This window comes from Cygnus atratus, chromosome 5 (genome assembly GCF_013377495.2).
Source record: "Cygnus atratus isolate AKBS03 ecotype Queensland, Australia chromosome 5, CAtr_DNAZoo_HiC_assembly, whole genome shotgun sequence".
NCBI classification, from domain to species: Eukaryota; Metazoa; Chordata; class Aves; order Anseriformes; family Anatidae; genus Cygnus; species Cygnus atratus.
Genome location: NC_066366.1, coordinates 49,916,347 through 50,060,525, shown reverse-complemented (window position 1 = coordinate 50,060,525; position 144,179 = coordinate 49,916,347). Strand labels below are relative to the sequence as shown.

The window sequence follows — 144,179 nt, the reverse complement described above, 5'->3', positions numbered from 1 at the left end:
ACGCTGGGTACCACCGACCCCAGAGCGCCCATCTCTGCCATCACATCCCCATCCCTACAGCAGCCGTCAGCCACTGCTAGCACCAGTGCTACTGCTTTGATTTTAAGTTTACTAGTGAAGTCCCCAGCAATTGTCCCTTATTAACAGTAATGTAGATAATTAAGAGATATTGGATAATTTAAAACAAATACGCCAAATAAAAGCTATTAAAAGTCTGGTGTAGAGCAGGCAGGATGTTTCTGTGCAAAATACTGAGATGAGATCTGGCTGCAGCATGCATCCAGCTGTCTTTTCCAGGGGCTTTTGTCTAGTATATGTATGTGTTTAATTTTACTCATTTCAGTAGTTCTAATGTACCTAGTCAGGCTGTTTACACAAGTTAATGATGCATGTGAAGTATTTGCTAGAGCAAGGGGCTGGATTCCCAGCAGGAGATTGTGCAGAAATGCAGGAGGACTCTTATGACTGTTGTAAGCAAAGACAGGGCTAGACCGTGCATATACAGCAAAAATCAGGTGCCTCCCCCCAAAAATTGTCTTCACTGTTTGCTCTCTACCATTCCTAAAGTAATAACACTTGTCTGCCCTGGTTAATGTTTTCTAGAGGACGCTTTGCTTTCATAACGCTATTTAACAGTATAAATAAGAGAGGGAGCTGCAGGGTAGTCCTGGTGAAGACAGCAGGATCCTTGGAAGCTGCTGTAAGTAGTGATTTTTTTTTGTTTCCTATGGAGACTTCAAAAGTGTATCCTCCTGTTGCATGCAATTGATTTTAAGCCTTTCCTAGGGTTGTACCTTATATTGAAATCTGTCTTAGCAATTGTTCCAGTGATAAAGAGGCTTATTTGGTCAGCTGGATACAAAGCACAGAGGCACTGCAATTTAGGCATGGAGTTGCCTGCATGTTGTTAGACGGCTGGCAGGAAGAATAAGAATGTAGAAGCCAGAGTGGGGTGTCTAGTTGTCTTGCAGAGAAGCAAGGTGACCTCCGGAGACAACAAAACCTAAGCACCTAAAGGAGGGATACCTCCTGCTCTTTCCTCCTAGAGGGAACAGGCTCCACTCCATCCAGAGCCTGAGGATGGGTGCCCAGACATTGATGTCTTGGTAATCCTTTTTGAGTAATTCTGCTGACTATTATATTCAAGGCCTACAAGAAATATCTTTGCTAGGGAATGGGATATCTGAGGTCTGTTTCCCTTTTAGATGAGACATCTCCTTGTTGCTCTAACAACCAGATTACAGGAAAATTGAGAAAGAAAGAAGGAAAAGGTATTCTCCACACACTCAGATTATGAGATCACAGTGAGGCCAACATGCAACATTCACGCACCCAGAGACTGGGTAGTGGTCAAGTGCACACGGGAAAGTAGAAACTGGGAACCCAGTCTGATCTGTTCTTGGGACAGTTTGTGCTTTGTGCTGAAAAGAAATCTCCTCTGTCTCATCTGACTGCCCTAACCACTGCACTGGTCCTTTTTTTAAATCTTTTTATTCTCTGGCCTCAGTGATACTTCATCCATGAGTGTGTGCAGCAACTCAGGTCCAACAGCAAATACCAGAAATGCCCTGGTAGCAGATTGAGAGCTCATGTTCACCTGTTTCCACGTAAAAGAGGCCTAGAAGTGAGTGTTGCGCTTCCTGGGTGAGCTCTTTGGTGCTCAGCTTTCTTGCAGAAGATAGATGTCACTGGGAGCAGCTCTGATTTGAGTCCCTCTATTCCCTTCTCCCAAGGTTTCTTTGGACTTAATTGGTCATGTTCAAGAAAATTTGGCAAAGGGCTCAATGTTTTAAAGAAGTTCCTAGAAGTTTCACCCAAAAGTCTGACAGGGAAGTTTACTCCATGCAAGGGAAAGCAACACACCCATGTACAGTCACATGCATTTTTACGAATACTGTAAACTTGGATTCCACGTTTCTGTTGCAAAAGGAATTACTTTTAATGAAATGGTCACAGTGACTGAATTCTTTGCAGAACCTGATACCCTTGGCTTGTGCTGGCAGTCTTCTCAGGGGCCTCCAGCAAGCACAGAGGCATCGAACTGTGAATCACATAAGTAAATGTCTAGCTGATCAGTATGGAAAAGTCCCTGAACATGTCAAGGCACATACTATGAAGTACCTAGAGAGCTTTCAGGCCAGCCAGGAAAGCACATACTAGTTTGTGGTGCTCCTGTGAGTAGGCGGTCCTGGACAGAAGTTTTCTGAGATTGTTTTCTCACACACAGGTGTGACTAGTCATCTTTCTTTTGTGACTTTTTTGTGTGCTTGGGTTGTTTTTGTCTCTTCTTTGGATGTGGCCCTGAGTAGAAGAAAGTAGTTCAGCAGACACCAGTGGTGGTGGTGGAGTCATGTCTTGATGTGCCTGGTGCTCCCAGAGTGCAGCTTTCAGGAAAGAGATTTCTCAGATTCCCTCGCTTAGAATCAATCAAGAGGGAAGCAGCACCATCTGGTGAGCAAACATCTTTTCTATTTCATGCTTGCATGTGCTTTGGAGTACTGCAAATGTTCATGGTTAAAATGACATTACAGGTGAGGACCCCTTGTAGGAGAGGCATGGGATGAATATCCACCTCCTGGACAATTACATGGGATTCTAAAGTCAGAAAATTGTATTCAGAAACATCTCTCCAAATAATAGAGACAAAAATCGGCCCTCAAATGGACAAATTTGTTATATCCACAAAGAATCAGGTTCTGTCAGTTGGAAAATTTAGTCTAGCTCTGCTACTGGTCTTTTGGTAGAATTATTTTAGGGTAACTTCAGCCAATCACAGTTTTCTCCATTTTCTTTGTAGGACAGAGTGTCCAAAAAAGTACTGCTATTCTGGGTTTCACAGTAGGGAAGACTGTAATATATTCAACATGTAATATATATTCAACAAATGTTATCACCAAATCTATTACGGGTAAATTGCTTGAAACATCACTAACCTCCAGGTGTTGGCACATTCTTATGCCATTGTCTGTTTTGATTGAAAGCTCTTCATGAAAGAAACCTTTTCTTGAATACCACAAAGATATTGTCATTGCTTGACACAGATAAAAAAAAGAAAATGGGTAGAGAATTAACCTAGTTTCCTTCCAGGCTATTCAACAAGTCGATGTAAATTTGGAATTACAATGGAAGAGCTCTTCACTTCTATTCCCATGTTTGTGGGCAATCTGACAGATTGCCTCTTAGCAAACTGTTCTTCTGGGGATGGTATAAGTCTTAAGATAGGAAGCTCTCTTCAAAATTAGCTTCTTCAGATAGGGAATTCTCTAACGGCTTTTTCGCACAGGATTCCATCTCTTTTGTTTGTTTGTTTTTGTTTTGTTTTGTTTTGTTTTTTTAGTTGTTAGCAAATATGCTTGGTAAGAAAACACCTCAGTCATGGAGATTGCCTGAGAATCTGCACCTTCTGTTTCATACGGAAACAGCCTCTGTTTTCAACTTATCACACTGTTAAGTTATCAGGTTGATCACCTGCTAACCTAGCAGCCACAGTAATATAAACTAGAATAGTAAATATCAAGTATGAAGTAATAGCTCCCAGTCATATTCTAAAGGCTTACAGGATGCAAATTCTATTGTAAAAGTACCTTTATTCTTTGAAGAACAGCCTAATAGAGTCGGACACATCCATCTTCAAGGCTTAAACAAAACACACACACAAAAGGGACCTCTACAAACTGCAGCTGCTGAGTCTTTCATAATCTCATGATTTTAAAATCAACCATTACCAAGATTTTTGTGAGGGCTGACTCATGAGTCTCAAATGTTTGTGATTGGCCAGTACTGAGTAACAGATGGATGATTCAGATTCAGATTGTATTTAATTATCTGTGAATTCAGAGCTGTAATAAAATGAAATTAATTCCATGAAAGTTCATAAATCAAACACAAAAAGCAAATATGTCATAAATGCATAGAGGAAAAAGTATAGGAAAAAAATCCTCAGAAAATTGTAATCAGTATTTTACAAAGCTACTGCAAAACCATGCTACATCCATTAGTTATAATTCTGAGGCCAGGTCAGTTAAATTCTACATCTACTTTGCATTCAAAATAAATATAAACTTGCATTGCAATGTGTATATAGAAAATTCCATCTATATGCTGTGTTTTGTTATAGTTATGAAATGTGATGAGACAGGGAACAGGTGGTGACTTATGTTTCATTCTTTTGTATTCATGTTATTCTTAATAAATTATGACTGCAGCTGAGTAAATAATTCACAGTGAATAATTTATCCAGAGGCAGATTCTGAATCAGACTGCTGGATACGTGAAAACAGATCAGGTTCAGATTTAATGCTTTTGCCTGGGAGTTGATTTCTTTTCAAAGTCTGACTAATACATTGGATCTCTGATAGATGATTTTAAATATTCAGAACAGTTCTTATGTTGAGTTAGAAGGGGATAGATATATTGAGCAGTATCATTTCAATGTCAAAATCAGAGAAGGCCAAAATATAATTTAAAGCTACTGTGCACAGTAATTGAAAATGTAGTTATCGAGAGCCCTTATGGTTCTTCCATTTGTCAATAACAGAGTAGGTGTTATTGCAAGCAGGCCTGTTTTTAGAAATACTTGTATCAGACATGTAATTGTTTGAATGCTTGATTATAGCTCAAAAATATTTTGTCATTCTTATGCAAGTCTAATTGTAACTGGATATTTAAATACTAATAAAAATTGCTCCCTCTGATGTTATGGAGAAATCAGGACCATGATCATAGCCCTTTCTGACCACAGTCTTTCAAGTTGAATCATGCCAGAACAGAAAAGTGCAATTAGTTTAATACGTCTCTCCTTGCACAAGTTTTAACAAATCTAGTTCATTATCTCCACAAACTCGTTGCAAGTCTCTCACCACTTCTTTGCGCTAGGTTGCTCAGAAATGAGGCCTGCTGTGACTCCACGTTTCCAACATCCAATTATAAGAGCTGATATAGTGTCAGCTCTGCAAAGGAATGTAGATACCACAGCCAAGAGAAATAGGTTAAGATAAATGTATTGCCCTTTGACCAGTAAAGCATCTGATAAAAATAAGGCCTTGTTTTTGTTAGTGTCATTGACTCCTTTTGCTGGGCTGAAAATGAATCGACTCCAATGGTTTGGTTTGTCTACTAAGAGACAAAACGCTACTTCAGGTTCTTATTTAAAGTGTCATATCATTTTTATTCAGAAAGAAAGAGAACATATTCCTTAGAGACGTAGAACTTTTTATTTGGTTTGCTACTGAAGAACAGTCACCATCATTTGTCTTCTCTTGAAATAGAGGGCCTTATCAATCTGAACAAAAGTTTATTTAAAAATCTCCTCCATGTCTGTTTGCTCAAATTCTGTTTGTATGTAGCTACTGATTGCTGCCCACTCACATGAATTTCCTCTTTCTTCCCTTACTCACAAAACATCCAGAGTTGCTCTGGGATGGTCTTTACAGGAATTATCTTAGACCATTAATGTCAAAAGCACAGTGGTATTGCAGCCCTCCAGTGGTTGCCATGGTACGTTTTCTGGTGGGACATACTCTGCTCTCTGGCCTGCTGAGGGTGCTGTGTATTCAGCTAATCTACACCAAATATTGCCTTTGTGGATGTATAGGGTAAGGCCAGAAGAAAAAGTTGTGGAAGATTTGCCAGGAGGCATGTAGAAATAAAAATAAATAAATAAATAAATAAATAATAAAAAAACACCTGGCAAGAGGTGTTTTTTTTTTAGAGGAAATTGAGGACAAGAGAAAGACATAAGAACTTTTGTTCTGTGAGAATGACAGAATAACTATATCTACATGTTTTATTTATTTACTCTAGTAATAGATTCTCTTTTTCCTCCATAGGATTTTAATGCAAGAAGATGAAGACCAATTTTTATGTATATTTGCTACTGGCTGGGCTTCACACTGTTGCCCATGCTCAGCTTGTTACCAGCCACCATGATCCAAATGAACCTAAAGACCATGTGCATTACGCAGGTGAAGCGATCGCTTGCCTCAAACTAGTGCCAAGCAATGCTGACTTTGCATTTCATTTTTTTAACAAGGTTACACTCGAGGAGCCTAATAAGAACATTTTCTTCTCTCCTGTAAGCATCTCCACTGCCTTTGCAATGCTGGCCCTAGGGGCTAGGTCAACCACACAGACTCAGATCCTGGAAGGACTCGCCTTCAACCTTACCGAGATTCAGGAGAAAGAGATACATGAAGGCTTCCACAACCTCATCCACATGCTGAGCCATCCCGAGAGTGGGGTCCAGCTCAACATGGGGAGCGCTATCTTTCTAACGGAAAAGCTGAAACCAGTAAAAAAGTTTTTAGATGATGCCAAAGCTTTGTATCAACTGGAGACTTTAACCACCAACTTTAACAATCCCACAGAAGCTGAGAAGCAGATCAATGATTATATAGAGAGGAAAACACATGGGAAAATTACTAATTTGGTCAAGGAAATGGATCCACAGACTGTAATGCTCCTGGCTACCTTTGCTTTCTTTAGAGGTAAGTCCTCTAGTATTCACGTTCATGTAATTCATTATAATCAAATGATCTCTTCGGCTCAGCTGCCACCTTTGGAAATTGTTCCAGGGGAAATTTGAAATGCTCTTTGCTGGGACAGAAGCCCCTCATAGCATGCTGCAGCCAGGTAGAGCAGCAGGGCCCTGCTCAGCACCAGAGGTGGCAGGAGAGCCTGCAGGCTCAGCTCTGCCCATAGCAGCCAGGAAGCTCTGCTCCAAGACACAGCCTCCATGCAGCCTCAGCTCACTTTCATGGGTTTAGCCATAGCTCTAATTGCCCCACATTCTTTTAGTTTTCACTGAAGGAACTGAGATGAACGCATGACCTATTCCTTTAAAAGCATCTCTTTAAAAGTGTGCATGATTCAATGGCCTAATTTACTACACACTACATAATCCTATTTTTTCCTATTGGAGTCCTTGAAATGTATACACATTAACATATTTATATACAGAAGAAGCTAGTGATGAGCAGAAGAGGGCATTTTAAGGAACAAAGTGGAAACAGTGCATTTCTGATGTGGGTTTGATGATGTGCTATTAAGCCTGACACAACAACACTTAGATATGAGATCCTACATTAACCTTATCTATAGATTGAGGCTTATTATTAAAGTCAATAAAAATTAAATGCATACAGTATATGAATGCACAGATGATGTCATGTAAGCCTTTAAATGACAACTCATGGAAAGGCCACTTAGATCACCCAAATAAAAAAGTAATGGAACCTAATACGCACTCTTGACCAGGTAAAAGATTCTTTCCTTACTGTGACATGCATATTAAAATGGTAAGTTTGAAAATTGTGAATTTAGCAATTGGGGGAATAGGTGAGTATAATTAGTTATATAATATTCCATTTATGATGGGATGAGACATGGTATATTCAGTCGCATTTTATCTCTCTGTATCAGGCAACTGGGAAACGCCTTTTAAACCAGAGAACACTGAAGAAAGGGAGTTCTTTGTGGATGCTGAAACTATTGTGAAAGTCCCTATGATGTATCAGACAGGCAGATTTGACTTGTATTTCGATGAGGAGCTGTCTTGCACCGTGGTACGTCTTCATTACAACGGAAGTGCTACAGCATTTCTAGTTCTACCAGCAAAAGGGAAAATGAAGCGGTTAGAGCAAGCGCTGGTCAAGGAAACCATCCGGGAATGGTCAGACCATCTACTCCAGAGGTAATCTGCCAGTCAGCTGCAGTGGCACCTAGATGAAGTCTATTTTCTTTTTAGGAATGCAAACACTACAGAACACAAACACTATTGCTGATTCTGGGAACTGAGTGGGTTATTTTTGGCTTGTGCATCCTAGCTGTAAAAATCTTGCAGCTGGTTGGTATTTATTCTCTTGTTGATGCTTGAGTGACTTTCTGCTCCCCCCACTAGGGTGGAGACCATCCTGATCAGGTCTCAGGAGCACCAAATAGCAATCCCATCTTGGGGTTTCTAAAACAGTCTACTGACAGAGTGAGAAGGTAGCAATTCCAAGGCAAATCCCCTATACTGAGGTTTCAGCTAACGTGTTTTACCTCACATATGTCACTGACACACTGTGACTCAGACGTATGTCTAAACCCTAAATAAACCATAACTTAGGCAGTTTGTATTAATGCATACGTACGTAATATGTCCTACACAAATATCTTCCTTACAAGGGCCATTGCAGCACACAGTGGTTGTTATAACAGGCTGGTGATTAATTACTGGTGCCCTGATTTTCTGGCATTTTTTTTTTGAAACTATAAAAATCTAATGAGGTTCTGTTAGCTCCTACCACTGAAACTAACATCAGCTAACACGTTTTACAACCTTGTTTGTCTGGGAGGGAAGAGATCTAAGCACCAGTAGATGAGTAATATCAAGTTAATACGTGCCTAATTTACAAAGCTCTGCCCTGATTCACAACTAACAAGGCTTTGGAGTTCACACCCATGATTCTTAGTGCATCATTATAGAAACGCCGCCACAGTTAATAAAGACATAGTGGGCTGCAAATTGGATATGAGTTAATAATGTGATGCCTCAACTACAAAAAATAAAAATGTATTCTCAAGTGAAAAATCAGAAAAATCCTTACCTAAATAGATTCTTGGTGCAAGTTCCTTCAATACCAACATATGAATAAATTCTTCATGTGAGAGGCTGTGAGAACAAAGTGGCAATTTCAGTTCTACTATTACATTGATGGCTGTATTAATAAGCATGGTCCCATCATCTTCTAATGCACGGCGCAGTATCATAGGAAAGCAACAACAGTGGGGTTTGCATTTTTTTCATCCCAAGTTATCCCAGGGAGAGACATCAGAAGATGTGAGCTACCAAAAGGGTAATTCCTGCAGTAGGTGACTAAGAGGCTCTGAGGGTCCCTAGACAGCACATGAAGAGAAATTCAGCAGAAAGTATACTAAGCAGGAGCTGCCCACAGCTAGCCTGGAGGTGGTGTAAATCCCATCAGGAGTAACTTGTAGAATACAGTTTGATCTCTAGAGCTGGACCAAGCATGTTCTGCATATCTACTCTATCTGCTCCTCACTGTTAAAGGCAGACTCGATCTGCCTTTATTGTAATTCCATGGCCAGCCAATGGAAGGGAGACAATTAGAAGATGGGGTGCCCGAGGGTAGAGGTGGTAGGGCACAGACCCTCCCGTGAACCATGTCAAAGGCCACAGCTATGCCAAAAGCACTACTTTGCTTTGAAGTGCTGGGCTTTGTCACACTTTTGCCCAAGCAGACCTGTCTGTGCCTACTTCAGGTCCCTCCTTGCTTGAGCAACCTGGGCATCCGTGTGCCTCATTTTCCCTGGCTGTAAAGAGTGCCTCTCAATACTGCCCTCCTTTACAGAGTACTCTCATATTTGCTAAAGCAAAATGCCTGACAGATATCAGTAGTAGTAGTAGTAGTATGAATGACAGCATCTGTATCACCATCACCATGAGAAGGACCAGCAATCAGATTAGCATTCCTTGTACATTCATGGCTGGTACAGCGCCCTGGCATTTGACACCCATGAGAGTTACACAGCATTCCCACCATCATTTACCTCAGTGAAAGGTCTGTCTTACCACTCTCTGTGTTTCTCTTATGCCTGACAGCAAAGTGAGACTCTACTTCCCCAAATTTTCCATCTCTGGGAGCTATGAAATAACACACATCCTTAGCAAGATGGGAATTGTGGACGTGTTCACCGACCAGGCAGATCTCTCTGGCATCACTGGTGCACCAGAGCTGAAGGTTTCTAAAGTAAGTCTGAGACAACCAGCCCTTCCTTTCACAAACACACGTTCTACCACAGAGAAAGCTACACTTTGTGGTAGCATCCAAAAACACCAGCTAAACACAGCTCCCAGCTTCCCAGCTTACCACAGCCAGGATCACCCTGGCTTCAGTCTGTGAGTTTACATCTGAGAAGATTTTGGCCCTCAGTGACATTGGAGATCAGATTAGTTTGCTGCACAACTCTTTTTTCCAAGACCAAGATCAGAGAAGATCTCCTGAGGTGTATCTAGAACATGAGAAAAAAACATTAACCCTCAGCTCCTAAGGAGGAGCCGCTGGTGCTCCTGGGCACACCAAGGCCCTAACACCCTGCAGACTGTTTTGGAGGTGCAGAGCTGGCGTCCCCCACATATGCCTGAAAGTTGGCCAAGAGAACAGGACAGCAGCCTGGTCACCCCTCCAGCCTGGTTAGAGGCAAGCACAGAGCCCTGCCAGGGCTGGGGGCCAGCTGGGCCTGGCCACCTGCAGGGCCTCCCCTACCCCAGGATGAAGAGGAGAGACTGTTGAGAAACAGTAGAAGGCACATGGGGGAGAAAGGTCAGAGAAAATCTCAAGATTAGGGGATGCAATTTAGATAAAAGAACCTCTTTTTTATTATTATTTTTATTTTATTTTAACTTGGGAATTCAATAGAGCATTATTTCTAGTGGCAGTTTATTTGCATTTGCCCAAATAATCTCTTTTCCTGCTTTTTAGGTGCCTTCTTTCCTTGTATGCAATAGGGCAAATAAAAGCATTTAACTCAATGCAAGAACAAAGTCAGTTATCCTCTTTTTATTTGTCTCAAACAGCACAAGAATCCCTCACACATTTCAGAAGCATCTTGTCACCCTTCAGTACAGGGTGGATTTCACTGTGGAGCTTACAAGTGGAATGTCCATTCTTCATCCAGTCTTTGCAACAGAATACAAATAGCTTTGGACTATTATTATTATTATTATTATTTATTTGTTAAAATTTATGTAGCTCTATCCTGGTCCTCATTTAAAGCAGCTATGACTACAACAACACAGCTCACATCTCTACTGCCCCTACAGATCCTCTGCAGTTGATTCTCCAAAGCAGGGCTGCTTTAAACAGGGTCTGGTTCACCTCTCAGGTTGCTGTTTTCTGCCCAGAATGACTTTGTGTTGTTTGGTTTTTTTTCCTAGGTTGTCCATAAGGCTGCTCTGGATGTTGATGAGAGAAGTACTGAGGCGGCAGCAGCAACTGCTGCTGAAATAATGACCATGTCTCTTCCTCCTGCCATTGAATTCAACCGTCCCTTCCTCATGCTGATTTTCGATAGAGATACAAACAGTACCCTCTTCATAGGAAAAATAGTTAACCCAACTATCACTAGCTGAAGTGACATATGAATTCTTTTTGTTATTACTGATTAAAGAAGTTGTGAAACTGCATGACACCATCTATTTCCATTTGTATGAGCTCAATATACAGTTCTTTTGTAGGAAGAATTTTCTATTTTTGCTACTGTTGAAAACTGATGGTATTGACCATGACACTTGCTTAGGAGGAAGCAAGAAAAATGTTTTGAATTCATTTAACAAAGAATGACTTTTTTACTTAACTGAAAGCCAAGGAAAGACCTGCTAAGATTTGCTAGTATTCAGGGAGAGACATTTGTATTACAATGGAAGATTCCTGCTTAGCAAGTCGTTGTCAGCCAGAATAGCAGATAAAATGATTAACACTTCTGCAAACAAAGCAGAAGTGGTTGTAATTTGCCATAAGTACATAAGAAAGTAAATAAGAGATGGGAAGAGTTGGATCAACAATACAAGGTAATGGGAAACTGAAGCTTTGAATGGAGTCAGCACTGGAAACGTGAAAAATTGGCTTAAACACGGGGAGAGAAATCTCTTTTCTCCACCATAAACCTTTTATCATTTTTAGTATTAATCTAGCAGCAAATCTTCCTGAAAGAGCTTCTCGCATCTCAGAACAGAGCTAGAGGATCAAATCTGCTCTTCAGCCTGAAGACTTTGAACCAAGTATTGCCAATTCAACAGCCCATGTGGGTGGTTGACTTCTCACACATGTATCTGTCAGTGGCCAAAAGGAGGATGTAGCTGGATGAGCTGGCAAGGTATTTGGACAGCAATTACACAACACGTTGTCAGCTGAGATTTGTAAAAAACACATAATAAGGGTCTAGCAAATTGTAGGTGTTTGAAGTGCCGTCCTTTTATAGCTACCAAGGTAGATCGGTAGATATCACCCCATAAGCAGGTTGCCTGACTCACAGGGTGGTGGCAGCCACCCAGGTGGGACTGAGGGCAGCTTGAGGGAGGCTGGTAACCTCTTTCAGTAGACTTGTCTTGGCAGCAGGTACAAGAGCACAGTTGCCCCTTTTTTTCCTACAGCCATGGTTTTTTGGAAGGAGATGAAATGGTGTCACGGCATCAGGAATCACAGCAGGAGAGGCCGAAAGGCTTGGAAAGCTAACAGCCTCAGTAACATCTTGTGTGGCCTCTGTGAAATTAGAGCAAGGGTGATTTTATCAGTCTGGTGCACGTGTAAGAAACAGCAAAGCATGATCCCCCCTTCACAGCTGAAAGGAAAGACCCCTTTCTGCTCTTTGTTCCTACTAAAAATATCCTGTTAACTGTCACACTTCATGTTTGACAGTCTTTCTTGACTAACTGCACATAATCTCTGCATTGGTAAGTATATGAACAACTCGAACAACTCACAAGCATTGATGGCAGGAATCACAGTGAGATGCGTGCACACTACATCATCTTCCTGGCTCCTTCCTGCACTCACATCCATCTGTTTGGGTGGCTTTGTGGCCCAACATGCCCACAGCAATAATTCCTAAGGCAACCGATTTGACTATACAGGTTTCTCACCTTCCTGAAATACAACTGCACAGTGCAGCATCAATAAGGCCAGTCTTAGCCATTATCACTCTTACAGATAACTGCAATTAAAGAATTGGTGTACAGAAAAGCAACAGTAAAACCTTTAGGGATAAGAGAGCTCAATGAGGTCAGGTCCTCAGGTATGTGTCTCTTGAACGCCCTGGTGTCGTGCCAATTTGCACCAGTTGAAAAACTGATGTATTTGATTTTAGTGGAGTGGTTCATGGTTTACATCAAGAGGTGTGGAAGAAACAGACGTCCCAGATGCACAATTATCTGTGACAGTCACAAGACTAAATATTGCTCCCTCCCTTATAAACCATTTTGGAGACAGATATATGTATATAAATGAAGCATAGTAGGAGGAAGGTTGTCCCCATGTGGTTCTGGGAGAGATCAGAAGATCAAGACAATCCCTCATATCAGCTAAATCAGCTTTTGCAGGCTGTAAATCTTTCTTCCTACCCTCAGTACCTTGATGCTCTCACAGACATGCACCCATTCAGAAGCAGGATGTGGGAATTCTGTTCTTCTCCCATATTCTGGGAAAAATTGACCACAAGGATGTAGGATGGAGGTGCAGGGCAAATGTAATGCCACACAGCACCAGTGCTCTGCAGCGCATCTCCTGCCTGATCTCTCTGTGTTTGTAGAAAGTGCTGGGGAGGTTGCAGGTACAGCAGGCAATGCAATGTCTGGGTGCTGGCCGTGGGAAAACAGAGTGGAGGAAACAACGGGTGTCTGCCATCCCCACAGGGGATTTCCTGCTAATGTCAGGATCGGTGCTGGGGAGCCGTCTGCCAGACTTGCTTCATCAGGCAACAGCTCTTGGTTTATTGACATCTTGCTGTGATTTTCCACTGCAGGATTTGCCAGAGACAGTGTTGAAGAAGAGGCAGGCACCACACTCAGCACAAAAGAGCAGCAGACAGCTTGCTCCCTGCCTACATCCATGCTGCGCTGTTTGTTACGTGGCCTGTCCTCATCTCTCCCCCCATCCACCAAGTCCTACTCTCCAAATCCTGCTCTCAGCTCAGCAAGCATCACCAAACAGATTTTCCCTATTACATTTGCTCTTTGCATTTCCTCTCTGCACCAGCTCTTTTTCACAGCCTCCCACTCCCCCTCCTGCAGACATGTTTCCCTCCCACCACTGGCACAGTTCCTGTGGGAGGTGGACGCTGCCAGCTCAGCTGGGCAGCTCTTGCTTTCCTCCTCTTCCCAAAACGGGGAGGGAGGCAATGGGGCCCCTTGACTCCTGCAGACCATCCCTTGGGCACTCACATCAGAGCAGAGAAGGCTGGACAAAAAGGCAGGGCTTCAGGCCACCTCCTTCACCAACCTGCTCCTTATGGTGCGATGAGCAATGATTGGTTTTCATAAAATAGAGATTCATCTCAGGGGTGGTTAGGGACCAGGTTCATTAGCTGTTGACACAGCTGGCACAGCTGGGGATGGGGCTCGCAGTTGCACTTGTGGTGATCCTGTCTTTTGGTGACCTGGCTGGTCTCTGGTGCGTCAGAATTTTCATAGAATCACAGAATCATTCAGGTTGGAAAACACCTCTAAGATCATCTAGTACAACCTTTAACATACTACTAAAGTCCACCACTAAACTATGCTACTAAGTTCTACATCTATACGTTTCTCGACAATCTCCAGGGATGGTGACTCAACCACTTCCCTGAGCAGCATGTTCCAATGCCTCACAACTCTTTCAGTAAAGAAATTTTTCTTAATATCCAACTTCAACCTCCCCTGGCACAACTTGAGGCCATTGCTTCTTGTCTTACCACTTGGCGCTAGGAGGAAGAGACTATTCCCCACCTTGCTATAGCCTCCTTTAAGGTAATTGTAAAGTACAATAAGGTCTCCCCTGAGCCTCCTTTTCTCCAGGCTAAACCACACCTGTTCCCTCAGCCACTCCTCATAAGACTTGTTCTCTAGACCCCCTACAGCTTCGTTGCCCTTCTCTGGACACATTGCAGCACCTCGATGTCCTTCTTGTAGTGAGGGGCCCAAAACTGAAGACAATATTCAAGGTGTGGCCTCACCAGAGCTGAGTACAGAGGGACAACCACTTCCCTGGTCCTGCTGGCCATGATATTTCTGGTACAAGAAGGATGCTGTTGGCCTTCTTGGCCACCTGAACACATTGCTGGCTCATATTCAGCCAGCTATCAAACAACACCCCCAGCTCCCTTTCTGACGGGCAAATATTTCTATGTATTATTACAAATATAGATATTTCTATAAGTAGTAGATATGAAGAATGAGCAGTTATTATGTGTGAAGTGTCTATGGCCCTAGAATGAAAAATAAAGGAATACAGGTATGGTGGGATGATAGCAGGAGATTTGAGAGTTCAGGCACAGGATGATATTGGAGGCCCCAGGGCTATAAACAGCTCACCAGTGCTCAGCTACTGGTATTCAAAGGATTGCAACCTCGGAAGCTGGGTAAATCCAGTCAGGAGGATAACCAGGAGAACAGAGACTGAGTGACAAGTGTAAGGCACACCACAGGTAGTAAGCTCAGGTGTATGTGGGTCTGTGAACGAATGAAGGAAGAGCAAGGTGTAGAGCGTGTTAGGAGACGTATAAAAATGATCCCAGCTGGATCCCAGAGCACAGAGTTTGCACCCACTGCCATCATTCTCCTCTCAGCAAGAACACAGGATGTGGCCATCCCACAGTCACCCTCACTTGGGGTGAAGCCATCGATATGAGGACCCAGCGGAGCAGAGAAAAGGTGAGCATAACACCAGAGAGGGGGGAAGATGCTAAAAACTTTCTGTAATTTTAACTATATATAATCTGGACTATAAATCTTAGTTTTGTAACCAGCCTAGTAACAATTCTTGGGAAAGACTGTTAAGATTTTAAATAGACTACTGGAAATTCTCATCTTGGCCTACAAGGCAGCAGACAACACACTGGTCATGTAAGAATGGCCCCAGAGGTAACTGAAAAGGGAAGAAGGGTAGAAGCCCATGATATATGCAAGACGCTCACATGTGGTTACATGCAGGGTCCTGACAGGAAAGGGCTCTCCTATCTGCAAAGCTGCCCTGGATGCCAGCTTGTGTAGTATTTAGAGCAGGAGCAGGAGTACATCATGGGTTCACCCAAAAGGTACTGTTTTAGCACAAGATCTGCTTCACAGAGTGATACCAGTGTCCCAGAGGTCCCTTTTCCAGTGCGTAGGTGTCGGCACACAAAGAACTGAGGGAAAACATACCAATGGAAAAACCTCATTGCCACCGATCAGTGACCTCTGCCAGCTGCCCAGCACCTAAAACTTTGTGGACCAATATGGGACAAAAGGAAATCGTTGATGCAAGAGAAAGAGGGATGTGAGGCGAGGAGACACCCCCGCGTGGCAGCCAGGTCCCTCTCCGCCTCCAAGGACCTCTGCCCGGCATGGCTTCCTGTCACACTGCGTACCCTGTGCCAGGCTGCAGGCCTCCTGTCCCTCACCCCACTGCCATGTGGCTGACCCCACACAGCGCTTGCTGCCCAGCCTGTGGGGAGCAGGCCCTCCCTGCCACCGCTCCCTCCGGGCGCAGGGGCACAGCAGCAGCCAGCAGGCAGTGAGCTGCGGCCCAGCAGGTGGGGAGCTGTGGCCCAGGGACCTTCTGGGTGACCACCCCAGAGCTAACAGGCTCCCCTCCACTCTTCTGAGGGGGTCAGAGGAAACCTGTCCCATCGACAGTGCTTCAAACTGCTTCTGTAGTCTGCAAACTGAGGGAGGCGGTGCAAAAGGCATCATTACAACTCCTCTTTCTTTGCCTCCTTATCTTATCTGATATACCGACACTCAGTTACTCAGTCACTAGATATTTAGCAACTTGACCAAAAGCACTTCTTTTTTTTTTTCTTTTTTTTTTTTTTTCCTGGGGGTAGCCATAAGAATAAGATTTCATCATTATTTATTCTGTCTTATCTTCAGTAACTGAGGCAGTCAAGCAGTCAGCTACAAATTAGTGGAAGGCATCAACCTGTCTCTACTCACTGAAATGGTATCTCACTGAGCAGACGAAACCAGTTAAAAATTCAGCTGATCATTTTCTTCATGGTTACATGAAAACAAGAAAAAAATAAAATAAAAAATAAAAAAAGCTTTCCACCTGCAAATGACAACAGCTACACAGAAGGAGCCATGGCCAAGCCTCTGTGTGCTCATCCACATGTGCCAAAGTCACCTCCCTCAGAGGGCCCGGCCTCTAACCAGAACCGAAGTCAAAACCTGTAATCCATTTGACACGCTGGGGCTGACGGACCTTGCTCAGGCACAGACAACAGCCAGCATTTTTAGGGACAACCTCCTGTAGGCTGGGTGAGAGTGGTTGTGCAAGTCATTACTTCCAGCAGATCAGCATGAGAAGCTAGTTGTGCTTGTGATTGCTCTTTAGGCAATTTGAAAATATGAATTTGAAGTAATTGTTTTACAGCTTGATCCAATTCTATCCATTATTTCATATCCATGGGTTTGCTATGTTTTTTTACACAGAGAAGCTATTTGCCTGCTAAATGATACAGCTGAGAGATAATCAGACTACCTGCTGTGTCGAAATAGCTGGCTTCAAAATGAGGGAGATAACTGTTTAAATAATGTAACATGTTTGGCCACAGATAAAAGCCTAGCATGACTTAATATTTGTGTAACATCCAAAACTTTAACAAAAGCTTTAGCAATATACATTAGAAGGATTTATTTTATGTATATTCTCCAGAAATATTCTGGACTCCCCATACAGGAAAAGACACACTTGTGGCATAGCTCAGCAGCAGAAATGAGCTCAGCCTGTTGCACTGGGCAGCAAGGGTGATGCTGTCCCATGTAGCCCACAGGCATTGGTCAGGAAAGCTTGGCCAACTCAACAGCCTTCCCAAACAGCCAGATCTTGCATGTGTTTTTCTTCATGAAGTAGACTTTCTCTATTCACAGAATAAAAACTTTCTAACAATTCCAGATTTTAGTGAAACACAAAGGTTCAAGACACAAAGGGTATTTTTTTACTGGCAGCGGCAGGAAAACTCAGCCTCCCTGGTTAGCAGGGGAGGGTGTGAGGGAGGGGGTGCTGGGTCTGCTTCTGCCCATGGCCACAGGGACCTGGTCACAAGTGAGCCCACCTGGGTCAGGAAACCAGGGGTATCCCTACGATGAGGGCTGAGGAGAGAAGGAGCCACAGGGTCAGGGCTCCCTGCTACCACTGCCAAGTGGGCTGCCACTGACTGTGACACAAAAGCCCCAGTGTCCACTGGCCAGCAGCTCGGTCCTGCTGTGCTGCTGCCCACCCTGTCCTTCCCTGGGTAGCTCAATTTCCCCGCAGGAGAAATGCCAACTTTCAAATGTCCAAAAATAAAAAAATCTAAAATACATTTTTAGGCTGTGACAATGGGGTTCACCAAATCATTGCAGAATCAAAAACGTGTACTTCAAGACAGCCAGACCATTTTATTTCATCTTAGTTGTTCTGCCTATCATCTATGTATTATAACCAATGCAGGCTACACAGGGCATGTCTCAGTCACTCTCTGGGAGGAGGTCAGTCGCAGCCCCCCTGCAGACAGGGAAGTGGCAGGGCCAAGGCCATGCAGCAAGCTAGCACAAAATCTCTGCATTTTTGAGATTCCTGGAAGATTGTGATGACAGCACTTCAGAACAGGTTTCTGTTTCCCCAACCCAAATGCATCCCTGATGAGTTCACAGAAAGAATGGGGGGTTTTATCACTCTACTCCCGCTGCCTACTCCCCCCAGTGCTGGCACAGGTTGGCATGCCACCAACGCATGCTTTCTTCTCAGCTTCCTTCCTCAGATCCACTCTCAGGTGTCTGCAATTTCACATCTTTTCTGAGCAAACCCTGGCAAACAAAGGGACACAATCCACATTGTGCTGGCTCTGCACCCATTGGCTTGATGTCCCCACATTTAGTTTTGGTCAGTGTCATTGTATTTCTTTTCTACAGATGCATTCATGCACAGATGTGCCTGCACACGCATGCATGTGTGCACACACACACATCTTTGTTGCATGTTTTGAAATCACAAGTGTATTAAATGTTCTTCTAGAACTAAATCAAATAACTCTATAGAAGATTGTGGTTTAGATGCTTGCAATGCACAGTGGAGATTATTCTATGAGAAAATGCTTTGCTAGCTTATACCTTTGTTTTCCAATCTCAGAGTAAATTTGAGATAACCCTGATGTTTGTTTTGCAACTATCATGCTGACTTTGCATACTTCTCCCACCCCCGTGCCCTCTTGCTTTATTTTAAACTAGGAGATAAAACTCTGGGCAAAGACTCCGTTACATAGCTTATTTTTCTTTTCAGCAGAACTGAAAAGGAGAAGAGGCATTTACATTTCATGAGTGCTTAGGACCAAATTTCCAGGCTGGCTTCAAATTCTGTTTTTGCAACCTCATCTATTTGAGCTTGTTTGCCTGCAGGCTTTCTGTACCATGCTGCAGACTGGCCTCGACACCTGCATCTATCACATCCACTTGATTTAGATGTGCTACTTCCAACATAAGCTGCAGCATGTGCAAAATTACAAATTGGTCCTTGGCTGAGAAAGAACAGTTAAACCCATGGCCTGCCCAGGGAAGTAACACAGCTATGTCATTAGAAAACTGTTTCACAGGGAGACTGTTCATGCCACTTTGACGGTGCAGCATGAGCTGTACTGCTATCAGCACAGCTGTACCGCTATAACCGCTCCTACAGGGGGTCTGTCAGTGTCTCAGCTCTCTCAGAGAAAACTCAAAACACTTCACACTGTGGCTGCTCTGCACGCCTAGCTGCTCTATAAGGCCGCTAAGTACGGGAGTCACGCAGACAAGGGGGCAATATATCTATGCCTGTGGTTCTAGCTAGCAGTGGAAGCTGTCAGTTTTGGATGGCTTCACATGTTGAAGTTTAGTCAAAAAGCCAGAAACAACTGCATTAATTTCTGCAAGATATTATCTTTGAAAATCAATTCACTTTCACATTACAACTGTATGCACACAAGATTAAGGTTCCGATATGAACTAAAGGATTAGTTTAAGGCAATATAGTTCCAGAATGGAAATTTTCTGTGCAGAACCTTTTTCTCTGGTATAAGACAATCTTTTTCATATGTCACCTGACAAATTAAGCTCGACAAAAGTCACTTTTATGATAGAATGAAAGTCCACACAACGATTTAGGTTAGTAACATTTTTCCATTATTGCTCTACTGCATTATCTCCTCATGTACACCGCCCTATGTCAGCTAAATATTACTGATGCAGTAATAAAACATATCCACACTGAAAAGACTATTAATTTTCTTCTCATTACTATTGTGATGGTCTGTACCTTATAGATTTCTTTCTTCAGATGAAAAATATCAGTTCTCTGTTTTTTTATGTGCTCTTTAGTGCATCTGCTGTGTTTGCTAGCAGACTTCCATCTTCCATCTTCCATCATCCCTTCACATTACACATTACCTGCAAAGAAAAATTTGATCTGGTACACAATAACAGGAGTCTGAGCATCTGAACACATTATCACATACAGTCCATACTACTCATATACAAGCCTAAGAAGATATTGGAACATCTGGAGCATATTGGAACAAAGAACATTTGCCTATACAGTCTAACCTGTACAGTACAGACAAGGTGTACAATACAGTACAGACAAGGTGGAGTATCACTGGGTCTGACCTACCACAAATATCAAAGTAGGTCCAGTAACTACATTCGTACTGTAGAGAAGGACTGCAGTACATCTTTGTGTCCAAGCTTAGATCCTCCAATGTGTATTACAAATATGATGCACCTAAGCTGTAGGTTAGGTATGGTCAAGCTGAAGATATATATAAGTTTGGGTGGAAACTGTATGAACTATGATGCTCATTATACCAAAATCTGTTCTCAAGTTCTTTCTTCTCTTGATACAGAATCCTCAATTTCATGTTATTACCATGCTGGCATTCACAACAGCTCTTGTTTTCCTGTTGGTCACAGAGAGTAAAGTCTTGTTAAATATAGTCACCCAGTCAATAAAATATAGTCGAAATATCATACTTACCCTATGTTTATCTTCTAGCAAATAGAAATATTGGCTGACAAGAAGTCTGACCACAAGACTGCATTTCTTTAGAAGGACAATGACTGGTACTTGAGGACACTACTGCTCACTGAAGAAGAATGGGTGGTGAATTGTAATTTAAGCCTCCTGTCAATGCAAATGCTTCCATGTTCATTGCAATGCTAAAATGAAAAATGAATACCCCCATCAAATGCAAATTATGTGATGCAGATATCTCACATTCATTCTATAATCAGCTGCTGACCAAGGTTACTGTCATTCAGTATGGAATGACTTCAGTGGGTTCCAAAAATTCTTTCATTATATAGGGAGCAAAGTAGGTGCTTTCAATCAAAAATGACTAAGAAGGAGTAATTTGAAGATGCTGGATGAGACCTTCTGAGAGGAAAGAAGGATGCCTTGGATGTATTCAGTGACTTATTCTGATCTGGCTGCAGACCCAAGAAGTGTCTGAAGGTTATTCACGTACTAGAGACTCCACTCTCTTTAAAGGAATATATAACATAGAGTATTGCAGGCTTTTAAACTCTTCAGTTTGCACAAAACCTTGACTGTAGGAGACTGGGAATCTTTCCAAGAAAAGGCATATTGAGTAGTGTTGGATATTATTCTCATGGCTGGAGCACAGAATGGCAAGAGTAACCTATTCCTGAACACAGAGGCCCTGACAGTGAAGGCACTTTAAGCTGGCCTATGGTCCATGTCCTCTGGGAACACAGCCTTCTACACCAAGTGAATCAGCATTCAAAGACACTGCACTGCCAAGCCAACAACATGGAGAAGTGCCATCACTAGCCAAGGAACAGCCTTCAATGGCCAGGTTTTGAGCCAGGATGGTTACTAGTTCTGAGCTCAGTTCAATGAAGTCTCAGCTTCCTGCTACCTCAATTGTCTCCCTCTACTTCTCCCCTCCTTGCAGCTGTCCTTTCACCCTCTGGATGTAGATACATACTCAAAACAAACAAAAAAAAAATGCTCAGTATGAAAATATCATACTACTGTTTGTTATCCAGTAAGTGAATATTAAGGTTGCATTTACCTCCAATAAACACACTGAAAGCCTAACTTACCAGCACAAAAATAAATATCCAAATCCTGAAACATGCAATATTATTTTTGAATATAAAGTATCTGATCTACAAAATCAGTAAAACCTGGTTTCCATAGTCTCTCTGTAGTGGATTCTCTGACGTCGCGCAAAGGCAAGCACATCAGCTCCAGCCTTTTACAGTGCAGGCACTAAAAGCCTGCCCTAGGTCAGGTCATTCAGCTTCATGAAATTTGTCTGAATTTGGTATTTTGCAGACCTTTATCATTTTGTCATAGTGGATGCAAGCAGAGGATATTTCCAAAATATATAAAAAGGAATGAAGTGAAGGAGAGAGAGAGAGAGAGAAAAAGTATAACCTCAATCTCCATTTTAAACAAGAAAAAAATATTGAAATATCACTGAGTCACAGTTACAAAGCTGGATGACACTTTAGCTAGAAAATGTCAGGAGCTGGGAAGAGCACTGAAGTGCTGTAGCACTCTGAAGGAAATCTCTCAAAAGAATATAAAATTTTCACCTAGATCCCATAAGAAGTGAAAGAGATTCATGCATCGACTCCATTTCCCAAATATTTTTTTCTAATATAAATGTTATTCTCACAAGCAGTCTATGCGCATCCATAAAAAGTTCCATTTCAAAGACGAGTAAGGTTGCTAAGTGACATTAGCACTTAAATCAAGGAAATGAATAATTAACACCGCACATCTGGCACTGCCCACATATTAAATGCAATATTCTTATGAAGCATAAAGAAAATCATATTGCAGTCCCTACACAGCTCATAGACAGGGATTGTTGTCCATTTAACTGTTTCATTGTCTAAATATTTTTCCTTATGAGAAGAAAACAATGGACATATCAGTTAATATTTTTTTTTTCAACTGATATTGGATTTTTATGTCTGTAGCAGTGTGCAATTTATCTTTTTAACTCAAACTCACAAGAACTATGTTCTTGCCACATAACAACTTCACAAAGTATTTGAAAAAAATGCTCACATATTCTTAAACATTTGTTTATTTGCCCTTTCTTTTCTGCTTTATTTTTATCATTTCAGATAAACTCAGACACTGCCCCAGGATCAGCAAACAGGAATGGAGAGGAGTGCATGGCTCCTGACCTCTTTCATGGGATGTCAGGTTTAGTACAGTGCATAAGCCATTTAACTTTAAAGAAAGACACTAATTCCTGTATGAAAACTAACCCCTGCTTAAATATTTTGTGCAAGCACAGCCAGGCTGGTGCATACTTTTCCTAGGAAGAAAACTTCTTTTTATATACCCACCCAGTGCAGCCTACTTGAAGTCCACACTGAAGCCATGAGAACTAGCACCAGACTTGTAGCAGGTTATTGTATTTGGTGTCCACGTTTAAAAGGAAAACAAACAACAAACCAAACACAATGTTCAACTATTTGCCAGCCACTCTGGACACTGTGGCTAACACTAGCTGTGCTTTTTTGGTACTTAGTAAACCTCAGCACATTTCACAAGAGCAAGGGAGCATCTTTTTGCTTGACTTTTACAGAGGCCAAAGGACAGAGATTTCTTCATTACGCCAGGTAATTGCTTCAGGCCAGACAGTCAAATAGTATAAGACACAGGAATTCAACTAGATTATAGCAGCAGTAAGGAGATGCATACACAATGCATGTAAACACAGAATATGGATAAGCAATAGCAGGAAAATACATCATATTCCAAGTTCAGAAGATCACAAGCAGTTGATGCAATATTTTCTGTGACTTTGCAAATGCAATAATGTCTTCCTTTTTCTTTCCCTAGACATACAAATCACTTAGACCCTTTGTAATTCATGCCTTTAAAGTTGATTCTTTCAGGAATTTAAGATAGAAATGCACTTGCATTTCACATCTACTGGAGAAGCTTTGGGATGACCTCCCAAGAGGACAGAAATACTTTCTAGGGATTTTTGTTTCAGTTTGTCTCTCCTGCCTGCTTAAGTCCTGCCTCATGATACAGACTTAGTAAGGCACAGGAAAGGGCAGATGTCCCAGCACCCAGAATTATCCTTCTTCCCATCGGAGAAATAAAGGTTCTGATGACACCTGCTGGCTCCATAGGGACTAGACAAACACCAACCACTCTGCTGTAGGTCTTGATTCTTATATGTAAAGGCACATCTCAAATAAGTTATTCAGAATAAAATTGTTCCTTTGTTGTGAGTCAGAGAATCACAAGAAATAAAGCTGGGAGTGGTTTTAAAGGTAATTTACTCCATTCCCTGGAGCAAAGCAGGATTCAGGCTACTTCCATCACAGCTGGTGGTTGTTTGTTTTACCTGCTATTGAAAACCGATAGTACTTCTCTGGACACACTATTCCCTTACTTAACCATTTTCATATTTCTTATGAAAACTTTCACAGTAAGACGTCCTACTAACAAGAAATTACATTTGTATTTCTGTGCTCAAGGACAATTAGACTACATTTGACTGTGAATTTGAAAACAGAATGGTGATACTTTAGCTCTATACTAAAAATCCTACAGTTTTACTACTTTGTCCATCCAGTACTACTAAGCACTGTAACACAGACAACCCACCCCAAGTGTGATACAGGAATACGTGCCTCTCAGAGATGCTTTCACTGTCACCCCATATGAACAATTGCATGAGCCTAGTTCTCTATGGTCAGGCTTATAAGCAGCAGAAGTATGGAGCCATCAGGGTGTTTACATCCAGCTGATTTCAATTATAATGCACACTCTGAGTGGGAGAAGCATCAGCCACCTTGATGAATCATCTAGTTGACAAACTGTGCTCAAGAGACTTTATAAAGAACTGTTTTATAACTGTTAGAGCATGTTAGTTTATGTGTTATGAGTAATCTCACTGTGACACTTCAGAAGAAATAATACAGATCCTTGAAAATCACCACTATGTCTCTCCTGCACTACTCTTGGTGCACTGGTGTTTGTTTAGTCTAGGAAGAATGGAAGAGGTTAGATCACATTTAACTAAAACCCAGTCCCAAACATTTTCCTAAATTAACAGTTTTTACCTCAATTCTTCTCATCAAACTCCAGCCTGGACAGAATTTCTGACTGACCTCAACTAGCTCCATCAAGACAGGGAATTATCATGTGTATACCCTTAAGAAACTAAATGGGTAAGAACTAGCTGGAAATTCCACAGTGAAACGTATCTATCTGGTTACTAGCAGGAAACAACCTTGTTAAAAAAAGGCAAGAAACACAAGTTCAAAAATCTCTTACTGTGACCCTGGTAGTGATAAACTTAATTAAACCACCAGCTTCCTCTCTGGAACTTGATCTTTCGGTACTGGGATTATGCCCATCATATAGGCATTGGAGGCTTAGCTGTGGTCAAGTTACAGACCATTGCTGAAATGGGGCATGGCATGTGAAACAGTGGCACTATCAAAGGAAATACGAATGCTGTACCAAGGAGCTTGTAATTGGAACCATAGTTAGCACAGGGAACATAAGCCCAAAGCAAAACAAATACTAAGATAACACTGATTGATAACTAAGATGACTGATTGCTCCACTGTGTCTGAAACTCCTAAACCAGACTGAGAAAAGTAACATAATTTGGGGTCAAGGAAAAGCAGCCACTGAAGCAGAGGAGTTGTCAGCCCCTCAAGAAGAACTGCAAAAGGATGAAATGGACTTGAAACAGTATTTGGAACAAGCATGTGAGCTTGTCTGTGCTGTATTTACCTGCAGGTAGCCAAGACCCGCAGGGTATTTGACAAACAACTTGATGAGAACCTGGTCTACATGTCACTGCCAGATTTGGCAGAGTTTGATATGCCTCCAGAAAAATTTATCTATCAGAGGAGAGACAGTCTTCAGCTCCACTGATGACTTTGCAGTTGCATATTGCCCATCCTCAGCACTGTGGCAATGCTGTGCTGCCCAAAGTTCCTACCAGAGATGCAACTGGGTGGCAACACATATGTACTGCTATTGCTGGTTTTGGTCCCAGGGGTGGTTTTGCCATTAGCTGCAGAAAAGTGCAATTTTGCCAGTGTGACACTTTGGCAATCCTCTCACAGAAAATGACTCTTTAAGTATGTATAATTTGGGTGCTACCCATATGCTGTGTGCTGGTTTACTGCTCAAAAAATTCTGCTGAATTCAAGGGGTGACTGACAATATAAATAGTATTTGGTGGGAGGAATGTGCTACTCCTGGTCGTGTGTGGAGGATACTCTCAGCAAGGTGTTACCCAGCATGAAAACTAGCAGGGGCTTCATGAGTAACTAGAGAGGAAGACAGCTCCCTCTGAGCTCTGTGCACAGCCAGTACATCTCATAATAGCCTAAATAACATATATGTGTTTTATGTGCTCCGGAAAAGATTTAACTGAGAGATTTGAAGACTTTAAGATCTCTTCAAACCCTTCTTTTCATCACCTTGTATACACAAGACTTCAGCTGTTGAATATCAGATATCACTAGTGCTGTCTTAACTCAAGCAAGGCTTCCGGTGGTGACTGTGCATGCCAGGGGCCTGGAGCAAGGACTAGGAAGAGGCTCTGTTTCTATCATCATTGCTAATAACAATGTTAATTTTGCTGAGTACAGAAGCTCAGTATTGCTTTGTACAGATCAGGTTTTCCTTGTATTGTGTTATTGGGCCAAGACCACAGTACAATGGAACACACACAGATTCAGACCCACATTACAGAAATGTAGTTTTCTTCGACCATATCTGATGCAAATTTCCTCTGTGCAGTGAGAAGAACTTTGAATTTCAAGTCCAACTGAATTAACCATAAGTAAATATAGACCAGAAAGTAGAAAAAAAATAAGTCCAGTCATCAGAGAACTGAAGTTGTGGAGTCACTGGGGCATTTTGGTGTTCCCTGTTCCCTGTCAGGGAACTGTGGACATTTTGGTGTTCCCTGTTCCCTGTCAGGGAACAGGCCGTGTGATGTTAACTCTGTAGCCCAGTCTTACATTTGTGTATTCTTTAATAAAATGCCTATACTTGGGGCTTATTAGTAGAGAGGAAGGATATTGTAAAAAGGAAGAATATTTTAGAAGAACTTAAACTAAGGAATAGCCTGGGCACCTAGAGCCAGTGACCATTCATGGCTCTGTTGTACATATTAAGCACATAAAACCTACAAGTGCCCCCCAGCAGTGCATCCTTGCTATGTGGACACAAAATGGCCACACCAGGGAGGGCTATGTTCAGGTCTTAAGCACTTCCTCAGTCAGTCTTGCACTTTGTACACAAATGCTGTTGTCACTTTTAGAGAAGTAATGCTCGTCAGCAACACACATCAGCCTTTTTGCATTGAGTCCTGGATGCCCAGCCCCTTTATGGGCTTTCCTCTGACTAAGCTCCCACTTAGACTGCAAATGGTCTTTTTTTTTTTTTTTTTTTCAGTTCAATTGACAAATAGAGACCAGTTCTGTCATCTCCAGTTTTAAGGCCAATTTTTTTTTCTTTAAAATCCAAACCAGAATGAAATGTTCTATTTCATTTGGGAGTATTTTAAATGTAATTTAGGAGCATGAGGGGGAGAGAAGGAGTTCCATGTTTACATTTTATTTGGAATTAAGCCAATGATCAAAATAGTAAAGAGTTTAGATCATGCCCACACTACAGCAATTGCTGAGTAAACACTCTGTCTTAAAGTATGTGCCTTGCCCAACTTACAGTGCTCAAGACCCAAGAACAACCTGTCAAATCCGTTCAAGCAAGATCAACTGAAAGTTCAAGCAGCTTACCCTTATAGCTCTGCACAACTTCTGCAGGAGTACCCGCTTCCCACATTCGGTCATTTTTAGGAGAAACATCACTTGGTGCCTATCAGTTGGTTAATTTTGGCATACTGCTACTTTACTGAATAGACGGTATGCTCTTGAAGAGGGAGATGAAAAGGCCTTGATTTCTCCTTTGAAAGGAACAGCCTCATTGCAGGGCTGGGGAGCTGGCAACACCCCTACAAATGCTCTGCATCTGCTCCCTCCCTCCCTTTTGTTTCCTCTGCCTCAGTGAATATTGACCTATTCTTTTACAAAATGGCACATGTTAAACAGGATTGGATACTGCTCCTGCCACTAACTACTTTAGTAACATAATTCTCATGGGCTATTGGATGTATGGGACCAAATCTTGTTGGGCTACTGAAGGGTTGGATGCAGAGAGTTTACAGTTCTCTTGTTTCTCATGAAATATATAATGTATTTACTGGAATATAACCCTCCCTCATTATGCCATTTATGGGAAACACAACACTCAGTGTTTATCAAGCAGTTAATTTATAACAGACAAAACCAGGTTATCACTCTTCAGAAGAGCAAATATTTGTTGAAAAACTTCTATATGGGACAGCCACCTTCATTTGGTTTTTAAACATAGTTGATTAAGTAACAGAGGAGCTACCTAATAGGTAAGTCAATCTTTATATGAAGCATTTGTATTGTAAGGAGGAGGATTACATTATTACGTATATTAATGTCATTCATATATTATATTTGTCAGCTATTCTCTAAGATGCGATGTTTTAAATGGTTGTAGATCTTAATCAATATTCTAATATATTCAATTTTTCTCTTTCTATAATGCCTTCAGAAGAAAAACACACTTGAACAAGAAACTTCTTTTATATTTGAGACTACTAAAAACATTATTTCTTAAAACAGGGAAAAAAAAAAAACCTAACTTTTCTCTGTCACAGATGTTTATTAAGGAAGTGCCTATTCTTTTTGTAAAGGTTCTCAAAATTAGTAATAAGCTTCACTCTAGAAGTCAAAAACTGCTAGCCTATAATCTGCAAAAATATCACCTTATTGTTGCCAAAAACGTTTTTCCCAGTCCTAGAGGACATGATGTGTTTCTAACTCTGTTGTCAAAGGTGAATGACAAAGCTGATGTAATGTGTGTTTTAAAGTGCTGCAATCTCGGTCTTTTAGTTACTGTTTAGTGAAACTGTGAGGTTCTTACTCCTGTGATGTTCGTGACATCTGAACCACTAGCATTTGTGTATGCCTGAGAAAGCAGGACTCTTTTCTTGAGTGCTGAAGTGGTCTGGGACGTCTCGGTAAACAAGGGCTTCTGAGTTTGCCCCATCCTTTCAATCTGAAATTTGTTTGTGCTAGGGTGGCAGAGCCACCTGCAAGGCAGATCATGGCATTCCCCTTTCGGTCCTGGGGGGGTTTGGTGGCCCTCTCAAGCCAAGCACCAACCAGCCTGTTCTGAATGAGACACAGCAGTGACGCCTGCCAAGCACAGCACTGTTACACAGCAACAGTGTTGTCCCCAGAGAAGATGGAAAGAGATGGTTCTCTGCAACCTCTAGTGAGCAGTTAGGCCTAGCGCTCTTTCAGGGGAACTGCTGCTGTTGCAGAAAGCCCTTTCTCTGTGACGGGTTATCAGAAGTGATGCTTTCCAGTCCCTGCCTCTGTGCTAAGCCTGACTCTGCAGTGTCCTGTTACCTCTTTGAAGAAGGGATGATTTCCTGGGGAAAACCAGCCCCAAACATGATCAGATCCAGAAGAGGTCCTTCTCTGCTGGAAGTGTAGGCATAGCTCTGGGGCAGGAACATAACCTGTGCCTATCTTCCTTCCCACAGAAGGTGGTCACTACATAAGGGGCAGAGGTGCTTTGCAGTTGCTGTAAGAGCTCTTAACAGATTTATTTATGGCCCATCAGGGAGAGCAACTGTCCCAGCCCCGCAGAAGCAGCTGGTGCTCCACTTGGTAAGGCAGGAGCTGAATTCAAGGCAGTCCCTTCCCTACTGGGGTTGTGCAGAATCCAGACCTCCTGGGTGCCAGGAAGGGCTGCACATCATCTTAGCTGAGAGCCAGCACATAGAGCTGAGAGCTGGGTTTTCATGTGAGATTTGGGGATTACATCAAATGAAGACTAAACAAACACGAAGATTTGCACGATCTGCCTCTTTAGCCGGTAAAGGCAGTAGGAATATCACTGCAGATAAAGCAAGAGTTAACAGGAAAGAAAAAGAAAGAAAAAAATATTCACAAATGCAGTAAGCTGCATATTTTACTATGTTCCCTGGCTGTCATGCACTCAAGAGGAGGCACAACATTCAGGGATCTCACTGCCTCCCGATTAAGTCATTACAGCCCATCTGTGTTTCACCAAGTACAGAACGTGACCTATTATCTCAAAAGAAAATAGCACACCACCTGACTGCCAAAAGCACCCTGTGACTTGGCACCCAAATGTCTCAGTACTCACATCAACATACCTTTTCAAGACTAACTCCCACAGCCTGAATCAGGCAACTGTGAAATTCAGTTGAACTCTAAATAAATGGCAATCAAATAAAACCAGCTTTCCCATATGCCAAATCACAAATTGTACAATGACTGTAATTTGCTGTTATAGATCCTTAACTAAAAAGGAGTAGTTAATAGTTGCCATGTGTTTTCTAGATTGTTGAATCACTTACTACTTTAATGATGGGCCATACAATCCATCTTTTCATCTCTTTTATCTATTAACATGCCACTTCAACACAAAAGGATTCTGTGCAGGCTTCATAGTGGTCTTGAACATCTTGTTTAATTTGCAATGGGAAAATGAAGTTCCAAAGATTTTAGCCATTTAAAATTTTTCCATAAGGTGCAATTCAACACTGCTTTAAGGGAGAAGAGTTTGTATATTGCTTTGATGGAAAGATGAATGATGAGCATATTTGCATTTTATGCTTGAAAATTGCATTTGCATGTGCCACTTTACACAAGCAATGTGTAAATGATGCTAAAGTTTGATGACAAAGTTTGCCTTGAGTCTTTCTGGAAAATATGTCCAGTTCTCTCCAAACATATTGTTTGACAGATGAGAGACCCTGTACTAATTTTGCTTAGAAATCACAACTTGTGTAAAACACTTTTATTTGCAATCACAGGGCAACTGTTTCATCCTCATGCTATTTGGCACTGAAACATGGTATTTTCAGGCAGGAGATGGCATTGTCAAACCTGCTCCAGCATTTGCTGGACGATGAAGTGTAAAAGAACAGGGAATCTTATGACAAGTGATTAGGAGTGATCTGAATGGACATCAGATCAACCTGTATCAGAAGAAAGAAAAGTGAACGGAAGTTATGAAGTGCAAGTATTCCTCGTAATGACATTGTATTTTCAGTCCTGAGCCTCATAATCTTTTGGGGGCTTGGTAAGTATAGGCAGTAACATGAAATTTCATGTTGACTTACTAGAATAAACTAGAAAAAACTGCACTGCAGGCTGCCAACAGGAGTACATTAGCAGCTTCAGCACTTCAACACATGATACTGAGGTTAGAACTTCAACCTGTTTTCCTGTTGAGTTAGAGGCTGGCCTTCTTGATAGAGCCACATACCAGGATGTTATCACTAGGGATTCAAACACAGCAGCCACAATGTTTCCTTGAGTGCTGCCCTGTATGTGGCACAGAAAACCTTGTATGTCTCAACAATATTTATCTGGGCTTTCACAGAACTTTCTGATGTTGCTTTTGGCAGTGGAGTGCTGATCAGGTTCACTGACAAAAATTTCCTATGTCTAAATCTTCCCTGTTTCTCCAGGGCCACATTAGTACTCTCCTTCACATTTACAGAAATACTTCACCTACTGATTGTACACTGAGCTACAGATGTTTTAGGGATACTAAAAGTGAAATAGATAGAAACTCTTTTATTCTTGTCATGAGAGTAGCTGAAGCCCAGCTCTCCAAGAAGAGTTGACCAGGCAAGAAGTATGATTACAGATACAATTAAAACCTGCAATGTCTCATTTTTTCAACAAATGAACTCTTCTGCAAGTGAATCAAAGAGCATGAGAAAGTAAAAAGCGTTCAAGTTGTTGGTGTTTTGTTTGTTTTTTTTTTTTTCTTTTTTGAGCAGAATCATCTTTCAGTAATAGATAATATCCCCAAAAGAATGTTATTACTTGACTAAGAGCTGCTGGTGCCATCTTATCATTAGGCTCTGTTTTCCTTCACGTATGTGAAAGATATCTCATCTTGACTAAGTGTCATTGCTGTCTAGTTCCCTATTAAACCACGGCTACATATTTCAAGACTGTTGTTTGTTTTTTAAACATGGTTAGATGAATGAATGCATAGAAGTCCCATAGGCACAGATTCTATCTTGTCTTGGACCAGCTTTGTGCGATCTGTATGTCAGTGGAGTTAATCCTGATTGATTATGATGAGCTTGGCTTAATACCCTTTCTTTTAAAGACAGACTGGTTTTGTCTGATTTTCACTTTCTACATAACTAAGTAAACGTATCCTTCCAAAAGTTTCTCTTGGGAAAACTAGGCATACGTTACATGGCAAAACTCGGTTTTTCAAGTTTGCAAAAGTAATTTGTAGTGCAGAACTCCAGCATTCTCCGAGTCATTTCTGAAATATTTAGCAAGTATTTATATACTTAAATATTTTTCTGCTTGGCTCTTGGAATTCACTATTTCTGGAACAAAACCTAGTGGCTGTAATTTGACTTTTGGGTCTAACATACAGGTATTCAAGTGTCTGTTTTAAAAAGAATTTTTAATGGAATGTTCTCTAACTCCCCAAACCAGGTCGTTTTCTGGCATTTATCAAAGCAGACAGTTTTTGTGCTCCTCTAATGCTTATTTTTTCCTAAGGAGTTGTATCTTGTTGACACAACACGGCTCTGACATAAAACAGGTAAGGTAACAAATACGAAGTGTCAACATCCCTACAGAAGGGATCGTGACTGTCAGGCCACCACTGACAGATGGATCCCATAAGAATGGCAACCATGATTAAGCCCCATAACATGGAGACTGCAACCCACCTGTCAGTGCCCATGAACAGCAGAAAGTTACAGGTGTCTCATCTCCTCAGCAGATTGCCATCCGGGATTAGTCTGTGTCAGAGCTGTCCAGAGAAAATATCATTTCCAACGTGTGCCGCCTAGAGAGCTTGCGCTTATGGTTGGCATCAGTTTCACAGGAGCAAAAGCTGCCACGTTGTTCCAGCAGGTTGATTTTTCCTCTTTGAGCTGGATGTCTCACTTGAAATCTGGGTTTGATTTTGTAAAGGAATTACAAATTAGCAAGGGAAAATCAGCGAAATATTTCTGAAATGAACTGTCAATAGCAGATCATAGCATTTCTTCTGGATTCTGTTACTAAATTTGGAAACTTCTCTCTTTCACTGATTGAAATTTGACCCTTCAGATAGGAACCAGGCCTTGAATTTAGAGTGTATACACTGAAGATGCAGAAAGATCCTTGCTACATCCATGACTTTTCGTGTTGTGAATCATATAACAAACCAAAAAGTCATTGTGTTGCTTTCTTTTTTTCACTTTTTCTTTACTAGGAAAAAATAAAATAAAATAAAAAAAGCTCATTACTGGATGCCAACATGAAAACAGGAATTTATCTACTCCTTTTATGTGAAATATGTCTTGAAATCAGCAAGGCTGACATCAAACCTAAAACTCCAAAGAAGGAAAAAAAGCATAATTTCTTAGGAAGAAATAAAAATGACAATATTTCTGAAGAATGGCATTGGCATAAAAATTTCTCTAAACCTTTTGAAGAGCAAGATCTTGAAGAGTTCACTCTTTACAACTTCACTGAAAAGACAGCAAATTTTGGATTCAATCTCTACAGAAAAATTGCAATGACACATGATAACAATGTCATAATTTCTCCCCTTTCTGTATCAACTCTCATGGCTACATATATGCTGGCAGCCAAAGGGGAAACACACAGACAAATAGTAAAAGGTCTGAACCTTCACTCTTTGAAGGACAGAGATCGCTATTATTTACCATCTTTGTTCAAACAACTGAAAGATAACATCACAATGAATGAAGAGCTTCTCTTTGAGCAAGGTATTCTTTCCTTTATCCAAAAGGACTTCATAGTCCGGGAGGATTTCCTCAATTTATCGAAGCGGTACTTTGATATGGAATTCTTGCATGTGGACTTTCAGAACAATACACAGGCAAAATCTGTTATAAATCAAAATATTAACCAAAGGACCAAAGGAAAAATCCCAGAGATTTTTGAAGAGCTCGACCACCATAATAAGCTGTTACTTGTGGACTACATTTTGTTTAAAGGTAACTGTTGTTTTTATTTTACAAAATTTTTATTTATTTGAAGAAACAGGACTTTGACTTCATCTACATCAGGGGAAGGTTAAATGAATTCTCTTGTCCTGTTTTCTCTACATAGATTTCTTTATTCTAATAGGCTTATTCAAAACAAAATTATTTTTCATGATAGGGAACCACATTTTTTAATTCTTTCTTCCATGCAACAAGGAGTCAAAGAGAACAAAAAGCCCTATTTCAATCTTTCTTTGAACAATCCCTCTATGTGACTAAAGAAGTTTAGTTTTTCTCTCAGCTCTTGAAATGAAAAAACCTTAATCACAATAGTTTTCACTGGGCGTGAAATCATTGGCTGATTGTCTGAAGTACACAAAATCAAGACAATAAAACGTTTTTCTATTTCATCCAAGTACCGTTTTCCCTGAGAGGAAGCAAAGTGATAAGGCAAAGGGGAACCTGACAGTGAGCACAGCCCACACTTCACTCTGACACAGCCATATAGAAGTCGTAGAAACCCAGTTAGGTAAAAGCCAAGCTGAAGAGTTAGGATGGCAAAGGGGAAGAGGGGAATGCTCTGCAGAGACCCCAGACTCACAGCCACTGCAGCCCAAGGCACTCAGCAGATGCCATCCACAGAAACCCCACTAAAGTAAACGCACCCATGAGAACAAAGAAAATTATGCTGCAGCCATACAGTCTCTCCACAGACTAAGCTTATTCTTTTAGGTTTACAAAAATGCAGTTCATCCAATGCCAAGGTTACTTTCCCTTGCAGAAAACCAGAGAAAAGAGATAAACGGCTGTGGCTAAGATTGAAAGCAAGTGTAGAAATCGGAATCAATAGCCTAGGAGAGGTCACATTCCAGTGCACCTTACCAGACAATGCACTGCTGAATCCCCATCCAAGAGATTGTATAATTACTCTGAAAACAGGATGTTGAACAGCTGGTAGAAATTTTCAGAGAAGGTGGGATGTTAATAAAAGACAGATGCTCATATGGCATGCAATAAACAAAAGGGATATCAGTTCTGAACTTGACTGACAACTAATCCACCTTAGAAAAATATTTCCCTCCTTTCTCTGCGAATGAAGCAGTTTATTTTGTGCATTATTTCCTTCTCCTGCTGTAAAAAAGTATTTAAAGCACATGCACTAAGTATACTGCAGTTGTCATCTACTTGTCCCAGACACAATTGACATCAACTAGCTACAAAAATGATTATATATATATATATATATAATACACTAAACTATTTTGTTTCTTTCTTTCCTCAGGCAAGTGGCTCTATCCATTTAATTCCAAATTCACAGAAATGGAAACTTTCCACATAAACAAATACAGAAGTGTACAGGTACCCATGATGTTCAAGTCAGACAAAGTTAATTCAACCTTTGATGAGAATTTAAGATGCAATGTGATAAAACTCCCCTACAAAGGCAAAGCCTACATGCTGGTTGTCATCCCAGAAAAGGAGGGAGATTACATTTCACTTGAAGACCATTTAACAACAGACCTTGTGGAATCCTGGCTTGCAAACATGAAGAGCAGGTACTGCTGTGACATCTCTTGGCCCTAATGTCTTTTATGTCTATTACAGCAAAGCAATAAAGCAAAACAAAGTAGCTGGTCTTCCTGACCCCTCTTAACATGCTGGTGTCTCTGTATCTACAGAGTAGACACCCTTTGATAGCCTACCCACATCCCAGAGTGCAGCGGCATCTATGGGCAAGTAACATGAGAAAGCTTCTCTTCCAAGGTGATGAGTCTATGCCTCATCTCAGTTAGAGATGCCTCTCTCTGAGGGCATAGTCAACCTAGTCTGCCCAAACTCCTCATTAGGACTTCTCTCTCTTTAAATTTAGCCAGATGTAATAAATCCATATATTTGTGTTTATGAAATGTATGTATAAACATGTATATATATGAAAAAATATATATGTATAGTTAGGAAACCTCTCCTACCAGTGGAAACCCAGAGTAATGGATACATTTGAATATGAAAATGTAAAAACAAATTATTCCTGTGAAATGTGATTCCTGGAGTCACAGTCACTTCCACTGGTCTATAAGTGAGTGTGTCGCCCTGGTAGCAGGGCTCTGGAATTATTCATGGAAGTCTTTTATTCTGAGTAGGAAATTATTTCTAGCATCCTTGGCCTGCAACAAAGCAGATGATGTCCTGGCAGCCTAAACTCAAGCAGAGACTCTGTAGCCTTGCCTCTTGTTGTACTGTCTGTGTGAATCTTAATTCCCAAGTAGTGAGCATTTCAGCATTCCAGTGACCTACATATCTCAAGTTTGTATTGATGTATTTATTTATTTATTTTAAAGGAAAATGGATATTTCATTTCCAAAGTTCAAACTAGAACAAAAATACAAAATGAAGAAATTGCTTTATGCTCTTGGAATTAAAAATATCTTTTCACGTACAGCAGATCTTAGTCATCTCACAGACCAAGAATATGTAACAGTTTCACAGGTAAGCCTTCTAAATTTATTTGCTAAGGGTCATACAGACTTCTAGGCACACTAGTAGGATAGGACCTCATCTGCCAAGTATATGGAATCTGCATGCCTTAAGCAGCATGGATCCCACTGCGAGTCTGAGGTGTGTGGAAGTAAGTGGTGGTCATATTTCACGTGTGCTCAACACCTTCTTAAGCTTGCCCGTCACCGGAGAAGAGCCCTGTCTCAGGAAGTATATAGCTTGGGGAAGGCGGGGGGTACAATTAAACACAAACTGTAAACAAGACATTGTAAGCAACAGTTAAATAGCAAATGCCAGAGTAAGGAAGGAAACCCTAAGAGGGAAACCCTCATACACAGTCCAGGGATAAGTATTCTTCTCAACAAGGACTTCAGAAACCCCAAATAAAAAAATCTCAAAAAGGTAACAGCTAGAAAGAGAAGTCAAAGCAATCCTGCCTTCAATTCTGCACACTTTGGCAGGGAAGAAACAGAATCTCATAGTAAAGCATCACAACACAGCTGTATTCCAAACCATATGAAATAGACCACTGCAGACACTGTAAAAAGGAGCATGCCACCCCTGCAAGTTGTGATGGCCAACTTTGTTACTTAAGGATATTTAGCAGAGAGCTTGGCACTTGGGAAGTCTTTCAACTGTCCTGACATGAGTCATTCCTAGAACTAGGAGTCTGGGAGTTAGGAATGCACCAGCTGACCAGGCAGCTCACCAACACAGACCCAAAAACAGAAGAAGTACTCAGAAGTGCTGAAGGCTGAAAGAACAAAAAAGGAAAGAGACACAGAGCCTGTCAGGCTGTGGTTTCAGTGTGAAAGGAAGACCCTCGACCAGTGAAGGACTGTAGCCCATTGCTGTCCATATTTACTCTGTGCTACCAAATGTAAGAAATAGAAATATACAGGGAAAAAAAATAAGACTGGTGCATTTTCCTAAGTTCTTACAAAATCAACCGTGAATGACAGCCAGTCATTAAGTGTTTGTGACCAGTGAAATCACACCTCCCACTTACAAAAAAATGTCTCCTGTACAGTTCAGTGTCAAAGAGGAACACTGTACAAATGCACTGGTTGCTGCACGCCACCAGCTGCAAGAACAAAATCTCTAAGTGAGGCTGACACTCAGGAACATAGGAAAGCATAATGATACCTGAGCTAGCATATCTGCACCTTAGCTATTGTGGTCACGGTGCCTGTGCCAACTCCTCCGCTTCTGCAGGAGACAACATATGGTCTACCAGTAACAGACAGTGATAGATTGCACAGACCTACTCATCACAGTCCTTAATATAGGCCTACTTCAACTGAATTTCTGGCAGGTTGAATTTCATTCTTCTTGTTCACATATATTTCTGTCACTGATTTTATCTCTACGTTGCATTTCAGGTTGTCCAAAAGGCTGTAATTGAAGTGGATGAAAAAGGAACTGAGGCCACAGCAGCTACGGGGTCAGAAATAATAGCATTCTCAGCACCTCCTGTCATTAAAGTAGACCGACCGTTTCTGTTCATGATTTTTGAAGAAACTTTTAAAACTTTACTTTTCATTGGCAGGGTGGTTGATCCAACTGAAATGTGAATAAAGGTAACAGTTTTTATTGTGGTATGTAAGAGGCTTTATTTTTTATTTTCTTTAAACTATTAATGTACATTAGAATAAAAAGAAGCACAGTTTGAAAATGTGAAAATCTGTTTTGCCTCTCCAGCTAGCAGTAGGTCATCATATCAATATTTCTTTAATCCCAAAGTGATGAGTTTACTTCAATAGGGCACAAAATGACAAAAATCGTTTTATTGTAAAATCTACCATGCAAATTCAAAAAACTAAATCACAGAACAGAACTTTCAAAATTCAACATTTTGGTGATAGTTCTGAATGAAAACCAGAGATTCACACACCAGAGTACTCAGGAAGCTCACTCTCAAACACTACAGCTTGATAGTCCTCAATGCTATTTTCTGTTGCAAAGAGACTTAAGAGCCTACTGACATCAGTGTTAACAGACTTCTGCCACTTACAATAACAGAAGCAGGATCAAGCCCTAAAAGAGAATTTACAGCCTCTGCCTAGAGATCTTTAGATCTGTAGAAATTGTCTGTCATCAAGCCTGCATCATCCAGGAGGGTGACCTCTTTCGAAGTGTTTATTCGGAGTATCAAATCACCTCATTTCCTCAGGGTACATGATGTGCCTGCTGTTAAAACCTTCTATCTACTAAAGATAAAATAATTCTGAAAAATAACTCAGGTATTCTGTACCTGGAAAATCTGAATCTGTACTACCTCATAACACCAAATTGGACCTCTCCTAAAAACAGAACTTTTGTGTGTATTATCATCTAGGTTTCAGAGAGAACGAGGTCACAGGACTCTACGCTTAAACTAAGACAGACTTTGGTAGGAAAAAAAATACCTTCCCCAAATTGGAATAAATTTCACAGGGATAATCCTAAAATGCAAAAGGTGTTTCCAAAATGTTCCTGAAGACTATTTCCAAGACTATTTCCATTCAAATAGAGTAGTGATTCCAAAAGAACATTTAAAGACAGAATAGGAAGATCTTTATAACATTTAGTAAATTTTAATTAACAGAGTCCATATAGAGGTTTGAAATAATGCAAGAAGCTACTTCTCGCTATATGTAACCAAAAGACCTAAGCATTCCTCTGCTTTCTTATATCTTTCAGAAAACAGCTGCCCAAAAGTGGGCAGAAGAGTTTTCAGAATTATTTGGCAGAGAAACTTCAAAGGTATCTATTGGCCCCCAGATGTATCCACATGAGAAGAAAATTTTCATAAGACCCAGGGAAGGAATGAAAGACAGACTTCAGGGTAAAGCTGGTAAACAGCTCTAAAAATAAAAACCTCAGTTACTATCAGTTGTCTATTTACAGCAACCCAGACACTGGTATAAGCCACTCAGAAAAGGATTTATCAGGCAGACTGGTACCTGACTAGACTAATAAAGTACATCTAACTTGACTTCACATTGCAGTATGAATGCACCCAGAAAGAAGAGGAATCACTCCTTCCTGCCTCAGAATGATTAATAGGAGGGATGCTACTAGAGAGAACCACACAATTATTGTTGTACAGTTGACTTCCAGCTGATGTTCTGAATTGCAGGTAAAAAAACCAAACAAACTGCAGGTAAAAAATTGCAGGTAAAAAACAAACAAACAAAACCCAACAACAACAAAAAACACTACAGAAGATTCAGAAGTATTGGTGCTGTCCAACAAAAGTAACCCAGAAGTAAGCAGCCCAGGACTGATCAAAAACACAAAACACCGTGTGTATTGTGCACCTGGTGTACAAGAAGATGTACAGACAAAAGATGTACAAGGATGTCTAAATATAGCACTTAAAGATTACATAGCAGGAATTTAATACATGGCAGGGTCATTGAGTGGAACATGTGTTACCACCATTAAATAAATTAACCAGTTAAAAAGTGATGGACAAATGACAGCCAATAACAAACAAATGACAAACTGTATACAGAATGCATTACATGCTTATAAAGGGGAGAAATAGCTTGGGTTCAAGTTTCTGAACTTACTAGCTGTTGTGAATCATTCTAATAAAGGCATTTGAGGGTCAAACATAGTTATGAGTCCTGTTCTGCAGCTGGGCACTGCTGACTTGATTTGGTCCCTGGCAGAAGTCAGACTGAGAACAGATTGAGCAGTCTCTTCTGGCCCGTGGGTGAGCAGCTGTACCTGGTATGTTGAATCTGTTGTCCCTGGGGAAGTGAGAGTGGAACAAAAGCCAAATCGGGAGGAGCCAGCATGGGAAGTCTGTATATCTGCATCAATACTGCGTGTCAGAAACATCACGATACTTAAGTAGCTTTTAAAGAAATCTGTGATTTACAAGATCTTATGCCAGGCTGCAGAACAAACTGAAAACTTGGAAGTTTCCACAGAATCCAAACAATGTTTATGACTGGGACACAGAATACACCTAAATCCAGCAGCAGTGTAAGAAGCCTAAGTATTCAGACAGTAAAACACTGCTAAAGTCAAAGACACTTTTTGTACTCCACACAAGACAGCATAAATCTAGCACTATTGTTATGTAAAATAAATACATTCTGTAGGTAAATGCTTTTATTTAATTATAAAAGATGCCCTGAGAAAAAAAAAATATTTATTTCAAGAACATGCATGTACAGCATTGTCCTAGGTTTTATTTTGAGTAAATTCATCATTCATATTTTTACATTATAAAAAGTAACCACACACGCATATGCATTCACAAATCAGATCATCTTTATCATATACCAACAGATTTTAAAAAACAGTTATTTCTGCTATCAATATAGTTATGCTGCTTCCATTTTGAAATAGAGAAGCTGACAATAGCTTCATACATACAATCTCTGTCAAGTATTGGCATAAATAGAACTTTTCTTTTAAAATAAATTGCATGTTTTTTCCACAGACATATTTTGATAGAAACATTAGCATTAATACAAACAAATGGAGATGACATCACTGAAGCATGATTGCTTGCCATAAGAGCTAATTAAAAACTAGATTCATCATTATAAATTATTCAAGTGAAAATACAATCTGAAATACTAAAAATTAAAACAAGTATTTATACAACAAAAATTATGAAATAAAACTTTTTTTTTAATATTATCTGGAGACATCTGCTTTTAGACTGCTTTGAAACTTACACAGTATTTTTATTAACTTTACTTAGTACTTGTAAAAACATTACCCCCAAATTCACGCACAATGCTACTGAAGTTTATGTTTTATCTATATAAAACTGATCAATGGTTCTGGATTTTGGTCTTAAATTTCAAAGTTTGAAAGTTCCTTAAAATGTGGGATTACTTTTTCATATTCATAACAATTCCTTCTATTTCTTGCATAAAATATGGATGCTAAGAACTGCTGAAATTGTAAATAGGCCCAATTAAGTAATGGATATACGCATTCTAGATCCAAAAACTTGAACTACAAAGGCATAACTGAAAAAACCAAAATCCTCTCTTTAGCTGCAGCAGTTAAGAGCACATAGCTGAAGTTATATTTCATAACATTTCACTACAACATTAGAATTCTGCAACCGTTACGTTACTTACTGGAACATATTTTACAACTTGGGATTTTATTTAAAAGATAAAAGATTTTAACAATGCAAGATACATTTTGTCACTCCAGGCATTATAGAGTCCCATCTGCTGCTCCAGATTTATCGCACAAGAATGTTGCTTCCAACAGTCTCCGGTTCTCTTCTTTTTCTGTCAGAAGATCTAAGAGTTTGATTTTCTGTTTTTTCTTCATACAAAAGAAGAAACACATACAATATGTTGTTGCTATATTATTAAAGAACATAATAAGCTGCTACTGTGTGCAACATTCTAAAATAACTGTTAGCTGCCATGCTTCAAAAATTACTAGCTGCTCTACTGCACTCACTGAAAAATCCTACAGACACATTTTGAGGGCATTCTTCACAGGAAGTGAGTATTTCCCCATTAAGATTGCTACAGTAATGTAGAGATCCCTTTAAGTGAGACGGCTAAGGTAGTACATGCAGTCTACTCATGTCTACAAATAATGCATTGTTTCCAGCCTTACCCATGATAAAATCTGGCGGAAATGGAGAAAGCAAAGAGAGAGAAGCTTAGAGATCTCTACAGTGTTATTTCTAGGTCTTCTATAGACCATAATGTGATTTGGACAATTTCTGCACTTTTCATAGCCTAAATTTTTTAATCTTTAAAAATACCGGTGTTTAGCTTCACGAAGTTGCAGCTATGTCAACTAACAACTTTCTGTAACTGTCAGAGATCTTTGGAAGATCAGGACTTAACTTGCAGAACTCCGTGGAAATAATAATTTGCATCAATATTTTACAATATCATTTACAAAGCAAGATATTGTTCTTCTTCACTCTTTAAAATTGCTGGTGGAACCTATCATGACAATACACCACCTTTAGGGTATCTATTAGCTTCACCGTAGAGGTGGAACCCAAACCTCAGAACTCGTACCATTTTACATGGCAGGAAGAAAACATGATTCTAAGCCTTAGGTAATCAACTCAATGGGTAGTATATCAGTGGCAGAACTATTTAATCTTGTGCTCAACCTCCTAAAGCAATTATATGACTACTACTTCAAGACACTTCAAGACACTACTTCAAGATACTTATGCATATAATTGTTACAACACACCACTATGGATGTCTTAAAGGTCAGCTGTGGATATCTTAAAAGATACTGATATCAATTTATCAACAAATTGATTTCAATGTAACAGTAAATCTACTCCCACCTTTTACAGAATGGAAAACCTGTACTCCTCATTCTTGAAGTTAACTTTTTAAATTGAAAATTAAATAAACTCAAGCAAAAGAGCATTTCTTATCCCTAAATCAAAACATTTTCAAGAAAATAATAAATCTATGCAGTATGATAATACAAGATTGGACTACTTTATGGAACTCATTGTTTACAAATGGTGTCAATTTCTGCCCTAGGATGATTCATGATCTAACTAGCATCTCTTCAACAGAAAGTCTGATCAGCACATTTGCTCTGCAAATTGACTTATGTATGGTCTCCTGTGAGTTGAAATACTCAACCAGTGTTCTTTGTGATTCTTTCCTACTCCATAAGGTGCTCATCTCTTCTGTGGCTCCACCATTAATGTATACAGGTGCATCTTCAGCATAATTCTTGCATTTTCCTGAGTATTGCCTGACTATTACCTAAGGTTTGGCAAATGACACTAAATCCAGCAGTCATTTTCCAACTACCTGCTTGTAAGCACTAGATCAGGCTTTACAGAGATTGTTTTTCTTGCATCTGTATTATTTTCAAAAAAAAAGGGGAATATTTTAATCAGTGCAAACTTCTCTGAAGTGGGACAAACAAAATATTTGAGCTCTTGAGCATGGTAATTAAACACCTCAGTTCTGCATCAAAGTAACTTTGCATTTTGGAAAGTTCCTAGAACAGCATGAATACATGAAATATATGGAAACAGAAATTCTTCATCCCTACAAATTGCAAAAGGACTCGTCAAAAGTGAACCTTTGCAGATATGCTTTAGAGACGTTTTATGGAAAAAAATACATTTAGTTAATTAAGTAATATTATGTCCAAACATACATCACTTTTGAGTAAGAATCACTAATTATATCTGCTGGTATTTAATTATTAAACAACACATTATTGCTCTAATCTTCTATTCTTTAAAGACACATGTAATTACTTAGAAAAAGAAGCATATTAAAAGTTACCTTATGCATTCCAAAGAGTGAATAAACTAAAAGGTAGTAAATCTGTGGTCAACAAGGTCAAGAGGGAATGCATCTACCACCAACTGTTCCTGAATTTGTAGCTCTTACTATCTCTTTGTGGGGCTGCTCCATTTTTTAATGAAAACAATTAAGTACTGGGCCAGCTTACAAAAAAGAAATTGAACGTACCGTACAATAAACATAATACTAACTCGAGAGATATGTTCTCCCATAAGAACACAGAATATTAAAACTCACATTCAGAGCTAAATGTAGGCCATCCAAAGCCTACTCTTCTTTTTCCAAAAATCTTTTTCTTCCCCTAGTATATCCTCTTGGCTTCTGACACTATGCAGTTTAGGGACTTTCTGAACCAGAGAAAGCATCCAGATCATTTTGTATAATCAGATATCTACTTTCAAATAGTCCGTCAAGATATTCATTTGGGTATGGTACACTGACCCTTGAAGTTGGGCCTCCTAAATTCCATTTTCCTGCCTGAAGTCAAAGGTATAGGCTGCTCTGTGTGGGTCTTTTTCTGTCCCTTTGTATTCAAACAAAATATATTAGTTTTATTTTAAGTTGCAAATAGCAAAAAACTTTGAGATTTGAAATTTTTCTATAAGGTGTGAAAAAATGTCTAATTAATCTTAGTATCAAACTGTTTTGTTAATACTAATCAATTTTCAAAAATCTGTGCAAGATGAATGAGTAATTGGAATTTCTACAATGGCTGCTAGAAAGTCACAATGTGTGAACTATTATTCTAGTTTTAAGGAGAGGGAGCAAAGGTATACAATGATTAGTGTAAAAGAACACAAATTTTTGAAGACTTAATTTTTCTAAGTATGTAGCACTGTATGTCATTTTATGTGTTCAAGGCATATGTCCCATTTACTTACACAGATAGCTGAAAATGATCAGCACATCTACTAATCTAAGGGTTTAGTATGCAATCATGCACTTTGAAATAAGCGAGCACTTAATGACTACCTATCAAAAGTAAGCACTGTGTGGAGTATTTAAGATAATGCATTAGGCTCTGGCAAGGACAGGAACAGAGTGCAATTTGACTTGGCACCTTAAAGTACTTCTGCTGTGAAAGCACTGACTCAACATATACTGTCCACTTTCATTCAGTACTCACTGTCCTACTTTTTCTACAAAGAAAATGCAGCTTAAGAAACAATAGGTCACTATGCAAGCTTGATTTTGTTCCAGAATAAATTTATCTTGTACAAAGAAGGTGGTAAAATTCTAGTTGAGAAAGAGCAAGAGACTGTATCATAATGTAATGTATACAAGCAGACGAATGCAAGCTGTTCAGAGAACATTTCTGACATCTGTTAAACTTTTGAGTGATTTATTTTACAATTAAATAATTGTTTAAACTCATCTCTGGGTAAAGTGTGGAGGGAATGTCTTGATTTTTTTTAAGGAACCTGAAAATATTTAAGTGGAAAAATATGAGTTCATACAGATGCTTATTTAAGTCACCAGAAAGAGTGATATCACTATTGTTTCCTCTCTGTATGTAGCAAACTAGTGTCAGGTCTCTCCTCTCCCTTATCTGGCCAAGCATCCATATCTCAGCTCCATTATTTTTGTCCAGCAAGTCATAGCCTCAGATTCTGTACTCTCCTTGGTCTCTCCTACCTTTCAGACTTCCAAGTACCAGCCTGTATTTCCCCATCCTTTTCAAATAGTTTTAATTTCTATTACACTCAAGTCTATTTTTCCCAAATAACCTCACTTTTGTGCTATATCTGGCTCCTATCCTTTCTATCTTTTCTCCATCCTGCTTTGGCTCAGCAAGCAAATCTTTGATGGAAAACAAAGATCTGTTTGAGCACCTAAAATTACAGCTAGTCAAATGACAGTAATTCAGAACTATAAACTATTCTGTAAAAGGAATCTGCAGGGAATTAGCTACTAAAATCTACGGAGGTTTGACCAAGTAAGTACATATCACAGAGATTTTCTAAGAAAATCGTTACAATTTTATCAAAGGACCAAAGAAATTCATCTGTCATTTTGTTCCTTCAAAACGTTGAACAGTTCAGGCTACCATTTACAGAAAACCAGCCTGAGGAAGATGCCTAGGATTGAGGCTTTTTTTTTTTTTTTTTTTTAATCTAAATGATTAACATAAGGCAAAGAAGGCAGCCTTAATAACAACTAGCATTACCAGTTCATCAAAACTCTCTAAAAATCTTTGGATAGTAACACATAAACATATACAAACACATAAAAAGAAGGAAGAGGAAAAATTAAACACATACATTCTATTTCTCCAACTACAGGCAGCTAAATCACAGTGACTATAGTTATTATATATCAGATGCATTAACCTTCACTTTGTCCCATTCCACCCTCCCCATATCACACCAGCTGAATGCGAACATGTGCAGAGCAAACAATGAGAAAGACTAATTAAAAGGGAACGTACAGCAATCTTGAAAGCATTTGCACATACCACATTTCTATCCTGCTGGTTTTGTATTTCAAAATCTGGGAAAAAAAAGTATCATAAATATAGGTTTAATTTTCCAGGGCTCTTTTGCGTTCCCTTTGAAGATGTTACCAATAAACTTGGCCTAACCTCTTGTCAACCACTTACATGCTCATCTTTCGGGACTGACTCTCTTTATTTCCATTGTTCTTTTGGTCAGCTGAATTAAAGGAGTTGCGAGAAGTTGTGAGGGAGGAACTGGAAGGGAAGGTAGCATTCCCACTATTACCAGTGGAACGAGTCCGGAATGTATCATCTGAAATAAAGAGTTGTGGGTTAGACAAAGAATTTTGTCTGAAAAAAATACACAGAGAATGATCAGAATGAGACATTTTTCCTACAGCAATAACAGGATATCTTCTGTTTCAAAAGATTAACTTTCTGTATGTGAATGGTTTCAACTTAACAATTCTTTAGGTACAAAAAAAACAGCTAATTATCTAGTGTCTACTGGTAGTGAATCGAAAAAGACAGGTTCCTCCTGAAATCATTCTAAACTAATAATCCAAACTCTTCAACTGCAAATGAAGAGAGAAGCATTTCCAGACAGTGATTTCTCTCACCCAGTTCAGTAGAAGTTGTACACGATATGCCTTTGCTCACATAAGATGGAAATGCCAAATTCATGTTTATTTTTACTATTTTTAACTGTAACATTAAATGAACATGAAGAAAATAAATAAATAAATAAATAAATAAATAAAAATCAGAAAAATAGACTAACTAGACTAACACTTATTAAGTGCTCAGACATAATGGATATCTATTGTTTTAAGTTCTTTGGGAAGACAGTATCTTACAGTATGCCTGTTTGACAGGGCCCAGAAACTCATCACCCTCACAAAACCAAATGTAAATATAAAGTAATAACCTACTTACCAGTAAAGGATAACATACAACTCTTCCCCATTCCTGATACTGAAGATGTATATCCTGTAGCAGAGCTTTTACTTAAATAACAAACAAAACAAAACAAAATTGCTTATTATTCTTCTCAATTGTATAATTTCCCATCCTACTCTTTGATAATATTTGAAATAATTTCTGAGTTTATCTGAAAAAATTAAGTGGGAAAGATATGCTAAATTTTTAAAAAGAATTTAGATAAAGCAGTTCATATTGAAAAGAAATTTATATGTGATAAAAGGTGGCATATATGAACTTAAAAGGAATTTTTAAGAATTTATAGACCTCAGTATACCTTAAAATGGTATTTCTTCCCTCAGTTCAAAACTACATACCTTACCCAAGTAAACAGAAAGCTGAAAACTTAGGTCACAACTCAGTGAGCACATCACCACTTCTATAGATTAACATGCCTATAATTTCATTAGAGCTATCTATTAGGTAGCAATTAATATGCAAAAAGATACTTAGGACACTTGTCTATGTTGCTGTATTTTGGATGTAGTGCTTGAGTACTGAAAGACTGGCTTCGAACCAACTTGGATTTCTTGTCTTCTTTGCCTAAAATTATAAGTAGCAACAATTTTTAATATAGAAATCATGCATTTACTCAGTAATTAAGAACACCTTTTAATATTATATTCTGTCAACCTATGGTAACTGAAAAACTGATATAATACCTCAATAATTAATTGAAGTTGCCTATTATACACCAAAGAACAAAATAAAACCAAAAAGCACAGAAATTACACTCAGTTCTAGGAACAGATTATTTTCCTATTTACCTAAGTGAAACTCTGGCCCACAAAAACCAACAGCAGCCTTGCTGGTTTTTAACTTGCTTATATGAAACCAAAGCATTCTAGAATAATTTTTTTAAGAATCTTCACCTGCTGATGTACCAGAAGAGCTCCCAGAAACAGAAAGAGTCATACTTTTTGCCAAGACTGATGACGTTTTATTGTCTCTACCTGAAAAAAAAAAAGCCTACTATAAATTACTTGTCTCTGTTTAACAGCCTTACCTTATCTAAAGAAAGAAAGCATAACATATTACAAGTCCTGTGGTAATAATATCTAATCCAGTGCTACTAATACTTTGGAAATACCACAGACAAGTTCTTACATTACATCCTAAAATGAAACATACTAGAGTCATATATTTTATTAATAAAGCCAAAAGTCTTCCTTCTAATATCAGGTCAATTTTCCTAAGTATCTTTAGAAGCATACAGAAAATAACAACAACAAAAAAATAGTTTTCTTGTCACTTTCTAAAGTTCTGGTATTAACTGTATAAGCAGTGTCTCCTTTCTGCTTCTTTCTCTCCTACCTATGTAAAAGTAAGAGCAATAAATGTACAAACAATATGCATACAAATAAACTTACGCTTCTTTTCAAATATTTTATCATTAACATTTGTAGATCTTCCTTCACTTTGCTGCTTCTCTTTTTCAAGCTGTTCCTAAAAAATGAATAATTTACTGAGATGTTACTCAGCTAAAAAAAATAGTAATAATAACAAAAAAAACATTTGTTTTACAACTAGGCCGGACGTTTACAAAAAAGGGCATGCTTCCAACTCACCAGAATAACAGTTAATTTCTACACTTTCCTACTATCACTGCAGAGCCTAATGAATATCCAGAGAACCAATTAAATAGTACAGAGTGAAATGAGAGTACATATGATATATCCTATATAAAAATCACGCCAAAAATGTTGATTTTAATTATGAAAAAAACTCAGAGTTAAAGTTCTTGTTTCTAACATATTACTAAAATTATGCCTGGCTTTTTTTTTCTCCCCCTTTTTTTTTGAAAAGGTACAAAGGATATAGAAATTGACTGTTGTCAATGGAAAACTGTGGTGCTACATAAATGCTCTGATAATAGAACATGCACGAAATACTAGATGTGGCTAAAGGACACAAAGATACAGGACTGTCTGCAATTGAGAATATTATTAATTCAAACATCAATTAAAATATTTTTCTCAAACAGTAAGGTGTGTCACATAGGCTTAAACTTTTAAAAGACCAAAAATTAACATCTAAAGTTGATAGCCTTTATTAAAACCAAGTATTACAGTTCTTCAATTTTAGGGATTTTGTTTTTTGCCTTTCTGTAATATTAGCTAGCCTTAGAATATCTTCTGAGAGCACATCCACAGACAGAAGAGTTAACCCAGATATATCAGCAATTTGAAGCCAACACTTGTCTCATGATTCTTGGTGAATAGGTATCACTCCATCTTCAAAAACCTATCTAATATATTAGTTTATTTTCTGTGCTATATTCATAATGAAAAGTGCTAAGTGAACCCAAACTATTCTAAACTTTTCTTCCGTTTCACTCTAATTACTACCCAAGTTAAAAAAAAAAAAAAAAAAAAAGGGGTAATTAATTCAGGTCAAGGTTGCTGGAATATAGTTTCTACTAAGCCATTTTCTAAAATTAAGGAATCTTCTTAATAAACTTATTAAATGATATTAAAAACTGTAGCAGTCAGATACATCTAACTGGGTCCAAAAAGTCCTCATCTATTCAGGACTGTGACATGCTACAGTTTTCTGTGTACACCTCTGATTCTTCAAAAGTATGCCACTCAGAATATGCTCAAAAAGACCTCTGTGATACAGAAGGCATGTCCATATCCATGTCATACATCATAAAAATACAGGCACTCTTCTGACGTCTAGCTGTAGAAACACGGTAAAAATAAATCTTATGAAACACTACAACACAGGGCTCACTAAAGGCTATTTTGCCATAGCCCCAAATGATTTCACTATAAAAAACAGTAATTGTATCTACCTAAAACCTGCTAAAGCTAAGATCAAGTTTTGCACTAAGATCAAGTGTACATAATCAATATGCATCCTAAGAACAAATGGTTGAACCATAGGCACAAGATAATGGGAGGTGGCAGGATGCACATGAGACAGATACCATATAATTGAGAAAATTAACTGCCCAAGAGAAAGCCTGTAGTACCTATTGATATCAAAGTGGGCCACAAACACAGGCTCTGTAACTATCCTGCAGAGGAATCAGGGAAAATTTTTGGACAGTCTTGAATCTGTACTCGTTCACTACAGAGGAGTTCTATTGCAAGAAGTCAGAGGAACTGTGCTAACAAAACCTGGCCTCTTCTAAAGCCTGTCAGCTTCCTAGCATTGCACACACTGGGCTGCAGAGGAGGCAACAGAATGGAGGACTACAGTCCTTGAAAGTCATTTAACTGAGGCTCTGTGAAGATGCAGTAGGCTATGTGGTGAAGTGCCTGCTGCAGCTTTTTCTTACAGCCATGAGAGATCATAAATGGTTACCTAAGTTGGAAAAGCACTCTGCAGACTTCTCTTCCAAATCCTAAGTATCTTGTAGCTGATTTTGTTCCATATAACCTACACTAAGGCTCCCTCCGGCAAGGCTACAGATGTCAATGGCCTTTCTTGCTTTCTTTCTGGCTAACAGGAAAGCCTGTAACACACAGGCACTGACTCTTCCTTCAGTGTCCTTAGCACAAGAGAAGTTGTAACATTAACTTCTTTGCTTGTGGAGGCTGTACATGAATTCTCAGGTGTTTCATTCATTGCTGAAAAACTGCTAAGCTCCCTCAAAAGATTTCAAATGTGTATTAAAGTGCTTGGGATTTTAGAACTACAGAGGGGTTATGTGTGAATATTTATTAAGCAATTCCAGTTTGCCTTTCTAATTGACATGGTAAAGTTTAGGTAGCAAAGGAAAGGAAGATCTTGTTATATTTTACATAGTTTATGCTATTTTGAAGGATTTAATCCTAGTGTAAAGGGTAAAATGAAATCACACACAGATTATAAACCTACCACGTTCTTCTGTAATATGCACTTCCCTTACCATAAAACTATTGCCTCAATCATATTTAGCTAGAAACTATTAGAAATAAGAAAAGACAGGTTGTACTGATAAAATATACCATTTCCAAAAGGAGATGCTCTTGTCTCTCTTTTTCTTGGTCCAATAAATCATTTTCGTAAAATCTTTTCTGAAACTTCAAAATAAAATCAATAAAAATAAAAAATCACTACATGAAAATGGGAATTAGAAGTACTTGGTAAAAATGAAAACTAGTAAGTACTTACAGCATCTAAAGAGATATCCATTCTGTCCAATTCTAACACTGTCTATAAAGAAAATCAAAATATTATTTATCTTTACTCAATCACAAGCCACACTTCTAACTTAAAAACTTGGAGATAAGAAAGTTTAGAATAGCAGTATTCAAAATGAAACATGCCTTTTCTCCTTAAACACTTGAAGTCTAGGCTTGTATTTTTGTGCTACAAATGCTTGAAGTCAGAAACTGTCAGAGAGTATTCTCAAAGCACTGCTAAGTCTCATAGTGAAGGACTAATAGACCACCTATATGCAACTCAAAATACACTTGAGGAGAGCTTGGAAGCATGACTGCCTGGAACATAGACCTAGGAACCAAGAATGAAAAAATGAACAAGCCAGGGAACTCTAGGCAGGTGCTCATCCAATCCCTTCTGCAGACTGGCCCTGTAATGTAGACACCTCCTTTAGCTACTTCACAGCTTCTTTGAGACTGAGCATGAACATGCCTCAAGAGATTAACCTTTTGTGAATGTTCACATTCCAAAAGTATTGTAACATCTGAAACTACTGAAAAGGCTTTCTCTTTATATTGTAAAATAAATAAATTAGCCAGATACCTCTACCTCAAAGACTCTTGATCATTTTTACTACGGTCACACTAGTCCTATCTGGAGACATATGCTATTCTCTCCACAACAGACATTGAGCCAAAATCCTCTATCTAGAAAATAACTTCAATATAAGAAACCAAGGAAAAAACAACTGTTAAATTTGACAGAATGAAATATATTACATCATCTTTTAATTATCCAATATTATAAAATATCTATAGGTCTTTAGTCTCCTATTCCTATATTAAGAGACTCAACAGAAAGCCTCACTTTGATCACCTTAACTTTTAATAACCCCAACATGAAATATTGCTTACTCTTTTCACAATAGTCAGGACATCTTTGTCTTTCTCTTGACACAAAAGTTTCCGTATACATAACTCCAACTGCTGAAGCAAATGTTTATCACTGGGAATCTTCAGAGTAGATTTAACTTTCGGCAACAAATAGCACAGCTTCATTCTATCAAAAAATAATAAGAATGATAATTCATCTTTTGATGCAGAATTTAATAAACATTATTGATTTTTGACTTGCATGCTGCTATTTGACTTTAAAAAAATAAATTATTTGAAGATAAAGCATGAAATTAGTAGGTGTAATTATTCAGAAGTGATTTCTGCTTATGGGTTATCTCCAGACATACTGTGACATTTTCAAAAAAAATCTCCAGAGATTGGGACCACAGACACATATTTGAAGCTCAAAAGATTTTTTTTATTTTTTTTAAACCTCAAAAGATAAGCAGACCTCTAGATTTTCAAAATTACCTACATGCCTAGCAGAAGCTGTGAGCTGATATATTGATTGAAGATGCAATTTTAAAGGCAGTAAATTAAGGGAGAAACATTCATACAAAATATTCAAGAACATAAACTTCAAACTTAACAGCTATTCTGCTCTGATACTCCATGGATGCATTTTTATTTGTTACTACAGTGCCCTTGTGTAACTCAAGTTTGGCTACTTGCAAACTGAATGCCATAAAGCACTTAGATGAACTTAACCATGTCTTTTCTGTACTAAGGACCGAAGCAATTATCGGCCTTAAACTCTGGATACTGCTTCTAAACTGGTTATATAAAAAATGTATGCATTCCTTTTTCTAACTTTAAAATCAAAATGCTCCACATATTAATTAAAAGTATTTAATACATTTAAGAAAAGAAAACTCTGCATTTGATCAGACTGTAACAACATAATAGTGAATACTTTTAATCTAATAGAATTTTAAAAAATCAAGAATATGGTGATATTCTCTGTTGTTCTCAGGTTCCACTCGCTTGATCAGAGACAATCCTACGTCAGAGATGACAGCACTGTGATGAACAACATTCTAAAGATTTTTCTTACATGAATTTCTCTCATGTTTTTATACTTTCAAAATATTTTAACCTTCACAACTTCCCATTATAAAGAACTACATCACTTAGTAGAAAGCTGAAATTTCATCTCCCTAATTTTTTTCTCTCTTTTTTTTTTTTCCCCCCTTTTTTAACATCAAGAGGTAAGGTCTAGTTCTGACTTTTAAACTTCACTCCACAACAGACTGTGCATTCCTTTTAAAAAAATGTTAGGGAACAGTCCAGCAAAGAATTATGCCAAAAACATAGTAAACAGATTACAAGTCAATTAAGGTTTCCATTAAATTTTAATATTGTATCAGTAGAGCTTTCAATTGTAATGTGTTTAAAAAGCAATAAATTACATAAGATTATACACAAATTAAGGTGGGTTTTGTTGGTTTTTTTAGCATAATCACCTTAACACAAGAACATGAAACATGAATATCAATCTACATGCACAAAATGACTGTTTTTAGGTTTGGGAACTTGTTGACCTAAGATGTGGTAGTTATACTAAACACAAGGTCTATTTAAACACTGTTTTGCTTGGCAATAAACTGTATTTAGTGAACTTTACTGAATAGATACATGTATGTGCAAATTGTGCTTACATAAGCCTCTATGAAGCATTAGTACTGGATGCTTAGACATATTAAGGATGACAATATGATTTATACAAATCAGCAAACAAAGTTCAAAATCCCACAAAATACATGACAAAAACAAACAAACTACCAAAGTAACAACTTTCTTATTGGTAATAACTACTGAACTGCCTGGACTGATCTGTTCAGGGAAGAAAAGATAAAGTCTCTATAAAAATAAAGTAAAAAGTACTGTATGAAAATGAGTAACATACTAAATCCCCCTATATTTTTCTTTTCTTTTTCAATTAACTTTAACAATGAAGTAGAAAATTTACTCATAAGGAAAAACCTATGCTAACTGCTAAACTTCAACCACTGAAAGAATTGTTTGTGTTTAGCTTTACATATTATGTTGAAATTGATGGAAATTAATGGAGACTGCTAAGGTTCAGCTTGTGTCCCTAAACCCATGAAACAGATTACTTTCTTCTCACCTACAGCGTTTCCTTTAGCTTCATGTTCTTTTTCACTCCCAATACCTGACACTTTTGATCAGTCCCCAAACACTCAGACTGACCTGCTTCTGTGTTTTTTTGACATCATGCCCATAAGTCCTCTACACCTTTAGAACTGGTCGTGCTGAAGGCACTGTACCTTCTTATTCAAGCCCCATTATTTAAACAAGACATAAAAAAAAAAACAGTATTTGTTAATATATTATTTTTTTTTCTCTGTACACTGCTACATACTGTTTGCACAGTACCTCACATTTGCCACTGGGTCATGTGTAAGTTCGAGCACAGGCAGAAAGAAGTATTTACAGAAGAATGACTTTGAAAAGAGTTCCATAATGAATTCACAAGTATCTAAAAAACGAAGTCTGTTCCAATAACTTTTTCCTTGGCCCAGTTCTGAAAAATAATAATCCACAAATATTAGCTGTAAAGTTTTCATTGTCAGCCTTTTAAAGGTTAGCCTTTGACTCAAAGATGATAATCACGCTTGTCATGAAGCACACCTTTTCAGCCTGAATTCTTCCCATCAGTGAAAGACTAACCCTCTGAAATCAGTGACCATTCTGTCAGTGAGCTCTTTTGTCAGATATCCAACCCCTGCCTTTAATCATTCAAAAAAAAATGAAAAATATCAGGTGAACTTGTTACTGGATATAACAAAACCTGGCATGACATTTAGATGATGTCAGAGGTGTATTAAAATTACTTTGTAAATGTTAAATAATGTTAATGAGAACAATTCAACCTTCTACCTTATCTTTAGAACACACAACATAGGCCAGAACATCAACTTACTCATGTGACTAACTCATTCAAAAATTAATTTCTGAGATTTATTCAACATTTCTTATGTTGAAGCCTTCAGAGGATTATACTTCTCTATACTTCTGCAGCACCCACAACTAAATAATTTTGGATTCAAGAAGTAGGGTTGGAGGGGTCTTGGCATATCAGTTTCCCACATTGCCACTCCCCAGTTCTTTTGCATAAGCTTCAGAGATATTCCTGAAGTATATATCCAAAGTATGTTTTGACTGGTGATAATGTGAGCAACTAAGTATAATCCCACCAATGATGGAAATTACGCTGAATACATATAACCATAAATAGATCTTCAGCCAATACTAACTCGCATCTTTAAGTAATCAAGGAAAAATTATCTTACGTTCAATCAGTTTCTGAATAACCTCACGCCTCTGTTCTTGTTTGCGATTATAACGTAAATAAACACAGAGAGTTCGAGCAGCTGCTTTTTGGACTGGCAGGACATTCTTGAAAGAAAGAACAGAAATACAGTTAAACATACCTGAAGGAGTATATAACCAAAAATGTATAAAAATCAAGAAGTAGAATAAATAGCTAAAAGTTAGCCCAACTTTATAAATTTTGATATAATAGCCCCATCCCTGTAAGTGTTCAAGGCCAGGCTGGATGGGGCTTTGAGCAAATTGATCTAGTGGGTGGCATCCCTGTCCGTGGCAGGGGTGGTGGAACTACATGACCTTTAAGGTCCTTTCCAACCCAAATGGTTCTATGATTCTATGATCAATTAAGAATGTATATATCAGACTTGCAGAATGAAAAACTGATATAGCCGTACACATTTTTACTTGGTAAATCAAACCTGAAGAGGTACTATTAAAATTTTAGAATGTGTTGAAATTGCTTATGAATCCAAGCCAAAAAATAAAGTAGGCCAAAAGCTCTGAAAGATATTAAACGTTCTCAAACCCAATGATATCTGATGTTTATGAGGTTAAATTGAGGATTTTCCAAAATCTTGACTTTTCAAAGTCAATACTTGTATTCAATACTTCCACACACTTCTTATCCTTTAATACCACATAATTGGCATTACTAAGGACTGGGCTCTTCTTTTTCTCAAAGTGAAATGTTATCAAACTTTTCTTTTCTTGCAATATAACCCCATCATACTTCTTTCAATTCAAGATTGACATTCAAAACCATTTCATGATTGTTCAGTTTAATTAGAAATATAGTGTTCCCCAGGGCTCAGTAGTGGGCCCAGTTCTCTTCAATATTTTTATCAATTATCTGGAAAATGGCATCAAGTGCACCCTCAGTAAGTTCACAGACAACAACAAGTTGAACAGCAGTGTTGATCTGCTCACAGGTAGGAGGCTCTGCAGAGGGATCTGGATAGGCTGGACCAGTGGTCTGACAGACTGTATGAGGTTCAGCATGGCCAAGGGCCAGGTCCTGCACTTGGGGCACAACAACCCCATGCAATGCTACAGGCTGGGGAAAGAGTGGCTGGAAACACGCCTGGCGGAAAGGGACCTGGGGGTGTTGGTTGACAGCCAGCTGAAAATGAGCCAGAGCGTTCAGGTGGCCAAGAAGGCCAACAGCATCCTGGCTTGTACCAGGAATATCATGGCCAGCAGGAGCAGGGAGGTGATCATCCCCCTGTACTCAGGTCTGGTGAGGCTGCGCCTCGAGTACTGTGTTCAGTTTTGGGCCCCTCACTACAAGAAGGACATCGAGGGGCTCGAGAGAGTCCAGAGAAGGGCAACGAAGCTGGTGAGGGGTCTAGAGAACAAGTCTTACGAGGAACAGCTGAGGGTGCTGGGGTTGTTTAGCCTGGAGAAAAGGAGGCTCAGGGGAGACCTTATCACGCTCTACAACTAACTTAAAGGAGGAAATAGCAAGGTGGGGATTGGGCTCTTCTCCTGAGGACCAAGTGGTAAGACAAGAGAAAATGGCTTTAAGTTGCACCAGAGGAGGTTAAGGTTAGATACAAGGAAAAATTTCTTCACTGAAATGATTTTGAACTATTGGAACAGGCTGCCCAGGGAAGTAGTTGAACCACCATACCTGGAGGTCTTCAAAAGACGTGTAGATGTGGAGCTTAGTGATACAGCTTATTGGTGGCCTTGGCAGTGCTAGGTTAGATGTTGGTCTAGAATGATCTGAGAGATCTTTTCCAACCTAAATGATTCTATGATAGTCCTTTAATATTTTTATTACTTTTTATAACCCAAACTTTTCTCAAGTTGAATAGATATGTGGTTGGCATAACTGCCTCATTTTTAGGTGCAACTACTTGCAAAATGCTTTTTTTTTGCCTAGAAATTTGGTCCTGAAAAGTTTAAACATCCATATGTTTCCATCAAGCACAATTTATCATGTACCATTTTGTCTTAATTTCATTTCCATAAAGCACTGTCTCCCTACATTGAGAAGAAAGACCGTAATTCATTACAGAAAATACCAGCCTACCAAGGAGAATGGAGGAAGAATAGGAATATTAGTCAACTCAAATACAATTCCAGTGAAGCCTGGCAACAGTCTGTGCTTTTCATGACAGAGCTGTCATGGAAAAATGTAGATTATTTGGTGTCTATTTGCAATTTTAGTTATTTCTGTTATGCAAATTCAGACTGGTGGAGGTTATGCCTATGTAGAATATTAATCATACACTTTTTGATTCAAATATGACAGGCAAAAAAAAAGAGATAGCAGCTTTGTTTAATGATTTTAAGGTGTATCTCAGAGGAAAGTGTTTTGATTTACCTAGAAACAAACTGGTAACAAGCACAAAGAAAGGAAAGAAGAGTTGAGGGAGTGGAACTTGATAATCTGTCAATACAAATTTTGCTCCTCCAACTGGGGGAAAAGAGTTCATGGAGCATTTTTTTTCAATCTTACAGGAAATAAAACACAGCCTGATATACTATATGCAATGGGAAATACTACTTTAAGATAAATGTTTAAATAGTGCTACATATAGCAAATATCTAGTGCTAATTGTTTTAAATACCGTAAAGAAATGAAAAACAACAGGAAAGAGACGGGCTCACATTTGTCAAAATGATTGTCAACATTCTGTGAAGAAAACGGTAATAAATCTGATCACTTGATATGATATGAGGGAGACATGCATATTTTTGTAGTAACTTCTCATGAGTTCTCCACTTTAATGAAGTTGCAGCTCTCTGTTCTGCTGTTGTTAATGCAGGAATCAAGTCAGGAATAGAGAGTAACTAGAAATAAAAATATAAACATAATTTCATATCTTCTACCTGTATGACATGTTAGTAGGCTTAAAAACGAAGCAAAACAATGTAAGGAGAAAAAAGATTTCAAGCAGTCAATTAATTGTCCTAGGCAAACAGGATCAGCCGACCATTGCCAGGAAGTGTTAGTCTAAGTTTTTCTTAAAAAAATCTGATCAGAATTACACTACCTCTCTTACACAGTAAATTTCATGGTTAACTACTCAGAAAGCTATTCCAGTAACTAACTAAATACACCTTCAGTTCCAACCCCTTCTCCTGACAATGAAAAACAATTTACTGTTCTCTTTGTAATATCCTTTTACAGGTATGAAGACAATTATGACAGTCCTCTTTGTCTTTTCTTCTTTAAACCAAATAAATCCCCTTTTCCTCCTAGACTCGTAAACTTTGCAGTTACTTTTCTCAGCTTCCTACTTCATTTTGGAAGAAATTGTACACCTTATCTCAGTAGGAAGCAAGGACTTTATAGTAGTCAAGCTAAATTCTCTTTTTCACTAAGCAAAGTGAAATACACTGCCACACTTGACATGGCATTTGTTACATGTTGTATGCATTTACAGTTATAAACATCTGATAAATTTTAAATAATAGTGTCAACTTTTGTCCATAAAATAAAAAAAAATACATTCTCTATTCATTTAGCTCAAAACAGCATCTTGAAGCAGAAGATACCTTTTATGTTTCATTTTTCAGGTGAGGAGTCAGGGAATAAACCAACACCCAGAGCCACATAAAATTAAATTAAATAAGCAAAGTTGAGAAGTAAATTCAGATTTCCCAAGTCCTAATTCAGTGCCTTTACCTTAGGAAACAGACTTCCTCCTACCAGCAGCCATGTCTGAAAATGGCAACTGTTGGCAGTTGCAACATCAATATACCAAAAAATTAAGTATTAACAATCACTTTCAGTGTGAATCCAATTATTAAAAAGCACTGTCAGTTTTGATTCGACTTAATGACTGTTTCAAAATCTGATCTATTTCAGCAAATCTGTGGTTAATTAGATAAAGACCATTGAAAAAAATCATTTGTACAGTAAGTCTAATCTTTAAAATCTTTTCTTCTTTTATTAAAGTTTAAAAATAAAAATAAAAAGCCAGAAGCTCTGTGTTTCTCCAGAGCAGAAGCTAATCATGAAAACCTTATTATACAATTACTGAAATAACTTTGCTACCAGCTTCATTTAAATTTAGAAAGTAGATTGAAAAACATAGGATTACCCACCTTGCTTTCTGATCCACTGTTTTCTCCTCCATTAGTCGTCATTAGTTCAAGGATTTCAGGAAGGTGACCTACTAGTGCATCTAACACCTATTTAAAGACAGGTTGTATGAATGAGGTTTGTAAATTAACTCCAGTCAATTTTTATCTCTCACCACTATATCCCTTCTATGTTACTGCTGCTCTGTCACACCAATGTAGAGAAAAAAAAAAAAAAGAGGTACAACTTATTTGTACTGATGAAGCCTGGTCTGGGATTTAAAACTGATGTTTTAATATAGTAATATAAGTATTATAGGATTCATTTTAGGAAAACAGAATTATAGCTTTGATTTACATCAATACCACAGTCAGTGCTTTCTAAAATGTTCACAGCATACAATATTTAAAAAGGAACATTCATTTTAAGAAAGATCTGCATTTCACAGACAGTTAAGTAACAGCCTAGACAAACATGAAGAAATGTATTTTGGATATTTTCCATCTGAATCTTAAAAGCAACTTTTCCTCATTTAACTGCCATTGATAAAATAGAACAGAATATTTAGCCTTTATTAATAGAATAACCTTACATTCAAAGGTTGCTAGATTTGAAACTGGACTAGAAAATTATACCATTAAGTATTATGTGGTACCAGTTCTGACTGTTATAGTTTATAATACTGGATATTTTTATTAGTTAGATATAATTAGGATAATTTTTCAAAGTCACCAGCTGCTTCTAAGTCTCAACCTTCAGGTATTCGACTTGAGAAATCTTTTAAGATTGGTCAGAATTTCATAAGCTAAAAGGAGTTCCAGGAACACTTTTAATTCCCTTGAAAATGCCTAACAAAGTATATCAACAGGAGCACCTCAAAGCAAAATTATTTTTTCTATGCCATATCCAAAGATCCTATACAGAAAAAAATGGATCAAGTATTGGAATAACTGGTACAAGAGGAAACAGCAGTTTTGTCTCAAACAAAGACCTTTTTCAACCCAAAAGTTTTGCTACAGTATCTGTTATACATACCTAAGTGACTCATGCTTTACATAGGCTGAAACTAAGGCACACTAAACTAAACCATCTCAAGAACACCCAGAAATTCTGTACCAGAGCTTGGACTAAAAACTTTTCTACGCGTGTTGATCTTTGAACCATAGACAACTTCATCTCCTCTTCAATGGGAGAAATGTAAATAAAAGAAAGCAAAAACCTGGAATGCTATCAACAAATATTTTAACACAGTAGCAAAACCAAATATTTCCACAGAACTTGTAAGGTAATAAACAATAAAACAATCAATAAAATATTTAGAATGAATATTTTTTAAAGGTGCTGAATTCAGCGTGGGTTAACTGAATTCAAACACCTTCCTATATTCCTCCTTTTTATTCACATAAGGCTTGCATCTTTATGAAGTGTCTGTGCAACAGAAGTAACAGCTACAGATTATTTCAAGCAGTTACTGTCTTATTGCAGTTATTAAACATCAAGATAATGTGCCTCAATGTAACAAGCAAAATAAAGTTCCAATAAAAGTATATTACCTCCAGTGACTCATCTTGTAATAGCGTAACCAGTTCTTTATGAATTGTATACACACCAGAATTTAAAAGCTTAGCAACCTCAAAAAAAATGAACAAACAAAAAACAGTGAGATAGCAAGATAAACCATACTTTATTTCCATGGCACTGCAGGAATTACGCTGCATGTGCTTACTTTTCAACAACCATGAGGGGATGCAAAACAATTTTTTAATATCAGCCTTCTAAAGTTATGTACTTTCCTGTTGATCACATTAAAAATATGCTTATATAAAGAATATGAAACAAGAAACAAATCTATTACCTAACCATGAAACATGGTTTTAGAATAAACTCTATTTCACATTTTCCAAAAAAATTTAGGACTGCATTGCAAGGTTATAAAAAAATCATTCTGGAATATTCAAATATCAAACTTCATGATCCATATAAGTGTAAACAGTCAGACATATAATTTACAAAAGATAAAATATAAAAATTGGCTTAGGCTGTTCTGCATTTCAAGGTTCCCCAACATAAGAAGTTTTCACTCCTTCATTATTTGTTTTGTTTTTTCCTGTGATTCCTGTGATAAGCCACATATAAATTTCTAAAAAACACCAGAAGTCCATCTCCAAACTGTTAAAAAAGTCTTATAGCAAATATGATAAAAATCTGAGGAATGAGATTTTTGCCATACAGAATACTTAGACAATGATTTTTAATGGCTTTCTTTGTTTATATAAACCAAGTGAAGATAAGAGGTTACTTCCAATCAAGATTAAGCTTTAAGGAAGTGGTTACTGGAGGTTACTGAAATATATATACATATATCCAGCTACCAGTGAATGCCATAAAATACTTACATCTGCCTGTCATGTGGTTGCTTAGCTATGGTTTTAAAAATATATCAACCAGCACTAAATGTACATTCAGACTAAGGTATAACTTTACAGATTTTTCTTAATGAGCTAAAATACTTTACATATATTCAGACAGAACCTTAAAAGTGTTATATATCTGACCTAAAACATGCAGAATGGTATGCTAACCTAATAATTTCAACAATTAGCTGGATTATAATTCATTAAGGCAAGGCATCAACAGGCATGGAGAGGTGGAAATCAATCCATCTTTCTTAAGCTGGTGGAAATAAAGCCACCTTAGCTTCATGGAATCTATGATTCTATGATTCATTTATTTCCCTACTAGCGATTTAAATGCTTTCAGCAAGCTGCTTAGCTTATCATGTTCCCCAGCTACATAATTGCATAAAAGGCTAGTTTGAGGATTTAAATACAAAGATTCTATGTAAAGCACTATTAAAACCTTGAAGATTTCCAATATGGATTACTACAATCAGGAGAGAGTGCACATTCGTTTCTGGAATTCACTCCACATAGCTAATAGTATTTATGCAGTTCAAGAATTTTTTGAACTTTTATGAAAATAATGTACTGGAACTTCTGTAAACTGAGTGGCATAATAAGAATACATTGGCTTTTAGATCTGCATAAATTTCCAAGTAGTTTCATCTGAAATTTGAGCATTCAACCTAGTCTTGATATATATAAATATTCTACACAGAATGGCAGCATAGTAGCACACTGTACAGTTCTAAAGAAGTTTTTCAGGACCAAAGTGGCAAGCTCGTTTCTCCTGTGCCTCTCACAATAGCATTCAAAACATTCAAATATTCCAATTACTGCAATTGCTTATGTTTGCAGTACTAGACCAGCTTTTTCCAGCTTTTGATTCTTAAAAGCTCACCTCACAATAAACCATTGTAGTCTAATGTCACACAACTTAAATACACTAATATGTATACAGGCTATAATTATGTTTTGTAACGGACTGAACACCTTTGACAAACTAATTTTAACAAGTTTTTTTCAAATCTTTTTATTTGGGTTGAACAGTCATAAATGTAACTTTAAAGAACAGAATATAAACCAAAAACATGTAAGTACTAACAAAGAAGTTTTGTAGACTTACTTCATAGAAGCTTATGGCCATGGTATATCTGACAGGAACTTCAGGGTCATGACAAAGGCAGAAGAATATAGAATATAGTTCTAAATGAAAGTTCTTTGGATCCACAAAAACTATCATGGCCTACGGAAAAAATAAAGTCTCTAATTAACTGTATTGCTAAAGGGCTACACTATCAGAGAAGAAAACACTGAATTACAACCAGCAAGACACTTGGAGAAAACAGGTTGATTTTAAAGACAAAGTGTGGTATTTTGGTGGTTGTGGCAACACAGGCAACAGACAAGTTAAAGACTTAAGGACTAACTGGATTTACAGATCTTCTACATGTGCTGGAGGCTTTTTTCTGAAGACAGAGATTAAAAACACAAGGTATAAAACCTCAGTTTTATACATCATGTTAATGTTTTGGTAATCTAGCTCAAGCTGCAATTGGAGACCTCAGAACATTTTAACAAGCGAAAAAACAAGCATCTGAATTTCAACGTAATTGTGTGTGTACATACCTTGCTTTTGCTCAAATAAACCAACAGATTTCTACCTACATACTTGGTGCTTGTCTATAAAAAGTAGAATAAAAATAACTGTCTACTGGCTCTTGGTGCTATCTTATTTTCTTTATAAATGCAGAATGTCAAAATACAAAATAGATTTAGAAAATCATGAGTGGTAAATTTAAATACCTCTTACAAACTAGAAAATCCTTTTTGTATTCAGGCAGGAAAATATCTAAAATATGAATCTAAACATTCACACAATCTTCAAGTCCCTGTAATGTCATGACACACAAAAAAAAACTAGCCTTGGATGGTTTGAAATTAGCTACTCTGTTTCACAGTCATCTTTTCAAGGCCTTTGTACTAACAGTTTGAAGAAAACTTCCAGGAAGAATGCAATCTCTTGGAACAGCACTCTCTCAGACAAAATTTTCTGGTGGTTTACTAAGAATCTGCAAAGAGGAATCTTTCCTAGTAACTCTTTTGAACAACCTCTACTTTAAGCCGTAATATTGAACTTTCCAGGGGAGAGCTGGAATCTAGCTAAAATGCGTAACAGTTGCCAATAACTTCTCTATCCTTCTCATGGTTCTATACAGTGAACGATATACATGACACAACTTAGTTAACTTCAAATTAATGTTACTTACTGGAAAATTGTAAGCACAGTTCTTCCTCACTGAAATATACTTCTTTTCCTGTTCCAGAGTTTGAAGTTGTAGTTGATTATCATTGTGTCCATTTTCCTGCTGCAAACCCAGTGTGGAAAGCTTCTTATAGAATTCCAAAAACCGTAAGTGCTGCTCAGGAGTAAAAATGCCTCAAAAATAAATAAATAATAAATAAAAATTAAAGAAGCTTACTTTTCTCATTACAAATGCTATTAATAATGTCCAAAACTCATTTACAAATCTTTCAAATATGCCAAGTTTTAATCTACCTTCCCCCCTTGAGCCTAGTGCAGTATCATCATTATGAATTATACAGATAAAGTGATTACAGAAAAATGACACCTAGCTGTAACAGAGTGAATCTTAATTTCTGTCTATATAATTTTTGAAATAGTCAGGTTTTTAAGAGCAGGACTGTGTATATATTTGTTTGTTCGATTAATATTGGTTTCATTTTTATTAAATATTTAGATCTTTATGGAACTCAATCACATGAACACTCCTTGCCTCCAGAAAGTAGAAAAATTGGGCCACCTTGCAACAGATAGTAAAGAGGTATAAGAGCAAAATTAGAAAACAAAACAAGCTGGAATGCAACTAGCAAGATGACTTCAAAAATTAAGAGGTCATTTCATAAGTACGCATTTCTAAGGGAGCCATCAAGGAAGGGCTGAGTTTTCTAATCAAGGGAGACAGGAAAGCTATCAGTGATTGATATTGGTTGATACAGGTTGAAATGCTTAATGCTTTTATTTTCTTTTTCAAACTTCACTAGTATAATCAGGCTCAGTACAATTAATGACTGACAAAGGTGCCAGCTTCAAGCACAGAAGAAAAAGGTCAGTGAACACTTAAACCATGACAGAAGTTTTCAAAATGTGTAAGGTCAGATGTCCTTCAGTCCACTATGCAAGAATATTAGAATTACTAGCTGATGAAATCTTACATAAGTGGCATCAGACTGGAAAAGGGCTGAAGTGGTACTGATATCTAACAGTCAGAGGGGGAAGAACAAGCCATATAATTATAGATCACTCAGATTAACTTCATGTTTTTTAAAAATTTTAAAAAAAAATCACAAAATCTACTTGTAAACACTGAAAGGGAATCAAGAAAATAAGCAACAGCCAACAGGGCAAAGGAAAGCTTATCAAACTGATTCCATTTCCATCTAATACTGGATAAGACCTGTGAATACAAAAAATACAGTAAAGGGCACGTGTGTTGACAGTTTCGTAAGTAAGGGATTGGGAAATAGAGATGAAGATCGATAAAGTGGCTTCAAAACTGCATGAAAAAGCAGGTAAGAGAAAGTTACCAAATGGTTTGCTCTCAAAACAGACAAATGTATGAAGAAAGGCCTATCCTTGTTCTGTTGCTATCCAATATTTTCACTTTTTTGGATGTTGCATTACAGAATATGCTTATTAAATATTCTGACAACATCAACCTAGAAGGGAGACTTATTCCTTCAGAAGATAGCCTTACAGTTTAAAATGATCTTCAGAAACTGGACATACGGTATTAAAACTTTAGGCTGTTATTCCATTAAGACAGCGGTAAGGTATCATGCTTAGCCAGATATGTTAAGAAAGAGAAAGAGTAACTAGATGACAGTATTATAAAAATAAAAATAATAAAAAAAGAGAAAAAATAAAATTTTGAGCTGCTTTTGTTCATAGGCTGCGCTTGAACAAATAGCGTCTAACTATTGAAAACTATTGAAAAAAAACAAAACAGGCTATTTTTCACAGTTAAAAATGTAAAAAGCAATTTAGCTTGCAAGACGCATGAAATAGGCCTTCCACTTTGTTCTGCTCTACTAGGGCATAACACTTCGAGAAAAATGGGAACCAGTCAGATGGCGTTCATAGGTGAAAAGAGATCACAATTAAAGTCAGTCAACCTTAAGAAGATGGGGAAGACATGATAAAAACAGGATGGACTCTTCTAGCTCTTCATTTCTGTAAACAACACCTAGGCCCTGTGGAATAGCCCTTTCAAGTTATTTGCAGTGAAGCAACTGTCACTTTGATAGTGTCTAACCTGATCATAAAGAATCATTTTAAAGATCTGTAAGAAATATCAAAGGGCTTAAGAATCTAGGGGAAAATTCTCTGTTATTTAAAACTGTGTTCTATCCCTTCCCAGGTAAGCTCTGTGTAAAGAGTCAAAGGTGGGCAGAATGATCAAAGAAAGATCTGCTGAGCTCAAATGCTAAGGTACAGAAAACAGGAATTATGGGTACAGATTTGGCTTCAGCTGCAGCTGGGAATCCATATGGTATTAGATCTCCTTTCTCCCTTGAAGCCTGAAGAACCTTGAAGCTTGAAGAACCTTGAACCTTGAAGAATACAGAAAAGATACCAAGCACAAAAGTGAACGTACAAAGTTAGCATCATACTGTGCTGTCAAAGGTTTCTAGTTTCAAACATTCAGTCACTCAACTCAGATGTTCCAGAATATCCAACAAAGTATCAAAAAATAATAAAATAATAAAATCAGTCAAATCAATACATAAAAGCCATTATGCTTCCACTTCTGTCCCTGTCTAAACATAAAAGAACGATAACCAAACCTTAAAAGAAAATTCACAAAACCCAATATTTATGCAATAGATTATTTCAGACTTTTCATGCCATATTTGCTATTATTTCATTTCATGTATTCAAATCTGGATATTTTCGAAGTGCTTCAAATTTTCTGACCTTCCCTTAATCTTAAAAAAGATTATTTTTAAAGAACATTAACTCGTACCATATAATCCATTGCACAGTTTCCCTAAATGGAAAGACAAAGAAACTAGGATAGATTCATCTGCTTTGAAGGACTTTTCACAGAATGATTTCACTAAGGGAAGCACAGTTTGACTCCTATCATCTGTAAAACAAAAGACATTTTTAAAGTTAGCCATTTGTTATCAAACATCTAAAAAGACCATATAGAGTGGACTTCTAAAAGAAGTTATGACAAATGTAATTTAACATGTTTAGGGGTCTTTTTGGCAGTCACTTACTGAGGCAGAAAATAGGAGGTAAAAGAGAGTGATGAGCACTACCATAACACAAGTCCTGATTTTTAATACCTTACCTGTTTTCTGTCTGTCTTTGTGCATTTACAGGGAAAGGGCACTCACCACTAACTGACGGGACAGAGAATAAATGAACAGCTACTAACTTCTTTGTTCACAGGGAGATAAAGAACACAACAGTATTCCAACAATAAAAATTCCTACAATAGTAGAAATACAGGGACATCTAGACCAAACAGGACCATGATGGCAAAAAGAAAAATCTGGATCTGCTGGAAGTTAATTTTTTCAACCTAGTGAGAAGAAGACGGTGCAAGTCTTTTGGTAAACAATAAATTCACAGAGAAATGAAATAATTGAGAGGAAAGAAATGAAATCATTTAGAAATTGAAGTAAAATCCAGCAAATAGTGGCAGGCACCCTGCTTCCCCATAAAACGAAGGAGCAAATGTTCAAAGAAGTTGATCCATTTCGACTTCTTTTAAATAAAGCCATTGTATTTTAAAATATTCAAATTTTAAAGGAATGAGGATTTTTTTTAATGGTAACTGAATTCTCAAATTCAGCAAATTCATACAAATGAACAACATATTTAGGTTGACCTGAAAAAATATTTTTTTATTGTGGGAAAGAAACCCTAGGATATAATTTTGGGTGATCTACCTTCAAAATGTTTGTTTTGTAGTTCAGCCATGAAACCAAAAATTATTCAAACCAAACTTCTACAAACACATTCCTTGCAAAACTGTTAATAATCCCTGATTGCTTTCTCTAAGTTTTTTGGGTTTTGATAATTCTTTTTGATAGCTAAAAGCAGTAGTTAAAAGCAATTGGGAAGGTGGGGGAAAGAAAGGGAGGAAAAAAGAGAAGCAGAAATTTGACAGCATCAATGTAATGGCTCAAGAATTTGAAAATTAACCTACTAGTGTACTTGCTAATAAAAGCACTCATTGCTAAAAAGTTCACCGATTGTATTTTCCCTAAAAATCTTATTTTTTTATGTATGTCTCCATATGGCTTATACGCAGTCATGTATTTCAGTAATTCATCACCAAATTCCTGTAAAGTAAATATTTGCTCCTCACTCATGTATCAGAAGGGAGTAGTATAGTCAGTAAGACGGGAGTGGGAGTGGGAAATGTGCAAAATACAGAGTTGCTAATGAAGATAAACAACTGAAGAGGTTGGAAAAAGACTGTATAAAGAGCAAAGTGGCAAGCTATGAGCAGCAGTCAACAATCACTAACAGAGCTTATAATAGAAAACTTTTTACATATACATTATCAAGGAACTTTTGTGTATTTCACTTCTTTGTACTGCCTCAGTTGTACACAAACAGTGGAGAACACAAATGATACAGAGCCAAAGCTGCCTGCTATTGTCTACCTACATACCACTGAAAAATTTGGGACAGGAATGGTGATTGTAGGACAGGGCACTGCAGTTACCCAGAATGCTACATGGGAGCAGTTACAGTAGCTCTCCTTAAAGTTTGCTCCAATCACTGTTGAACTGAACCTGCGATGGGAACTTGAGCGCCATGAATGTCGGCATCCCACTACCACTAAGCCAGAACCAGATACAACACAGAATTTCTCCTTCCTCCCATGAAGATGCAGATACTCAACCCTACACCTGGACAAGCATGAAATATTCATGCTGTTTACAGGAACAATATAGAGCTCTGGGAAAACTGCAAGAATTTACATTTTCCATTATAAATAAAATGAAAAGCTTTATATAGTACACACACTTTCTCATTGCAATGAAGAAAACTTTCAGTGCCTTTTATGCACAAATTTACAAGGATTAAAATGGCAATTGCTGATGCTTAGTGCCTCTAAAACAGATCAGTTGTGCACACTGCAGTTTATGGGACATGAAGATTTTTTTTTCTGTTCCAAAACGTGTAAGTGCATTTGATATACAACACTGAGTGTTGAAAATTGAAACATTTACTGATACACACATGGATATAGTGTCATTGCCCCAGCCTGGTGTCTTCAGCTCAGAAGCAGGCTCCAGTCTGCCTAGGACTACCTTTACTTAGATTAAGAGGCAAAAAAATTTAATAGCAAAAAAAAGACAGGCATCTGCATATGTTTAACTAACATTTTTGTATTATGCATATTAATAGTATTAAGTATTAACAACCCAATATTCCTATCCTTTATACAGTAATTTTACTCATTCAATTTAGTTTCATTATACAGATGCTTAGAATAAGAAAGTAACTTACTTTGTGAACAACTGATTTACCTTTCTTAAAATAAATTCATGCATAAAGCATTGCAGGACATGAAATACATACAGGATAAATGAAAAAAAAAAAAGATTGCAGAGAGAACAAAAATTTAATTACATTTATAAGATGCATTAAGAACTGGGCTACCAAACCTAAATTAAGTCCTTACCTGCATCAAACATATCAAGCAGATTCACTAATGTCTCAAAAGCTGCAAGGCGTACACTGCTGCCCTCATCTCTTGCCAGCTCTACCAATTCAGGAAGCACTACAGTTTTGGTCAGTTCTGTCCTGCAAATTGAGGCAAGCATTTAAAGAGAAAACATTATGAAACAATGCTGCCATAGCAAAAAATCATAATAATAATAATTTCCTGAAATACCAATTTAGACATTGTTTGGGTGGCCAAGAAGGAAAAAATGACTAAGTTGTAAGAAAATGAAAATCAAATAACAATCTGCAATCAATCTCAGGACTTTATTCTTCATCAGCCATGGAAATAAAAAAAGTTTAAAACGTGAAACTTCATTTATATAAAATCATTCAAATGAACTCAAAATAAATCAGACAAAATGCAATCTGAAAAAGCTCAGAGGAGTCCAGCTATTTCACTAGGCCACTAAGAAAACTGTTCTGATCAAATATTCAGAAAATACAAACTGCTTAATGCAATGGAAGAGTATGTTCCAAAGCCAAAATGATTAAATATGGGTCATAGAAATCATAAAATATCTGGAGTTGGATTGAAGTATCCAGAAATACTATGTTTCAAAGACAAGCCTTCTTTACAAAGGGTACACAACTACTGCTCAGAGAACACATTTTCCTGACTAGTCCAAACACCAGCTTTTAGGCTTGTTTTAAAGTAGCAATGAAAAGGTTCTGCTTGCCTGTTTTTGCCTTGATAATGACTATCATTGTCTGCGTGTGTGCTGGTCCTGACAACTTCAATCTCGACACTGGCAGCAAACTGCTATACTAGGGACTGAATTAGAAATCAGAGTTTCATCAGAGAGGTGACTAAGAAGGAATGAAAGACTCTTGACACAGAATCATTTCCGCAGTAAGGTGACTGCAAAGTAAGATGAAAAAAGATTCATCTCCTGGAGCAAGAGCACAGCTTCTGTAAAAGCTACCAACCAGCATAACTTTCCAATGTCCCAGTGAATAGCTAATTCTCAATTGCTTGATTGACCCTGTCATGCTCTTTTTTTTTTCTTTTTAATAGAAGTCAAGATAATTTGTATGCATACAAGTTAACAAGCTCACTTTGTTCTGCTCTCATGTACAAGCTCTTGGTCTGACCATCAATTAGTGAAAGCTGTTGTAAGCACCACATCTCAAGAATGGGACCTCAGCAATTTATAACAGCCAGGGATCTGGCCCTCAATGTTTATACTGGGCAAAATATAAAACTGCAGGGAAATGCTGATAAAATTATAGTACATAAGCATTAACTGAGATGATAAAATCAAAACTACATTTGACACTTCATGGAAATGTATACAAAGAATTTATATTCTAATATTTCATTCACAGTTTTTAATGCAAAACTAATCACAACCTCTAGGATGACTTTTACAGAAATATAAATGCCCAAAACATCCTTACAATTAGACTAAACAAGTAACAACTATCCCTTTTGTAAGTCAATATGAACAGGAACACTTGCAAATTTTATAAATAATCAGCATCAGTGATTTGCACCTTGCAAAGTTTATTATTGTTACTAGTAAATCAAGCTGTAGCTTAAAAGTATTCTTCCAAACAGATGATTAATCATTAATTTAATATTATGAGAAAATCACAATATCATTTAGTGATAACATCACTAAATAGTAACAACAGATCTTGGAACTGCTGTAGCATTATGCTTTCATCATTTACATGAAGATGTGCTTATTTCTGTTAATTTAATTGTCTTTATTTTCCTATTACCTATTCATCCCCAACACAGAACACAGCAACAGCTTAGACCTTGAAAATACCGACAGTTTGCCACTTCTATGAACTAAAGCATCTAAATCACTGGGGAGGGACCAGGCAGAAAACTCGGACAGAAAGCAGTGCGTATGGGTATATAAATGCTAGAAATACAAGCTGGGGAGAAAAGAATTAAAGAAAATGATACAAAATGGACCACTAATTGATAACTATGTATTTAGCTCTATTAAACTACCGTACTAATGCTGGGTAAATTGACTAATACTGCCATTCGCCACTGAGTAATACCTACCTCATTTTTAGACTTTCATCTCCCAGGCATAATACATCCAATTTAGTTCATTTTATAGACACTCACCAGAATGAGGAAAATGTTATTTCCTTTCCAAAATGGTCATTTATTAGTATAAGGTATTGCCCCCTTGTTACACATGAAAATAATTGTATTGTTTCTTCTTTCATACCAAGCATACCTTGAAATTAAAAAGCATTTGGAGGGGGAGTACAGAAAACAACATAAATGCACACATTTCAAGTGTATTTCAACACCTGCCTGTCCATATATACCTGTCTTATATGTGAAACAAAACTACTGAAAGCAAATTCACAGATTCACACAAGTGTTTCCTAAAAGCTGCTACACAAAACCACTTTATTCTTCTCAATACACTGAGTTACAGGGCCAAGGGAATCTATGCAGCTGTACATTTTTTCAAATATATAAAAGGTTTCCAGGTTTATATGAAACCAATATTCCATGACTATATCCATATACTAGATAAGAGTTATTTTACTCAGAATAACACATAGATTATTTCTAAAAAATTATTTTGCTGTATTACGTGTAAATCATTTTCAAAGACAGATTCATATGATTGCTTCTCAGCTCTTGATTATAAAAGAGATTAACTGAAAAGGTTAGAGAAATCTATGGAAATGCAGATTGTATCTCATATGAAAACAAGAAAATCTCATAGTATTGAACAAAAACAAACAAGAAAGGAGGAAGGAAGATGACTGAAAAACACAAGAACATACAGTGTAGAAAGAGCCAGAGGAGAGAAGTAAAGGACTATATCCCAAGTGAAGACTGAAATCAGGAAGCAAAAATTTTAAAAAAATGTTTTGCAGACATGTTTTTGTGGCTTTCCATTTTGGTTGCATCTAAAGACTTCAGACTAACGTGACGGGTTAGAACCACCCCTCCCTTTAAAGGAGTTTTTAAGTGGTCAGTCCCTGAAGAAAACAGAACCCTCTCTTTCACTCATCTTTAATCTCCCACTAAACAGAATTCAATTTTAAGATACTTAAAGATACATGAGATACATGAGAGCAATAAAAATAAATACATTTTCAAATTATTCAGCCAGTTTAGTAAAGTGTATATTATTTTTTCAGTTTTATAAATACCAACAATATCAACAAATACTATCTTTGTTTTCTGCAATCAGGTTCTTTTAAATACAAAGCTGTTCAATATGAAAAATGTTAAAACGATTTACCATGCTAAGCTCCCTTTTGTTATAAAAGAAAATAAATACAAAAACAAGTGAATACTTTACTTAGTTATGAATAACAATGAATAATATTATGTTTTCAACATTATTCACATCCTTTGAATTTTCTACTGCAAGGACCTTGCAGTAGAGCCATCTAAAGCACAAATATAAAATTATTTTGTATACGATACGAGCAAGTTTATCTGGGAATCTAGAAATTACTGTTCAGAATGACATTACCAAAACAATGTGAAATTAAGTATGTTACAGCAATGTTTAGTTCTTGCTGTGAATATTATTTCCCCTCTATCTGAGTAGGTTAAAAAACAGCATGAACATGCATTTCTTCAGTATTCCCTGACTCACAGGTTAACAACATTGTTTGCAGGAATTTCTGGGTCTTTTTGTTTGTTTTAAAAACTCGGAATCTAAATAACAACATAACTCTTCATTAAAAAAAAATCTACCACAGGCACAGGCATAACTTCCACAAACATCAGTACTAACAAACTGAAGTGCATTTTTACAGTATCTTTCAAATTATGTTTCAGCCTCATCCCTGAATCTGCTCATAAATTCACAATTTTAAAGGCCAGAGGGACTATTAAGATTTAACCTATCCACCTGGGTAACAGCACAGGGAATATCACTTGATTATTTCTTCAAGTCTGTAAGACAAGGTACTGCTTTATTTATTTATTTATTTGTTTTTATTTCCTGGCACAGGAACAGGTGGACAGACCAAGAATTTTAAAATAGCTGTTCACTTAGGGCCTACCCCTGAACGTGTGGTTAATATGTTCTGTGCTATGTTAAAATAAATCTTCATGAACTGTTTCTATTACTATATGTGCATTATGAAGGTCTTCAGAATTAGAGCCAGAGTTGACAATGAACTGAAATTTGCTTGCAAAACACACATTCTTTTGCAAAAAATGGCATAATAATAATTAGAAACAATACTTGCCATAGTTCTCATATTTTTAAATATACCTAGTGTCATCAACATAAAATTGAAATGATCTCAAGAAGCTATTGATAAACTCATTATTTACAAAAAAAAAAAATGTTTTTATGGTTCAGCAATTCTACTATCATAAAGAAGTAAAAATCTGAAAATGGAAAACAGCCAACTGTAACTCCTAAGAACAAACCCGCACACTCCAAATTCATTATTAAGTATGCAAAAATTAAGTTAGAAATCTTAAAAGGGTTAAAAAAAAATCTCTTTTTAGGTTACTATTAAACATTTCATAGGAAGATTTTGCATTTAAAAGCAGTTATGCAAATTATACTCACCCTATTCCTTGAGCTATATGCTCCAGCTGCCGACACATGCAAGTTCTTACTTCATACTCTACATCCTGGCACAGTGATTTTACCAATGGAAGAATCTCTCTTTTAACACTAAAAACATGAACATTTTTTATTAATATATAGAACAATAATATATAAAATCCACTTTATAGTACTCAAATTATAACCCTATATGACTTGTAAGATCAATTTTTTAACTAATTTATCAAACGTGGCAAATGACTTTTCTGAAAACTTGAAATTACAAACTATACGTTATTAAGAAATAGAAAAAGGATTATTTATAGTCATTATTATTTCCTCATATTTCATCTATTATGTTTTTTAAACTAACAAAATAGCAGGTAGGCTTAGAGATGCTGTCCTCATTTCATAACTATTTTCAGTACAATTTTTGAACAAGCACTGTAAGAATACAATATAAATGGAAGTGCAAATCCCAATTAATCTTGTCTTTACTTTGAAAACAGAAAAGACAGGAATCCTAATAAAAGTTTTTTTTTTTGTTTTTTTTTTTGAGTCAGAAATCATCATGGAATAAGACAGGTCTACTGATTCAGATGTGGATTAATCTTTTCTTGTGTATACCAAAGATGCTCCAAATCAGCACTTGATTAATCTCCAAATCAGCACTTACACACTGCTGTAGGTCAGTCTTCTGTCACCTTTTGAAACTTTGCCACAAAACTTAGTCAGCATTTTCCTGAAGATAAACCTAATTCTTACAGCTTGTGAAGATTTCATAGGACCTGAAGTCCAGCCTGGTACATATGCCAAGTAGAATCTTAGCTCCCATGGTGAAAAACAATGTCTTTTTTTTTTCTTCTCTATTTTCACATTAAACAGTCCAAATTGCAGAACCTATTGAACATTTATCTAATTGTGAACCGAAACTGTGATCCATATACTACCATAATCTCAGAAGCCATTAGGCTATTGTAGGATTATAAAATACATAGAAAAGTTTAATTGAAGCTTCACTACAGCTAGGTGAAGGCAGTAATCTCTTCCACATCTTTCAGCCTTGAGGGTGAGATGAACAAAGGATTTCAACTAACACACTCTTTGGCCTTCTGTCAAGAGGTTGGAATACTACTGTCTACATGTTACAGAATTCAACAGACCAAAAAACATCCACACATAGGCAAAAAAAGAAAACACAATGACTGAGGTAGTGACTAGTAATGCTGTGGGGTGAAAATTAGCCTGTGTATTTTTGCCATCTTGTGTATTTGCGTGGCATTTAATACAATGAGATATCACTCATCAAAGCTTTGGGGCCTACTGAAATAAAAACAATAGAATGCATTAGGAGAGACAGCCCACTTGGCAGTCTCTAATACCTCAGCTTTGATATGCATGCATAACCAAAGAGATATTTAAGAAGAATGCAGAACAAGAATTTAAGATCAAAAGCTCCAGCACTGCAATGCCTTTAAGCAAGTAGATGCGAGTATTCACATTAAATCAATGGCAGATACAAAACATCTATTTTGAATTCTCTTTAAGTAAAAACACATACTACAACTTGGCAGATTCAGCCTTCGTGTTTCCTTTCATTGTCCAAGATGCTGTCTTGAGTATTCATAAAGTGTCTCTATCCAAATCTTTACATTGTTTTAAAATTCAAAAGAAAGAATATGATGACAGCCAAGCAGATATTTAAGTCACTTTGCACAGCCTCCATTTATCACAGTGAAAATTAATTTACTTCTTGTAACAAAATTTGTCTAGAAGTTTCAAAGATTATACGTAGTCGTGGGAGCTTGGCACTTCAGATTCCTCTAAAGTAGGGAGTACTTCCAGAAAAAGACTTGGTTTTAGCTAGCTGTTGGAACAGAGGGTAGACAAAGTAATGCTCTATTCCACAGTTGTGACTTTGTCCAAAATCTATAGCATAACCTGGAAGTCATGTGAAATATGAAACACGAAAGAAAGGTTTTTAATTATAGTGCGTATTTTATGAGGAAAAACAGTGCCATTCTGAAGAATAATATGAAGATATGTTTATATATTGACTACTCCTGAGGCCAAACACATCTCCTTAGCCAATACCAAAATCTGTCCTGTAAGGGGAATGATAGGGTGTTTTGTATCTTACTTGGCCTGTCACATTCTAAACCCGTGGATCAAGGTCTCTTTTCAGCTCTCTAAACTGCACCCAGAGAACTCTACCACAGGATCAACACGTCCCAGAAAATTTTCAACCAGTTTCTTAACATGTAGCTTCTATACAGAAATGGTGCTACTACATTCACTGAAATGAGGGGTTTCATACTCCTAACAGCATGGAATCATACCCAAAAAATAGCATTATTTGAACTCATTATGGCTAACATTATTTTAACTTCTCATAAGATTGCTTGTAATCTGGAAAGCCACTTTATTTTCACAGGAAAGTAACATCAAATAAATAAGAGAAATTGTTATTCTGCTAGAGTCCTACAAATTTTGTAGAAAAAAGTTTTGAAGTCTTTGATAACATTCTCAAAAAAATTTACTTTACCATGCTCATCAACTTTTTCATGTCTGATATGTGTAATCAACATAGCAAATGAAGGTATAGATAGCTTCATTTTAGTTGCTTCTAGTTCTTTTTTATTGAAGAAAAAAAATCATATTTTAAATAAATTTATTCCTAAACATCTTGTCATACAGTCCTGTTGTTCATGTTTTCTGTTATGCTGAATTTTTGCATTTTGTGGTGGATAAAAGTCACTATCAGAGTGAACTTCCTGAGCTAGACATGGCTGCTGTGAATTTAGTAACCCTCAGTGGATTTCTTTTGTAACAGCAAAAAAAAAAAAAAATGACCACAAATGTCCAATTGCCTGGACTGGAAACGCTTTAGGTGAAAAGGTGCTACTATCATAAGACTGGATAAACTCCAAAGAATGCACTGTACCAACTGTTTTGGGCAAATAAGGTATTCAGATTTACTTTTCCTGTTGTGAACCAGTCCAAACCCACAGACACTGCATCTAATAGCTGGATAATATCAGGGAACAACAATAGCTTCCAATGCATCTCCACACAGCTATACGTAGAAAAAAAAATAAAAAGTGTCTACATGTGAAACTTGGTTAGATAAAAAATTAGGAACAAGAGTTCTTAAGGGTTTGTATTTATGACAAGAAAATCTAAGGTGATGAAGTTGTGTTTTGTCTCTCTATGTTGCAGAGACATCCATTCCTAGAAAGACAAACAATATGCAAGAATGATGTGAAAATGGCATCCATTTGAACCTGTGGAAGACCATACAATCTGAAGCTATAACATGATGTACATCAGCAAGTGTGAATATGCTAGTTACACAGCAAACATATTTTATTATTATTTGCTACTCTGATAAAGGGGTCTATAAGAGGAAAGCATTTAAGTTTTGCAATGAAGTCTACTCTTCCTGTGCTAACTTTTGTCTCTGAAAAAGAAATACTGATATACACCATGGAAAGAAAATATATGGACAGTCTACTTACATATGAGCTTCAAATTTGTAAGCTAATTTTCCCATGATTTTACAACTAACCAAGCGGGACTGAAGTGTTTGAGAAATCTGTGCCTTGGAAACAAGTGGATTCAGTATCTATATGAAGGAAAAGAGAAGAAATGTCAGCAGTAAATAATGTATTCCCCTTCTTAAAAAAAAAAAAAAATCCAGGAAAACATATAACCCAAATGTCATCTAACCCGTTCATGGAATTAAACAGTACTAAAAATAGTAATGCATACGTACATTAATAGTCTATTGGAAACCTGCATTTAATATTCAGTGCTAATTATAGTGTATTGAACCAATATCTTGGCCCAAATAGCAGTTTGTGATTCACATCACAGCCAGTTTTACATCTGTCTACTTGTGTCTTTATTTTGAGACTAAGTTGTATATGAATATTTATAGCTATTAGCTGGTAATTTTGACAAAAGTTTTTAAATATGTTCTTGTAAAAAAAAAAAAAAAAGAGAGAGAGAGAGAAGTTCTTTCTCGTGAGTTTTCCCAGGAAACACCACTTTTAATGTGAAGTTTTGAAGCAACAATCCCTCTCATTTAAACTTAATTTGGGGATCTGTAGGGAAAAAAATTCATTTCCATATAGATGCAGAAAACCAGCATCTTAGCTGTGCTGTCATTTGTTGGATCACCTCTATGGTGCCAGAAACAAACTGAGAAAGGCCATCAGAACTCCACATTTAGATACACTATTTTTTGCCCAGAAATAATAAAAGAAATCCAGGTGCCAAGCCAGGGAATACATTACAAAGAGGTTTCTCCTGAAGTCTGCTACAGTTTTTCACTCAGGAAGAACTTCACTTCTCTCTCAAAAAAGACTTTCCTGCCCTGTATATTATCCTAACAGTATTCTAAGAGCATTTCTCTCCTCTTACTAACCAAAATTTTGAGGTGAGAGCATCTTTCCATTGTAAGGACAAGTAGTTCACCTAGACTAGAATTAGTACAAAAGGTATGCTTCTAACTATAATACTTCATAAACAAACATTTCATCAGTTATCTATAAAACTGTATATTACTTACTTGGTCTTTGAACTATGACAGCAAACACACCACGTCTAGTAACTCCACTTACTGATCTAGACAGTCTCTCCCATGAAGTGGCCATTGCCAGAGAGAGGATACTGGGTTAGGCTGACCTTCAGTCTGGCCCAGCACACATTTCCTTACAACCTTGGAATCTAAGATTGTACTATGATTTTTCCTTATTTACTAAAAAATTAACTACTAGAATATTCCTAATTTTCTGACATAAAGATCCTTCAAGTAACATAAAAGGCTGGTTTCAGTCGGTATCTGTATAGTTGCTGAATCAACACTCTATCAACTGTGATCTCCTCAAAACATTTTTGTGGAAGCACACAAATGTGTTACTATGTTCTAGTGAAAGATCAGAGTAAAAACTACATTCTGTTTAAATGGCATCTGTAAAATTACATTACATTTAGATTTTGGAGCTGACTGTAGTTTATTTTCACCTTTTAGAAGTTTATTTTTTAAATAGTGCTGTATTTCAATTACCCACTGATTTTAATCGGTATTTTTAAACTACAGAAATGTTTATATATTTGCATCTCTATATTAGACATCAAAATATCACTGTCTCAAAGCTTTTAAACTTAACAGTAAAATATGAATTCTCAAAATAAAACCAAACAAACTAGCTGAGAAAAAGGGAGACATTATTTTCTAGTTCCTTGCTCTTCCTTAAAGCTACATGGTAAAAAATTAAGTGCTTGCAGGGCATTAGGTTTTTGGTACATCAAGAACAACTGAAGCACACAATGAAATGCATCTCTAGCATTCATTCCTATTCAGCAGAAATACAAAATTTTTGTCCACTACGAAGAATGAGATACTATCCTGTAACCCAAAACTGGATACATGAAAACATGTTACTAAGTGTAAGGGAAGCGTTAGAAAACATAGAGGATTCATTTGCTGAAGAATACTAAAGCTTTCTACGGTGACCTTCCTGTCTCGCTTTAGCACATTCCCCTCTTACAGTATGTTCCATAAACATTACTGCTTTCACAGGCATAGAACTGCAACAAATCGTACTGATGTGAAATGAGCCTGGCAGGAAATCTTTTATTTGTTGCTAGCGTAAGTGGGGAGAATATTATTACCTCGTGTCTGATAGTCTCTTTGGGTAAAGCTTCTATTACAGCAAGAAGGGTTTCTAGCCATGCATTGCTGACACCTGTCAGAAAGAAATGGGTTATATGTTATGTTGTACATATAATAACAAAACACCCATCAGTTTTACAAAATTACTTCTCTCTTTTTCTATTCACCTCTTGAAGGAGATATATAATTAAAAGACATTAAATTAATATTCAAAATTTCAGACACTCATTAAAACTGGGCTGCATCAAAAAAAGTGTGACTAGCAGGTCAAGGGAGGTGATTCTCCCCCCCTACTCTGCTCTCTTGAGATCCCACCTGGAGCACTGTACTCAGCTCTGGGGTCCACAACATGGACCTGTTGGGGTGGGTCTTGAGGAGGGACATGAGGACAATCAGAGGGATGGAGCACCTCTCCTATGAGGACAGACTGAGGGAGTTGGGGTTGTTCAGTCCTGGGGAAAAGAGAAGGCTCCAGGGAAACCTTACAGTGGCCTACCAGTACCTAAAGGGGGCTTATAAGGAAGCTGAAGAGGGACTTTTTACGAGAGCTTGTAGTGATACGGCAAGCTGTAATGGTTTTAATCTGAAAGAGGGTAAATTTAGATTAGATGTTAGGAGGCAATTCTTCACTCAGAGGGTGGTGAGGCACTGGAACAAGCTGTCCAGAGAAGCTGTGGATGCCCCATCCCTAGAAGTGTTCAAGGCCAGGCTGGATGGAGCATTGGGCAACCTGGGCTGGTGGGAGGCGTCCCTGCCTATGGCACAGGGGTTGGAACTGGACAATCTTTAAGGTCCCTTCCAACCCAAACCATTATGATTCTGTGATTAAGACGCAGGATAGATGAGAACCAAATTCTGTCCCCATTACTTTTGCCTTATTAATTCTTCTACAGGAAAATAATTACTCTGTTTTGAAAAGACAATTTTTCTCATTTAAGAGCATAACCTTTTCTTGTCCCCACTGAATTTTCTAGTGTTAAAAGAGGCCTTTTTGTTTTTCCTTTGTATCCTAAAAATAGTGTAACAGAAGTTAAGAAAAACTAACTATTAAAGAAGAAATATCAACTCTTCTCCCTTCATTTTCTCAGCCACAGAATTCTGATACTTCAACAGAAGCGTGGACTCAGTAACAACTTTTAGATTTAGTCTTTCAAACAGAGTAAGTGCTTTTGATTGTTTCAATCAGTATAAAGAACTACTTTTTAAAATCAGTATGTACATGGTCAGCATGCAAAAACCTTTTATTTCGTACAAGTCTAGATATAAAGTCACTTAACTGCTTTACACAGTACTGTACTGTTACTAAGGAAACAAAATTAACAGAAATACTCAGTCATCAGTGTAGCTGTACAGCCCTGACCTGCATCTCTGTGTTCCAGGTTCTGGAGAATGATGTGTAGGAAGGAGTGGGAGTACGTATGAATGGACACCGACTCATCTTGCAGAACAGTCAAAAATGAAACAGCAGCTGTTAACTGCATTTCCACTCCTGCAACATGCAGCACCTCCTGTATAATCAGAAATTATATCGGTTTAGAACATGAGGCAGAATTGTACTGAAAGAACATTCAAATTTTTATTCAGTTTTAAGAATGAGTATGCAAGGACCTGGGTAAACTACAAAATTGGTTGTAAAATTATTCTCCCTTAACAGTGATTAATTGGGGATATTCAGATCTCTGATACTATAAAATGAACTTTTAAAGAAAAATAAAGTTAATTATATTTTCTCTGACTTTCAATTTCATTAGTGTGGATGTTTCTACTTTACAAAATGAGATGCAGAAAACAGGCCAGATAACAATTGCACTTCTGCTTCTCTTTGTGCGTATGAATTAAAAAATATATATATTTCATTCATCCAGTGAGCAATACTAAAATAATGGAAGGTAATTTGAATTTCCTTTCTTGCCAGCTCACATGAAACACAAATGAAAATGTAAATACAGAGATTATCTTAAAAACAGAGCAAGATGTACCACAGTATTTACTCAGGTAACTTGGCATTTACTAGCACTTGGTTTTAACACATAAGAAATATAACTATTAGGTTGTCTTTAAAAGCATCACTTCAAAAAATAAGCATACAGAATATGGAAATGAAATATTACTGAATTTTTGGAATGAAGCAAAAAGCAACTTTAAATTTCAGATTTGTTCACATCCCAAAAAGCTTGCAGAATGCAATCTAGGACATAGTATTCATTTTAAGTATGTACACATCTATCAGCTACATGAAAATTTCATCAGTTTACTTCTCTAAATGTATCATTCTACTAAAACATTACAATCATTTTACAAGTGATTCCAAACTCTGTATCAGCTTAAAAGCCTGTATTTCCTATTCAGCACTCTATATATTTCGTTTCTGCTTTTTTTAATGTGCTTGAAATAAAGTGCTTTCTCACATCACATATTAAAAATCAAACGATAAACTGATTCTTATGTAAAGAAAAACACATTTAAACCAAATAAGAAAATATCCGTTATACACCTAAGCATTATATAGAATTATGCTGAGTTTACAGTTTACAGAGAACACCTGAGAAATGATTTAGACTTTGCTTACTTCAGAGTAGAACAACGAAGTTTTCATTACAGAAATGCCAACCAGTTTGTGTGTGCAAATGTGCAGCAAAGCCTAATTTTTAGTTTATCTGATTTCCGAGAAAATCCTTATTTATATCTCAATAACTCTTTATTTTTAATATATATTTATTTATTATATAGTATTTATTATATAATATATAATATATATAATTATTATATTATTCATTATATATTATTTATATATATATATTTTTTTCTGAACATTTGTAACAGCATTCCCACCACAAAAAATGACAAAAAGAAACAGCATTGTGCAGCTTACCGAAGTGTGATAAAATGTTTGCATTCAATAGCCATGGAAACCACCCTCTTACCTCCACAGACTGCCTGTCCTTGCTCCTCTCCTGCTATTACTAAAGCCATAGCCAAGAATAAGACTACCAATGAATTTTGTAATAAAAAATGTTGCTGGGATCAGAATACCAGTGCATACTGTTCTGGGATTTTGGTTTACACTTGGTTTACACCCCCAAAATAACCAAAAGAACTATCACTCACACTGTGGATGCTGAGACTTCACAGATCAGACCATAATGGAGCTGCACTCCAGTTATGGACATACTTGCTTTGTATGCAATGCAAACAGGCTTACTTACTATCAAATCAAGTTTCCAAATAGTCTCCTCCACAGATCCACACAACTCTGGATAATCATGCGTAAGAAAACATTCTTTGGATGTGTCTCCTCATAGACCTCAAGAGACATTAAATTGTAAATTTCTAGACTGCTTACGTATCTGCCTGCATTGATGTTTGCACTCAGAACTGTACAGATCCACCTACAAAGATGTATGGGTCTCCCCTTCTTATTTCAGCCAGACTGAACTCAAGCTGGATGATTTAAATATACTTAATATAAATGTATATATTTAGAAAGTAGTGTATTTTTCCATATATGGAATTTCCAAAGGTTCCCACTCTGGAATAAAAAAAGGTTTTTCTGTCTCTCCTATTCAGACAAGCACATTTAAAGGAATTTAAGGGTACTGACATATTCTTGAATTTTCCTGAAGTCTAGAAGTTAAATTCAGGCTTCAAAACTTGGAAAATTTAGAAAGCATGACTTATTCCCTTAATCAGAAAACAGAAAATTAACTAGTTTAATGTGTTTTATGTCCTGCAGCAACAGAATCCTCTTGAAAGAAAGCTGTAAGTAGAAACATAGTCTGTCATTTTAGTAACCGTGGTGACATGACAGAAGTTTTCATTAGGACTCAAAATACACATCAAAAAAGGAGAATTAAAGAAGATACAATGAGAATGGACCTTAAAATAGGTATAAGGCAGGGTGAAAATCACCCCACATCTTCCTAAACTATAAAATCAATGAGGAAAAAAGAAAAGCTTTCAAGGGGAGACTGATATATCAGGAAAATCAGTAACAGTGAAAACAAGTCTGGAACTAATCACACAGCTTTGGATAAGGCTTGATTTATATACTTCAACAAGAGTAGCCACAGTTTTATGCAGTTACAGAATTTGGAAAAATCAGACAGACACCTAAAATCGGACAGACACCTAAAATCAGATAGACATTTGAAATCTCCCTCCGCTGCTTCTGGTGGCAGCAGCCATGAACAGAAAATGATATACCTGCATGTGACTTCCAAGATTCATTGCTAAACCAATGAATTCCAAGATTCATGAGGAGGTGCATGTAGAAATCCAGAGTGGGGACCTCTATGCAAAAGAACCGATACAAGGATGCCACTTCATTTTAACCATACAATTTAAAAGATATTTCATAATCTCATTCCTTTTTTAGCATGTAAATGAGATATATTTGTTTTATTGCCATAACCAAAATACTGATACTCAATTTAATCATTAGATCTTCTTATGTTTAATTCAGTGTTATTTTATTATTTTATTCTGCATATCTCATATTATCTTCTGCATATATATTCTTATTTTATTCTGCATATCTCAGACCTAAAACAATTATGTTAAATATACAAAGAGCCTTTTGTATCATTTTAATTGTTTGTTGAAAAAAGATAAGCAATTTGCATATATATGTTATTTTATTTATTTATTTACAAAAGTAACCAGGTTAATAAATTTCCCACAAATTAAATTGAAATTTGTAATCCAGCCAGCCAGAAAATTTGTTGCATTTATTTCTGCCTGAATCTGTTTTATTCTCAGCTCTAATAAAAACAGTATTTTTGCTTTTGTGTTTCTGCAAATACACTGAAGAAGTACATTGGTTTTCCTATCCAATCACATGGTGACAATACTTTCAGACAAATACAACCCTGAAACTACATTATAACTCATTTTTCACATGCAAATTTGAATTTACAAATTATTTTTCCCAATCTACAGTTGTGAAACCAATTGCAGCAATTTAAGTCAACTTAGATCCTTGCAATGCCAGACTACATTTGCAGGAATGTAACTGCAGTCGAGTAGTTGGCTATGCCTTTGTAAACTATACAGTTTCCATTTAATGGTCAGGACTATTTCTCCAATAAAAACTAGGATAAGAAAAAACAAAAAAGTCAAGTGACTAGGGATGCCAAATACTATTTTGCAGTCAAAGACACTGAAGTTATGTACATGTTAAAAATACAATAAACGTGCATACAACTGTTCTGTTACCAATAATAAATATTAGATAACAAAACAACATTGAAGAACCAGCTTTGTAAGAGTATATCCGCAGAAACAGATTTATCACATATACATATGAAAGTTCTAATTTATAAGGTTTAAAGCTAAAAGGTACACTTGGATTTAGACTGGCTGTCTATAAACCAGAAGCCACTATATTTCACTCTTTCACCTCTGCCTCGAGCCCATTAACTTAAATTTCATTTAATTTATCATCTAGAAAGGCATTCAGTTTGGATTTAAAAGACACTGCAAGATGAAAAATCCACCACTTTTCTCAGTTAGTCTGTTAAAGATTGATCCTATTTATTATTAATAATGTCTGCTTCATTCTAATTTTTCTGTCTTCAGTTCCTAACTTGTTTCTTCATATACTGTTTCCAGTTAAATGGCTTTTACTATTATGCAGGAAGATATTTTTACAAAGTAATTAAGTGCCTCCTGATCTGAATAAACTAATCTCTAACTCCCAGTGTACACCCAGATATTTTCCAGGCCCCAGGCCATGATCATGCTAATGATCATCCTTTTAAAATTTTTCTCCACTCCTGTATAAAAAATAAGACTAGAACGAAAAACTGTATTCCTATGTTAGACATTTTATTAAAGAGAGGCAAATTCTACCATTTCTCCAGTTATTTCCTGTTCATACATAATTATTTTGTTGCAGAATCAAAGCAGAATTTTCATTTCCAACAGCTTATCTCGACTCTTAAATTGTAACAAAAAATATTTTTTTCCTTTATATTAATATATAAAAACATCAGAGTTCACTAATACTTAAGAAACATAGCCTGAAAATGGCCTTGATGGAAACACATCAACTCTGTAACACCTGACATATTAAGTTAAAAAAAAAAATCACCACAGTTTCTTCTGTTTCTTGTTACTCCCTCATTTCAGAAATACTCTGCTCTCAAAGTAGAAAGACCAGTGACAAAAATTGATTCAGTATTTTAAATAGAAAATTTTAAAAAAGATTTTCTTGAAGACAGTAGGTTGGTTTAAGAAAGAATGCATTATGGTACGTCAGAATAACATGTGGTAGTAACTGCAGAAACTTGGTGTAAGTTAAAAGGCTTTCCATTACTTTGCAACTTCAAGTCACTCTTTTTCTCAAAGCATTATATATATAAATATTTTTTAAAATAGTGTCTGTTGGCCTACATTTTATAGCACAGAACACGTCAAATAGAAGTACTCAATGTTTTTAAACAATCTGTCAGTCCTCAGTTCTGAGGACAGCTACTTCTTGGCCATTTGCTGAATTTAAGCAATCACATCAAAGTTGGAACAGATCCTCTTAAGAATTAGAAGTCTCCTGGAGTCACAGAATTCTCAGGAGATACTACAAAGTTGAAAGGTGATCTCTGATATTCACAGAATCACCTCCTACAACCTGCTGGCAATATCCTGCCTAATGCAGCCCAGTATATCACTAGCCTTTTTTTGCAGCAGGGGCACATTGCTGGCTCATGTTCAACATGGTATCCATCAAGACCACCAGGTCCTTTTCTGCAAAGCGACTTGCCAGCTGGGTAGCCCCTAGTATATATTGGTGCATGGAATATTACTGAGTACATCTACCATGCAGAAGCTAAGACCCTCCTGCTGAAAAGTATGTGGTACGGCTTCCATTTAAGTATCCTACAGAAAAGTATTTGCTATATAATCATATTGAGGGCTACATACATATTTGTTCATCACCTCTCATTCTATCAATTCCTAACAAAAGAGCAAAATATCATTACATTTATTTCTCACAAACACTGAACTGTCTCCCAACAGCCTCTCCTCTTTAATGCCTTTATTGATGATTTGGATGAGGGAATTGAGGGCACCCTCAGTAAGTTTGCAGATGACACCAAGTTGGGGGGAAGTGTTGATCTGCCAGAGGGTAGGAAGGCCCTGCAGAGGGACCTAGACAGGTTGGGTCAATGGGCAGAGGTCAGTGGGATGAGATTCAACATGGCCAAGTGCCAGGTCCTGCACTTTGGCCACAACAACCCCACGCAGCGCTACAGGCTGAGGAAAGAGTGGCTCAAAAGCTGTGCAGAGGAAAAGGATCCAGGGGTGTTGGTCAATGTTCGCCTGAACATGAGCCAGCAGTGTGCCCAGGTGTCCATGAAGGCCAACAGCATCCTAGCTTGTATCAGGGATAGCGTAGCCAGCAAGACCAGGGAGATGACTGTCCCCCTGTACTCAGCTCTGGTGAGGCCACACCTTGAGTGCTGTGTTCAGCTTTGGGCCCCTCACTACAAGAAGGACACAGGTCCTGAAGCGTGTCCAGAGAAGGGCAACGAAGCTGGTGAAGGGCCTGAGACACAAGTCCTATGAGGAGCAGCTGAGGGAACTCAAGTTGTTTGGTCTGGAGAAGAGGAGGCTCAGGGGAGACCTCATTGCTCTCTACAGCTACCTGAAAGGAAGGTGTGGGCAGCTGGGGGTCAGCCTCTTCTCGCAGATAACTAGTGATAGGACTAGAGGGAATGGCCTCAGGTTGTGCCAGGGGAGGCTTAGGTTGGAAATGAGAAGACATTTCTTCTCAGAAAGAGCAGTCAGGCATTGGGACGGGTTGCCCAGGGAAGCGGTGGTGGCTCCATCCCTGAGGGCGTTTAAGGAAAGGTCGGACGTGGCACTTCGGGACATGGGTTAGTGGGTGACATTGGTGGTAGGGTGATGGTTGGACCAGATGATCTTGGAGGTCTTTTCCAACCTTAACAATTCTATGATTTTTTTTCTATGATTTCTATTACAAGACAGAGGATACAGCTTAAGACTAATTCCACAGGCAATAAGAAATGCACCAAATTATTTTACATAGTATTTTTAAAATTATTTTATTAATATAATAAGGTAGCTGGCTTAATAATAGTAATTTATTTTTTAAAACCTGAGAGATATATGTCCACACAGCTTGTCAATAGAAGAAGCAATTAATTTCTTCAAAATTTCAGCAAAGAAAACCACGAAATATAAATGAGAATTTACTGGAACAAACAAATACCATTATCACATGGGCCCACTTTGCAATTTATTAATCATCTCCTCGATAGACAGAAAACTGTAATGTAAGCATGTGACTCAGCCATGTCACCTTTGTTACTAATATAATTATATTCTTTCTTACATCTAACAGTGAGAATCCGATACAGACACAGCAAGAAAACTCACAGCAGCTACTACATAAGACTGTTTTTCTTCTTATCCCTAAAGTGCTTCAGAGAAAGAGGGGAAGAATAACTCAAGCTTTCAGTTCTACATATTGAAAATTGTCAGATTGATACTTGAGTCAGTAACTAGCTAAACTCTTTCCATCTTTTTGAAGTGATCTAAATACTCTTCTCAACCATTGGCTGTTTGCAACAAAAAATTACATTCCTGTTGGCAAACCGTATAAAAAGGGGTAATAATTTTAAATTCACATGGGGAAAAACCCTAACTTCTACAAAATGGCTAGTAAAATCATGACTGAATTACATTACTGGAAATGTCAACAGCTTCTCTAAAAATGTATGGGGATGCTCAGTCTGTCCATAAAGATACGAAGGCAACTCAGAGCTTTAAAAATACAATTTCTACAAGCAATCCTCTGATTTTCTACCTCCTTTCCCATACAGAGCATATGCATTCACCTAAACAGCTACTAACAAACACAGTGATCTTTTAGCTGATAATTTGTATAAATTAGAAAAAGACTCAAATCAAAGTGATCTGTTGCGTGAGACTAGGCCACAGATTGTTCTAAATCAAAACACTGATTTAATCACATAAAAAATGTTAATGGTACCAACAGAAGACTTGACAATACCCTGATCAAATGAAAGAAAACTCAGCAATTTGCTGTTATCAAAATAAATTTTCAGATATTTTGATAGCCAAAAATAATATATTTTTCCACTTTGCTGATCGTCTTAAAATCACTGAAAATCAGGCATGCTAACGTATTTGAAATCTTAATTCCTGCTGTAGCCTTACATACCTTTAGACTTATTAGGCTTTGCATTTGACTTTATATACCTAAAAGGAATTAACATCTGTTTTGTCATGCAGTCGTATTTGGTTGAAGCTGCTCCTAAAACCACACCTTAAATTAACTTTGTCATTTCTTCTAGGCTACATCAACCCATGGGTCACACCTGGGGCGGAGTATAAATACAGAGATATTTTTGTTTCTTAAGATATCCTTTATCCAAATAAATACATGCATAGAAATATTGTTTTAACATTGCATGGACAGCATGCATTTATCACAGCTAGAAGTGGCTTACTAAAAATTTGGAGGGCAGTAAATGAATCTTGGGACAGCTAAAAGCAAAGTGTGTTTTCTGGATTGCTGCATGAAAATCTTAAATGTTTGAATGGGAGGAGATTGAGAATGTCAAAACGAACCATTACGACTGGCTGGTCCTCAGAAAGAGTTCTCAAAAAGCTGTCAAAACATTGGTAACTCTTTAGAATATGTAAACAGTATTACTTCTGCTTTCTTTTCCTGTTGTAACATTTTTCAAAACTACATAAATTCAGTCAATTAATGTCAAAAGATCTGTTGGACATACCTCTTCTAATGAGCAAGTCTGCAATAAAAAATATTTAAGTTTTTTTTTACCCTTTTAAAGTACGTGGACTGGCAGAAAAAGATGCATTCGAACCTCATCACACACAAACTTACTCGTATTTTTGGTAAAACACGACGAAGTGTTTCTGCAGGATTCTGTCGCATCAGAACTGGAAGATTTGCCACCACACTGGTTCCTTGGATATCCTGGCCAGAACTTACAAAAACACATACAAACACATTACTCTCTAAGATGATTACAAGATCACAATTGTCATCTAAAAAACGAAAAAAAGCCCCTCGCTCGCCCCCCCGCACAGGTTAGTAAGTCAAAAGAAGCATCACAACTTTTATATAATAAGCAGTAGAAAACAGTATTAAAAGCATATCAACCATAAAAAGCTGTTATGTATCATTTCTAATATGGAATGTTCTAAAATATATAAAAAAATAAAGTTTTATTTCAAACTGGATGATCAAAGCAGTGGTTTTGTGCAATCTTTTTCTATTATATAAATACGAGTGATAAAGCATAGAAAGAAAGCAGACGGAAGAAATAAACGAAAACTACTCAACATATAATGTTATAACAGGAACCTATGATTTTTGCTTTTTTGAGGGAAAATAATCGGCTGTATATTGTCAAACATGATTAAAGATGTATGCAAAAGCTTGATTAGATTATAGATCCTTTGTTTTTCTTATCCTGTGTCTCTTGATAGTATCCCGTAATTGAAAGAGAAAAGAAAAAAAAAGAGAGAGATGGATGGGTAGGTAACAATGAGGAAAAGGCATGAGATGAGAATAAGAACTATCCAAGTTGATACACTTCCAAAACAGAATCAGAAGAGAAAGGATCAAGTATTCCCAGGTGCCAAAATTAACAATAAAACTAAATATCAAAACATTTTTTCCTGTTTAAATGCATAAAATCTGTTTTTCTAAACAAAATCAAGTTTGTTCCAACAGCCAAGCTCTTTTTTAAATAAGCATGTTACACTCAACTGTACACACGCAAGCATTTTTCTTAGTGTTTGTAATTAAGTGTTCAATATGATCATACATACATTTTTAAAAAGAAATCCATAGTAAAACTGCATTTAAATACTTCCATATACCACTCTGCATCCCCTGGTCATTCCAAGGTGTCTTAGTGGAACGCATGAGCTCAAGAGGGGAACAAGCACACAAATGGGTCACAAGAGAGTAGATTTACAGAACAACTTTCCAGTTCTGTTCTGCCACTGAGGTACATTGGGCAATTCACAGTTAAGATGCAAACCTTCGTGCAGCATTTAGAGCTAAAAAGATCTTTACACATCCACTAATGCTCTAAATCATCCTCAACATTTATGTCTTTCAGAAGATCAGATGAAATTATAGTTATTTACAGGTACCGTCAAGCAGGCCAATTTAAATCTATTTTGTTAAATGCATATAAATGTACTTTTACAAACAAGAATATATTTGTATAATAAGCAAGAAGCTTTGGTTAAAATCAATACAGACTAGAATATCCTAACATTAATATTTTCACGTCCTACTAGATTTTTTTCTTTGCATTCTATAATTTCCTACTGAAAATATTTAACAATTAGATAACATCAACATTAACTTACTTGTGTTTAGATTAAGAAAGAGTATTCTTCACTGTCCTTGCAAAGACAGTTTTTTGTCTAAGACTGGGAGCATGTTTTGGAAGATTAAGTACAGGCTGGAAGGCAGGAATTCCAGAACTCAAATCCTCATTTGGTCTGTGGAAGGTGGAAAGTCACACACACAACAGTTCAGTTTTGTGCTAGGTTTCCATTCTGCAGACAGGTGTAATTACTGAATTCACCACCTGCAAACGATCACACTGTGTAAGGTTGTTAACCTGTGAAAACCTCTGCCCCAACAAAAACCTCCTCTTCCATAAAGTGTAAACCTGGCTATTGCCTTTATGTCTTATTTTTTGTACAGAATAACTTGAAAGTATGTGTCTTAAGCATACATGATGGAATTAAACTAACTTCAGATTGCGCATGTCTACTTCTGAGATAATTTCCCTTAAAAATCAATGAAGAGAATTAAGACTGAATAAGGAGCAATTTATTTCAGCCTAAATAAATGGGCCATGCCCCTGGTGTACCTGTTTTCTTCTACCACCTATCAGGGCAGACACAAACACTAGCTCTCCTGTGTGCACCTGCATGGTGAGCAAATGATGGATCCTGCGCACAGAAACCCATTACACACCTTAGTCCTACAGGTATTCATGTTTGTGCTGAGCTTCACCATTGTGAGAGGCCCCATTGATTTTTCACACAGTAATATATAGCACCTTCAGAAATCTTTGCCTGACTATAGCAGCTAACAAACATGATGCTATAGCAGCTAATTGACTGATCATTCCTACTTCTCTAAAAGCCCAAGAGCAATCAAGAAGGATCTCTCATGAACTCAGTCATGGCAATAACTGTGTTCTAAATGGGAGCTACACGCCAGGAATCCCAGGAAATAGTATTCTTGTCTTTTATTTTTGGACCATACACATCTTAAATATTACAAAGATAAAAACCCAAATAGAAGAGTTATCATGAATTCTAATACGAGTAACAAGTGAGCAGGAAGCTGCGACCACAGCACTACGGTTATCACACATGCTGTAACCAGGGTTGCAATATTCTGACCTTCTGAGCAGAATTTGGGAATCATTCCCAGAGCAGACACTCCACATTTATTGTATCTGTAGTCTTATAATAAAAAGCAAGCAAAAATTGCAGCTGGGGAGAGAGGTCAACGCAGATGAAAAATTGACCGTGTATGTTACAGCACAACGCTGAGAACTATGTTTGTATCAGCAGAAGCATAAAAATACTCATTTCCAATAAATATGTCCATTTCAGATTTTCATAAATTACTTCTTCTCTTTGTCAGAGATAACGTGATCCGAAGAAACGTTAACAGAGTCAGGGTCAGAAGATCCTGAGTTCCAATTCTGTCTATACCACTGATTTTCCATGTGGTTTTAATACCAGATCATTTAATTGAAGAATCTTCACTTTAGTTTCTCTTCCCTCGTTTTCCATTTTCTTCACAGCAGTAGCTGTGAAAGCAGCAACAATGTTAATCTAAAATATATTTTTTTACAACTCAGTGTCATGCTAAGTTTCTCACTTTTCTGAACTTTCAGAAAATTATACTACAATTCTTAAAAGGTACACTGAAATTCACCATGGCAGAGCACAATAACAAAAATATTAATAAACAAAGTTCAGCAACCTGAAAACAAGACAAACTTCAGATATATAATTTCAAGCTCAAGAAAAGACTTCACAATATATAAACAATAAACGTTTCCTATATTTTTGAATAGGAGGTTATCTTTTTCTCCTGCTATCTACCTTGTTTTTGGAATAAAGAATATGACTATTCCAATAACGCATTTTTTTCTAATATTGACTTTTTATTTAATATGGTGCATACTCTAACTGAAAAAAAAAATCAGCATTTCTGTTTTTTAATGCTCTGTTCAGACTACCACTGATGTAAGCTGATGTGATTTTCTTGAGAAGTAGAAGGAGTCAATTTAATGGCTGGTTACCACACACGCCACTACATATTTTTAAATGTTGTCTGTAAACACAAAACTGTTGACAAGTTTTGACAGGGCAAAGCTACACCAAAGCCATTTTTAACACCATTCAAAAACAGTGATAACGGATTAAAGTACAGATTTTTAGACTGATTTTAATATTAGGATGCCTGTGATCTTATTTGCAAAACATGTATGAGTTCTCTCCATAAAAACATGTCTCCCAGTAACATCTAAACTCGATGAAAGAACAACATTCTGCCAGCCACTGAAAATGGATTTAACTTAATTAATAACTGATCTATTTACAGCTTGCATTATTTTTGCATTATTCAAAGCCATTTTATTATCTAATTTAACGCAATGAATATTAAAGCCTTTCATGCTTATGGCAAATTTCTCTGAGTATTACATACTAATTCCAACAAAGCTTTAAAGCAGAATTGGGAAATCTAGAGCCCCCAAAGTGGAAAAGGGTCCCAGGGTAGATGAGGCCCACGCCTTCTTACAATACAGCTTGCAATCCCTGCAAGGAAAAGATGTACACCTTCGTATTATCCAGTCATAATAATGCAAAAGGTCATAGTAACTTGGAGAAGCTATGCTGTTTTATTTTGAATAATTTATTCACTGTGTATCAAGGTGAAAGAAATCCTAACCACTAAAAAAAATGCAACCAACTTCATCCGACAGAAATGTAAAGAAAAGGGCAGTATTTCCCTTTAAAGCCGAAATGCTTAGTATCTGGCTTGCTGCCAATTAAGAATGTGAAGCAGGAGGCATTTCAACACCTACACAGCCTGTAATTTTCCAACTGCAGAAGATTTTTCTTCTGTTTCCACCAAAGAGGCTGCACCATACATTCCCTTTCCTTTTAAATATTAAAGTCCTCGGGATTAAAGTGAATTATTGCTAAACACTCAGATTAAGACGTTTTTGTGCTAGTAAATCCATGAAAATAAATACTAAATAGTTATTCTCTTCAGTCACAGTATGCTTAATGCTCTGAAGGTGCTATTCCTTTATTAATAGTGCTAAGTATAGAACTCCAAGAGAGCCCTATACTTAGAAGCAATTTAGCTCAATCTCTTTTGTGCAAGCAACATCCATACGTATAATTTAAAGATAAAACTTCAGGACTCATCTTCTGAGTTCATCCTAGATGAGATCCCAGTGATTTTACGATGCTGGGAATCCTCAACCCAGGAGGAAAGCTCTGCCACCTGACCACTTCTGTCCTAATTCTCACCGTCTCTGCAATACCAGCTGCTCGCTGCAAGCCGCCGGTACCAGAGCTCCTCTAACCACGAGGTTCGTTACAGACCTGGTACTTCTCAAGAGCAAATGCAGCACTAGGCCTGGCCCTCCAGCTCCTGCATTCACTTTTGCTTGTTTGTCTTTTTCTACCCTCATAAGACAAGGTCTACATTATATGAGACTGCCTTGAGATTGGAGCAAATCCTCCTAGAAACCCATTTACAAACATATGAAGGAAAAAATAAGGTGATTGGGAGTAGTCAGCATGGATTTGTGATGGGGAAATGATGCCTGACCAGCCTGGCAGCCTTCTACAATGAGATGACTGGCCTGGATGCTATCTTATTTTAGCAAGGTTTTTGAAAACAGCTCCCATAAACAGTTCACAGATAAACTGATGGAAGTACAAGTGAGATAAACGGAAAGTGATGTGGACTGAAAACTGGATGAATTATCAAGCTTAAATGGTTGTGCTCAGTGGCATGGCAGCCAGCTGGAAGCCAGCCACTGGTGGTGTAACTCAGGGGTCCACACTAGGGGCAAAACTGTTCAATATCTTCCATAATGACCGGGATGCAACTGAGTGCACCCTCAGGTAGCAGGAAGATGATACAAAACCAGGAGGAGTGGATGACACACAAGATAGTTGCGCTACCTCAACGTGCTGCAGAAATGGACCAACAGGGATCCTACAAGTTCTTCAGTGGGAAATGCAAGTCTGGCAGCTATGTGGGAATAACCCCATGCACCAGTACAGACTGGGGTCCATCGGTTGGAAAGCAGTTTGTCAGAAGAGGATGTGTACGTCTCAGTGGATGATGACTTGACCAGGGGCCAGCAAAGCAAGCTGACAGCACCCTGGGCTGCGTTAGGAAGAACATCACCAGCAGGTCAAGGGAGCTGCTAATTCCTCTCTATTCACCAGAAACTCATAGACAGACTGGAGCTAGTAGTGTGATGGGGCCATAAAATGATTAAGAGATTACAGCATCTAATATCTGAAAAACTTAACAGGGATTTTTAACCTACAGCTGAGAAAGCTTTGGGTCTTACTTAACATGTATAAATATCTAAAGTGAGGGAGTAAAGGAGACAGAGGTAGGCTCTTCTCGGTGGTGCCCAGTGACACAAAAAGAGGCGATGTGCACAAACTGAAACTTAGCACAAAAATAAAATCAGAGTGCTCAAACAGTGGAGTGGGTTGCCAGGACATGTAGTGGAGTCTCTATTCTTAGATATGCTCAAAATCCCGAGGTCATGACAAAACAGTGAATATATTGTTCTAATTGACCCTGCTTTGAGCAGGGAGGTGGCCTAGATGATCTCCACAGGTCCCTTCCAACCACAGGCCTGTGATTCTATCATTATATTCAGGACAGGTGTTTCCAGATTTTACAAACTCTTAGTCAAGCTCAGGACAGATAATATTTCTTATCTTTCAAATAGGTACTTAAAATAAAGGCTTAAGAAGTCCAATTTGAGTTTAATTTTAAAAATATTCTGCAAAATAATATAAAAATTAGAGGTCTGTAGGTACTCAATTAGGAACATTTGTATCTGGAAAGGAAATGAAAGGCTACAGCTTCTTCTACAGCATGAACAAAGATTAGCCACTGAATGTTCCCCAGAGGAACGTTACCACAGAGGGATTTCAAAAGGAGAAGATAGATGTAAATCTTTCTTTTTTTCTCATTTGTTGGCTCTAGCCTGCAAAACACAATGACAGGAGCAGAACGCAGCATTGCAGGGAAGCCTGAGATACAATAATGGTTTAACCACGCTCAAAGTAAAGCACTGTCTTTATGAACTGACTTCGTTTAATGCTGTAGCTAGCTGTATCGTTCAGCAAAAATGATTTGCTAAATAGTCATCGTTGAATCAACCACTGAAGTCTGTTTTGTATGATTTACTTTTACAAATATAGAAGTTCTGATGCATGGGATTACAGTGCTAACCTGTCACCCCACAAATGACATTATTTTCAATTCAAGATTCCAGAATGTTTTGTTTGCCTAAATCTCCATTTGTTGAAAACAAACGTAAAAGTTTGCCAACTTCAATGAGTGAGGTATTAGTATAATATGAAAACACTCTTCAAAATCTTATTCTTAGTTTTCACAAAATGTATATGCTTTGGCGGACTGTGAAAGCACAAATCTAGCACCTTAAAATTCACCCGCAGACTTCAGCTACCTAGAAATTTTAGTTTTTCTTAGATTTGATATGGATCACTACTACAAAATTTCTACTTACAGGATCTAGCCCTTTTCACAATCATTCAGTATCGTTTCTTCCTCCACAATTTCTTTTATCCTGCAGAATATAATGGCTGCCAAGGCAAACTAGGTATCCAGATAAATATTTGTCAGTAACATAAAGATGCCTGGCCCATAAGATTTACTTAGCGAATCTTCTCTACTTGTAACGTGAAGATTTTTATATAGCAGTCTTTCCTACGCAGAAGGGGAGAGACAGGCTTAACATTTATTAAGGACTACTCTTGCTAACTAAGAACTAATACTTCTGCAAGTTTTTTATTTTAAAATTTTGTCTTTGATTGTTAAGTTCCAGGGGGTTGTTTGCGTTTTTGTTTTGTTTTTTTTAAGAAAAAATCCTAGAAAGTAGAAAAATGTCCTGAAATCACAAATATTAACAAATGATTTTATTTCAAGAAGAATGCTCATACACTCTGGTATTTTGTGTAATCCTTTCTCAACACTGGTGTAAACCATATGTGAAATGCAGTAATTTTCTTTTTAATTCACGTTATCTACACTCACATTTCAAGCATACTTCTGTAAGCATAAATTATGAGCGTCTAAACATCTATTTGACATATATTGTGTTAAGTATATAATAAACAGACCCAGTTCCACAGAAGGATCTGTCATTTTATTAAAATAACTTTCTTTCAGAGCTTTGGCTGGATAAAGATTTAGAAGCACGAGTTGTAGAAATATTAACAGTTTTGAACTTATACATATATTGCAAGGGAGATTTTATAGACAACATAAGTGCTGCAAAATTGTTTGCACATTATCCTCTACTACGTTGCAAGTGACAAATCAGAGTATCCAGAATCAAAAGTTTTTATCTTATCACTTGAAACTATAAAGATATTTGGGATACCTTTTTTAAAGACAGTTATCAGATTTATCAAATGGTTTACATTTCTGACACAGTACAGGTGCTAAAAGAGAGGCTTCCTTTTGAAAAAAATGCTCATATAAGAATTAAAAAAAACACATTGCTCACTCATACACACTTCATTCCAAATCTATGTATCATTAACTATTTTATATGTTTATTATGTATCTTATGTATTAAAATACAATAATGGGGCTCCTAAGCCATATGTTGCATGTTTTTCACTGTCAGAACAACTTTTCAGGGTCACAGTTAGCTGGGTACAGCACGTAACAACCTCAAAACTAATTTAAGTTGTCCTAGAAGCCAATGGCCTTTTTCTGTGTGTAATTATACCTGGTAAAATTTGTGTACTCCATCCTTCAATATACATGAAATTTAGGCTACTATGCAAGATTCTAGAATAGGGATATAAACCAGGCTGTAACTAAGCCCAAGACTGAAGTGGCCAAAGTAGCATCGAGCAGCTTTTCCCATCAACTGTTCCTGTCCCATTACCAGCCTCGCCAGGTCAAACAGAAAAAAACTTGTATTTTCAGGCTTCTGTAACTTCACTGAAAACAAGACGAATCCAGAAATGTAGCACCTGATTAATACTCATTTTAAATGAATTCGGAAGTCCTAATAATATCCCAGTATGACCATCTCCTTATAGCTGGCATTCTTAAGAGTTTTCTATCAAAAATCACATTTTTCAAAACCACTTTTTCATTATCTTCTACTTCAGAACTACGTACCTTTGGTCATTTTAGAGCATATCTGAATCTGATCTTCATACATTATCTGAACATACACCACTACATATGAAACTACTAGAGCAATTAAAATAAGAACAGAAATCCCCTATTTAGCTCCACAGTAGTTTTGTATTCATACTAACCCTGTTTACCAGGATCAGTTTAGTCAGCTGAAGTTTGTTTGCTGAATAATTGTCAAAGAAAGAAAGGATTTATAATTCATAGTCTTTTCTCTTCCTAAGCCAACTAAAAGATAGTATAATGATACAACTTCACTCTTCCTAATATTACCAGTTTTTAGTAATCAGTGTCTAAACTCACAGTGAGGATATATTAAGCTTTCCTGCCTTGAACTTTAAGAAAAGTTTCAAGAATATAAGAAGTGTCTCAAAAGAACATGTTTTCTGTCCCAACTATTAGCCTAATATCAATATTACTATCTCCTAAAAGGTGTTTTCCTCCTTCTTAGGCGACTTGTAACATATTGCATTTCGTATGGTCTCTGGGTAGAACATCCACCCTGGTGGTTTTTATTTTGAGTCTAAATTTGAAAAATAAAACCAGCCTCTTCACTCCAAGATCAAGATAATGCAATTTCCAGTCCCTAGATGATGTAACAAAAACGAGGTAATAGCTGATACTATTCTTCCCTCTGCCCAGTCTTCATCCACTGACTCATAATTTACAACTCTCAGCAAGAATTGCCATTCCACACTATGTACTATATGATATATAGACTCTCCTGAAAAAGTGCAAGGTCTGTAATTTTTCTGCACAGGAAGTGAGGGGAAAAAAATTACACATGCTACCCAAAGCATTTTACCCTTCTAAGGGTAAATTATTTCTGTTGACCCAAATTTATCTTCTAGTCTAATTTAGGCACAGGATGTCTTTTCATTCTCCAACCTTATTTGTTGTATCACTATTTCATCCACAGAGATAGCTGTTTGTGGCATGAAAGGGATAAACACCTCAAATGACCTAACAAGTACTAAAGTCTACTTAGTCTTCAACTTATGAATCATTTAATTGAGGGGCATTATACACAACAGACCCAAAAGCTTTATTACTTATCTGTGTGTCTGTTTATCATGCATACTCATCCTTTCTGAACATAACATATTCCATCTTTTATCACTTCTACATTGTTTTTTTCATAGCAACCCTAATCTAACACTTGTGGAAGCTGATGAAAATCTTGTCATAAATATTTAAATATAAAGATACTTTTTTCTAGATCAAGAACATTTCAACCTCTCCTTTAGAAAATGGACTTGCAGTTCTAAAAAAAAAGTTCTCTATTTTTTCAAGATGCATTGTCTGATCTAACAGAAGATATCACTCCCTTCCACCTTATCCCTTGCAATGAGTCTCTCCAAACATTTATTTAAAAACTAATTATGCTATACTAATTCCATCAGCAAACCATTATGCAGGTATACCATTATGCACATCGCAGGTTAGAAAAGCAAATGTTACTGGTCTGTTTGTCTGTATCTGCATTGCTTCATTAAAAAAGCTTTTTATGTAAGAGTTTGTTTTAAGGTAAAGACGATAAGTCTGAGAAGGTGGTTGAGCACTGGAACAGGCTCCCCAGGGCAGTGGTCATGGCAGTGAGCCTGCCGGAGTTCAAGCAGCCTTTGGACGATGATCTCAGACATAAGGTTGGATTTTCAGGGTGGTCCTGTGTGGAGCCAGAAGTTGGACTCGATGATCCTTGTGTCTCTCTTCCAACTCAGGATATTCCATGGAAAAAGCCTAAAATAACCATGATGTTCTAAGGCTTAAATACAAGTACAAATTTTGAGCCATCTTCCAAAAAAAATTTAAACTTTTTAAAATAGGTTCATAAGATCCAGAATAACAAACTAAGCTGCTGCATCAATCATTGTCACTTTGACAAATTGTACATAAAACACACTTGTTACTGACTGACTTGACTGTCCATTTCCAAAATGACACAGAAGAATGAACCAAAAGGAAGTAGAAAAGAGACCAACAGACACATTTTAAGAAATGCTGAGTACAGGAAAAGTCAGTGAATGAATGAAAAGCAACAAGGAATAAAAAAACAAAAAAAGGGCACAGGGAGACTGAACCCAAGGGTTTGAAGCTCTTGCTCACAGCGTTTTCATGCACATGCAAGAGAAATATACCTATATGTCTATCTGTATAATATCTAGAGAGATACTGTTGGTAGATGTAATAATATAAACTGAGCTCCTGTTTCAATTTGAAAAATATGGAAGTAAAATTGTGAGCAATGAAAAATGCAGCTGAAATTTTAGAAACTCTTTCAAAACTTTAGCTATACAGGCAGTTCTTTTTCTTCCCAAACAAAGAAATCTGATAGTGAACTCAGGATGACATCAAACCAATAACACTAGATTGTTATTAAACTATTTCTGTCATACTCAAAGGGCCTGGTGACTCAAAAGAAATAAAAAAAATTAGAAAAACACAAACCCATGAACCCTCATACAAGATACCTTTTAGACAGGTTGGAATTGGTAAGCCTTGCTTGTTGTACCTCTGTTCATTATTCAGATATTTTCAAAAAGTAATGGACATCTACATCAGGCTGAAACAGTTACATGCATCAGCAATACAAAGTCATACAGCTTACTGTACTGTTGCTCTCTCAACCATCAGAAACTGACACAGATCAAAGGCAGCTTTCTGAGAGAAACATGCAAATAACTAAAAATTACTTCAATTCCAAGCTGTTGCTGATTCACATCCAGTCAAACAAGAAAGTGCTTTACTTGATTCATGTTCACTTTGGAAAGCAGGGTGAAAATCAGCTTCTTAATTAAAATGAAGAGTCAGAGTCACGTCCCTCAGAAATATACAAGATTTCTTCCATTGACAGTGTACAGTTTGGACTGGACCGATAATCAAACCAGGTAACACAGTGAACAGAACGAACAAATTGAAGCGATGACAAGTCTGGCAGATTTCCACCTCTCTGGCAAAATAATTTCAAACAGTAAATAAAAATACATATTATATATACAGATAATTCATCTGTATTTACATTCCCAATAAAAACCATTAAGAGCAAAACATAAGAATCCTCCTGCCTACCCAACTAGGTTTAGGTAATTATAACCCCAGGCCTGTCTTAATAGTGTTCCCTACCTCCAAAATCACTACAATGATCTTAAACAGCCTCTTGTTAGACTATTTTTTCCCCTCACATACTCATATTTTAAATTATTTCTAATGGTACAATTATCCCAAAAAGAGTTTGACATTCTGCAATGGAAAGAATAAATAAAGCATTTTCCAGTAATTCCACCCACATTTGCTAAAATTAGTTCAGAACCATCTCTGAAAGAAAAGAATCTCTCTTTCTTTTGAATGCATCTCAGGTTTGCTCAGTTGCATAGCTCCTTCACAGGGTATCAGTTTTAACCACCAGAATACTTGGATTGTCTATTTACTGTTAGTATCAATATCCTTGGATGGAAATAAAAGTAACATGGAAAAAGAAAAAAGTTACAGTAAAAGGCAACTACTGATACAATACTGTTTTTTTTCCTTCGGTTTGTTCTTGTTTCCCCAACCCCCCACCCTTTTTTTTTTTTTTTATTACCAGAAACAGTACTAACAGATCACTCAAAGGTATAGGTCAGTAAACCCTTAGTCCAAACTCGCTGTGGGATGTTAAAGCAATGTATTATTCTTCCATGAATAATACTTTGATTAGGTATCTGATATGGCATCCTTGCAGATGGATATCCACAGGTGGAATTTAACTTTAAAAACTGCACACAGGCCTTAGAATTTCAATGTAATTTCAGTGTGTCCAAAACTCAAAACTTCTGTACGACAGGACCCACACAGTCTTTATTGGTGTCACAAAGGCCATCTCAACTGGTATTCTGTACTTAGTCTCCTGGAGACAATGAGTTTAAGGCAAGCTTTCAATCATAGGGATGATGGCAAAGAAAAGGAAAAATAAGATGTACGCACTTGAAAGAGAAATAATAGCACTGGGGGGGAATAATCAGTTTTCTGCATGTTGGACTCAAAAAGTGGGAGCAACAGAACATAAAAATACTTAGTATTTGTGTCCTTCACTAAAAGACATCCTCATTTATTCAAAAAGTAAGATGAAGTACTAGAGAAGTAAGTACTTAAAGTCTTCAGAATTGGCAATAAATAAGATTCAAAGATTTTGTTATCAATTTTATTGATCTAAGTACTCTAACATTGCTTAAAAATAGGCGGGACAGTTCAAGTGATCAAAGTGAAAGCAGATTTATCTACTCTTACTAGCTGATTTTTCCATGCCAGGACGCACCTAACCATTTATAATAAAGTCATGGTGCAAGTATTTTATTTGCATATAACACAACAGGCACACAAGGTTCAAAATATACAAGCAACCCTTAAAATGCACCTGCAGTTGGCCTTACATGGTGATTAATAGGAAGAGGAAATAGACATACTCTTGGGTTAAACCCTGTACTAAAGAAGTAGGTTAATTTGTAGTCATCACTCTCTTTTCCATTGATTTAGTATTTTGCAATTTTAAAAGGCAGGAGCAGAAATAAATCTTGACCTGAAGAATGTATTCTACGTGTCTTGCTCCCAAAATGGCAGAAAAATAGGTACTCTAATCCTGAGCTTTTAAATGAAATTATTAAAGGGAGATTAACTGTTTGTAACAGAAGCATTTTGGTGCAAACAGCAATGAGGCAATGACTCATGTTTTGCTATTTAATATGGACATAAATCCTCCTCCTCAGAAAGCTCTGTTACAATTTCAGCAGTGAAAATGGCATCTTTTCTGTTTCTCCCTTCAAAGCCAGCATTTTTATCTTCAGGCCTGCACAATAATGTAAGTAATATTACCATGTAAACATGCATATTAAAGCAGAAGCCTTCACATTTCTCTTCTACATATGCTTATTCTGTCAGAGACAATACAATCAATTCATATTCACAGAGAAAACATGGTTAGCATTTTTAAAGTATGTATTTACGGCCCCTTGCCTAGCTTAATTTAAAAACACTGAAGTATTAAGGTTGTCAACGTCTTTGACTAGTTTCATCCCCATTTGACATGCAAGGAAACTGAACCATAGACATTACCAAGCAATACCAGGAGAAGGGCACATACTGCTTCAGAAAGTCATTCTACAAGCTGGTCAGCTGCACCTTTCATGCATTACAAGCAAAGAGTAGACCCCATTTTGCAGACCTAACCTTGCAAGCAGAACATAATGGTATTGCTGAGCGCAACAACACTCCTACTGCAGAGCTCTGCTTATACAAGTGGAGTTACCAGTGCTTCAACCCAGCTCGAATCCAACTTCCTGCTCTTCTCCAGCTGGTAAAGAGAATCGAGCTGGAGCTACACAGGCAACTTTGAAGAGCTGCTCTTTAATCTGAGTGTAAACTGCTCCAGTGTTTAACTGTTTTCTTCACTGTTCACCAACACTTGTCTGGGGGTGCTGGCGGGGTGAAGCAGGTATTGATGGTAGAAGCTAATTGATACCTTACCAAATTAACTCACTGTTTTTACTTCAAGAAGTGTGGACTCAAGTCTTTTTATTTGGGACATAACTGACGAATCTGTACATAAAACTGTCCTTAGAAAAAAAAAAAAAAGCTCCAGGAATTTCTGCTTGTACCCTTCCCGTGCCCCTGGACTTTCACAGAAAACCGTGGCAACTTTTCCAATTTAATTCAAAGTTAAGAGTGCATTGATGTTTAAAAAAATAAAAACAAATTGCATCATTCTGATTTAAAATCCACTGAAAATCAGAACTATGTATTTTGTTTAAAATTAAGTGGAAGATTTAACCTTAAAAATCTACAGAAATTGCCATAGGTAAAACTGTACTGATCCACTTACCAAGCCAGAAGAATTCTCTTAAACTAGACAATTACTGGAAAATGGATGTGGACAAGAAGGATGGATAAATTACTTTCCTCCACATTAGCAAGAACATAAGATTACGCTCTTTGAGGCTGCAGTCTTTCTTCATTACACATTATTTTGACTCATTGATGCTGGGCACCTTTGTTTATATAAACTTACAAAAAAAAATGTCTGAAGTGCTATAGATACTTTCATAGCTACTCTAAGTAAACAGAGTCAACAACAGCCATACCCCTGGTTACTGCCCTCAGCTTGCATTCATACACACTTAGAATGATGTAACTGCATTCATATCAGTTAATTTATCCCTGCTGCCACACAGCCTCAATCCAAATTTGTTATGCTATAGTAAACTTAAGAACAGTGTAAGAACAGTAAAGCAGACATTACAGAGATACACTGGGACTGAAATCACACTGCAGCATGTTTCTCTACGCAAAGAGTGTGTGATTTTGAAATTATACAGTGACTAAGAAATATTCCCTCTCCATAGAATGTGTTAGGAAAGTGGTAGGTATCTAAAAATCCATTAGTACATACAGGGTAGATGGGCAAGATATTTTCAACAGCAGTTAACAAGTTCAAGAAAGCACAGCAATTGCACTCAGCCCTGCTGTGAATTGACACGGCTGACAAGGAGTGACTCAGCTAATCTGCACATTAGAGTAGTACACATACGCAGAACCCACAGCCATGCGACAACGTGGAATAAAGAAACCTGCTCCCGAAACATCTGCTATCAAGATACAGGCGATTATATCCAGAGCCTGATGCTTTTATTCCTCAACATTAACCCCTCCTAGGGCAATTCTTTGCAAAAAGAAACAAGCAGAAACATTGAGTTCAATGCAAAAGAAACTAAAAGTATAGAACTTAAATAAAAAAACTGCATCATCAACAGTCCATTAAAATAATAATGTGAATATGAAATATCTGGTACCTTTCCCTGCTTGTATAGAACTCTCAGCCAGAGGCACTAAGGGTTTGCCTCAGACAGATGTATCTAAGAGATCTAGGAGAAGTTTCCAAGTCTTTTGTCTTTTTTTTTCATTCCGGTTTATTATGACTCATAAAGCAGAAAGCCATTTTTCTTCCATAGACAGTGGCGTTCATCTGATAGCTATAGGGAGTTCGCATTCGGTGGGAAAGACTAGCTTTTCAAGAAGTGCCTCCATGAGTCCAGCAAGGTTATTCATGGAAAGAGTAGCAACATCAGAAACTGCAGTGACTGTGATAGCCATGTAAAATTAGTTTTAACAGATTGAAGCACAGGATTTAGGGAACTCTTATATCCACAGACTGCAAAGGCTAATGTTATTGTTCAGACTGGTCAGACCTGTGCACAGACTGATCTAGGACAGTAATTATACAGGGGAAGGGAAATCAAAGCCTAAGGATGCCAATGCTATTAATTCTCAAACCATATCACCACCATGTTCAAAAGAAAAGATTCTTGCTACTTTTGAATCGCTAGCCTATCTTTAAAAACCTTTCCCTGAGGCTATACCTCTGTCTTTGGCTAAAGATACCACTTACAGCATCAGTCTTCGAACCCAGAGCTATTCAGTTTCAGAATCTGAAGCTACTTTCTTTTTACGGCATATAATCCTATAATTGTGTATAATTTAAACAGTTGGTTCTTCAGCCTTAATATGTTGGGGTTTTTTCAGACTTTGCCATTAGACATCCTCACTGTAGAAATTGCTTCCATTTTCCTTTTCAGTTCATCTTCAAGACCTAAAGAAAATTTTTCTTACACAAAAAGCTACCTCTGGAAGATTAAATAAGATGTCCCTTCCCAAAGTACTAAAACTTCTCAATGAACAAAGGAGACGAGATCTCCTTGAATTTCTTCATCTCAAGAACCATCTACATTCCCATCGCGCTTACCCTGGCATAAAAGTCTCTGCTTAAGTGATGAAGTAATTCTGGTTTCTCTTGTGTAACACAAAGCTTCAGACTGAAGTTTGACTGTCAGTATAACCTTACCACCGTGTTGGCATTTAGACCACCACCTGGTGGAACAAAGGCAAAAACATTGCTAAAGTTATCCTAAAATTAGCTAAATAAAACTGTTCTACAAGTATACCCCAGACAACAAGAATTAATTTTAAGTCTTGACAGAATGATTTCTTGTCGCATTCCAAATCATTCCTGTCACAGCACATCAACTCAGGCATAGACACAGACCCAAGCTTGCAGTCCTAGTTCCTGAAGTCCTTAAATTATAATCTGATTTTCACCTCAGTAAAACAACCTCACCTTTACGAAGTGTGAAAACGTGAACCAAGACATAATGGAATGTTACCTGCCTTGGTTTGTGGAAAACTGGGAGTATGTCAAAGAGCTCTGAATGCAAAAATATGTGAAGTGGTATATCAGTGCTAAGAATCACTATGCAGAAGAGTCTTAAAGTACTCACACAAATGACAAGCATTTGTCAAATCCCTGTCACTAACAGTGTATGCTACTATCCTGACTCTCTTAAAACTCAAGCGTCTACTACAGGTTTTGGGCGAAGAGCAGCTGGACTACTATTCTCTGCTGATTCTACCTATCAGCAGAAACTGAATTTGAGTCAGAGTGCAGGGCCGTGAAACTATCACATCATGATGTGTGAAGGGCTCCCAACACCTAGAGTCAAGTAGCCCTCAAGACAACAGAAGGAGCCACTGGCATATTGCAGTCACTATACTAAGGGGCACCATCTTGTGACAGTGTTCTCAGATTTACCATAAATGACCTACTCTTTGAGGGGTCTCTACATTGTGTATTCTAACACTACATTTTACCATCTCTTGAAGTTTCCATTGGTTGCACCTTCAGGTCCTGTAAAACTAGCACAATGCTATTATCTGGTGCCAAATCAGGCAAAGGATACAAAAACAAATTAGTAATATTGAGCAACCATGAGGATAAAAGCTCCTTACAAGTACACAATGTTGTTATGAACAGTTGGAGCTTTCTAAGGAAGGTGATACAAAGGAGAATTATTGTACTTGCACATTAATTATGTGCCATCTCAAAATGAGCTGTGCAGCTGTTAACAAGTTATTTATTAAGTGACAGTGTTCATCTAAACAAAAGGAAAACAAACTCAGTCTCCTGCTGGGCAACATGCTATCCCTGTACAGGATTTATCATGTAGAAACGACAAAAAATTGTAAATATTTAGCTGGATATTCCTATGTAGATTTTTTTCTAGGAGAGCATGACAAGGTTCTCTGAAGTCAATAGAACAGGTTTTAGATATTAAAAAAAAAAACAGTTCTTTCAACTGTTTATACTATGAAAAAGGGCAACCACACAGCTACCTAGTTTCTCGTTATTATCTTACACCTGAAGATGATCTGAAACAAATTTAATTAACACCTCCAAAGGAGAGGTCGTCAATGCAATAAGGAAGAGCTACCACTGCCCTGACACATCACAGCTCTCACACAGACTTCTAGACGTCCATTTAATGTCAAAGGGCTCATTAAATACACCATAGCTGATACCTTACACTCTCCAACCATTTCAATTGGTACTTAACTTCAAAGACTCAGAGCATAGACTCAAGATTTGTGTCACCTGATCTACATCTGCTCTGCTATTGATGGAAGAATGATCTACCAGGTGTGACCCCCTCTCCACTCGTGCTCCCACTTATACTAGCATGAGGAGTTGTGCAGTTGCACATTTTACTGGAAGGGAGTACCTGGAAATGCTAAAATTACTGTCAGTTCCCTAATTGGATTGAGACTGCATGGTTGCAGTTGCAGGAGAGCTGGCACACAAAAAGCATGACAAACATGCAGTTGCACAAGGAAAGGAAAGAAGAACCACTCTTTCTGATACTGCAAGAGCTTCATCCAACTTAACTTCACCATGAAACTATACCAGGAAACCTTACCTTCATTAATACCATAAACTAATGAAATCTACTGGTAAGTCTGAAAGCCATTTCATCTGCTCCAGAGCCTTACTCCCATTCTGCTACCCACTTCCCTTGGGTCTTTTTTTCTGTTGCACAAAGTACTGGATGACCGAAGTGATCTGTTTTAAACCTAACCATTACTTTCATGGTTTGGCTCAGGTAAATTCCCCAATGGGCTTGTGAGGGAGAACACAAGGGCTAGAGCCGGGAAATAACTGGCAATGACATCTTCCTGCATTGACTGTGGCCTGAAAGATATAAGAAAAATGAAACAGATTTTTCTCTTTTGTTTTTGTTTGTTTGTTTGTTAGTTTTTGAGGTTTCTCTGAACACCTTACTAGCGTATACTGTGTATGTTTCCAGCTGCTTCCTTAGCTGCAGTTTCAAATCAGCAAGTGTGATCAATGGAGGTACTTGCACAAATACAAGTTTTAATAAAAGCACATGACTTAACGTTGTTTCAGAAGAATATATGTACACTTTTCACTTTAAGGAAGCAAAAATATCTACTACATATACATGAATTTATTTGCATAACAGAGTCAAGGTCATGCAATTAATTTATCCATCCAACTAAGTGAATCAAGAGTGAAATTTCTATATAATATATATTGTAATTAAAAACAAGACATTATTACCCTGAGCATAATTCAATAAAGACTGAAGAATACAGCTTGCAGGTATAGTTGGAAGAATTATTTTCTAACACGCTTAATGTGACAGTTGGATCCTTCAGTACACTATCTAGGCAACAGGACCATAAATTCAGAAGCTGTATAATCTGTTATATTAAACAATGCTTATATTTGAGAACTAACTCCTAGAGTTATATTTAAAGGAAAGTTTTCATTTAATTCAAAAGCTGAGTTGCTTGGCCCTACAGAGCAAATAAAAATCTCAGAAACTAATACCATGAAGACTACAAACTAAAGGAAAAAAAAATTTTTAAAAAATCTCTGAAGTACTAGTTAGTTGTTTTGATGCTCACAGTTAACAAAATATAAAGTGTAAAGAGACATTTAGAATTTAAGAATACTCTAGCTAACCGAAGATGGCTACAATAAAGTACAATTTTTTTTTTTTTAAATAGGAAAGTACTAGGTTTATAAGCATTGAATTCTTTCCAATCTAGATAGAGTATCTATTGCATTGTCAAAAACTGTGTTAAAGGTTTTGGAGGGGGACTGTGTTGTTTTCTGAACTGGGAGATAGACTTCCTCCAAAACCAAAGTACAGTGTGTTCCCAAGAGGGTGAATAATTCAGTCTTCCACCTTGATAACTCATTATTACCCTGTTATTTTGAGTATGACAGAAATGTCAAGGCCTTTAAGCTTTAACACTAAGCAGGCACAAATAAACAAAAAGTAGCTGAAAACAAAATAATACAATACACACAACAATGCAAAACCCCTAGGGAAAGCTATCAGAAAAGCCTTCAGAAAACAAACCACTATACAGCGTGCATGCTAGTAAATATCCCTGAATCCAAACCGAATTGACATCAGACAAACAATGCATACTTAGCTACTGGCTTTATGCCCTAAAAGGGTAAGTTACAGTAAGACAACTGAGAGTAAGTGCTGCCATTAAACATCAGCAATCATGGAAGCTACAGGCAAAGGTTCATAGCACGAATAAAAATTGATGTCCCTGAGCCGCTTATTGTCACTCTCCTGGCACAGGTCACAGTGCCCTGAAGAGTCAGCGCAATGCACAGCATTCAGTTGGCTTCAGTGCAAAGTCTAGCAGCTTGTCTTAATCTGCTGATGTTTTCCTATGATAAGCCATCAGTCTTGACACTGACATGGATGAGATAAACATGGCTGTTCTGCTCTCTTGGCTCTTCTGTAGGGGCAGCAACATCGAAAACTCATTCAGAATACAACTCTGGTGTAACCCAGCAGAACACCAAGCATTCAGGCTAAAGCTCTAAAACCTAGTTCCTAGACATTTAGATGCCTCTCCCTCTATAGGCACTCAAATCCATTTAATTTCAATGATAAGTTCATAGACATCTGACAGCCTGGTCTAAAGAAGTCCAGTTCCTCAACCAGAATTAAGGTTAATTGAGATTACAACAAGTGACATTCTTATTAAGTTAGAACTTGATCAGTCTCACTGCAGAATGTTACCTAATTAAAATTGAGTACTCTCAGCAACAACAGTCTGGAGCTGCAGTTCACCCATGCTTAGATCATATTGAAGTGACTCCGGCCACCAAGAGAGCTACTGAACCTGTTCCTGTTGCTTGCACAACTGTTTCTGTAGCTACACGATGAGCCAAACCAAGGAGCAATGTATAGTACCACTGTCAAATGAGAAGTAACAGAAGAGACAAAAAAACCAAACTGCTGAAACTGATATGAGAGCTGTGAAATGAGCACCTCCTCACATACGCTGTAGAGCAAGAATCAGTCAAAAAAACAAACACATTATTCAGGTACTAAAAACCTCAGAGAGTAAGAGGCTGTGCTGTTCTCTCCAACTAGGATGTCAACGCATCTATTTTCAGACTACTATTGTAAGGCTTCAGAAGCAGATATGTAACGGGGGGTGGGGATTCTACTAAACATAAAACAGCTCTGCGTACAAGCAGCCCGGAGCATCCAAGTTCGAGGGTGGGAAGGAAAGTCTGGGAGTGGGTTTTTTGGGGAAAAGAGGCTAGTAAATGAACAGAAAGTGGCTGTTTTTTTTTTTCCTGTTAGAATGAGAGCCATTACAACATGAGGACTCTTTTTGGACTTTCACGGAAATTAATTACTAAGTATTAGCTTTGCTGTATCATACAAAGGCTTCACTCAGTATTATTCAGCTCCACTGTGCTGTACAAGAAACACTGCTTTAAAGATATCCCCCTCAGTAAATTAAACATCTCCAGCTTGCAGATCAGAGTTATATAAATAAGTGACAACATAAATATGAATGTGCCACAACATCAAATATTTCTATACTACTTGTAGATACCAAAGGTAATAGATTTACTTTCTATTATTGTTTTTGCAGGGTATTTTTGTTTATTTGTTTTGGGGTTTTGTTAAGTATATGGATTTGGCATCATCCTCTCCAAATGGAGCACAACACACAAATCATTAACAATTCATTTCAATCTCACTAAAGGCAGTTTTCCAGGGGGATTTTCAGAAATGGCAGTGGCTTTATTGATAACATCAAGGAGAGTCCCACATAAGGGACAACCTGAACAAAGGCAAATAATGCATCTGTGTGATAAAATGAGGCATGAAAAGACCAGACTGTCATTACTGTCAAACAGGAACAGGCAGAGATATTGTATTATAATAGATGAAAAAAATACCAGACAAGCCAAAAATATATACCTTTGTGCATTACATAAAGGATACTACTCGTGTTACAGGCAGCTTTTCAACTCTGCTTATGCCCTACTTGATGGGGGAAAGGCAATATAAAGCAAAAGCTTCCACTGGATTAGTGTATTAACATACCTGGACAATCACAGCAAGTGATTGCCTTACAAAAAGCTTACCAAGCAGAGATGAAGCTACCTTTCAGCAATAAAAGACTATGCAGAGGCAAAAATGAAAACTTCAGCACAAGGAAATGAATGTTATGCCTCCAAAACAGCTGTTCAAGTACAGAGAAAGCAGATGAAGATGTCAAGAGAAGTTCAAGGCCAGGTTGAAAAGCAATTAGTAAGATGAAGGACATGAAGTAGAACCTTTTACCCTTTAACAAGGCAATGATCCAGTAATGATATATTGCTAGAAACATGATCTTTAATTGAGAAAAGAGCAGAAAGAACAAAGAAATTTGCTGCCACGGGGCTAGGGGGAAGTCAACCATGCTCCCTGCTGTGAGGTAAAAAATGAAATTGATGTGCATCTTTCCAATGATATGCACCACACGCAAACTGTTTCCTCTGAATTTCCCTCGAGTCAGACTACTTTGATTACAAGTACTACTTGCAAAACAAAAGTTTTTAAATCCAGTATTTAATAAGGTTTGGCATTAAAAATATATATTTTTTTCAAGAGTAGTACTAGTGGACAAAAAAACACCGAACTAAAAATAATTGCACAGACCCCAAGAAGGGAAAATTAAGGCACTGGGAATACGTACTCTAAACACTGAGGACAGTAATAGACTAGAAGAGCACTTAAAATAGCAGAATAAGCAAACTGTGAGGAATCTGCAGCTGTTTCTCCAATTACTAGGTATTGTTTAAAAATGAATATGCAAATCAAAATCCTTCAGAATACTTGCACTCTCAACGCTGACTTACACAATAGTTGAAAGAGATCTGTATTTTAACTATCAATGTTTAAGTTTTTCCAGTAACTGCAGATAAATACTTTAAAGGACAAGGAGGAGGTAAAATGAAAAACCAGAACACAGGGAAGCATTAATATAGTATCTTCCACAGTATTTCCTAAAGACAACTTGAGAGATCAGTTTTGCATTCTCCTCAGAAAACCCAGATTTATACAGTATGCTCAAATAGCTCTGCTACCAGTGTGTGGTAACTGCTCATGCCTTAGAGCAAATACGAAGGCATCGAACGATTGGCATTATTGATGTTAACACTCAGGGTATCTTGCAAAATCAACTGCAGGGGAAAAAGAAGATGAAGTACTAGTCAGTGTTGGTGAAGGCCATATTAGAAACTCAGAAGTGTTGGTACATCTACACAGGCAGCCTATTTATGCAATATAAAAAAAAAAAAGAGAAAAAAACTACAGTACCTATTTTTATCTTGTTTATACAATCAACGTAGAGGAAAGTAAAAACTACTACTGCAAGACAGAAAATAAAAGGAGCAAGGAGTAAATACACAAAAAAAAAAAGCTATACATAATCATGAAGGTCAGTAGTGTTTGACAGTAACATTTTAGGAAATACCTGAGTAGGTAAACAGCCCTTTCAATATCATTGAGTTCTTCATCAACTGTCAGTCTTTCTATTTCTTCTGGTGTCTGTCAAGCGTGAAATAGAGATTATGAGTTTACAATGCCTTACTATTTCCTCATTTTAATCTTCTAAAAGCAACCCCTTCCTCCCCACATCCAGGGACAGCTCCAAGAGTAATTTAAATTTAATCCTTGAAATCTCCAGCTTCAAATTGAGTCAAATAAATGGTTCACCGGGAAAAGCTGGGAGGTAATGAAAGTACAGCTCCATGCCAGACACTACCGCAATTAATCACTGAAAGGAAAGTATAAAGTCGCATGTAAATTAATCTAAAGACTTTAGTCTATTTTTTTTGCAGCTTAACATGCTTATTCTGAAAATATTAAGTCCCTGCTGTATGGGACTCAAGACTGTTTATTCCAGGAGGAAGGAAAGCAGGCTTTAACACCCGGGTGCCGTGCAAGCAGCCCGCCCGGTCAGGTAGCCGGGCACAAGCAGAGACAATTTCACGCGGCTCGTAAAGCACCGTTCCCCGTCGGAGCAGATACCTTCAGACTCCTGCGGACCGGCCTCTCTATAATAGTTAGCTCCTGCAGGTCTTCTATGTATCCGAACAGATTGCCCTGGCTAAAATCCATCCTGCAGAAGACGACCATCGGGTGCACGCACCACCTAGAGCCTCTGGCGAGGCGCCGCTCCCCGGGAGGCTGGCGGAGGAAGGGCCGGCACCGCGCAACGCCCCCGAGGAGCGGCCGCGCCGCGCCCGCCGCCGCCGCCGCCCGCCCGGAGCCCGGCCTCAGCGCGCACACTGCGGCAGCGCCCGGTGCCCCGCCGGGCCCGGCCCCCGACGGGAAACTTTCCCCGGCCGGGCCGGCACCGGGCCGGGACAGCCCCGCCGAGCCGGTCGCCGGGGCAACGCGGCGCTACAGCGGCCTCCGCGGAGGCAAAACTGCTGCCGAGCGCGGCAATATCTGAACGCGAGGAGGGGGCGTAGCTCGATGGCAGCCCCGGCCCCCTCAGCGCTCAGACACCGGGGGCTTGTTCTTGTCCCCGTGCCCCGTCCCCTCCCCGGGGGGTCCCCGCCGCCACCGCGGCCTCCCCCGCCACGGCTGTGGGCCGGAGCCCCCCTCACAGCGCCCGCCCCCGGCCAGGTGTGCTCGGCCGTGCCTCGCTTCCAAAGTGCTTGGAAGGAGAATGACACGGGAGTAAATCTGTAAAAATTCAGCATTTAATGTGAAATGCCCAAAGCAGATTTATCCCCCAGTGAATGCTTTCAAATTAATTTCATTTAAAGGAGAAAGATAAAAAGAAACCTTTGACATACTTACCAGGGAACTGTGAACCTGCAACGAAGACATCATTTCCGCTCTTCATAACTTCTTATTCCTCATCTTTGCGGTCCTTTTCCCCAGCCCTGGTACAGGAGCTCTTCCTGAGGCATGTAGTTACGCCTTGGGAGCCGTAGGACTGCTTCACAGGGTGCACTTGGGGTACAAGGGAGAGTGTTTCAAAATAAAGGTATGCCACTTTCACCCCTGAAGGATGGACAAATAAGCATGGAAACACTACCTTTCTGAAGAACTTAATGTGACAACGTCTTTGGAGGTGGGCTACCAAAGCAGAAAGCATGCAGGGCGAGAATCAACAAACACCTGGCGCTCACCTAGCCAGGGAGTTCTCTGGGCTTTGAGACAGTGGCCTTTGCAATTACTGCAAAGGAAACAACCAAACAACCACGTTCATAACAAACAAACAACTGTAGATACTTTACGAGAGCTTATCTGAGGACTTCGTAATATTTCACTGCTGCTTTGAAAAGCACCCGTGACCCAACAAGTTTTGTTGGTAAAGATAACTCCAGAAATTGTAAGGATTAGACAATATTATGTAGCCCATTGCCAAGAGTTTGGTTGACTTTTATGATTGGTATCTCAGCTTTTATTTAGCAAAAAAATAAATAAATAAATAAACATTATGCGTTATTTCTCTGTGTATTGGATAGGCCAAGACCTGTGCTCAGTTAAGCCACTAAAACAATAAAGAATTAAAGCATCTCCATTACTTCAAACGTACATCAAAATTGCCAAGAGAAAAATCTGAACATACAAAATTAAATAATTAATTGTTATGTAACTGAAAACTGAAACAGTCAGTGTTTTCAAGACATTGTGATGAGCCAACGTGTACAACCAAAAACACTATTTTGAAAATGTCTTTTGCATAATCCTTTTAAGTAGGGAAAGTTACCAGACTGGAAATTGATTAGCTACCAATGTCCTCTCAAAGTCATTAACTAACTAGGCAGAAATTAAGAAAAAAAAAAAAAAAAGAGCTTAATAAAATGTTCTCAAATTCAGAGTTCTGACAACCAAGACATCCAATGGTAAAATATTAGAAAAACTTCTTCAAATCCTAATCTGAGTCAGAAAAATCCTTTCACAAGTTTGTTCACAGCCAGTTTGTAATTATTTCACCTTGCAAATAGTTCTCATGAATCTTAAAGGTCTTCTGAGAGCAAAGACGTTTTCTTTCATGTTCCTTGAATTAGGAGCTCACTGCAGTTTTCAAGTCAGGTATTTCAAAAGTCAGTTTTAAAGACTGAGGCATGTTGAGTTTAGCTTTATGATTAGGATGTTTTTTCATATTATACATTATATAATTTTTGTAAGTCACAAAAGAAAAGGCTTTTTTATAAAGATGCAAACAAGTCCCTTAATGTCTTTAAAAAACTGTGCTTATAACTCAGTTCAGGCAACATTACACATGCGTAACTCCTGTCAATTTTAAAATCAATAGATATGTGAAATATGTTTATAGTAGATATGTTTGTAACATCCTGAAAATGTGAAAAGCAGAATAAAGATGAGATTTCTGTTAATTAAATACCAGACCAGAATGAACATCACAGAAGGAATTAACTTGCCACTATTCAATATACTTATCTCCTTTTGACCCACAAATTTGTTAGATAGAAAAAAAAAAAAAAAAGGCTTTCATATTTTGTTCCAAAATTACATATATATGTTAATCCCCCCAGTAGTAAAGCTGCAGGCATATTCTTCCCAAATGGTCTTTCATTCTCATCTGTGATGAAAGTCACGCATGATTTCACTTCCACTGCTGCTGCTTTCAGCTCCTCCCTTTTCCACTGCTCTCTTCTCGCAAATAAAGCTTTACTTCCAGCTTCATTCTCAACCTTGTCAGAGCTATTGTAATAGTATGAAGTGCTATTTCATACTGCTTTTGTGAAATCCAGAGTGAATTGGGACCTCCATTTTAACAGAGGAGCTGTGTAAGCCTGTGAAGTCAAAACAGGGTTGATTTTAAATAATCCTTCATTGACAGAGAAAATTGCAGAGCACCTGGGACAATGGCATGCATACCTAACTGAAAGAAGAGAAATAGTGTTATTTATGTGTTCTACCGCAATAAACTGTAGGTGCAATATGGATGATGACTAAAACCAAAGACAAGATAGTGGGAAGGACGTGGCTATTCCTCCAGTACGCTGGCTGAATCCACAGACACTTGTGTGTATGGATTTACCATGTTTCATACATGTGCAGTTCTCCTTTGCTGCCCAGCAGCTGGGTGTCAACATTCTGGAAACTGCATTGAAAAAGTTGCAATTCTTTACTTTATCTGTCACATGTTCCCAAAGAATTAACCTGTAAGTAAATTATTCCCAAAAGTCAAAAATTCTGGAAGTCTCAACATGCATTGCAATGCCCATGTCAGCTGAAATTTGAAAGAACTGGTTTGGAGGATATAGAAGGACATGCCAAGAAATGCTTTCAGACAAAGTGTATGTACTCCACATTAAAAGCTAGTATTTCCTGTGCAAGGGCCAAACCAATAAAGGAGGAAAAAAAATCAGTAGAATATATTTAGATTATTTTGTAAAAGAAAAAAAAAATGGGACAAAGCACTTTTTCCCATTTTCTTGGCTTTTTTTAACATATTTTTAATTTAGACTACTTTTTAGCTGAATATTTCCTTTCAAAATGAAGAGTTTCCTTAAAGGTCAAAATTAAATTAAATGTTTCATTCTGTCATTTCCCCTTTTTCCTGTTAATTTAATATTAAAAGTAATAATAAATGCCCTTTCATGCAGTACTCTATGTAAATTAGGCACTGCATAATCACAGTTCTGTTCAGGACTCAACCCCTAAACTGAGTGTGCAGAAATTTGATTCAATCTTTTCACCACCACCAAGAGACAGCCAGAGCTGTATCAACTGTTGCCAACATGTCCAAATGAGCAACTTCTGACGGGAATGGTTTTATTTTATTTTATTTTATTTTATATTTTATTTATTTCTACAGTTTAACAAACCATTAAAAAATGCAGCTTTAATGTTCAACCTAATGCCTTTGCCTTGCAAAATCAGATTTCTTATTCCATACTTACTCTAAGAAAAAATGTGTCCATGAACAGCTATTCTTCAGAAAACCTCCATGTCAAGGCAAACCTGTAAGAACATTCCTCTAAAAGAACCACACAAAAATCCGTGTCTACTTCGGAACAATGCTTGGAATGTAGCATACACAAACCTCAGCAGGAAAAAATATTATTTAGCATATTTTCTAGTTTGTTGCTAAGAAACTGTTGCTTCATTTTCCTATTGCCATTTGCAGAAAAATTCTGATTGTTCATTTGCCACTTTGGTCAACTCTTTGTAACAGCTAAATAATTAAAAAGGAAAACACTGGAAAGTACTCATTGTGCTGTCATCATCTGTACACTGGTCCCCATACTCTCTCCTATAATTTAGTGCCCTCCAATAATATAAAAATAAAATAAAATAAAATAAAATAACAATAAATATGTATTTGTAAGATTATAGACTGCATTCTTCATATCTTTCCATAAGAAGAACTACCAATGCCCTACAATGTTGAATCTGCTATCCACTCTCCAAAAGTAGTTAATTGCTCTTGCATGAAGACAGAGTAAGAACAGAAAAAATACATTTATGTATGTCCTCATTCCAGGTATTTGTAGGATTTCTGACCTAATAGTAGCATCTAATAGCATATTACTTGATGAAATTTAAGTGAATTATTTTCTACTTTAAAAAGAACACTTTTTTTTTTCCCCCAGGTTTACTATTTTTTTTGAATATCTACATAAAGCAGAATTTACTTACATTTTAAAAATAGGAACACAAATGGTAAAAATCTCAATAAAGTTGGTTGGATATTAGAAAAAATTTCTTCACTGAGAGGGTTGAGAGGCATTGGAACAGGCTGCCAAGGCAAGCGGTTGGGTCACCATCCCTGGAGGTATTTAAAAGATGTGTAGATGTGGTACTTGGGGACAGGGTTTAGTGGTGGACTTGGCAGTGCTAGGTTAATGGTTGGACTTGATGATCTCAGAGGTCTTTTCCAACCTAAGTGATTCTATGATTCTATGATTTCATTAAGGAGTTCTGTATGATATTGTATCAGTCTTCTCAACCCTTTACAATGAGCAGGGACCTGAAAACATCTCTGGAACTAGTAACGTGGATTAAACAATACTGGGCGCAGTAAAGGGACTGGAGCTCAGCCCAGCCCAGACACTCTTCACAGGCAGTAAGGATGCCCGTGCCCCAGCTTGGGAGGTTAAGTGGATTTGTGTGTGTGGACATGGTGAGAGAGCCTCAGAGCCAGACTGGCACCGTTCATTTCCTAACACAGAGGTAGCCAGTGAGTCCAGTTCCTTGCTATGACAACCACGAACGCGATCTGTCATAAACATGTCAAACTTTATATTAAAACTAACAACTTTTTTGTCTTTGAGTAATCTTTACTCTCTGGTTGCCATAGAAACTTCAGATTTCCTACCTAAAATTACTGTTGGCCAGTTTACTGGGTTTCTTCTTGTGCCAGTGTTGAACTGTACTTTAAATCATTCTTCCTTTCCTGTTATTTAAAGACTGTAGTCGTATCTATTCTAATCCTGGGTTAAAACAAGCTAAGGTGAGCATTTAGTCTTCACTCCTAAAAGAGGCTCTCCATTCGCCTCATCACCCTTACTGTCCTCTCTGCATCTGCTGCAGTTAGACTTCACCTCTCTTGAATAAATGTGACCAGAATGACAAATGGTATTGCAGAGAGGAATTTCAGGGAAGTAATTCCTTCCATGAAGAACTCTGTACATGAATTAGCTTACCAAATATACCACATTGGCAGCTCACAGCTATCTTGTGATCAATTAATGCATGAGGTCATTCTTGTCCACAGTCTTCTAAAACTCATTAACTCCTATCTTAAAGTCTGAATTCTCAGTATTAGCCTTAGCTGAATGGTGCTGCACTTCGTGGGAGTAAATTCATCCCATTATTCTGGTCCTTAAAGTCCTTTCAATCTGACTGGTATCATAATTCCGCTCTGTATTAATAACCTTGTGTCATCAGTAAATTTAGTATTGTATCACAGTTATTAATGAAATAAGATTAGTCCTTAAGAAACTCCTTGAGTTAACTCCCTATACCTGATAGGTTAATTTATCAATATACACACCAATGTGCTCTTACAAATAAAATATGCTTTTCCCCTCCATCTTTAGCCAACTCCTTTCATCTCAAAATTCTCATCTATTCCTCATTATTAACCATTTCTCATATAGCAGACATTTTGATGGTGTCCGGATGGATTAGATGAACTATATATTTCTGTCCATAAAACCATTTCTCTTTTCTCCCTTCTACCCTCCCTCCCCCAAAAAAAATTAAAAAAAAAAATAGAGAGGTCAAGTAAAATAGCCTGATTTCCCATCTCCTCTTGACTCACCAATACAGGATTTTATTTTATTCCCTGCTATCTTCATCACTTTCTTTGTTATTCTTTCCTTTAAGATACATTCTGAAGTATCTCTTGCATCTGACTATACTTGCAACTATTGCAAACGTTTCCCATGTCTTAAATGAAGGCCTCTCTGCTATTCTTCAGCCACACAGAAAAATCTTCACTTTGATATATCTGTACTTGAAAAAGTCTTTGCTATTGTGCCTACTGTTAAATGTGCCAGTACTCTTGAAACTCATGCCTGGAGATTATCTTGCTCTCCTGTTTTTATAAGTGCATTAGCTGAAGAAGAAGCACTGTCTTTGACAAAGCATCCTATATAGCAGAAATGTTTCACGCAGATTAGTAAGCAAATCAGCTGCAAAGTTAAAAGAAAGAACAAAGAGAGAGAAAAAAAAAGAAAGAAAGAAAAAAAGAAAAAAAAAGCAGTGCAGGCAAGGCAGTATATGTTTTCAAATGAGGTTTATCAACAGTGGAGAGACATAGGAAAAATGTTCCAGAATACTATAGAAGACAGAAAGAAGAAACCATCCTAAAATTCTCTCCCAGTTAACAGTCCATCTCTCAGATTATTATTTTTATGGTGCTATGTCTTAATGGATCTTGTCAGTTCTAGAACGATATTGAAGAACTAAATATGGGAACAAAGGCGTTGAGCCCAAGAGAACCAAGAGTTTACCTTCCCACTTCAGGGCCAGGGCGAGAGCCTCATCTGAAATTCCATAACAGAAAGACAGAAGACCAAATTCTACAGCCTACAAAGCACAAGAGGTTTCAAGTACCCCAGTGGCCAGTGGCCACATATTCTTCATGTGCAAAATGTGCCTTAAGGTCAGTACCAATATAAATCATTACATGGTGACATTCTTTTATTAGCAGAAGTGGCTATAAAGATCAGTAGTTAGGCAATACTGATGTTCCTGCCAGAGAAAAGGACAAATCAAGAAATAAGCAAAAGCATTACAGACTTGATTACTAAATGAAAACCTACATCAGTCTTTCACATGCAGATTCAGCCGTTCCTGGCACTGAATGTAGTTACTGTATCACTTATCCCAGAATTAAAGGTCAAAAAGATCTCTGGCTCGACCTACCCTAAGAGAAGTCTTCTGTATTTTATAAAACATCAAAATATTAATTCACAAAACATGTAATGTCTAATATATAATACCGCATAGTAGGGCTTAAACCATGATCTCAGGGCTACTGATCTACAAGTTTACAGTTGGGATGGATAGAAGGATCTGTTGTCAGCTAAAGGTTGGTAATAAAGACATCAATATTCTCAATTTCTCTTGGACCCTCAGACATATTGGCCTAAATCATTTGGAAATTATTGATAAAATAATAAAATATGTACGTAACAACATGAGTTATACAAACATACAGCTGGTATGGTTTGCAACTATTATTAATACACATTATTATCTTCAATTCACAATTTCCTGGTATTTAAATAACTGTTGATCTAAAGAAGTCCTAGGAGGAAAAGCAGACCTTGAGAAGCTTTGTTTGTCATTGGCCTTTTAACCAACAGCTCACTTTGCACTGTCAGTAATGGCATTGTATTCACCAACTGCTTAACATCTCACTTCCAGGTATGACAGAAATGTGCACTTCTTGTAGATAAAGGCTTCTCACAAAACAACAAAGCTGTGTCACTGAGGTAACAGAGACTCAGGAAGATTAATGTTACTTGAAAACTAAGAAAATGTTTAGTTCCTTCGGTTATGCCTTTTCAAAGCAACTCAGAACATTAATGCCTTACACAAGTTGATGCCATGGTAGTAAGTAAGAGTTGCCACCTCTTATGCAGACTGTTCTGAACCTCCACGCTCATTACAAACTGTCATATGCCTTCTTTCAAGTTAAGATTTAGGGACTGTAATTCTGTCTCTTTGTCTACAAATAGTACATAGAAATACTGATTAAGAGGTCAGCTGCATCCACAAATGGATTTCTGAGGAATAACCAGAATACTCCTATCCTCTGTAAAAATATGTCCATAACTACATTAAAAAGCATAATTCAGCATAGTTTGTCAAGTCATTATCCTGTTAAAACTTTCTTTCAGGACAGATCTACAAACTCTGAAACTATTTAAGGCCAATATATCGGTAAGAACTCTACTGTCCACATTTGTTTACTCTTTATTCAGAAGCCCACCACATCTAAATTTGAGAGTAATTAGTCTCCTTTGCTTCTGAGAATTTGCTTTTGCTAATATTCAGTAAAATAAAAAGAGATAAAGCGGACAAAATCTAAACTAGCAAAATTTTCAGTGTTAAATTTGATTCTACACAATTTGGATGGAAAAATACTTTTCACGAAGAAATGCATAAAGACTGCTGAAACCCCCATTAAACTTAGCTGGGAAGATCCAGTCACAGCTTCTACCAGTTTGCTAGGTCTAGCAGTCATCAGTATCTCCAGTTCAGTACTACATAAATAAGGTTTGCAGGTTAAACTATATCAAATCCTGCTCCCTGAACTCACTTCAGGACTCTCATTGGTTTCAACTCATTTCTTACAGAATATGAGGACAGAGCAGCAAAATTCATATGCTCTTTAGCATTGCTTATGAGTATATGAATTGGAAACAGCTCCTCACGTTATGCATTGGCAGATATGTTAATAATGGTTACTTGGAACTGAAACTGTCCTGGAAAACATTTAATGTGCTTATTTCTGTCCTTGGCCTTAACACATTAGAGGGGAAAAAAGAAAAACACTTCCACTTTCCCATCTTGTCACACAACCAGGAAGCACCTGCAGATACCACGGAGAAGAAATAATTGTAATTGCTGCTGTAATTGCACTGTAATCTACCGCCCTAGTCTTGCCTACGTTGAAATCTCCCATTTTTCCTCTCTTCCCCATGTCTCACAGCAAAGAAGCCGTTCAGAGCATCTGCCAATCTTTCAGCAGAAATAAAGATCTTCCATTATCATAGCCTGTAATTTATGATCTTCTCTTCCTACACCAAGCTGAAGCCACGAGGAGCGCTGGATGACAGAGGAGGGAAGGAAGAATCACACCATGACCTCAGCGGTGTGCTTGCTTCAGGAGCTGTTTGCAGCCTTCCTCCCAGCCACATTACTTCACCCACATTATGAACAGGGAATAATAAAGAACACAGTAACACACAACCAAGCATGAATAACGAGGCTTTTATTGAAAGAGCAACGCTGACGACATTCAACCTTAGGTGCTAATTTCAGAGTTGAAATTTAAGAGGCCCTTAACGCATTATTTCATGAATGAGACATACTAGGCACATAATGATGCTGAAATAATCTATGGAGATGATGATTATGTTTTGAAGGAAACTTTTCAGTGGCAGGAAGGTAAACACATTTTCTTATTCCTCCTCTGTCAGAGCTCCACCAGCACGTCTCATCAAGCAGAAATTAGGCAAACACCACCACAGCCCCTAACGCACTGGGGAGAGACGAATACAGCCCCTGACAGGAAAAGGAGAGGGCTTCCCCCGCCCTCGCCCCAGTCCCGGCCGCCCCAACGCCAGCTCCCGCCCCGCGGCGCGCATGCGCACACACACACCCCCGCCACGGCGCAGCGGGCGCCATGCAGTGACGTCACGGGTAATGGCGGCGCCCGCGGGGAGAGCACGCGGCGGGTACCGGCACTAACGGTAACGGCTGTAACGGCTGTAACGGTAACGGCGGCCGGGACGGGCCTGCGGGCGCCCGTCGTGGGCAGGGCCCGGGCCCCAGGGGAGCGCCTGGCCCCGCGGCGGGGCCGCGTCTGCTCCGTGTGCCTGCTGCCGGGACGGTTCCCTAAAACTAAAAGAATTATGCCTCGCATTCCCCCGTCTTTTTTTTTTTTTTTTTTTTTAATATTGTCAGTGTAATCTTCATTCTTTTGACCTGACGCCCTAATTATTATTTTTTTCTCTCCGCAGTTTCTTTTTAGGTAAAAATGAAGGGCAAAAAAGGAAGGAGATTTACATCTTCCGTTAAACTGAAAAGAAAGGGTATTGAAGTGATAGGGAAATGGAGAACTGTGGAAATCGACCCCAATCTCTTTGCTGATGAACAGTTTCGAGATATAGTATGTCTGGAGGAACTTACGGAGTACAAGCTAGTAAATTCTAACAAAGTGGGAAAAGTAAATGAGCAGAAAAGAAAGGCTCAGAGTCTTTCAGAAGGGAGCGGGGAGGAGGAAGAACCTGTTGTCCCTCCCAAAAAGAAAAAGAAAAGCAAAGATTTGAAAACCAGAACAGATAAAAGTGATGATACTAACACCACAGAAGTTGATGTGCCAGTTGATGAAGAGACAAGATGTGAAGAAATAATCAAAGGCACAAATTGTGAGGACAACGGGCATATAGCTGAGAGCACTTCGAGCACAAAAAGTGCTGTGAAGAAAAAGAAAAAGAAGGTAGATAAAAATAAGACCTCTCAAGATCAGGAAGCTCTTCCATCAGTAACCACTTCTAAAAAACTCAAAAATTGGTCGACAGAGGTTTTATCTGCCTCAACTGATCACAAAGCTGATGTGTCTGCGTGGAAAGACCTGTTTGTACCTAAACCAGTATTGAAGGCCTTGAGTTACTTGGGGTTTAGTGCTCCAACGCCTATTCAGGCATTAGCCTTGCCTTCTGCAATCCGGGATAATATGGATGTTCTTGGTGCTGCAGAAACAGGTACGAGTCCGTTAAACTGGTAGTACGTGCAGTGAAGTTTCCATCTCCCCTCTTCAAATGCTCCTTGTTGTTACAGTATTGTTACAAAAAAAAAGGTTAAGGGCATGTGGATCCTGCGTATCCAGTGTATTAGTAATGGTTTGTGGTAAAGATGGAATATTTTGTGTTTGTCAGTTACTAAATTTTAATGCTTTACAAAGTAGAATGTGCATAACTTTTAAGTCTCAGTGAGGTTTTATCTTTTGACAGAATGTTTTTTTTCTGGTCCGTCTCAAATTCTCTATTATTTTAAGAACTCTGAAGTGATACATTACAAACAGCAGAATTAAGGAAAGAAACAGGGTCATACTCCAACAGCCTACATTTAGTGAATGTCCCTGTGTCGAGACAAGAGAGCCAGCCTCCTCTGGATATGATTTGGTACTGGCTTAGAGAAGCAAATAGGAAAGACCAGGTGGAGAGTGTTAAGCACTGTGAGTATGGCCCAGCATATCAGAGCATTATTGGAGCAAAAGAGGCCCAGACAGTGCCCTGAATCTGGACTTGGGTTGTAAGTTGTTACCACCTGCAGCCATTCTAACTGCTTGTGCTTGAAGTGAGTATTACATAGTACTGCTGAAGTTAATGGAACAATCTCTTGTCCAGATTGTGACTGGCTCATGTCTTTTATCTTTGGCCATTGCTAGCTTGAGTGAAATCTGTTACAGCTTCTATCTTACCTAAACAATACTATGAAGTCTCCAAGCATTACTTTCCCTCTAACTTTTTTGCTGATAACACCTTTGTAGTCCCAGAGAAGACAAAACTTCAATGTGTTTTTCCCATAAAAGCTAAAAATAGGAAGCACAATTGCAAGCTGTGTTGGTTTAAAGGATTCTTTTTCATTCTTCTCATCTGTTCCAGTTGCCTTATCTCACTACTTGCCTTGTAAAGCCATTTACTGCTCTTGAGCATGAAGGTATAGTAACTAATAAGATATGCAGTCATTTGCATTTTTATTTTAATTAGAAGCCAGGCTGGTGTTATTAGGCTTTAATAAGATTAGAAAGCTCCTCAGGGAGTATTTTTGAAAATGGAACTGAAAAATTAAATGCTGTATTTGCGCTGCAGAAAGGTGCCATTTTGGCAGTGCTGGAAAACAAATCCCTCCCTAGCTGCAGAATGGAAAGCACAGTTAGTAACAGGTTGTGCTCTTGCTGTCTTAATTTTGCATAACCCTGAGCTAATAGGGCTGTTTTGCTCATTTATTTTGCTCCTTTATGAGAGAATGCCTGGTTCCCTCCAGAGAGCCCAATGGGTCTCGATGTTCCTGCAGAAGCTTGAGAGGAGATGTGAACAATTGTCTGTTAAGAAAGTGCTGCAGGTGGGAGAATCTGAAACTCTCCCGTTCTGTTTTCCACATCATGCATCTTCCCTCAGTGTTGGGCCTGAGGGAGGACGCTGGCAGATGAAAGAACTATTCTTCTTCGCCTTTCGGTAGCACCGTAAGAGAGGATAGCAAGATTTTGATATGGTGGTAGATTCATGTGGGGATCAGACACAGGAAATTTCAAGGCTTTTTGCAGTGAGGGTAACTAGTTCTGTTCATTACCACGTAATCACGGTGAAGAACTAGTGAGGTTTTGAGCTAAGAAACCTCTGAAAAAATCTTACAATGTAAAATTGTTTAAAAGAGCATTCGTCAGCTTGAGCTGTAGGATCTGGGGCCACCGAGATGCACTGTTCTGGTGCTGCAGATCAGGCTATATGGTATGTGATCTGTGTGTTGTGAAGATAACATGGCCTATGAGTTAATTATTCAATATTTGAATGAATGTGGTGTCTGCAGATTAGTTCTGAGTTTTACTGCCATAATCTGGCCGGGTGCAGTGCTGACATTTGCACCAGGCAGATCGCGTTGTATTTGATTCAAGATCAGCATAATGTCAGGCTAATGGTACTAATATTAAGACTCTCCTCTAAGTAGACAAAATATTGTGCTGCTGACTTTGGCAAACCACCGTGGGCTTGTAATACGGACAAATACTGCTCAAGGAATTGAGATGAGATTTCCAGCGGACTGCTTCCCAGCAGTGGCCTGCTGCAGGAATGGTGTAATAGTGTATGGTGCTCTGCGTGCTTTTTTTTATGACCAATGAACTGATGTTTATGAGAACCTTAGCTGAGGTTGCTGTGCTATCAGGTTTCTCCTAACATCTCATTAGTGGCAGATAGTTCGGAAGGGAGTATGTGTCAGGGATGTGACTCACAGTTTGGTGCAGTGAACCCCAGAAATTACAGCTAGGGGATCACTTCTTTTTCTTTGACAACCCCCTTCTCTCTTGAATGCCTTATCTGTTTAAATCAGGTGTATATGTTTTGACCATAAAAATCTGAGCTTGTGATGGATCAGGAAATTAGAGGCTGGAGTATGTCAAAATACAGTTTTTTACAAAGTGGTAAACACTATGAATTGAAGATGGAGGCGAATCCTTCAAGTACTTTCCAGTTTGTCCTTGGCCTCATTTGTTATTCCTTTATTTGGAGAACATTGATCAGAACTGTCAATTAGGGCATGGTATTCTCCTTACGGGCATACAGTTCTTTAAAAAGATCTTGGCTGCAACTGCAGCTTTTTGAAACTACTTTCAGAACAAATGAATCTGCCTGACCTGCTAGAAAAAAAAAATACCTATTCCCCAGGAAATATGTTATTGGTGACCTCAAGATGTATGAAGGGAACAGGAGACAAGATGCTATTGTTGCAAGTTTCTGGTCTTCTGAAGATCAAGAGTTTGTGTGGATTGCAACTGTGTGTTTTAAGAACAGTGTGTGATTGGCTGTGGCTTTTCTCATCTTTTCAAATAACCTTCATGTCTGTATTAACTCTGTTTGTGTCTTAGGAAGTGGCAAAACGCTTGCATTTGCAATTCCTATGATTCACTCTGTGCTGGAATGGCAAAAATCAAACAGCTCAATGAGCAGAAATGACAGCATTTCTGAAGAATCCCATCAGCATCATGATGAAACAAGACGGGAAAATGAGGATGAAGCAGAAAAACTAACCCATCAGCAGGTCGAAGATAGCGGAGATGAAGATGATGCATCGTTTGCAACAGGCTGTGTGAAGGTGCTGGAAAATGCTGAATTTGATTCTAGTGACAAGGGACATACTGTTGGCCTCCATAAAAAGAAACCTCTTCTAGGACTGGTCCTTACTCCCACAAGAGAATTAGCTGTGCAAGTAAAACACCACATTGATGCAGTCACAAAGTTTACAGGTATGTAGACCCCAAGGACTGTGTCCCAGATAACATGGGTTTGGGGCTTGGCACAGGTGTTGAGCCAGAATGTGTGCCACAGTTTTTCACAACATAAAATTGGGTGGTTTTTGAAGGGTTAGGGCTCACAGTCAGTAATATTTGGGAAGTGCACCAAGATTCTTCAGAGATGCACATGAAAGTAAATAATGTGGGATACTTTGCTTTAAAATGTTTGTTTGTACAAATAGCTATTGACCTGGGCTTTAGAAACACAGAATCAATACTGGATACAAAGCCACAGTTTATATACATGTGTATGTATTTAAAAAAATAATAAATAAATTTAAGGGTAGAAGGCTTTGTTGCATTGTCTGACTTACCTGCAACAGCAGTCAAGCACAGCATATTGCTGGGTAGTATGTTGATGAGAGGAATTTCATCCTGCTCCTTTCTCATCCAAACAGAGGTCAGCACATCTGTTAAGGGAAAGAGTGAGGATGTGAAACTACTAAAGGTGGGGACAATAGGGAAGTAACTCCCCCCTTCTCAAAAGCAGCAATTGTTTATCTGCAACATCAACCTCAGGGTATGGAGTGCAGTGAACTGTTTAAGAGCATCTTCCTTTGGTGTCTACATATCCTGCTGTGCTCATCAGTCTGCAGCTGATTACGAGGCTAATTTTAACTCCTAGCCTAAAATAATCAATTTATGTCAGTGCAGCCCTGACAGGAGTGGTGCTATTTGTATATACAAATCTGCTGCCCAAGTGATGTGCGGTTGCTGTAGCAGGAGAGAAAATATGTTTTGATGTGGGCTAGCTTTGTCTCAACACAAAACTGTGCGCAGTACTTGCACAGTAGCATTGAGTTCCTCACGTGTGCTGGTGTATCCTCTGAAGAAGTAGGGTGAAGTAAGCCACGTGTGGGGTTTCTGCTTCCAGATCCAAATTTCTGGTACCTAAGCAAATTGTTTAAAACTAGCTTAGGGTTTCCATTGCTACTCTGCAGTCCAGAGAATCATTAATTAGGCAGTAATATCCTTGTTCCATAGCAAATGGGTAAGACAGGCATTTCTTAGTCTTAGAGGGACCTGCTGGTTATTCCTAACAGGAACTTGCTTGCTCGTGCAGATATAATTGACAAAGCAGGAGTTTCTGCAGTACAGGTAAAACAAGAAGCTAATGGCTGTGGAGGACATACATGATTATTGCTGCTTTTGGAAGATAGGTGCACTAAAAGAAAGGCTATTATATGCACTAGGAGAAGGGCTACTTTATTTTTGACATATTCCTTTAACAAAAATTTCTCTGCAAAGTTGACAGCATTGCCTTAATGTTGACAGTGTTGTATAAAAGCCCACGAATTTCCTGGCTGAGAAGCTTGATGCCAGTTGTGGTATAGACATTTTTAACTCACTTCTCTGAGTGGATGTATGTAAAGATACTCACTGATAAATTCAACAAAGGCTATAATTTATATCTTCTAGGCATTAAGACTGCAATTCTAGTTGGAGGCATGGCCGCACAGAAGCAAGAACGTGTACTGAATCGAAAGCCAGAAATTGTAATTGCAACCCCAGGCCGTCTGTGGGAACTAGTGAAAGCAAAACACCCACATCTCTCCAATCTTCGGCAGCTCAGGTAAAGGTGCTTTTAGACTAACTGCTGAATGCTGTAATGGGTGTTGCTGCATATAGTGATTGCATTTACTAACTGATCAAGCAATTTAAGCTATGTAAGATAAACTTACTTTATTGCCAGAGTATAGTGGTTAGTGCATAGTTTTTATGTGGAGAGAGGGAAACGTTAAAGTCAGTAACAAAAAACTTATTTTTCTTTTAGAAACCCGTTTTTTCAGAAAGAAATGCGGAAGGCTGTTGTAGCTACCCTGGCATATCTAGTGTTCCTTAGAGTTTTACATACAGATCTTTTCATATGTGTTTATCAGGAAAGATTCTTTTGAAGTATATCAGATTTGTATTTATCTACGCAACTCTATTTATACTGTAAGTTTTCTATTTGACAGGTGCCTTGTGATTGATGAAGCAGACCGAATGGTAGAAAGAGGTCATTTTTTAGAGCTGTCTCAGTTGCTGGAACTCTTAAATGATTCACAGTATAACCCTAAACGACAGACTTTTGTTTTTTCTGCCACCCTGACATTAGTCCATCAGACTCCCACAAGAGTTTTACAGAAAAAGAATGCTAAGAAGATGGACAAGAAGACCAAACTAGAAATGTTAATGGAAAAAGTAGGAATAAAGGGCAAACCGAAAGTGATAGACTTAACAAGGAAAGAGGCTACTGTTGAAACTCTGACAGAGACCAGAATCCACTGTGATACAAACGAGAAGGACTATTATCTCTATTACTTCCTTCTCCAGTATCCAGGAAGAACCATGGTCTTTGCAAACAGCATAGACTGTATAAAGCGCCTCAGTTCTCTCCTCTCGATCTTAAATTGTGATCCACTTCCTTTGCACGCCAATATGCACCAGAAGCAAAGGTTAAAAAACCTGGAAAGGTTTGCTGAGCGAGAGAGGTAAGTTGATTGTTCTGCTCTCTAGTAGAGGAGAAAAATAAATCATGCAACAGGTGGGGAGGGGAAGAGAGGAAACAGCTGTGTTAGAAGAGGAGAAGGTTTGGAGAGTTGGCTGGGGATGCAAGTCCCTGGTTCCTGAGCCAGAGTTACTGACAATGAAGGATGGGGTCCATAGGGTGGCTGAGGCATTCAGCTGGAGTTCAGTGGAGGGGTCACCAAGATGGCTGAGAAGCACTTCCTCTGTGAGGGGAGGCTGGGGGCACTGGGTTTGTGTCACCTAGAAAAGAGGAGGCTTAGCGTGGACCTAATGGCAGCCCTCTAGTGTCTTAAGGTAATCAAGGAGACAGAGCCAGACTTTTCACAGTGGTGCATGGTGGGAGGATGAGAGACAACAGGCACAAGTTGAAATAAGAGAGCTTCAGACTGGGTGCAAGAAAGAGCTGTCTCTGTAAGAACAGACAGGCATTGGAGGAGACTTCGTTCTTGGGGGTTTTAAGGGCTTGATTGGACAACCTGGTCCCAGCTGTGTAGCTCACCCAACTTAGAACACAAGATTGGGCTGGAGACCTCCTGAGGTCCCTTGGAGTCTGAATTACTCAGGGATCCAGCAGGTCCTTATTGCTGAAGGAGTTGTCATTTACCTTGTTCTCATCTATATGCTTTTATAATCGTCCTGCACATTCCCTCTGGCCCTCTACCTTAGCTCTACAGCTCCTGTAAGTTGGTTCCTCTCACCAAGCTATCAAAAAGTAAATCACTTCTTGCTGGGTTAGGCTTTTGCAGGTTTTCTTAGATGAATTAGCTTCCTGAGGGTCAAAGTATCATAGAGCAATGTGAGAGAAGGGGCAGTTGTGCCTTTCAGCAGCGATGGGTTGTCAGATTTACCCAGGCATGCTTATTGTGTCATTTTAAGAAAGATTGCTTCCTTCTGGCTTTGGAACGGCCTTTGGGAGGCAGGTGTGTGTTCTCAACACTTCAGTAAGCAAGAAGCCTCACAACTTAGTACTGGTGCAAAGTACTGCATGCTGTCTGATTGTGCTGGAATGTGTACCACAGTAATAGACTCGGGCAGTGGAAGCAGATTGTATTGTCATGATAGATCTGCAGTATCCATTGGCAAAATGTAGTATCAATCGCCTTGCCATAGGCCAGACCGAGCATTTTCAGAGTCTGCATTTCCGCAGATTTTCAAGGCAAGAAGCAATCTACGAGGCCATCTATAACAGCCTCTTGCAGAATGCACACCATGGAATTTTCTGTTTATTTCTGCTTTGAACCTTGTAGCCATAGGGTATGCAGTCAGATGCCATAAAATCTTAACAAATTCATGCTACCTACAAATAACTCTTTTCAGCTGCTGGGAGTGTTTTTTGTTTTTTTTTTTTAATGAACAAATTGCTCCATACCCTAGGCAGATTTCTGTCTCTGTAACAGGGTCTTTTATATAAAAGAATTACTTCTCTGAGTAGTACTTCATTTCTAGGGGTGAGGGGAAATACTAATTATCAGAACAGAATAACCACCTTATATTTCTAGTTTTTAATTTATGTAGAGAAATTATTTGAGTACGACTTGGTAGAAGACACTTCAGCCCCCAGAATTGTTAATTAAATCTATAATGTTAATAATAATGTGATTTTCTCGACTGGTGAAATGTGTAATAGCCTTTCTGTCCTGCCAAAAGATCAACTGTGTCATTAATGCTATTGTCATACCAAGCTAATGATATTTTTAAACCCAGCCTGGGCAGAGCGCTGAAAAATGTACTGAGGGAGACCTTTTAGCCCCCTGCCAAGGGGTTGGATTTGGTTGTTGAATAGTGATTTATGCTATTTCCTGTGAATTCCTGAGAATAAAAGCTTAGGAAAACAGGATACAGCAAGGTAGGGAATTTCATTATTAGAAACAGAATGAACCTGCTGAAGGTAACATTTATGTTATTTCTTTTACTGTAAGAGTTTCTGTTTCAAGACTGCCTGTGAGGTAATACTGGGTATGGTTTTCTGTAAGGGCAAACAAATAGCGTATTTCTAGCAGATGATAGTACAAATTTGTTCCTTAACTTGCTGTGGTAGAATTCAGGGTCATGTATTTTACATTTCTTGGCAGATGGTTTACTCTTCAGTTTTATGTTCATTAAATATTATCGCTTTCTCAGCTGTGTCCTCCTGACAACAGATGTTGCAGCTCGTGGTCTTGATATTCCCAACGTGCAGCATGTCATCCACTACCAGGTTAAATATCTTTGATGTTTTTGCTTTTACTATTTTGGTTTTGAAGTAAGTTTCTTTTACTAGCAATCCAAAGACTATAAAGCTCTGATTCTCAGTCCTGTGTTAAGAGTATAGGGATTTAATCATCTTTAATTAAACTGTCCTGTAGTGCTTTGTACCACTGCTACAGTGACTGTCATTGTAAGTGTGTGATTATATACAAGAAATAACATAACAGATATGATTCTCCTTGCTTTTTGCTTAACTTTGAAACCCAAAGGTGTCACATGACTCATCCTTATAATTCTTCTTTGAAGATGCATACGTGCATACAATTTTTTCCTGCTTTGCAAATGAAATGTCAGAGGGTCAGAAGTTAGGAGAAGACTTGTAACAGATTATGCCAGGAAAAATAATAGACCAGGGAACAAAAACTGTCCCGAGGCAATGTCTTTCTCCCTTACCTTCAGCTGTGTTACATGCAATGTGCCATGTGCATATAAAAAGCAATTTATCATAAGGCCTGGTACTATGTGGCAATCTCTTGGCCAAAGAATGACAAGCTGCTGCTAAGCTTCTATGGCCCGTTTCATCATTTGTCTGACTTTTTGCAGGTCCCTCGCACTTCTGAGTTGTATGTACACAGAAGCGGCAGAACAGCCCGAGCTGCCAATGAAGGCCTTAGCTTATTGTTGATTGGCCCTGATGACTTGATCAATTTTAGGAAGATTTATAAAACCTTGGAGAAGAGTGAAGAGCTGCCATTTTTCCCGGTTGAAACCAAGTATATGACTTCTATCAAGGTAAAGAAACATCAATCTCTTTGCAGCTTGAGTAGTTGCTTACTTGTTTGCTTACATTACTGCATTGCCCATCACGTTCTTTCCAGGTTTCAGATGAAATTTACTCTTCAGGACCTGGATTTGAAAAATCATACTTTATCTTTTTAAACCAGTATTTGTGGTTTCTCCTCAATAACTGGCCCAAGAAAAGTATTCAGACATAAACAACACTTACATTTTTCTTGCCTGTCATTGCATAGAGCTTCTCATGACTAGATTCCCAAAACTGGTACAGGGAGGTGTGTATGCTTGGTGGCTGGGAAGCTGGGATGTTAAGTTGTTTAAAGTCTCCGTTAGGAATAGACTAGAACAGGATCTTCAGTGATCTTTGGCTGCCACTGAACCCGGTCAGAACCAGGTATGTTTCCCTTTTTTAGCTGAGAATTCAGTAACTCCTAAGATTCACAGTGGTTAGGATTTACAAAACAATACTTTTCAGAAAGAAATGTTTCTGCTTTCTGAAAAAATAACTTGTTTTGAGAGTGCTCCTGCAGAGGTCCCTTTGGCATTTCTTCATGAGTAGCTCTTGGCAGTTATCACACTCTGTCAATTAATGGGCAGGTAAATATTGTTCCCACACTTAAATTTTCCTACTACCATCTCACTCTCTTCTCTCCATAACAGTGCTTCTTTCCCCAGGTAAGGTGTCTTTCTAATTGTAATTACAGAACTCTAGCCTCCTAGGCCCTTCACATGGTCAGATGTCATTTACACTTTGCCCTGTGCTTAATCACAAAGCCCTTGTAGTTGGAACTCATAGTGCTGCTAGTTCTTTATGTCTGTCCCTTTTGCACTCTCTTCTCTGGTTCTGCCTGCCTTCATTCAAGTTTTGAAAAATCATAAAGAATTTCACAGTTGAAAGGAATAGAATTGGCAAACCATGGTAGAGAAGAGACCAAAAAAGGACTCAAATTTTACAAAGATGGAAAAGCTATTTAAAATTCCTTGTAATGATCTAAGGAGACGTGACCGACTTGTTTTATTAGTCGATTACAAGTTTAATTTCTTGTTTCTGCTGTTTTAATTATCTTGGCAGTTTTGGGTGGTGCTGTAACTGTGCAGCACCCAGCTATTCGTTTGGGCTCGTAAGGGAGTCCTGCACACAGTTTTTGTACAACCGTAGGCACATTCCAAACAGCAGAAGTTGTTGCTAGGTTGATTTATTATTTACTGTCAGTGCAGATTTTCTTTCCGTAACAAATTAGCTATTTAAGACAGCTTGGCCTAGCTGGAAGGCTGCAGGTCAGGTTAGGTTTGCTTTACATCTTCATTCCACATATGAGCAGCTGGGAAGAAGGATGGAACGTTTTGTCCTGTGCCTAAACAAAGTCAGGTGCATTTTTTGAAACGTGTGTGGCCTGCAGGAACTTGGTTCTTCAGAATAACATGAAGTTAGTGGCTGTCCCCCATTGCTGAAACCGGTAACTTTTAAGATCCAGCTGTACTTTGGAAATGATTGGTGATGCGTCCCTGATGTCTCTGAAGTGTTTATGACAATTCCTTTAAAGAATGAGGTGCTAACATTCGGCGATGTTTAGAAGTTGAGATATTTTAGGAGTCAAATTCAATCTTGGGTATCTGAAGGAGGAAAACGCTTTGGCAAATGATGTGTCCGTATTACATAGGGTGTCTGCTGGGACAGCAGTAGGGAACAAATGCATCTGTCTCTCTGCAAGGCTGACCCCTAGGTTGCATTGTAATGCATGCTTTCAAACACTGATTCTGCTAGAGTGCCCCACATTTAAACCTGATCGAAATGTCTGAGATGCACTTTTGTTGCAGGAGCGGATGAATTTGGCACGGCAGATTGAGAAGGCAGAATTTTTCAATAGTCGAGCAAAGCAACACGATTCTTGGCTCCAGCAAGCTGCGGAGGCTCTTGAAGTTGATCTCGATGATGACCTCTTTATGGGCAAGTAGTAGTGCTTGTTATGGGTGTGCTCAGTTGGTCCTACAGCACTGGTGTCCAAAAAGACTGCCACCATGGTAGAGGAACTTTTAAACCCTGCAGGGCAGAAGGGGAAGTAAAGCAGCGTTACTACTTAGTACGTGGCATTGCTAGTGTTTTCAGGATGGTTGTGTAGTAGTGCTGCAGTGAGGGAGCGAGTTGTGACAATTGTGGCAAGACACAGACAAGTCCAGGCAAGGTAGGATAGTTTAACTTGTAGCAACCGTTTTAAGGTAATCTAACGGTCTAGTATGTCCTATGGGAATCTTTTCCCTTCTGTGTCAAAGAAAAAGCTATTTATCCACTCCTGCTTATTTCTCCCATCCCCCTGTAGTCAAGCAGCAGGACAGGAGCCAGGCAGCGCTGTGGAGGAACACCCAGGAAATGCTGACAAATACCAAAAATTATGTGAGCCTTATGTGGGTTGAATTGTGTGGGCTAAGTGTCGAATAGTGGTATGCAAGTTGTTGAGGTCTCAGGTGGTGTGTTAAAACTATAATATTTTCTTGTACTTTAAGATCAAATATTCTGCAGGCTGTGCCTGAGGGAATGTATAGGGCTGTGCAGCTACAGGTGCCTATTAGTTGAATGCCACGAAGCTTTGCACTGCTTAGATGGACTGTTAAATGCCACACTGTGCTCCAATTTTAGGAGCTGAAGGTATAATTTCCTACCAGTCCAGAAGGCGTACTGAATGGAGTTGCTGCCTGGGTCACTTCAGCTTAAGCTGCCTCTATCCTGGTAGCTGCTTAATATACAGATGCGTGAATGTTCAGATATATATTTTTCCCCTTTCCTTTGTCCATAGGCTAGCTTGTTTTCTCCTACTTTCCAAGCAAAGACTAATCAGATCTGTCCAAACTGTTCAGCAGTGCTCTCAGATAATTAGCACCCTGTCTGTTTTGACATAATCTGAGTATTCTGTGCTTTAAGTTTCAAAACAGCACAACTAATGCAAGTTAGTTGCGGTTCTTCAGTGAAGCGCTTTGTAATTGCCACCCAGAATCTTGCCAGATTCATGCAGTTATTCAGTCTCCAATTCTTCTATAGCTTGTTGGAAACAAATGAAAGTCTTAGTCATACCTCCCATAAATAAAATGCTTCTTATATTGTTACAATGGATGTAGTAATGTCCTTTCAATTTACATTACAGATAACCTTGATTTCATTTATTCCCTCCAGATCAGGCTTCTGATCCTGTGAACTATCTCAGGTCTCTTTTGTTCCCTTACTTCTATGATATTAAATCTGGCCATCTCATTGTTTTTTTTATGTATAAGAAAGAAAAGGGTTTCCCGTTTAGCAGGTGCTGAAATGAGGCTTGCATAAGGTAACAACTTACAGAGGAGAAGTTTCTGCCAGAGCTGGAAACCCTCAGTTAATATTTTGTCTTCTGGACCCCTTTTCTTTTTGTTCCCGAGAGAATGCTCTGGGTTGAAAGTCAAGTGAATGATTTAGCAGAATGAAACCTGGGATAGAGCTACTCAGTCATGTTTATTCTTACTTGTTTTTCTTGTGGACAACCTCAGGTGATCTAGAAATGTCACAGATGACCGGAAAACTACATTGTAGTTGAGCAGTTTTGTTGGAGAGAGATTTGTAGCAGTAGGGGCAGATGCTAAAGGCTGATGAAACAGGCCAGTGCAAGTTCTTCTGTTGTTGTAACATTCTGTATCTTTGATTTTCATTCCCAAGGAAGAAAAGCTAGTGAGCAAGAAGAAAGCCAGAAGCAAAAGATGCTGAAGGGAATGAAGAAACAACTGAAACATATGCTTTCCCAGCCACTGTTCAAAGTCTTTATGAAAACCAAGTACCCAACACAGTCTGGAAAACTACTCCTGCCTCAGTCCTCAACGGGCAATTCAGAATCTGCTCTGGGTACCGTGTCAAAACAACAAGCCAAGAAGAATAAATACAAAAAAATTAAATCAGATAACTAAGCAAGATCTCTTGCTGTGATGGAATCATGGACTAGCCTTATCAGGGCTGACAGTTCTTATGCAGGAGCTCAGCTAGAAAACACGTAGTATCAAGGGATGATTGCTGTGTCTTGGTTGTGCAGGCACACAGCAAAATGTTGATCTGAATCTGGGCACTGTTAACATGTGATTAGTTACTCTTGAATCCTGTCTTCAATCTTATTTTCTGATATCCTTTTCCTTACTGTCTATATTAATAGAATTTAATTAGTTTTAAGATAGTTCTGTTCGTTTCTTCTTTTTATAAGGTAGGTGGAAGTACTGGGTAAAACTCGCTGTGGACATACTCTAATGTAACTTCATTTGAATTTTAATGTTATTAACGGGGAAGGTAGGCTTTATGCAGGGGACAATCTGAGCTGGTGGTAATGGCAGATTTGGCTTTTACTGCAGTTAGTTCAGTGAGAAAGGCAGTAAATACAGGTAGTGTTACCAGGAAGGCTAGAATTGTAGTTATGGGAATCTCTCCCAGTTTCCTTTCCCCTCTAATACTATTTCTCAGTTCTGTTATCCGCTGTGTCTAATTCCATTACTCCTTTGTTAATATGTTTAAGAATGTTGGGAAAAAAAGTCAAGGTGGCAGTAGTCCAGGACTGACCTTGGGAGATATGCAATCCAGGCAGACTTTTCAGGAATGAGTGTTGCTATTCACCATGTTACTAATTAGTATCTGGAGTTAAGTCTGTGTTTGAAAACATGTTTGAATCATGACCTTTGTTCTGTTGGAAAAGATGATGATGTGAAATGTCACTTATGAAGAGTGTTTCCTGATGATTGTACTTCTGAATCATTTTAGCCTGACCTGGGCAAATACTTCTTAAAAATGTTTTTTAAACTATGTCAGAAAAATGTATTTTGAATTCTTGTTAAATTATATTTGGTATAAAACGCAAAGTCTGTGTCTGCTTTCAATTCCTTGGAATTTCTAAATTTCTCATAGCTTTCCCTTTACATTTAGCAGTCGAGGAGAGGAAATTCAGGGAGAAGCACCCAAAAGGTAAGACACAGCAGCGACATCTGTATTGGTGGGAGCACAGAAAACCTTCACCTTCCAGCTCTAGACTGAGCAAAGTTTTTGTGTCTTGTATTGAATCAGTGTGACTGCCCTGCTAGAAGGCACCAACTGACTCAACTAGTCAAAGAGAAATTTACCTGTGGAGTTGGGTGTCCCCACCAACCACTTGCTGGTTCTGGGAGAGTAGGAAGCTCTTTGCTCTTTCATCTTTATGAATAATTGACTCTCCTGCTCCCCCATCTCTGACAAGGGCTTTTCTCTCACTTGCTGCCTTGCATTACTGAAGAAGAGAGATGACAATTTAATCGTAAGCATACAGAGATTATCAATTTATGAAGCTTTTCTTGCAATACACTGTTCGTCTGATGTCATGTCCTTTGGGGTGGTTTTGGGGGGGGGGGGGGGGGAGAAGTTGTAAGGCTCTTTATCCTTACCCATGTGAGAAGACAAAACATCTTTGCAGTATCTGTGACATCTGAGAAAATACAAATTTAAAGAATGCTTCTTGCAAGGAGAGCTGAAAAAATGAAACTGAGCAAAGGCAAGCGTGCCCTGTCTCATTCCTTTTTTTCTTCCCGTACCATATTAATCATACTTTTAAGCTATGGAAAGAAAACTTTCATTGCTTTTTGCATCCCTGAAGGACTGAAGAACAGGTGGGCCTTTTATGTATCTTGTGATACATTTTTGCCTGCAATTCATCAGACAAAATCAAGGCTGACTCCTGACACTAGCGCTCTGCATTCCCTCCCTTGTCTGAAAATCTGCATGAGGTAGAACAGTTTGGCAATTTATAATTCCACATGATGACAGGAAGAACTGAACTGGAGGATGATGAGTATTATTTCTTCTCCATCATTGCTGTGAAGTTTTTCAGCTGCTCCTGTTTCCTTGTGCTTAACAGCCTAGTTCACACACCCACCCCTCCGTCTGGCCCTCAGCCCACTGTCTTGCTAAGTCTCCCTAGGATGGAGCGCGACACCTCTGCCCTCCTCCTCACCTTCTTCATGCTTGCCTATGGCATGCTATGCTGCTGGTTTTCTCCCACGGCCCCTGACGTACTCAGCACGTGTTCTCTGGGCTTAATCTACTGATAAAGTACCCCATGGGAGCTCAAGCCATTGCTTGGACCCTAAAAATATCCATGTCTTAAAAAGAATACTTGTCTAGCACTCTGCAAGCTCTCTTCTGACTGCCTGCTTTCACTTGTCCTTCTATTGCTAATACATGGAGTCTTCTAACTATAGGAGGAACCTTATGCTTGCTTTAGCTAATTTAAGCAAACTATTAAACAGTAACTGGAAAATGTTACTGCTTAACGGTCCCTCTCCAGCGTAGACTAGGTTACTGCTGGAGGAGAAGAGGGCAGAGGAGCAGGTTTTTATCCAGCTCTGATTATTTGCATGTATCACTGGTGCAAATTAGACATGAACAGTTTTACATCGAGTGCATATGGGTGATTTAATTTAAGTATTTAATGAAATGTGTAGTAATGAATTACTTCTGTAATGCTCTACTGGCACAGCAGTTATGCTAAAGCATCCAACAAGTAATCTTGTGTTTTGTGGCAGCTTATGTCTGCTAAAATACTCATTAATTAATAGACTAATTAGGTCTGTTTAGGCTGTAAGAGCAACTACCAAATAGATTAATCAAGGCATGAGTTCAGCAAAGTGTTGGTAGTGGCCAAGCCAATACAGAGCCACCAGTAATACGTAACAGAAAATTGAAACCCTTCTAGCTTCTGAGCCTACGTTTTTATTTTGTGAGTGTGGGAGGCCACTCAACCTTATCCTTGCCACAGAGCTCCCAGTATATCATCTGACTATCAAAAGAAGGAAGAGTCCCTGTAGTTTAAGACATCTGCTGAGGAGATAGTTTGGACGGGTTCTCATACTTCGGACAGTAAAGTTTCCTGAAATTCATAGCCTTTTCTTTCTCTCTTCCCCTGTGTGTTAATGAAACAGCAAGTTAACAAAGGAGAAATTGGAGAGCTGCCTTAGCATATGCCGGCAGCCCAGGCGCACCTCTTGCCATGAGGCATATGGCAGGTAATTTGCACCTTGCCAGGAAAGGGACAGGTACCTCATGTTCACCACGCTCGCCACAGGGAAGGGGTGCACATGGAGGAAATAGCAATTAGGAAGCTGATGCAGAGCAAGTTCCTGCTCTTGCTCATCCCTCGTAAGCCTGTGTTCACATCCGTAAGGAGGAAGGAAAGCACGCTCATAGTGATTTCACTTTACACTGTCTGATCCCAGGAGGAAAATCTGGTAATAAACACTGTGCTTTCCTGGGTGTTCAAACACCCACTGCTTTGTCCTGTGCTAGCAGGGTGTCTTTGGGGGACTGAGTAATTCCACGTTGTCTGATGAGTGGCTTGGTGAAGGAAGTTGCTCAGAAGACTGAGTTAAGCGGCAAGCCTGATAACATAGCAAGCAATGTTTAATATCCAGCCAGTGGTCTTCGCAGAAAAAGAGGATGGTGTCAGAGGTCATAGGATTGAATGAGGAGGAGGGACATGACAGACAAAAGGACTTTTTGCTTTAGGAAATGGTGCTGATTTTGTAACCCTCTATAGGTATCTTCCCTCCCTCTCCCCTTCTGATGCTATGGCAATTGTTTGATATTTTTCTGGCCCATGTGAGATTTCCTATTCCACATTCCTTTTGTGAAAGGTACTTAAGGGCTCCAGTGTTTCCTCAAGTCAATCAAAAGCTCCTCATGGGGCTGGCCTCACAGAATGGAGACGAAAGAGGAAAAATAATAATCCAGGACTCCTGAGGCAAGGTCATTGGCCTCTGAAAGCAACCAAACAGGGCTGTTACACTTGTTTGTCTTGGAGTTCAGTAGCTCTTGCTGTTAAGCTAGAAGAAATTGAGGCCTGTTTCCAGAGCAACCAACTTAAGATGGTACAAACTGCCAAATTTCTGTAGGTGACGGCTGCAGTTACAGAACACAGCCCCAAATCCTAGGTTCAAAAAGGAGAAAGAGCACTGCAAAGTACACACAGACTTCGGTACCCCTAGTTTGGTTAGAGGTATGGTGTCCTGTTATTGCTCATGTGATTGTATCGGCCTACTTGGTAGCGTGAATGCCCTTATAGCAGTGGAGTTTATTTTCCTTTCCTTGTGGAAATACCTACACAGCTATAAGCAATTTTAGTACTGACTGGAATATAACTATTAGATTTCTGTACCAGCATTGGTTATAAGGTGCTATAAGGTGCAAGGTGTAAGGAGACTGCCGCTGTCGGTCCATTTTCCAGCCATTTCAGACGGTTTCTTTTAGTGTTGTTTCTAAGCAAGTGAAGTCAAATCCTCTCAGTTCTGAGATGACCTCACAGCATGGTTTTCTTGGCAAGTTAAAAAATTTGTGAGAATTAAATTTGCTGAAATACTTCTTAATATTTTTTCTTTGTTTACCTAGGTTCTTAAAATCTCTTGAATTCCAAATGCAAATAAAGTTTATCCTTACATCATGACTGGAAAATATGTGCCTTTCTTCATAGAAGTTTTCCAAAGTTCATTTTCTAGCAGATCGTGCACAAATAATGTGACCTAGCTTTTAGCTAATATGACTATATACAAGAATAAAATGGGCTGGAGCACCTCTCCTGTGAAGACAGGCTGAGAGAGTTGGGGTTGTTCAGTCCTGGAGAAGAGAGGGCTCCAGGGAGACCTTACAGCAGCCTGCCAGTACCTAAAGGGGGATACAGGAAAACTGGGGAGGGACTCTTTGTCAGGGGGTGTAGTGATAGGACAAGGGAGAATGGTTTTAAACTAAAAGTGGGGAGGTTTAGGTTAGATGCAAGGAAGAAATTCTTCACTCAGAGGGTGGTGAGGCACTGGCACTGGTTGCCCAGAGAAGCTGTGGATGCCCCATCCCTGGAGGTGTTCAAGGCCAGGCTGGATGGGGCTTTGGGCAACCTGGTCTGGTGGGAGGTGTCCCTGCCCATGGCAGGGGGCTGGAACTGGACAATCTTTAAGGTCCTCTCCAACCCAAACCATTCTGTGATTCTATGATAAAATACTGACATTAGCTAAATAGGTACTGATTGTATAAGTGTATGTATATATAAGTATATGAAGAAATTTAGAATTTCAAAAGAACTTGTAAAAACCTCAACATTTCTCAAAGGAATAACATAGGAAAGTGTCATTATGTCTGCTTTATAAACAGAAAAACAGCTCCCTGTGCCTTTCCCACAGCTCCTTGCTAGGGTGGCAGCAGAGCTGATACGCAGAGGTGTGCGGAGGTCCAGCCCAGTGCTGTGAAGGCCGTGCTCAGCTCACCTCTTGGTATTCCTTGGTATGTTTCAAACGTATAGGCACTCCCCAAGAACTAGACCCATCAGAGCAGGCAGTGAAGCACTATTCCCACTGCTGTTTGTCTGCTGCTGGAGCCTTCAAGCAGTAAAGAGCAGCAGGGAAACATACAGGGAGCTTTGTCTTCTTCATTAAAGGAATGAAGTATGAGTTTCCTAAATAATAAATGCTAACTGGAAAATATGTCATCATGCATTTCAAAAGAAACAAGAAAATCTCAATGTTCAGTCCCAACTAAATCTCAAAAAAAAAAAAAAAAAGGAAACGAAGACCTGAAATTTAGAGCATAAAAACCAAGACAGCTTTAGTGAGCAGAAATTTCACATTGTTTTCTTCTATTTAAAATATAATCAATGACAGCACCAAACAAACATTGAGTAATGTTTATCAGAAGCTGCTTAATTAGAAAATGGTACCATCATTACCCCTGCACTTTTCTGTACACAAAAGCCTGGTTGTCACCAACAGCCAGGGGCAGCTCTCTGCTTGCAATTAAGAAAATGTTTGCATTTTCCATTTTCTCGCAATGCCTTATTATTTAAAAAAAAAAAAAAAAAAGGAAAAACTGACACTTATAAGGCACTGTTTTGACTGAGAAGGGTTTGTCTACATTTTGTCAGCAAAAGCTGTCTTTATTGTTCCTGCATTTAAACTAAACTTCCTCACATGCGAAGGATGAGACCAAAACTCATTTTGCAATGAATTCCAGCCACCAGAGCTGGGTTAAGGTGTAAGAAGAACCAACTGTGATGCACCAGTTCCCTGCTGGGGCAAGTAATGTTGTAAATAAACATTCCTGCTCTTTAGCATACTTATATTTATAACCTTTCTATATGCTCTGAATAGCAAGTCAGGCTCTTGATTTATGGCATCGTTTCCCAGCAGAGGCCCAACGCACAGATAAGCAGGGGTGGTGGATGTGCTTTGCTGTAGCAAATGGCCAAAGTGGAGGAGGTAGGAGGGAGAGAGAGAGTTCAAGAAAAAAAAAAATCTTTCTGTGACCTAGTAATTGCCAGAACTACATGTTCTCCCTCTCAGCATAACTCTTCACAGGAGTCAATGTGAAAAGTAAACACTCATTTTTAAAAATTGATTAAATACCTTAGAGCGCTGGGGGAGACTGGATTCAAGTGACAGCTTGACAAGTGGAGCCTGCCAATCCCTGGCAACTCTTGTTAGTCAGTCTGTACCACAAACCCAACTAGAGCTGCCAGCTGCAGCTCCTGCGTGCTCGCTGCCTTACAAGCATTGAGCAGAAGATGGGCCAAGTCCCGCAGGCCTGGGCCCGTTTGGGTGTCAAGTCAATTGTCATTCGAAATCACTGGGACTTCTGCCAACTGCATGGTTGGTGGCTGTGGGACAGGCAGTCAGCTCGCCCAATTAAAACCTTAAAAGATCCTGTCTTTATCTGGTGAATGGTGAAATTCAGGCATCGTGTTATGTGCATTGTGCAGGAAAATGCCATGATTGTTCAAAAACTTTCCTCAGGTTCTGGAAAGAAACCTTCAAATTCAAAAGCTTGCTCTTGCTGTGAGAAGTAAGCAGGTCTCTCTGCTTTATCCATTGGCTTTATCCATCCTGGCAAATATGACAGTACATTTTCCCTAGCCAGCACTGAGTTTTAAGTAAACAA

The 144,179-nt window shown here is 38.1% G+C and overlaps 4 protein-coding genes across 6 annotated transcripts; 3 read left to right on the top strand and 1 right to left on the bottom strand.

The window, feature by feature from the left end:
• The first annotated feature begins 5,845 nt into the window (after nucleotides 1-5,845).
• Nucleotides 5,846-11,134, top strand: LOC118244515 (alpha-1-antiproteinase 2-like). The gene is made up of 4 exons (XM_035539554.1): nucleotides 5,846-6,485; nucleotides 7,420-7,690; nucleotides 9,605-9,752; nucleotides 10,940-11,134. Exons 1-4 carry the CDS (start codon nucleotides 5,846-5,848, stop codon nucleotides 11,132-11,134), a joined length of 1,254 nt encoding a protein of 417 aa, XP_035395447.1.
• A 22,009-nt stretch (nucleotides 11,135-33,143) lies between these two features.
• SERPINA10 (serpin family A member 10) lies at nucleotides 33,144-37,907 on the top strand. Its single transcript, XM_035539446.1, has 4 exons — nucleotides 33,144-33,849; nucleotides 35,120-35,393; nucleotides 36,177-36,324; nucleotides 37,716-37,907. The coding sequence occupies exons 1-4, from the start codon at nucleotides 33,144-33,146 to the stop codon at nucleotides 37,905-37,907; spliced, it is 1,320 nt and encodes a 439-aa protein (XP_035395339.1).
• Nucleotides 37,908-41,359: 3,452 nt separating this feature from the next.
• On the bottom strand, nucleotides 41,360-113,624 carry PPP4R4 (protein phosphatase 4 regulatory subunit 4). The gene is made up of 25 exons (XM_035539445.1): nucleotides 113,530-113,624; nucleotides 112,973-113,046; nucleotides 89,678-89,780; nucleotides 81,143-81,290; nucleotides 79,782-79,855; nucleotides 77,621-77,727; nucleotides 74,124-74,231; nucleotides 69,551-69,672; nucleotides 66,863-66,985; nucleotides 64,085-64,254; nucleotides 62,941-63,060; nucleotides 60,969-61,046; nucleotides 59,439-59,525; nucleotides 57,996-58,178; nucleotides 55,340-55,445; nucleotides 54,423-54,570; nucleotides 52,044-52,188; nucleotides 51,139-51,180; nucleotides 50,973-51,047; nucleotides 48,405-48,480; nucleotides 47,907-47,987; nucleotides 47,484-47,577; nucleotides 46,990-47,060; nucleotides 46,219-46,366; nucleotides 41,360-41,625 (listed from the first exon to the last, which is right to left on the bottom strand). The coding sequence occupies exons 1-25, from the start codon at nucleotides 113,617-113,619 to the stop codon at nucleotides 41,601-41,603; spliced, it is 2,598 nt and encodes an 865-aa protein (XP_035395338.1). The 5' UTR covers nucleotides 113,620-113,624; the 3' UTR covers nucleotides 41,360-41,600.
• A 9,700-nt stretch (nucleotides 113,625-123,324) lies between these two features.
• On the top strand, nucleotides 123,325-138,097 carry DDX24 (DEAD-box helicase 24). 3 transcript variants are annotated; one of them, XM_050711026.1, is made up of 9 exons: nucleotides 123,325-123,425; nucleotides 123,696-124,439; nucleotides 127,322-127,699; nucleotides 129,167-129,320; nucleotides 129,706-130,221; nucleotides 132,380-132,455; nucleotides 133,049-133,237; nucleotides 135,059-135,192; nucleotides 136,924-138,097. In XM_050711026.1, the coding sequence occupies exons 2-9, from the start codon at nucleotides 123,713-123,715 to the stop codon at nucleotides 137,162-137,164; spliced, it is 2,415 nt and encodes an 804-aa protein (XP_050566983.1). In that variant the 5' UTR covers nucleotides 123,325-123,425; nucleotides 123,696-123,712; the 3' UTR covers nucleotides 137,165-138,097. The 3 variants fall into 3 exon arrangements, with proteins under 3 accessions (XP_050566983.1, XP_035395560.1, XP_050566982.1); XM_035539667.2 differs by having other exon boundaries at nucleotides 123,327-123,425; nucleotides 135,059-135,188; nucleotides 136,920-138,097; XM_050711025.1 differs by having other exon boundaries at nucleotides 123,332-123,375.
• The last annotated feature ends 6,082 nt before the right edge of the window (nucleotides 138,098-144,179 follow it).

Coding starts and splice junctions, on each gene's coding strand:
- LOC118244515 (XM_035539554.1), top strand. CDS start 5,846: ATGAAGACCAATTTTTATGTATATTTGCTACTGGCTGGGCTTCACACT. Junction 6,486..7,419: donor TACCTTTGCTTTCTTTAGAG/GTAAGTCCTCTA, acceptor TCTCTGTATCAG/GCAACTGGGAAACGCCTTTT. Junction 7,691..9,604: donor TCAGACCATCTACTCCAGAG/GTAATCTGCCAG, acceptor TATGCCTGACAG/CAAAGTGAGACTCTACTTCC.
- SERPINA10 (XM_035539446.1), top strand. CDS start 33,144: ATGAAAACAGGAATTTATCTACTCCTTTTATGTGAAATATGTCTTGAA. Junction 33,850..35,119: donor GGACTACATTTTGTTTAAAG/GTAACTGTTGTT, acceptor TTCTTTCCTCAG/GCAAGTGGCTCTATCCATTT. Junction 36,325..37,715: donor AATATGTAACAGTTTCACAG/GTAAGCCTTCTA, acceptor GTTGCATTTCAG/GTTGTCCAAAAGGCTGTAAT.
- PPP4R4 (XM_035539445.1), bottom strand. CDS start 113,619: ATGGATTTTAGCCAGGGCAATCTGTTCGGATACATAGAAGACCTGCAG. Junction 89,781..112,972: donor AGGGCTGTTTACCTACTCAG/GTATTTCCTAAA, acceptor TGTTTTTGTAAG/TTCTGGCCAGGATATCCAAG. Junction 59,526..60,968: donor TACAAGATGAGTCACTGGAG/GTAATATACTTT, acceptor GTCTTTAAATAG/GTGTTAGATGCACTAGTAGG.
- DDX24 (XM_050711026.1), top strand. CDS start 123,713: ATGAAGGGCAAAAAAGGAAGGAGATTTACATCTTCCGTTAAACTGAAA. Junction 132,456..133,048: donor AGCATGTCATCCACTACCAG/GTTAAATATCTT, acceptor GACTTTTTGCAG/GTCCCTCGCACTTCTGAGTT. Junction 133,238..135,058: donor AGTATATGACTTCTATCAAG/GTAAAGAAACAT, acceptor CTTTTGTTGCAG/GAGCGGATGAATTTGGCACG.